The following is a 121,112-nucleotide window of genomic DNA, read 5'->3' as shown; positions in this document are numbered from 1 at the left end:
CTTTGATTTTAAAAGCCCAATTCAACCGGTGAAACTTTGGGTAGGCAAAACCCAGAAGAGCATTTTTTTTTTCTTTCAGGGAAATCAGAGTACAGGGGGCTGGTTCTGGAACCACTAAGCCAATCAACAATGCTGCCATAGAAATGAATCTTGGTGCACCAGCAAGCAGGGCAGGTCTTAAAGGTTGCCAGATATTTCTTCCCTAGAGGCTAAAATGAGACTGGTATATCTTAATCAACAGGGTGTAATGTCTCATGTATATGCTGGGAGAAGGGACTGTAGCGTTCCCTACTAAGCCCTGGGTCTGGGCTTCATTCTGAATGTGCCTTACCCAGGTTAGTATGTTCCTGATGTTTGGCTCCCCCCCAGCATGCTGCTGTCAGGTTCCACCACGCCTAGAGCAGTGTGCATGTCTCCTCTTCGTTATAGTCTGACCAACAGCATCGTGCCATCCATGACTTGTTCCTAGCTCCAGTAAGTGGCCCAGCTGTAAGCAACCAGGCCCCGTGTGTCACTCTGGAGAACTGAGTCATCCAGGTCGGGTCTCAGTCCTGCACTGTTAGTAGTTGGACAGAGCAACTCCTCACCCCAAGTAGGAGTGCGAGGAAACGGTTCAAGTGCAGAGCCACTGTGTTCACTCTGTTTTTTCCCCCTCTCCTCTGCTGCCAGGGGTCCTGCTCCTGGTGCCACCTGTATCCGCGCCCCCCCCCCCCCCTTGGCTTTTAACTAACCTCTGTCACCATCCACCAGAGTCTGTAACCTGGGCGAATGACCAATAGCTAAAAACAGTTCTTGCAAGGAAATTACCTCAAGCACTTGCTGTTAACAGATGGCAGCCGCCACACTCCTCTCCCTTCAGGGAAAGAGGAAAATGGGTAGAATTTTAAATTACCATCAGATTTTCTGCTGTCAGGCTAGTAAGTGCGCAGCACCACCAGCAGGTTCCGTTCTACCACGGAGCGTGGGAATGTATCCAGGGCAGGCGGCTTCTGTGCTACAGGCTGCAATCCTTTGCATTTCCACCATGGGGCAATGCCAGAAAGGCCGGACGGATGCACACGTGCTCTTTCAGCCAACACCTGGGTCCGGCCGGCGTTTAGTGGAGTTGTGCCCAAGGTGACGCACGAACCCAGTAGCAGAGAGGCCCTGTTACAAAGAGTGTAAGCTAGATCCAAGACATAATCCTCTTCTACTCATTTGGCCTCTTCTGGAGTGTCATGTCCAGTTCTGGGCACGCATCAGGAAAGAGGTGGCTAAAATTGGAGGTGGTCCAGAAGAGAGCAACAGAAGTGATTAAAGGTCTAGGAAACATGACCGCTGAGGGAAGACTAAAAGAACGGGGTTTGTTGAGTTTGGAAAAGGGCATGGAGGGTAAAGGAGGAGGCAGAAAGATTGTTCTCCTTAACCTCTGAGGATAAGACAAGAAGCAATGAGCCTAAATTGCAGCACGGGAGGTTTAAATTGAACATGAGGAAACACTTCCTGTCAGGGTGACTAAACCCTTGGGGGGGGAAAAAAAAAAAATCACCTAGAAAGGTTGCAGAATCTTCATAATTGGAGATCTTTAAGAGCAGGCTAGATCAGTGTTCAACCTTTTGTTACAAAGTACCCCTTTAAAAAAATATACACACACACCACTACCTACACTTTTCAGACAATTTTTTTTCCTTACCCTTACAACACATTTGTTTAAACAACTTAATTGTGAGTGAGTGGTGAAATTTTCGGGTATAAAAAGTACCAAAAAAAAAGTGCTGTTTTCTCCACATTTCAGTTGTGTTGACGAACCCCCCCCGCAGACTTCTCAAGTAGCCCTGAGGGTACTTGTACCACTGGGCTAGACAGATACCTGCGAGGGATGATCTAGACCAGGGCAACTCAACACAGCCTGCATGAGGCCCACAGCCCGGTTGTTTGCAGCCCATGGGGCAGGTTGGGTTTACACAGGGCTCAACACAGGGCCTGCACTGGGTACGACCTTCACCACAGCAAGGCATCTCCCGGGTGGGGTGGGGTGAGGACTGAAAAACACCAGTGGACAGACTAGCTGGAGCAGATGGGGACAGGGTGTTGGTGTTTCTAGCCCCCAGGGAGGTGGTGCAAAAGCACCAGGGCATTGTGGGAAGTACTTAGCCTTGGGGGCAGAGCCTGAGGGATGCTGACTGGCTCACGCTGGCCACGTTTGGGTCCAGCACCGTGACCAGACAGCCCTGCCTCTGGCCCACACAGAGCAACAGACTCCCGTGTGGGGAGGTCAGCCCTCCCAGGCCCCCGTCTTGTTGCGCCTCATGTCCAGCCTGACTCAGCCAGCTCCCCGCCTGCCGCAGGTTAGAGCGCTGTGCCCGGGAAACTTCTCTTTTTATAGTAAAATCACCGCAAGAGATGCACAACAAGGCTACGTCTAGACCGGCATGATTTTCCGCAAATGCTTTTAACGGAAACGTTTTCTGTTAAAAGCATTTGCGGAAAAGAGCGTCTAGATTGGCACGGACGCTTTTCCGCAAAAGCACTTTTTGCAGAAAAGCGGCCGTGGCCAATCTAGACGCACTTTTCTGCAAAAACGCCCCAATCGCCATTTTCGCGACCGGGGCTTTTTTGCGCGAAACAAATCTGAGCTGTCTACACTGGCCCTTTTGCGCAAAAGCTTTGCGCAAAAGGGACTTTTGCCCGAACGGGAGCAGAATAGTATTTCCGCAAGAAGCACTGATTTCAGACTCTAGGAAGTCCGTGTTCTTGTGGAAATTCAAGTGGCCAGTGTAGACAGCTGGCAAGTTTTTCCCGCAAAAGCAAGTTTTCCGGAAAAACTTGCCAGTCTAGACACAGCCCAACAGTAAATCCTAGTGATCATTTGCCTCCAAAAACCACTCATGGAACAGCCCTCTAACTTTCACAAGCATTGCCAAAAGTCAAGCTAGATGTTTAGCTTCAAGCTAAACCCTGGTATACAATTTTCTTTTTAATAAGCATTAAAAATGGTAACAAAGAGGAGACACTTTCTGGATGAATGCAAGGTTTTCAACCGCTGGGGAGATGGAATTTGCTTTTGTAGCAAGAAAGGGAACACCAATGTGTCATCATCAAAAGACTAACGGCTGTGTTAAAACTACAACGACACCATGAATCTGGTCACCCTGACTTCAAAGACTCGTATCCACCGAACAGCAATTAAAAAAGCCCTAAGATACGTTCTTTACTGGAAGGTTTCCATGCTCAAGGTATGTTTTATTCGCGAGTTAAAGACAGCGATGCTGTTACAGAAGCCTCCTTCAAAATAGCTTGCTTCATAGCAAAATCAAAAAGACCTTTTACCAAAGGTGAATTGATAGAGCAGTGCTTCTTGAACTGCAGCCAATCACTTGTTGCAGAATTTAAAAACAAAGAGGATATAGTTAAATATCAAAACTGCACGTGTCTGCCTGAAATGCTTTCAATTCATCTTACTACAGTTGAATCCATCTGTTTTCTAACTTGTTAAAAGACATGGAAAGCACTCAGTTCAGTCTGGCAATAGAGGAATCTATTGATTGTTCAGACCTCTTCACTCATAATCTGGGTGCATTTATTCAATGGCAAAAGTATGTTGAAGAAATGCTTACTTTGCTACCTCTGACAGAGCGAGCTAGGGGAAAGGACGTTCATCCTGCAGTGGCAGCATTTTTTTTTTTTTGAAGGGCCAGGAAGATGCATTGATTTGAAGACGCTTAACTGGTAACAACTGATGGCACAGTCTCCATTGCTGGAAAAGAGAAGGGGCTAATTTCTTTGCCGAAGAAAAATCCAGTTTCCTTTTCCTACCATTGCACTCTGCACCAAGAACAGTTATGCAGCAAACTTAATGGATAGTGTCTCACAAATCAGCTTCATTGTTGCAAATACCCTGAAACAGACAATTTCGAGCTTTAGTTGAGGAGTACGAAATGCAGTTTGGTGACTTGGCAATGCTTGCAAAAAAGTTAGATGGCTGAGTCAAGGCAAAGTGTTAGATCTGTTTATGGAGCCTCTGCCTGTTGTACGAGTGTTTTTGGAGGCAAAGGATCACCAGGAATTAGTCATGTTTAGACAGACGTACCTACTAAATGTGGCTTCTCATTGATATGACACCTCTTCATCTTAAACTTCAAGGCAAAGAAAAAGAGACCTGCCTTCTTTCATGTGTGATGTTTCTGCTTTTGAAACAAAACTGGCTCTTTTTGCCGATCAGCTTCAAGAGAAAGCCTTCTCACTTTCCTATCCTCAACGCGCAAGTGACACAGCTAAATGAACATGCATCTGTTTTGCCAGATTTTTTAAAAAAAAAAAAAAAACAGTACATCTCAGAGCTGAAAACTGAATTTTCTTCTCATTTTCTAGATGTCAAATCCCTGAAGAGAGTTCTTGAGTTTGCCTTTACATCAACTAAAAATGGATTTTAGTAGTCTCACCTTCAGCAGTGAGACGGGGGGGGGGGGGGGGGGGGGGGGAAAAGAAGGGAGAAAGACATATTTGAAGAAGAGAGGATAAAACTGCAAAACTGTATTCTAAAGCTATGCATAAGGAAGAGGACACAAACATTTTGGATGACCTATGTACAGGAAGACATGTACCCTGCATTACTAAAATGTGCCAAAAAAAAAAAAGTGCTAACTTGCTTTGGGTTTACATATGTCTGTGAAAGTTCATTCTCCTCCATGGGAATCAAGTCAAAACTGTGCACCTCTTACTGACAGACATCTGACTGACTGTCTCTGTGCTGCTACAAGGGAATACAAACCTGATGTGAAACAGCTGGTGAAAAGTTTGCAGACACTTTACATTGAATGAACTTATATTCCAGTTCTGTATTGGCAGAGTGTATTGACTATTTTTGTTTTGGCTACACAAATTTAACAAAAAATCAAACAATGGTCTTCTGTTGATATGTATTTTAGTAGTTAAATTCCTGGACTGTCATTGCTCATTAAAAGGGCTGTCATATGGGTGGAAATTGGGTAACTATTGCATTTTATTAATATCAGCAGAACTGACTTAAATAGGGCCTACATATTGCGTAGTCCTGCCTTAATCTTTGTATTCATGCCCGTCAGTGAGAAAGAAGCTACTCGCTTATACATTTTCACCTATACGTAACCACACTTAAGTTGCATCCCTCGGCATGCGCTGAGTGGATCATTATGATCCCGGGGCTTCCAAAGTTGAGTAGCCCTGAACTAGATGGTGCTTGGTCCTGCCATTAGGGCCGGGGACTGGATTTGATGACCTCAAGGTCCCTTCCAGTGCTAGTGTTCTGATTGAAATAAGTACAACAGCTGGGGGTAGGAAAAGGGGAGAAAATGTGAGCGGGGGGGGGGGGGGGAGGGAGTGTGTTGGCAAGGTAGTTTCATGGCTTGTTTATTGCAGGGTTTAGAGACCCTTTTCAGTCTATTAATGTCATGGACCCCCCAAACGATCCATTTTTGCCAGCCCAACTCAACCCTTCCCCCCACTCTACTCGCTTTTGAACGTCACCCCGCTCTAACCGTATTCAAAAGAGAAAAACGGAAACAATGGACTGACCCATTGATAAGCTGACTCCAGAGGATAGTTGCAGCTTCGGCCTGGGCCGAGGAACCTGCAGACTCAGGGCCCGGAGCTTCTCAGGTCCCATTGGCTGCTCTTCACCAGCTCTGCTCCCTCAGCTCCTGCCCCCGCCCATCCACAGAGCGAGGAGTCTCACATGGCCAAAGGGAGCTCTGGAGCTGCCAGCATCTCAAGGGCAGAACTTTGGGAGGGTCGGGCAGCAGCCATGCACTCTGGGTTGTGCCTTGCTTTTGAGCCCACTCCCTGGGTGCTTTGGGAACGAGGGGAAGTGCTTTCATCCCGTGCATGCCTCTCACACAGCAGCCAGGCATCAGAGGCATGCAAGCACTGTCCCCATGCTCCCTTAGCTACTGGAGAACAGGATCAAAAGCAAGCTGCATCCTGGCAGGCATGGCTGTTGTTACTCCCTCCCACCGTGCTCTGGGAAGGGGGGAGAAGGAAAGGAAAAGCAAAGCAAGGATTGAACCCATTGCAGAGGGCCTGATCCTTACTTTAAAAAAAACAAAGAACCCTTACACCACACACCACTTTCTGCGGTGCCCTTGCAGGGTCCATGGACCCCAGGTTGAGGGTAGAAGGAGGTTCTACCTGTATTGCTGTCCCTAGTCTGTCCGAGCCAGAAGATTTAGTACTCTGTGCCTTTAGCAAGGGAGTGGTAGCCGGGTATCCGCACAGGAATGCTGCTGCGGTGGGAGGCCCACAATTACACGGCTTTAAGTACTTTGAACTTAGGGAGAGTCCACTGAGGAGCGGACAAGTCATGCAGAGCCCCCCCGTTGCCCACATGGAAGTTGCCCCGAGGGCAGAACTCAGCCCAGCTGCCCATAAATCACACAGAAGCATTTTTTAATTCAACCGAGTAGTGCCTGGTTACAGTTTAGTGAAGAACAACAAATAGGTACATTCATTGGCCACAGCTTACGCCTGCAACCCCCTCTCCATGGGCTGCAAAGCCGAGCGACATTGTTCAACCCTTACAAAAGGAAAACGGAATGAAAGGCAACTATGCATATAAAAGTCATTGTACTTGTCAGCTATAAATTACTTCAGTAAAACAAGGCCAGCCCCAGGGTGAGCTGGCGGAGTTCTGAAATGAATGGCCATCCATACAAATCAATAAAACACAAAAACAAAAACCAGACATTGGCTACTCACTCACTAGTATACACCTAAGCAACGAGATTCACTGCAATCCGAATGAGGAAGATCGTATTGTCCTTGTGTGCATCAGTGCAATATGAACAATGAGCCTTGTAGCTCTTTTTTGCTCAACACTCCCTTCCCGCCAACGGAAACTTAAAGTGCTCCTAGTGCTTTGGACTCTTTCATTAGCAAGAACAGGGGCCAGCAGTGGAACTGAGTGTCTTTGGTGACTTATGGGAGGGGGAAGAGAAAGGCTTCTAGTCCCTCACTCAGGTCACCGTAAGTCAAGCAGTGATCAAGACAGAGCAGCCAGTTTGAGTCCCAACCGAAAGCAATGAGATGGATATTACAACGGGAGTTAAACTCGCTGGAAGGGTTGTTTCCCCTAAATCCTTTCGGCTGAAATACTAGCACGAGAAGGTTGCAAGGTTCTGCCAAAATTGCCTCAGCCTTTCTAGGAAGGAGCATGGGCTGCCTTTGTTTTGGACCAGTGAGTGAAAGAATAGGAGGTGGAGTATCCCGACACCTCAAGACAGCTGGTCAGTTTCTGGATGGGAGTTGTAAAGGGGTGGGGGGGAAGGAGGGACTGGAAGTCCCTGGTCTGCCAGCCAACTGGTCCAGAGCTAGCTCCGTACGTATGTAGATAGGTTTGCTGGGCCCCTCCCAGAGTGCTTCCCTACACAGATCCCAGGCCTGCCCCATGTCTCCACTCTCTTCGAGAGCTAAGAGATCACTCTTGCAAGACGTGAGAATCGGGCTTTTGAAGACAGGGATGTCGCTTGCGTCACGTTTCACGCGCCAGCAGCAACCCCGCTTGTCTAGTGGAGCCACTGTCCCACAGATAGAAGATTCCTCTTCAATCCCCGTTAGTGAAATATTACTCTAAACATCAATTGTTAATTCAAGTTTAAAACTAAGTACCCTTGGACAGCGCCTGCAGTGGAGCCGCAAGACCAGCCCCTCCACCAGAAACATATGCCAACCCTGTCCAGCTTAAGTGTCTACAGGAATGCAAAGGTACCGGGAGAAAGTCTTCTACGGGCTAGAAATAGCAGCTTCACCGTAGAGGCATGCTTTCCTAGTGATCTGCTGAGACCAACTGTGCATTTAAGAGTTCACTTTACAGCCTAATTAAAACCATCCCTGTGCATCTGTAGTGCCAGGTCTCACTTTCCTGTTTTGAGGAGGGTGCTTCTGGACACAGTTAAAAAAAAAGTGAGAGTTAAGAGAACATCATCCTGCCAGAATCCAGTCCTGGACGTTAAAACGACCCATTCCATGAAATGCTACTCGCCCATTAGAGCCACACTCCAGTGCGCATGTTGCAATGCGATACCAAGATCTCCCCATCCCTTTAACGGCAGTCCCCTAGTTCAGGTCACGTTGCGTTACTTCCCCACCCCCTTCCGTGGAATGTCCTGGGACTCATTCCTCAGGCCCCGTGTGCAAGGACAGGAGAACTGGATGTTTGGAGGCAGTCCTACATACCGCCCTACAGGTACCATGCTGCAGGCGTCGCGATTTCCAGCTGACAAACGCTGCCACAAAGATGGTTTTCCTGTTCAAAGGATGACCTCTCGTTTCTAGTCAGGTTAAAGATAAAATTGCTACTCCACCCAAGGCCGAGGAAACACTGACTCCAGTGAGGAAGGCAGTGAACAGAGCCTAGTATGAAAGAAGCCACGTTAGGGATTGGTTTGGGCCAAAACAAGATTCTTGTCCCAACTCTTCTCCGGACTCATGGCTGGGTTTGCTTGTAGGAGCCACCCAGGCAAGGAACATGGCTCCTTTGCCAAATGCTCGCTCCACAAACTTGGAAAGAAGCTAGTTCTTCTGCTCACCGAGTGGCGTTTTTCTGTTGAAGAGCCGCAACCGTTACAGTTCAGGGACATCCGTGAAGGCCTTTAACACTACGACACCCACAGGTCTGCTAAACGTATTTTTGTAGTCCGCTGGCACGAAGGCCGAGTTGGAGTGAGTCCGCATCCCCAGCAGAGACCCAATTTGTATCGTGTGAATATGGCACATTACACATTAGGTAGCTTTCTTCGTTAGTGTGGATCTCACCCAGTGTGTCTGAAGAGGGCGACTGTCCTGGACGCAAGTTACAGTGTGTGTATCAACATTCCAGTCTTTGCAGGACGACTGCCCCCTCCCAGAGCCGGACGTGCAATTCAAAGGAGGAGCACGGAACAGAGGCAGGCCGTCCCGACGGGAAGTTGAGTGCAGTCGGTTCCTTCAGAATGTGCAGATAAAAAGTGCAAATATGCATTTGATGTTGGTCTAGCGAGTCAGCTCTGGTGCTGCTAGCTGCCAATGAGCATCTTGAGAAGACTTGATCCCCCTCCCGTTTCCCCTCCCCCCCCCAAAAGCTCCCAGAGATTTGTCACTTTCCTTCTGCTACGTCGTACCATGAGTAACCGTTCTACCTACTGCACGCAGCTTAAAACATCCAGGGCCTGGTTTCCAGCTGCAAGAGAGAATGGAATGTTTGTGTGGATGGAGTTCGATGTTTGGAAAATGCTCGGCCATCCACGAAAGCCCCCTCCAAGGAGAAGCCAACTTTGGCGGGCTCGTCAGTTCTGCGGGGTGGAGTACAAGCTGTGGTGATGATTTGCTTCCAGGTCACTGCACGTGAAGATCAGCGGGGCGGTGTCAGGCTTGGGTCCGCTCAGGTAAGGAATTACCGTACAGCTATCGCTCCCAGTCAGCGTGCCATACCAGCTGGAGCACTGAGCGGGAGCCGCACTTTGGAGAGAAGAAATGGGAAAGACAGGTTAGGGACAGGCGTTGAGTCCATCCAGGGTTGTATTCACACTCCAGTACAAACAGGAGTTTAAAGAGTGGCTTCAGCTAGGAATCTGTCCAGGGCTTTACTTTTTCTAGTGATTTTAGGTACCCAGCTAGCTTAGCAGGTCCTTAATTTTCACAGGGTTGATATTGGCACCTAAAAAGGATCAGACCTTTTCTGACAGGGTGTCACCAACTGAGCATTAAAAAGGACACGTTCCCTTGGAATTTCTAGGATTGTCGGTATTTCTACACCACCCATCCTGCCAAGAGGGGCTCAGGGAAAGTGCCCCGGTTTCAGCCTGAGTGGGAGAACACTACAGGCCCTGCTAAGATTGGCCACCCCTAATGAGGCAGGCGACTTCCCCTCCCCCCCAAAGACTTTTCCCTGCCTCCCTCCGCCCCTCTTTTTGCTAAACAAAAAAATCCTTGGTGTTCCTCAAAAAAAATTGTTCAGTGTTCCTCGGTCTTAAGTTTAAGAAACACTGCTCTATGCAATTTAAACGAATGTCTCTGGTTTTAAGCATGCAAAAAAGGCCAAGACGGACATTGGTGCTTAACACCGGTTGCCAAAATCCATGATTTTCATAGAGGTAAGTTCTCAGGTCAGTCACATTCGCCAAAGCTTAGGTTATGAGCGGCCTTACTTGATCGTCTAGGGTCCCCTTGGCAAGGGGAAATGCTTTAGCTTAAAACAAAAGCAGGTGCTGGCTCCTTCGCAGACAGACAGATTCTCCCGCTATTCGGACAGCTCAGAGAACCTACCTTCCTCCCTCTCTGGCACTGAGTCTTGGCAAGTCGTCATCACTGTCGTACCGCCTTGGATTGTCAAAGAAGTACGCTCTGGAGTTGTAACTATGACTGTTTATCATGCCAGCTGGTGTCTGTTGATTAAAAAAACAAAACAAAAAAACAACAAACAAAAAACCCCACAAAAACCCACCTTTTTCCCCCCTCCTCAAAGCACCTAGCCTCTTTTCAGAGTTTTTTTTCCCCCCCACTACCAAAAGAGTGATTTAACTAGAGTAAAACTGGACTCGTTCCACGTGCAAAGAGCAACGTGAAAAACTTCTGAGCCCTAGAGCAATTCGTTCATATCCTACCAAGTTCTGCGTTCGCCTCTGAGCCCGGAAGAACAGCACCACAAAGCTAGTCGGCACAAGCTCCCAGAGAAAAAGGACCACTCCGAACACCACGTATTCCTCACCACTGACTTCTTCCGCACGCACCTGTGGACACAGCGGTGATGGTTAAGCCCAGAAAGTTACATTTTTAAAACAGCACCTTTCAAAAAAAGATACTCCCGGCCTGTGAGATTTGCCCCAGAGACAGGATTCCAAGGAACACACTAGGATGCAGTGCACAGAATCTGTTCTGGATTTCAAGTCTGGGGAACAGGGCGGGGTCAGGAGCCTTTTTTGGGTTGGGGGCCGCTGACCTGTGGCAGGGTTGGGGAGGGGCTCACAAAAGTGAGAACCAAAACAAACAAAAACTCCTCTTCTCAGTCGGGGGCCATGTAAGTGTGAAGGCGAAAGGGCCTCCCCACATTCCCCTCACACACCCAAGGCTAGGAGGCCTAGGCTAGTAGATTTTGTGCTCCAGCTGCTGGAGCATCAGCACAGGTTCCCCAACACTGGGAGGGAGCCCTGAGCCTTAGGGGCACATCCAGGCAATTCAGGGACCACATCTGGCCCCCACCCTTGCTGTAGAGAGTTCTGATTAGCATCACACCCCACAACTGCCAGACTGACTCACAAAAGTGGGCCAGCGAGGGCACTGAAGAGCCAACACCAGCAGCTACACATTTCAGCTGAGCGTGTCCATGCAGTTCTTGGCTGGTCAGAAGCTTGTGACCAGTGTTCCCTGTAAGCCGTGCGCTTGTGCGGTCACTCGGGAGAGAGTCCAATGCCCCCCAGCTGATTAGCAGAGCGCCCACTGCTAAGTGTTGTTTCTACTGGTGGTGCACATGCACGTACAATTATTCTGCACATGGATGGAAAAGGTTACAGGGACCATTACTCAGGACCTAGACTGACCTTACTAAGCTGCAATAGACTGACAGCTAGGTTAGTGCCATCATACCAGCTCTGCCTGCGTGCACTCGCCAGTAGAAGCCCACTGTTTGGCGTTAGGCAGAGATCTCATTGAGATTTAACCTTGTGCAACTGAGGAGTGTTTAGATATGGGGCAAGCAAATCCCATTCACTGCATCTTACTATTGCGGCTAGTCCCACGTTACTAGCTGTTCCCTGGAACACACAGGTATGGAAGCTGTTGCCACAGACATCTAACGTTCAGAGGTCAGCCTAAGAAAGTAGCCATGGGGTGAATGCTTGGAAGTCAAGTCTTTCAAACGTATTCTCAGGTGAGATTTCCCTGGGCATCTCAGAGTCCTTAGGGTTAAGCCCTTCTATCAACGGAGATTGTCGTAGACAGCAAAAGTGTCGTATTTGGCATTATATTCCTATCAGAGCTGGCGGGCTACAATCGTCTCAGGAGTATGGGAGTTTAGGACACCACTACAGTGTTAGCAAGATCTTACAAGTCTAGAGCATTGGATTTTTCTTGTTAGCCATGTTTCTCTAGCATCCCTCCCCCATTAATAGGACTAGTTACCTTATCTGAAAAGTTGTCCCACCCGTAATTAAACGGGCTAGGAACATTCTCTGGCGATATGGCCACTGCCACCAGATTATAGCAAGCCCTTGAAGAGTACAGAAGAACCACCACAGACCCAACGAGGATAGCCTGGCAGACTGATGTGCCCTAAGAATGGGAGGAAGCGAGAGACGTTAAAAAAATAATGTAACAGACTGTTGGAACAAAAACTTCCCATGTAAAAAAAAAAAAAATAGGATGTTATGCATGCGCCACACATTACACTAGCTTTAAATATTTTAGGTAGAGCCTGGGTAAGACCCTCATACTGAGCTGGTAGCAAGTCGGCTGCAATAGTCCAATTCCACATGGCTGGTTCCTGCTGAACTTTCGGAAGAGAAGTGAAGTGGAATCTTGACAAACACAGTCAAATCACTGGGAAGGTTATACAATCCCAGGGCTGGAAGAGACCTCAGGAGTCAAGTCCAGCCTCCCGCCCAAAGCAGGACCAATCCCAACTAAGTCATCCCAGCCAGAGCTGTGTCAAGCCAAGACAAAAAAACCTCTAGGGATGGAGATTCCACCACCGTCCCTAGGAAACCCATCCCAGTGCTTCCCCACCCTCCTAGGGAAATAGTTTTTCCTAATATCCAACCTAGACCTCCCCCACCGTAACTTGAGACCATTGCTCCTTGTTCGGCCATCTGTCATTACCGAGAACAGCCTCTCTCCATCCTCTTTGGAACCTCCCTTCAGGAAGTTGAAGGCTGCTATCAAATCCCCCCTCACTCTTCTCTTCTGCAGACTAAACCCCAAATCCCTCAGCCTCTCCTCATAGGTCATGTGCTCCAGCCCCCTCATCATTTTGGTTGCCCTCTGCTGGACCCTCTCCAATATGTCAACATCCTTTCTGTAGTGGGAGGGCCCAGAATTGGACGTAATGCTCTAGATGTGGCTTCACCAGCACTGATTAAAGGGGAATAATCACTTCTCTGGATCTGCTGGAAATGCTCCTCCTAATGCATCCTAATATTCTATTGGCCTTCTTGGCTACAAGGACACACTGTTGACTCATATCCAGCTTCTCATCCACTGTAATCCCCAGGCCCTTTTCTGCTGAACTGCTACTTAGCCAGTCGGTCCCCACCCTGTACCAATGCTTGGGATTCTTCCGTCCCAAGGGAGGACTCTCCACTTGTCCTTGATGAACCTCAGATTTCTTTTGGCCCAATCCTCCAATCTGTCTAGGTCACTCTGGACCCTATACCTGCCCTCCAGCGTATCTACCTTTCCCCCAGCTTAGTGTTATCTGCAAACTTGCTGAGGGTGCAATCCATCCCCTCATCCAGGTCATTAATAAAGACGAACAAAACCGGCCCTAGAACCATAGAGCTGAAGAGACCTCAAAAGGTCATCAAGTCCAGCCCCCTGCTCTAGGCAGGACCAATCCCAACTAAATCAACTCAGCCAGGGCTTTGTCAAGCCGAGACTTATCCTTGGGGCACTCTGCCAGTAACCGACTGCCAACCTGACAGAACCGTCGATCACTACCCATTGGGCCTGACAATCTAGCCAGCTTTCTATCCACCTTACAGTCCATTTATCCAATCCAGACTTCCTTAACTTGTGGCAAGAACGTTGTGGGAGACCGTGTCAAAAGCTTATTCTAGTGTTCTGCAGGTGGGGGCTAGCCGTTAGTTTTAGCAAACAGTTCTACAGCTAGGGCATCTGGACAGCTGTTGCTTGGTTACACCAACACACCAGTGGGGTTTGGTCTTAATTTAGGATACGATATTGCCACTGATTTGACACCCAGTGAACGGAGCCAGCCGTGATCAGCGTGAAAACCCCAATTTCCCATTCTTGTAAGTGCTGGAGTTTGAGCCCAGCCACACACTGCAAAGAGCGCTAGAGTTCTGACGAAGCAGCAACCTTCTGGAAAGCTCTTTGACTATGAGACTCCTTGGCTCCAAGGACGAGCAATCCCTCTGGCAAGAATGCTGCTGGGGAGAGGAAGGGAGAAGCGATGGAGCAGCCACTCAGATTACAGACCATGTGCACAGTTCCAGTCTCAGTCAGACTGAACTAACTCTGAGCAGAGGAAGTCAGGAGGTCTCCAAAGGCTATTGAAGTCCCTGCCTGACCATGCTACAGAGCCAAGCCAGCCACCCAGAGCCCTCACTGTCCCATATTGCCGCTTGCCCAGACACCTCTGTAATGGTTTCCTCAAAAAAAAAAAGCAGCCTGCCAAAAAATATGGTCGAGCCTCAGAATGTTCAGCCAGAAGTTAGATGTTAGTTCCATGTTTTCCAGCAAGACCCGGCTGAAGAACTGGAGCAACTGCCGGCAGTTGAACTGGCCACAAAGAAACTAAAACTCTCCCCCCCGTGAAAAGTTCACTCGCCTCGGCAACTCGGAGCAACAGCATCACAGCCACACTTTCAAGCGTGTCAATGGAAAGCAACACACGTGTCACTTCTCCTAGGCACAGCATTCCAGCAGCAGCGCTGTCTATGCAGCTGAACGAAGAGGTACAAGATGAAGGCACCAGGAAGTGCCCATGAAGCAGTGCCATCTGACGGACACGAAGCTTGTCACAGGATCCAGCAGCCGAACACTAGAGCCACTGGCCCACGTTATCAGAGCTGGCTAGAGACTCGCAGGGACCTCAGATTTCGAGTGCCCACCTAGTAGTGGTCTCAGGTTGGACATCTAACACAAGTCTTGGTTACCAAGTTTGCCTGGCCCAGAACCATCTGCAGTTCTGGGGGGGGGGGGGGGGGGGGTGCGCTTTGGCATGTTCCACCACTTGAAGAACCACATCAAGAACTGCAAAGGGTGGAAGTTAGCTCATAACAAAGAGATGCTACCTGTGACCGAGTGGCATATGCTTCTATGCGCAGCATTGGAGAAGGAAATCAAGGGACCTCAGGGAACATTTAAGCTACAACCAGAAATCCCACCAAAACGGGAGCGAGCAGTTGAGCCACAAGGGTTCTTTACCTACTAGAAAAGGTGAACCCAAGAGAATTGGGCACATTCAGTTCCATTTTTGAGGAGAAAAGGAATTAAGAAGGGCCGGGAGGGGTGGGGGAGGAAGGGAGAGAGAGAGAGAGAGAACAGGCAGGTCATTTAAGTTTCTCTTCAGTTCTAGTCTGTCTGTAGAAAGGAGAAAATTCTCTCTTCTGCGTCCCCAGATAACATAGGGAAAGGCAGCTTACCCTTCAGACAGCTGGAGCGTTGTTACTGCAGTGGGTTGCTAGTGGATTTGGTTTACGGGTGTCCTGTTAGCAGACGACTGCAGGGACCATGAGATGTCTCAACATTAAGTCACTGATGTCTGATCACAACAAACCATCCAGATGGCTACAAGCAGCTCAATAGTGTGTGCAAAAACGAAAGAGGTCCAGGTGGTGACGCATAAGGATCTTCTGTTGTACCCCGGAAGCAGGGAAAAGTACAAGATCCCAGATCTGTGGGTGAAAGCCCTGAATTAACCCAATAAGAGGGTTGCAAGAGCTTTCACCATCAGGGTAAGAGAGCTTCAATGCTCAATGGGAAGAGGTTTCCCTGAAGGCCTCTGCTGCTTCCCCATTACAATAGGTGGTTGTGCTGGAAGGAAAAGCCATGCCATTTAGCACAAATACACAGAAGGGCCCAAACTGAAAGTTTGACTAGTCTTTTTGTTCTGTGTTTGTGCAGCATCTAAAACAATGGGGGTCACGATCTCGGATCAACGCCCCATGTGTGGAAGTAAATAAAAGTCAGTGATGTTGAGAGGGCCTTTACCTACCTTGGACTCGAGGTAGACATTTGCCGTTGACATCTTTGCAAGTTTGCACATACAGCAAGCTAATGAAATGGCACAAAGGATGAAGAGACTCTCGTTGACTAGCGCCCGGACAAACACAGTCCATCTCAGCCGGCTCTCCGGGACATCTCCATGAATGAGCATTGCACAAGTTAAATTCACCACGAGAAAGAGGAGGCTGGTAAATATGGAGCCCAGATACAACAGAACCCTGGAAAGGAAAGAAACACGTTGATTGAGAAAGACCGTCTGAAGACGTCTCTGCCGCCCCACCAACTCTCGTGCCCTTTAATCAATTCAGAGAATCTGAGGGTTGGAAGAGACCTCAGAAGATCAAGTCCAATCCCCCACTCAAAGCGGGATCAAACCCAACTCAATCACTCCAGCCAGGGCTTGGTCAAGCTAAGACTTAACCTCTCAGGATGGAGATTCCACCCCCTCCGTAGGGAACCCAGGCCCGTGCTTCCCCATCCTCCTAGGGAAATAGTTTTCCCCAATATCCAACCTAGACCCCCCCCCCCACTGTAACTTGAGACCACTGCTCCTCGTTCTGCCATCTGTCACCACTGAGAACAGCCTCTTTCCAGCCTCTTTGGAACCCCCTTCAGGAAGTTGGAGGCTGCTCTCAAATCCTCCCTCACTCTTCTGCAGACTAAACGAACCCAAATCCCTCAGTCTCTCCTCATAAGTCATGTGCTCAGCCCCTTAATCGTTGGTTACCCTCAGCTAGATAGGATGTGTTCACATCGGAGACTTTCTGTAATGGGGGCCCCAGAATTGGATGCAATACTCCAGATGTGGCCTCACCAAGCCTGAATAAAGACTACAGCATGTAGTCAACCTGTGGAACTCCTTGCCAGAGGAGGCTGTGAAGGCTAGGACTATAACAGAGTTTAAAGAGAAGCTAGATAATTTCATGGAGGTTAGGTCCATAAAAGGCTATTAGCCAGGGGATAAAATGGTGTCTTTGGCCTCTGTTTGTCGGAGGCTGGAGAGGGATGGCAGGAGACAAAGTGCTTGATCGTTGTCTTTGGTCCACCCTCTCTGGGGCACCGGTGTTGGCCACTGTCAGCAGACAGGATACTGGGCTAGAAGGACCTTTGGTCTGACCCAGTACGGCCATTCTTATAATGATCACTTCCCCAGCTCTGCTGGTAATATTCCTCAATATGCCGTTAGCCATATTCATGTCACATTACTCTTCATTTGCTACAACTCATCAGGCTACCAACTGTGAGAGGTTAGTTTAGTAGACTAGGACTTAAACTGACTAAATGGTTTCCTTAAGTTGTTTTACCAACACGTGGCGTGCGATGCAGCTATTTCCATTTCTAGGTCAGTAGAGGCTTGCGAGGAATCCTGAGTTACAAGATTCCCATTTGCCTTTGTAAATGTTAAGTGGCAAAAAAAAAAACAAAACAAAACAAAACAAAACAAAACAAAAAAAAACCCACCAGCAATGGTTAATCTGAACAGATGCTCGAGAAAAAGTCAGCCCCATAGCCACCAGCCTGGGTGAAAAGTTACTGCAAATACAACAGGGTCTACATCTCCCCACACAGGTGAGAAACTAAGCGACTCTGGCGTAATGCCCTCCTTCCATACAGAAGAGGGCACTAGTGGAAGGAGCTGACAGGCATGCCAGCCACTCTTCTTGCTCAAGCCTGTGTTAACTGCAGTTTAACACCCTTATCTGGCTCATTGTGTAGTTGATGCGAATGGTAGCGACTGTGCGATGAGTCAATAAGGAGCCGCTCTGCAGAGCCGCAGCAGGGGTAGTTTCTGGAGCCGGGACTGAGCTCGTGGCAGCTCCGTCAGGTTCTTACTCATTTAAAACAGAGACGCAGAGCCCTGGACCAGCGTGAGCCGGGACTAGAATGTTAAATAGCAGTTCATTGACTAGTCGAGTAACCTCATGAATTTTTACTCAACTATTTTATAGTCCTAGGGGCGGGGCTGGCAGCTAGCATGCTCCGGCCCTACTCCTGAGGAGCCCCCCCGCCACACCGTGCTGCTGCTTCTGTAGCAGAGGCAGCAGTGCCGGATGGAAGGCGGGAGCTGGTCTGCGAGGGAAGCCAGTTTAAAAAGACAGCTCCCCTCACTAACTGCCTGTTGCCCTGTGCTGCTGCCTCTGATAAAGAGGCAGCAGTGCAGAGAGGTGGGAGCAGTGCCTGCCTGTTGAGGTCTGAGCTCCCAGACCCAGTGCGAGTGGGAACAGAGCTGGGTTGCCTGCCCACCTAGCTCCTAATACACTTTAAATGCAGAGCCGCAGCAGGGGTAGGTCCCGGACCCCTCACAAGTCAGCCTGCTGAAAAGTTTACTGGCGGAGGGGGAAAATGCGTGGAGTCTATAGCACTAACCTATAATGCTTTTGCTTACTGGTTACATCGATTCCACTATTACATCCCTAGCCGGGACTGCTCTGTCCTGGCTCACGCTGAGTCCCCCTGCCCATTTGTGGTGGCCAGGGTTGTCCGCGGCCTGGGGCTGCTACTGGAGCAGCCGCTGCTCATGGCAGAGGAAGTGGGGGGACGGGGGGGATGGCAGGCAGCACTGCGGAGACAGTGCTAGGGGGCAGGGAGCAAGCAGTCAAGGACTCCACTCGACTACCCAATAAGCTTGTCAGGTAGTCGACTGCTCGCCAGCCTCCCTGGCCTGCGTGTTAGGCCACAACCTGGGCTCAGTCTAGGGATCATAAAGGCCCAGAGCAGACAGACATGACCCCTGGCTTATGGCTCTTGGGCAAGTCAAGAGCCTTGTAACATGGCTCTCAGCCTCTTCAGACGTGACCCTCCTGGGCTACAGCAGGGCTCTCAAACCCAACGTACCGTAGGGCCAGTGGGCACCCTTCTTGGGCAAGGTTTGGGGTGGGGGTTCCGCACACTGCCCCACGTCCTCCAGCCCTGCCTGCTGCCCCCAGACCATTTAACCTCCCCAGCGACCCCCGGCACCACCCCAGTAGCACAGTGGGGCTAGAGCAGCGTCCCGCTCTGCACGACTGCCGGCATGTCCGAGGGCCAGGTCATTCCACCCATAGGAGGGCTCGGCACGGCTGCCTCCTGCTGCACACTTTGGGCGCCCCCCCCCATGGCGGCTGCCCCAGTTGCCCCATGGATGGGATGGCCCGCCCATACTCAGGGGGACCTACAGGGCCCTGGGCAGGCTGAAGCAGCCCCCCCCCCCCGTACTCTGTAGCAGCAGGAGCCATAGGGAAAGTGGATCCCCACAGCAGCCTCCTTCACCATCTTAGGCCAGGCCACACTGGGGCGCTTCGCTTCCCACCGCCACAGTGAATACCTGCCCCCTACTGTGACCTGTCCCAGATCCCCTGATCATCCCCAAAGCCACATTCCTTGGGGTAGGGAACTTGAGGGAAGGGGTACAATGGAGGGGAAAGTGCAGAGCAGGAGTGTGTGTGGGGGGTAAGGGTACAAACCCCCTGGGGGGCAGGGCCTCATGTGCCAGCAGCCATGCGTGGGCTGGATTGTGGCACTGCTCAGGGTACAAGTAAACCCTGGGCCATGAGTTTGAGACCCCTGTGCTAGTGCATCAGCAGCCTCCCAGGCATTACAGAAACAGGAACGTTGGTATGGGGGCTGGCCACCAGCAGGCTACATGTGTCCACACAGCAGCTAGACACCCGTGGCTGGCCTGTGCCCGCTGAGTTGGGCTGGCGGAGGATTCACGGCTGTGCAGATACCGGGGCTTGGGCTGAAGCCCCGGTTCTAGGCTCCTACAAGGTTCCCAGAGCTCAGGCGGCAGCTTAAGCCCCAAAGTCCAACCAGCAATGGAGCAGCCCCACAGCCAAAGCAGCTGGCACTGGCCAGCCACGGCGTTTGCATTGCAGTGTAGACGCAGCCTTAGACCGCACCACTGGCGGCCGCAGGGACGCTGGGTTAGCAAAGAGGGGCAAAGCAGAAGCAATAGCACCTTCTCCCTTTTGGGAACAGAGTCCTTCCCCCCTCCAAACCACCCAAATTGATGGATCAGGCTGCCCATACAATATCAGGGCTTTGCTTCCCCCACGGAGCTCCAAGGGACTGAATTAATCTTTATGGCACAAAGTCTGGCCAAGAGAGACCAGAGCTATTTCTAGGACGTTCCAACATAGCGGTTGGACAGCAGCACGGTGTCAGTCTGAAACAACCACCACCACCACCACCACCGCCACGTAACACCCCATGAGAGTGTATTTGATGTAAGCAAGAAGCGGAAGGACTTACTTGTACTTATTGAATTCTGCTGCACATTTGACTTTGAATATAACCTGCAAAGGAAGAGAGTTCAGAAAGTTACTCAACAGGTCTCCAGTATGTTACATTTCATGTTGAAGCTAAATTTTGGACTGTTGCTCAGCCACAGGGCAAGAGAGGGTGGGGTGGCGAGTGACAATCCAGCTCTCCACGCTCAATACACATTGTAATCTACAACCATTTGCCACACAGCAAGGGGGACCAGCTCTGCTAGCTGGATCTAATGCGTCTGAGGCGGTCTTTACGACAAGTTCTTCTGGCAGAAAATACGCTAGAAGGCCTCATTAGCATAAGTTGCAACATCATTAGCATATTTTCTGCCTTTCTTGCACCAGGGGTTTGTTTTTTTTTTTTTTGGCACAAAAAGAAGCAGAGAGGACTTGTGCTTTAAAAAAAAAAAAAAATCCACACTGCTTTTTGCGCAAAAACCCCTTGTTCAAAAAGAAATGGCAGAAAATATGCTAATGATGTTGTGAATTATGCTGAGTCCCTCACTAGCATATTTTCTGCCAGAAGAGCTTGCAGTGAAGACATAGCCCGAGTGTTTAATCCACGTACAGCCCTCTTCGTTGTCAAGTAATTTATTAAGCCAATTCTTCTTTGGGCAACAACTGCCAGTCCCATTTTACCAAACGGGGCGTTCAAAACACTTTGTGAGCTCCTTGGGAGCAGAGGAGGGTGTTACTCGGTAGTTGGATATGAACTACATTGTTCAGCAGAATACAAAATGTCACAAACTTTATTAATATTTTAGGACCTCAGTCATGTTTCACTTCCTTAAAGGAAAAGCTTTAGCTGCTATTCTTAGAATTAGACATATGAGAGGGCTATTTTGGGTTAGCCTTTTATATTTGATTACTGCAGTGTAGTTCCCCACACGGTCTAACTTAGAGTACATGCACATTGCTTTACCCTGGAAGCAGTACAGATGGCTCTCCCCCCCCCTCCCCCCCTTTAACAATGATTCACCAGATATTTGAAGAAATTCTTATAAGGGCTGAAGTCCCAGACAGGCTGAATTCTGCAGATTTACAATTCCAGAGGACTGGAAAGGTGACAGATGTCAGCAATTCAAGCGAGGTTCTGCTCTCGAGTGAGGAAGGGTATGTCTACATTTGCACCCTCTTTCAAGAGAGGGATGCAAGAGACATTCAAAATTGCAAATGAAGCTGGGATTTAGATATCCTGGGCTTCATTTGCATATTTACATTATGGCGCTATTTTGAAGTAGCGCTATTTCAAAATAAGACACTGTTAAGACATGGTTATTTCGAAAGAAAACCCTTCTCAAAATAACTGGTAAACCTCATTGTATTTCAAGAGAAGAGTTCTCTTGAAATAAGTGTGTTATTTCGAAATAGCGCCATAATGCAAATGAAGCCCGGGATATTTAAATCCCAGCTTCATTTGCAGTTTCAAATGTCTTCATTTGCATCCCTCTCTCGAAAGAGGGTGCAAGCATAGACATACCCGAAGAGAGTAATCGAGGCAAGGTGAGGGTAAAAAGCCCTGCTCTCAAAGAGGGGAGTTGTCTGGGTTGTACACAGGTGTAAGTTGAAGTAGAGGCATTGCAAACCACACTGAGGGCACGTCTCCGCTACAGCGTTAGTTCAAAACAACAAGGCGAGTGTCCACACAGCAAGCCCATTATTTCAAAATAAGCATCGCTCCTTGTGAAAGGAGAGCCTATTTTGAAATAGCAGCTGTGCAGCATCCACACTACTGCTCTTTTGAAATAGCTCCTCCCTAGGGCCCAAGTAATTACTCCCCAGTGCTTTCTGGGGCCCTAAATGGAGGCAGCAGGACCACATTAGGGGAGCCTGCCTTGGACTAATTTTGAGGCTTCCCTGTAGTATGGGCATGCTATTGTCAAAGTAACTTCTGGAGTTATTCTTCCAAAATAACATTTCAAAATACCCTTGGGTTATGGCTACACCGGCAGCTTCTTGTGCAAGAACTCCCCTTGTGCAAAAAACTCTTCCACACGAGAGCATCTACACTGCCATGTGCTTTTGTGCAAGAGCATCCACGGCAGCGTAGATGCTCTTCTCCGCAAGAAAATTGATGGCCATTTGAACCGTAGGGGCTTCTTGTGCAAGAAATTCATGTTGCCTGTCTACACTGGCCTCTTCTGGAAGAGCTCTTGCACAAGAGGGCTTCTTCCTGAGAGGGAGGGTCAGTTCTCGTGCAAGAAGCCATGATTTTCTACAGTACAACGTCAGTTTCCTTGTGCAAGAACGCGCGGCCAGTGTAGACAGGCAGCATGTTTTCGCACAAGAACGCGCCAGTGTAGACACAGCCTTGTAGTGCAGATATACCCTGAGCACCTGCATCGTTACAGCCTGCCAGCCACGCACGGACTAATGACTAGTGAGACTGGGAGCACGTTACCCTGAAGGGTGACCCTAGCATCCCTTGGGGCCATGTACATTTTGTAGAAGCCACTTGCATATTTAGCTAGAAGCCATTCTGTATAACAAAAGCCATTTCAGTTTGTGTCTGCACGTATACTAAAAGGGAATGAACTGGCCTTCACCGAGGTGGGGAGAGGCCAGAAGGATGCGCTGTTGGAATGTGTCAATGAACTATTTTGAGCTGAAGCTCGAACTCCCTTCTAAACCTGTTTCTTTCTCTGCTGATAATTCCTCTTTGAAGTTGTTTGATTTCTTGCCCTGACGTCAGACTTGTTTGGTTAAGGGTATAAAATACTAGGATTGGTTGTATTAGCCAGCCTTACTGGGCCCGGCTCTGCTGAGACCACGTTTGGCTCACTTTGCTTTTATTGGCCAATAAAACTGTCTGTTTAGCTGCGTAAACTGAGTGAGGCTTTTGCTTCGACAATTCTGTACCATCCAGCCCTCTTAGGTGGCCAAAAAAAAAAAAAAGTGTTGAGTTCATTATTCCTTTGAGCATATGCGATGGGCAGGTAGAGGGATGAGAGTGTCTTGGTATCTGTTCCTCCTTTCTAGTTTCAGTCCTTGTCTAGAAAGATTTCCAGTGAGGAACGAGGAGAGAGTCTATGTGGAAGATGTTCCCTGCTGCCTGTGTCTTGTTTGACCTTTGTTCCCTCTTATTCCCCTGCAGTGAGGGCAGGGGTCTGGACTCAACCTCTCGAGGTCCCTTTCAGGAATAGGATTATTACCCTGTAACGCCAGTAATGCAGAGTACACGTTGCTCTGGTTACAGCAGACCCACTTCCAAGCCCCTCAGCCCTGCCCAGAGGCTGGCCACGTGTTATCATACAGGTACAACATCTTATAACGTCACAGGTAACGTGGCCACATTTTATTGGAAAGACACCAACCGGCAAACTTGGAGATTTCGAGTGACCCCTTACCAGGCACGCCTTATACAAGAGGCTACTATCGTAGTGTGCAGCGTGGGAACCCAAGGAGGAGGATCACCTGTCCCAGGTTAGGCAGGACACTTCTGAAATGCAGAGTCAAAGTTCTGGCCTGAAGGACTCTGGGACAGCATTGGTCCTGGATTCCCCACAGCGGTGGCCCATGCAGGGTAGGCCCACTGCTCAGTGAGGAGGGAGAAACAGCAACAGGGAGCTCGAAAATGGCAGAGATGCTCAATGACGTGTTTCGATCTTCACCGAGAAGTCTGAAGGAATGCCTAACAGTGAATGCTAGCGGGAAGGGGGTAGGTTTAGAGGCTAAAATAATAAAAACACCCAAACAAGTTAAAAAAAAAAATCACTTAAAAAGTTAGATGTCTGCAAGTCACCAGGGCCTGATGAAATGCATCCTAGAATATGCAAGGAGCGGATACAAGAGGTATCTGAGCCTTTAGCTATCATCTTCGGAAAATCATTGAAGACAGGAAAGATTCCAGAAGACTGGAAAAGGGCAAATCTAGTGTCCATCTATAACAGCGTTTCCCAACCAGGGTTCCGCATCCCATCATCAGAGGTTCCACAAGAAGTCATGGACTAAAATGTTTTTTCTTAAAATGTAAGCTGACATAGCTCTTTACAAATACATTTTCTTGATAATAATGTAGCAGTAATTGAACTGTGCTTCCTGCTGTCAACTTTTTCTGGCCAAGCAAATATTTTCATAGGTAGGGGTTTCTCGGGCTATGAAAAGTTTTTAGGGGTTCCTCCATGGGGAAAATGGTTGGGAATCACTGATCTATAAAAAGGGAAATAAGAACAACCCAGGAAACTACAGACCAGGCAGTTTAACTTCTGTGCCAGGAAAGATAATGGAGTAAGTAATTAAGGAATTAATCTGCAAACACCTGGAAGATAAGGTGAGAGGGAACAGACAGTATGGATTTGTAAAGAAGAAATAGTGTCAAACCAATCTCATTTGATAGGACAATGAGTCTTGTGGCTAAGGGAGAAGTGGTGGATATGGTATATCTAGATTTTAGAAAGGCATTTAATACAGTCTTGTATGACCTTATCAATAAACGAGACAAATACAACTTCGATGGGGCTACTATAAGGTGGGTGCATAACTAGCTGGATAACCGTTCTCAGAGTAGTTATTAACAGTTCACAATTCTGCTGGAAAAGTATAAGTGGGCCTCCACAGGGGTCTGTTTTGGGACTGGTTCCATTCAATATTTTCGTTAACAATTTAGATATTGGCATAGAGAGTATGCTTTAAAGTTTGCAGATGGCACCAAGCTGGGAGGGGTTGCATCTGCTTTGGAGGATAGGGTCATAATTCAAAATGATCTGGACAAATTGGAGAAATGGTCTGAGGTGAACAGGATGAAGTTTAATAAGGACAAATCCAAAGTGCTCCACTTAGGAAGGCACAATCAGTTTCACATACAGAATGGGAAGCGACCGTCTAGGAAGGGGTACTGCAAAAAGGGATCTAGGGGTTATAGTGGACCACAAGCTAAATATGAGTCAGTGTTACACTATTGCTAGGGAAAAAAAGATTCTAGGATGCATTAACAGGTGTGTTGTGAGCAAGACACGAGAAGTCATTCTGCTCTGCGCTGATTAGGCCTCAGTTGGAGTATTGTGTCCATTTCTGTGCATCACATTTCAAGAAAGAATGTGGAGAAATTGGAGAAGGTCCAGAGAAGAGCAACAAGAATGATTAAAGGTCTAGAGAACATGACCTATGAAGGAAGGCTGAAAGAATTGGGCTTGTTTAGTTTCGAAAAAAAAGACAGAGGGGACATGATAATGGTTTAAGTATCTAAAAGGGTATCCTAAGGAAGAGGGAGAAAAATTGTTCTCCTTGGCCTCTGAGGCTAGAGCAAGCAGCAATGGGCTTAAATTTCAGCAAGGGAAGTTTAGGTTTCAACATCAGGAAAAATTTCTTAACTGTCAGGTTGGTCAAACACTGGAATAAGCTAAATATGAGTCAGGGAGGAGGTGGGGAGGGTTGGATTGGAGAACGTTCTAGAATAGGCTAACGAGCTTCTGCTTAGTGTCAGAGTACAAGACTTTGTCCTGTAGACCACGTGAGTGCACCACAGAGAAGGCAGATGCCTAATCGCTTGGCTGAGGAAGGGGTAGCAAGCCAGCAGGGAGCCATTCCACCTAGCACGGATGTCGGTTGTGCTTACAACTGCAGTGAGTAATCACCACACAGCGCTGACTAATACTTCCAGAGTCTTCAAAGACTTGGGGGGAGGGGAGGACAGAGGGTGTTCAAACGTCAATGAAGCCAGCACCTACACTCCATCGACTCCTTTGAAAGATTCTAAGGGTACAGGGACCAGACAAGTCTCTGCGCGTGGAGATGCGCAAGACAAGAATAGCGCAACAAGTCCCATCTCCCAATTCAGTCAAGAGCCCTGGTTTAAAATGGAAGTTAACGGGCAACACCTTCAGACACACAGCTAGCACGTACACTGGCTGGTATTTGCATGCAGGCTGTATGGGTTTGTACAGAGAGTCACTTTCATTATTCATACACTGAAGCAGTGTGAGGAGAACACCCGACTGTAGTTTTTGGAGAGCACTGGCTGTTACACATACATACCCTTGTGAGCACCGATTGTGTCAGAACCCTTCCCTGCTAGACTAACGCAGTCACAGTCATACGGTCTTAAGATTTCCGAAGCCAAAGTGGCAAGTTCGATGGGTTAGCGCAGCTCTACAGAAAGCATGGTGAGGTTCTGCTGCATGACTAGGAGTAAAAGAACGGTCCCATTCTAACAGTAAGGTCGTTGACCAAGTGCAGATGCTCAATTCCACCCACAGCTGCAGAAAGTGCCACTGAACGGCTAAGCTCCCATGTCATGGGTGTGCTGTGGAGGTTGAGTCAGCTGTGAACTGCTGACTAACAGTGCAACTTCCTGACCAGACATCACCCCATGTCTGAGCCCTGCAGCAACTAATTTGTTTTATAAGAGGCATGGGAATACTGGGCTCCAGTAACTATGGACTGTCTGCAAATCAGAACTGGAAGGAACCTCAAGAGGTTATCAAGTCTAGTCCCCTGCCCTCATGGCAAGACTATTACCTCTAGACCATCCCTGCCAGGTGTTGGCCTCACCTGTTCTTAAGTCTCCAATGATGGGGATTCCACAACCTCCCTAGGCAATTTATCCCAGTGCTTAACCACCCTGAGAGGTAGGATGTTTTTCCTTAATGTGCACCCTAAACTGCCCTTCTTGTGATTTAAATCCATTGCTTCTTGTCCTATTTTCAGAGGTTTGGACAAAACTCCTCCTTGTAGGAACCTTTTAGATACTTGAAAGTTATGTTCCTTCTCAGTCATCTTTTCCAGACTTAACCCCAATTCTTCCCATCTTCCCTCATTAGGTCTAGATTAAGGGTTGTCAGGCATCATTGCTCCATGATCCCCTTCTACAAATGAGTTACTATATGACCCCAAGATGGGATACCAAAGCCTGATCCCCTTCACCCAGGACAGTGGGCAAAAGCCCAAAGGTTTCAGCCCCAGGCAGGGAGCTTGTAACCTGAACCCCTCTACCCAAGGCAGAAGCCCCTCAACTTCAGCCCTGGGTCCCCCAAGTCAGCCCCAGAGACCCTATTAAAATTAGGTCATGAGCCACTTCAAGGACCACTGTTCTAACCCTTCCTTTTCGTTGCTCTTTTTGGACGGTCTCCAAATTATCCACATCTTTCCTGAAGTGTGGTGGGTGAAAACTGGACACAATACTCCAGCTGAGGCCTAATCAGTGCCAAGCAGAGCAGAAGGACTTCATGTCCTGCTCATGCATCACAGAATTATGCTTTTTTGCAACCGTGTTGACTGTTTAGTTTGTGATCCACTACGACCTCAAGAGCCCCCTTCTGCAGGGCTCTGAAAAAGTCGTTCCTTCTTAAGTGGCATACTCTGCATTTGTCCTTATTGCACTGCAATCTATTTACCATTTCTGCAGACAATGCTGAATTTTAATCCTGTCCTCCAAAGTTCATGCAATCCCCTCCCAATTTGGTATCTTCTACAAACTTGGTTTACTCTACCATTATCTAAATTACCGATGAAGATCTTGAACAGAATTGGGCCCAGAACTAATCTTTGCAGTTCCCCACTCGTTATGCCCTTCCAGCAGGACTAGGGACTCCACTGTGCACCCAGCTAGAGACTAGCTTAGATCACCCACACAAAGCTCAAGTTTTGACAGACTAGAAATTCTTCCTCCCAATCCACATGGAGGTATTCTACCATGGCATCAACAGTGCAAGGGTTGCTTCCATATTCCTCCAAGCCATGACTATTGCCAGCAGATTAGAAGGCCAGAAGTGTCCCTCTCAAAGCTACAATGCTGGAGATTTTCTGGGGTTTAAGGCTTTGAGAACACCAAGAAGAGTCAACTGGAGAAGTCCTTGGCTTGTGGTGTTTGTATCTTGGACACCTGTGTGCCAACCAATACATTTATATCATCCCAAGTGACTATTCTGCAAGGCACAAGGCAGCAGCGCTCAGACCCAGCTTTTACGAGATTAAGGAGGCTCAGAGTCCCTGGCCTATATGTTCTTCCGCTACACTAAAATCCTCCGCATCCCAGGGAGCCATTGGTGAGAGGTAAGTGTCTTGTTCATCTTGAGCTAGCTTAGAACTTAACTGGCTGTACTAGGCAGCAGGCTCCCTCTTCACGACTTTAAAAAACCTTAAACAAATGGTCCTGTAGCACCTTGGAGACTAACAACCAAAAAACTCCAGCCATCTGAAGTGGGCTGTGCCCACAAAAGCTCATGATACTATTGACATGTTTTGTTAGTCTATAAAGTGCTACCAGACCATTTGTTGTGGGTTTTTTAAAAATTTGTATTTAGAGAGACACTCATGAGTGTCTTCCTGGGCACAACCCACTTCTTTAGTTGACAAATACACCCCTCTCCATGACTGTTAGGCATGGATGCACCATTAAAGCCTTCTTGGAAAGAGTAGCCAGAACACCCCAAAGATCTGAGATCTTGCACAGCTGTTGCCATGAGAAGTCCAGGATGATCACACAGGACTGGCACTTAAAATGGGTAGCCCTTCCTGAAACTGTTTAGTGAGGGAGAAGTGCTGACAGGAGAGACTTGGACAAACAGCCTCATGTGTTACATTTAACCTCCTTGATGCCAATTCTAACAATTCAGGTGGACAATAGCTTACTTCTCCTAGAAGCTTTATAGTATTTGCAGACCCTTGATTGGTTAGCAACAAGACTGCAAACTCAGGAAGGAAGTGACATTTGAAAGGATCTTAGAGTTGCTGATAACTGAAGTCCTAACATGGAAGTTGACCTGCCAGTTTTTGGCCACTTCCCCTTACCAAGGGAAATATTCTGTGCCAAACTGGATTTGTCGAGTCTTTGGAAGATGGATTCTCAGACATTAAAGGATTGAGACAGTCTTGTGCAAGAGGTCAGACATTGGGTGGCTGATGGTCTGGCCAGTACTCTCGTAATAGGGGTTAGAGGTTAACCTCTGGCAGTTACTGCTACCCTCAAGTCATGGGAGATTGCGAGTTAGAAAGAATCCCCCATTTACACTTGTTTAAACCTGCAAGTGGCCCTGTGCAACATGCTGCAGAAAAAAGCAAGAGAAAAACAAAAATCCAGGGTCCCTGCCAATCTGGGAAAATTCCTTCCCAACTCCCAACACGGCAGCCAGTTTGACCTTGGAGTATTGGAGCAAGACTCACCGGGCAGATGCTACAGAGATTTTTCCCATGTAACACAGTCTTCCCCATCTAGTGTCCTGTCTCCAGCAGTTGAGGATTATTGCTACTGGCAACAGCCAATGGGCCGTGTGCTATCGTAGGCAGTGCCACCGTAAACATACCAAAGCTCAGTCTTCAAGCAAATTAGGCTTTTGGCCAACCCTTCTCTCCTTGGAAGGCTCTTCCAGAACTTCACTGCTCCAATATTAGTCTCAAAAGTAAGTGAAAGTTTCTAAGTTTGCTGATGGGCTGTTTATACCCTTTGTCCTTGTGTTCATACAGGTGCTTAATGTCAATAACTCCGCTCCCCATTGTATTTAAGGAGAACAATTGTATCTCCAAGACTTTTTGGCTCAAGAAGCCAACCTGAGTCCTCCTAATCCATTCCTCTGATCATCCTAGTAGCTATTCTCTGCACCCCTTCTTGTTTGAATTCAGCTTTAAGACAACCAGAATGACACATGGGATCCCGGGGGGGGGGGGGGGGAAAGAAGAGAGGAGATCAACAGCCCCTAGTCTAACACTTCCCAGTCTCTACTGGAAATACCCAGTCTGAGGCATCCTATGAAAAGCAAATGCAGTCCTATCTACCCCATATTGATGGGTCATAGTCATCCTGTGGTCAGCCACTACAGTGAGATCTTTTCTACCACTAACTGAGCAAAAATTGCTGTTAGCTCCTAGATGTATGACCTTGCACTATCACTCCCATTTATAATGTCAGCCAGATCTTGTTGGATATTCCAGTTAGGGATGTAAGCAACTAGTCGACTATCCAATAAGCATAAGCTTATTGGATAGTCAACTAGTGAGGACTAGTTGCTTCCTCTACCTTCCTGCCTTATCAGCACCAGATTCCATCTTCCTTTCCAAGTGCAGACTAATTGTTCTTATCAGCCTCTTGTAACTAGTCTTTGAAATGCTACTAGACTAATCATTGAGGTTCTCCTGTTATGCTTCAGAGGGATAGCAGAGTCTGTATCTACTCACTGCCTGTTTTTCTTCCTTCCCTTCCATTCCCCCCCCCCCCCCCATTTATTCTTGGATCTGAACTTCCAACACTCCGGTCATCTGAAGAAGTGGGTTGTGCCCATGAAAGCTCACGATACTATTGACATGTTGTGTTAGTCTTTAAAGTGCTACTAGACTATTTGTTGTTTTACATTTTTCTTGTTACAGACTAACTCAGCAACCCCTCTAAAACATTTTGATATGCTCGTGTCATTAAGGCCTGTCCCCACTCAAGGTTTAGGTCCACACAGCTACATTGGTTAGAATATGAACTCCACAAGGCAGCTACGTCAGGCTAACTTTGGAGCAGAGATGCAGCTAGGTTGATGGAAGACAACCTTGCTACCATTATTTGAGGAGGTTCCCACTGCAACAGAAAGACCCCTTCCCTAGGCACAGGCTGCCTCAGTACCACAGAATTATGCAAGCCTAGCTGTGCTGCTAGAGTTTGTGTTGGGTATGCCTGTGCTAAAAATAAAATTAAAAAAAATCCCATACGCTTCATGCCATAGGCTCCTCTGAGACTATGCCCAGAGGTGCCCGATTTGTGCAATCCTTCGAGAACAGAAACGGTGGCAGGTTAGTTCCTTCCCTCCCAGAACAGAGCCCTGACCACCACACCCGGCTACTTAAAAGTCACCAGGGTTCACCAGCGTGCACCCTCCATTCCCAGCACAGAAGAGTGGCAGCACGTTTGCTACGTCCCATGGTGGTGGGCACGGCCCATTTCTGCAGACTCCTTAGCGGGTGAATGGGGCAGTTTTCTTGTGGTACAGGATTTGTTGGTTTAAAATGAAGTGGTCCTGAGAGCCATGCTGTGGAGGAAACAGAGCTGCTCGTGAAACAGGAGAGCCAGATGAGGAAGGAGGAGTGTGGCGCATCTTGTAAGCTCACCGATTAGTGACCGAACTGTTCAGTTCGCTAGCTAGCTTAAGCTAAATACAGGACTCTGTAGCACTTTAAAGACTAACAAGATGGTTTATTAGATGATGAGCTTTCGTGGGCCAGACCCACTTCCTGAGATCAAATAGATCAAACATCATCTAATAAACCATCTTGTTAGTCTTTAAAGTGCTACAGAGTCCTGTATTTAGCTTCAGCTACCCCAGACTAACACGGCTACATTTCTATCACTATTCTGCTAGCTAGCTTAGACATTTGTGGGGGCAGAAGGATTTCCCAGGCTAAGCATGGCTTCCATTCATGTCTGCTCCAGTGTAATTAAAGTCAGGGAAGCTGTCTCATCAGTTGCAGCCTTAAAAAGGGAAACCCAGACAGGTGGGAGGCCATGGAGGAGTCTACTTTAGGGAGGCAGCCTGCCATAGGAGCATTAGGGCTGTGCCTTCCAGGAGACCAGAGTCGTACTGATATACATGGTGGGAGTGATGAGGAAGCAATATATTCCAGCAGGCTCGTGGGAAGGGAAGCACGAGGCTGAAGTTACCCATAAGAGGCCCTTCAAGGAAGGGGTGTGACTGCCAGAAGACTTCTTTCAGAGCTAAGCTACTTGGAAGATACCAAGATATCCACGGGCTGTAATCAAGCTATTTTAGATCTCGCCCTTCAGTGTCCAAGCTAATGCTTGGACTTATAATTTGGAGATGCACCTCTTAGGAGGTCTGATGGGGGAAGGAGGGAGAGAAAGGTCAATTGGAGACAAACTGCTGTATCGGTCATAATGGGAGAAGCAAGACCTCAGAATAAGCTTGATCAAGTTAAGATGAAAGCATAACCTACTTTAACAAGCAGAGGCTGGGTAAAGAGAGATGCAAGTGATGTATCCAACTGCTCACACACAGCATCTAAACTTGTCGATAGTGAGCAACAGAAGGAAAACCACAACTGCTACAGCTAAAATCAGCACATCTGACTCCCAAGACTGAAAATGAGCATTGACAAGTTATAGCAGGGCTGGAAGCCCAGAGAAAATCCCAACCAGTTTCTGCTCAACCCATCGCTGGACTGTGGGAAGCGGTGGTTGTGTTTCAAACAGGTAGTTAAGTACAGAAATAATGCAGTTTGTCAGTAGGTGTGTGTGTGAATTAGAGGCCCAGAACAGCTCATCTTCACACGCCAGCACAATTTCACGCTTGAGTTGTTTGAGGTAAAGGATGCGTTTGATACACCAGGCCAGGTGTGAACTATAGTGATAGGAGACAAAAGCATGAAGAAAAATAAAAGCTACTTTCTGGACATTCCTAGAGGCCTTGATTATACAATCCTCTCCACGAACACTGTGCAAGACAACCAACAGGTGGCCCTGCTTTGAAAGAGGTACTTACCCTCAGCTTGCAAGTCAGTATGGTAGTTAGGATTGTAGCTGTAGTACACCATGCTGCAAAGATGTGCCCGGGGTACACAACATTCAGTACCACACACTGGCAGAGCATCAAGAACTGAAGGACGGTGTTTGCTAATTGAAGTGTCACCCTTGAGCAAGTTGCAATTTACACAAGACACATTGTGTAAATTATGTAGAACATGATTTGTTGGACAAAAGTCAGTTTATGTAAGAGAAATCCCATTTTACTAATCTGTTAGAGTTCTTTGAAGAGGTTAACAAACATGCGGACAAGGGGGATCCAGTAGATATAGTATACTTGGATTTTCAGAAAGCCTTTGACAAGGTCCCTCACCAAAGGCTCTTGTGTAAATTACATGGCCATGGGATAAGAGGGAAGGTCCTTTCTTGGATTGAGAACTGGCTAAAAGACAGGAAACAAAGGGTAGGAATAAATGGTAAATTTTCAGATTGGAGAGGGGTAACTAGTAGTGTACCCCAAGGGTCAGTCCTGGGACCAATCCTTTTCAACTTATTCATAAATGATCTGGAGAAAGGGGTAAGCAGTGAGGTGGCAAAATTTGCGGATGATACCAAACTGTTTAGGATAGTGAAGACAGAAGCAGACTGTGAGGGACTCCAAGAAGATCTCACCAAACTGAGTGATTGGGCAACAAAATGGCAAATGAAATTTAATGTGGATAAATGTAAAGTAATGCACATTGGAAAAAATAACCCCAACAATATGTACAGTATGATGGGGGCTAATCTGGCTATGACAAATCAGGAAAGATCTTGGAGTGATCGTGGACAGTTCTCTGAAAACTTCCATACAGTGTGTAGCGGCAGTCAAAAAGGCAAATAGGATGCTAGGAATTATTAGGAAAGGGATAGAAAATAAGACCCAGAATATCTTACTGCCCCTGTATAAAACTATGGAACGCCCACATCTTGAATACTGTGTACAGATGTGGTCTCCTCACCTCAAAAAAGATATTTTGGCCTTGGAAAGGGTTCAGAAAAGGGCAACTAAAATGATTAGGGGTTTGGAACGGGTCCCATATGAGGAGAGATTAAAGCGACTGGGACTTTTCAGTTTAGAAAAGAGGAGACTGAGGGGGGATATGATAGAGGTCTATAAAATCATGAGTGGTGTGGAGAGGGCCGATAAAGTTATTTATTAGTTCCCTAAATAGAAGAAATAGAGGACACCAGATGAAATTAATGGGCAACAGGTTTAAAACTAATAAAAGAAAGTTCTTCTTCACACAGCGTGTAGTCAACCTGTGGAACTCCTTGCCAGAGGAGGCTGTGAAGGCTAGGACTGTAACAGAGTTTAAAGAGAAGCTAGATAATTTCATGGAGGTTAGGTCCATAAAAAGCTATTAGCCAGGGGATAAAATGGTGTCCTTGGCCTCTGTTTGTCAGAGGCTGGAGAGAGATGGCAGGAGATAAATCGCTTGACCATTGTCCTCGGTTCACCCTCTCTGGGGCACCTGGTGTTGGCCACTGTCGGCAGACAGGCTACTGGGCTAGATGGACCTTTGGTCTGACCCAGTACGGCTGTTCTTATGTACATTGTCAATGCAAGTGCTGCACTATGGAGAGTTTAAGATTGAAGTGGGCCCCCTTGTTTCAGTTTAAAAGTGCCCTGTGTCACCTTAGGTAGGTCATCAGGTAAATTAAGGCCATTCCTTAGCAATTGGCTAACAATACCGGGCACTTGTGTGTCACCACAAAGGGGTTGCTCCAGTCTAGGCTAGCTAGTTTTAGCTAGAGAGCTCTCAGGCTCAAAAATGCTCAGCTTTTTTTTTTTTTGGGGGGGGGGGGGGGGAAGAGGGAGGAGGAGGAGAATAAGGGTGTTGATGAATGAAGGGCTTTAGACATACCAGGCACTTCCTACCCCTGCCATCTCAAACTCCATGGACCCGATCCTCCTCCACGTGTGGTTGCTTGCACTTTCACGAGCGAATGCTGTCATTCTGACTCACGAGGATTTTACACTCGCTCTGCACCAGAGCAGTGGTTTTCGATCTGGGGTCCAAGGGCAACGGGGGTGGGGGTCTGCAGACCACATGCATGATTTCCAAAGAGGTCTGCCAATGAAGATGACCGCTGCATAGAACAGTCCCGTCCATAGGATGAATCAGAGACAGGGAAGCAGCTACAAGCCCTGCATTCTGGGGTCCCAACAGCAGCTGCCCCAAGGGACTGGGGAATTACAGGGGCCACCTCTCCCCCATGGGTGATGGGAGCCAGAGCAGTGCAGCAGCCAGCTCTGCCCTGCTGCGCTGTTGTCTCCCAGACCACTACATGCCGCTTCTCAGCGGTAGCGGGAAGCTAAGTGCCCCCATTGCAGGACACACTGGTTCCTGCAGCCCATGGAGAAGTGAGGCGCAGCAGGCCAGGAGGGTAGTGGAGTGGAGCAAAATACTGGGCTACTTCAGCTCCCCTGCTGCTGCCACACCAGGCCCATGATCCCCTGGGTCGCACTGCTTGGGGAGAGTGGGCAACACAGAGCATGGACAGGGCCTGCTACGGGGAGGGAGGGGGGTGGGTTGCCCTAGGACCTGCACCTTTGGGCACTGGGGGGGGGGGTGTCCCAGGACCTGTACATCCCCCCCCCCCCCCCCATTGGGACAGCCTTGCCCTTGCACTAGTACATGTGGCTGCACAGACCAGTTCAAGATCAGGCCCTGTAAGCGTGCCTACAGTTCGCCTATTTGCTAAAAGCTATCCTGGATTCCCTGCTCCTCAGCTGGAATTCCATAGCTGCTGGAGTTCAGATTCAGATCAGTCTGGAAGCTAGAAGGAAGCAGGAAGCCTTCCCTCCACCCCCTCACCTCCAAGTCAGTTCTCCTTGCAGGAAAAAAAAAAAAAAAAAAAGCTGGCCCTTCCGTTTCTCGCAGTCATTGGAGATATTTTGCAATTTCAGAAGCAGCGCTAACTCTGCACGTAAGGATCTTTTTAAGCTCTGAAGAAAGCCGGATGCACATAACACACTGCAGCACGCAAGTCATTTACAAGAGTAACACAAAAAAGATATCCAGGCTGCAAGACTTATCAATAAGTGCTTAATGTCCCACCTTCACTTTGACTTTTGGGGGGCTATGTTGAACACTTATGGGTAGATCAACTTGAAACTGGCAGAGACAGCAGCGGTAAAACAACCAATATTGCTTATGAACCTATTTTGTTACCCTGGGTGTTTATGACTTGGACCATTTTTTTAAAAAATTGAGAGTGTCACCAGTGTTCAGGTGGGGTGTTTTTTGGGGGAGGAGGAGGGGAATGTCGAAGAAACGGTGCAGCTCAGCAGCTCGTCTTGTGCATTATCATGTGAACGCCAGTGTCCTGGGGAAAATGAAGTCATAATTCCCCTGTGACCGAGCAATTTCCCTCGGCTGGAGATTCCTTTGTGCGCCTTGGAACAGCTGAGAGCTGCAGAGTCAGGCACAGCAAGGGGGACAATGAAACCCAGCCAGGAGCAAAGTACTGCCCGATGGACCAAGCAAGTCACCCACTCGCATCGATGCGCAGGGAGAGCGGTTCCGAGGCTGGAGCCGGGATCCAAACTGGGGGCATTAGAGAGGGTGGGAGAGGGTGGGTGACCCCCCCCAAAAAAAAGCTCTAATAAAAGGGAGAGGAGCCAGAGCCAAGTGACAACCCGACACAAGCCAGCATCCCCATCAGTCCTGGCCCCTCTGGCCTGGGGGCTGAGCCTAGGTCAGCGAGAGAGCCCTGCAGCCCCAGATGCAGGAGAAACAACCTGCCAAGACTGGGGGGAGAGGAGAAAAACGCAGCCACAATAGCAGGAGAGACTCGAGCCGGTGACGTAATGGTTGGCACCAGTCCAGCCCTGCTCCACCACTTTCTCTGCTCCCCTTTGCAAGCCCAGTTCAGCAGCCCGGAGGAGGGGTGGTGGTGGTGGTGGGGGGGGGTCTGGCTTCCCAAGTGACACTGGGGGGGGGGTGCAAAGCAAACCAAGGCGAGTCCCTCGCAGCCTCCCCCCCCCTCCCTTCCCAAGTTTGCAGAATTTGGTAAACAACCCCCCCTCTCCCCCCCCCCCCGCCGCTTACCTCCGCGAAATAGAGGTTGAGCAGGCAGAGGCTGGCGAAGAGCAGGCAGCCCGGCAGGCAGAAGAGCAGCCAGTGGGGCAGCGGCTGGTGCTGCAGCGGGGCGGCCCGCAGGGAGTTCTGCAGGTAGCAGGAGAAGAGCACGGTGCGGAGCGCGGCCCACAGCAGGCAGAGGAAGAGGCAGAGCGGGCGGTAGCCCAGCCGCCTCTCGCCGTAGCAGAGCAGCAGCCAGAGCTGCAGGTAGGCGAAGAGGAAGAGGGCGGCGTACAGGGCGGTGTGCAGCACCGTCAGCCCCAGCTCCACCGGGTAGGGGATGGCGGGCATCGCCCCGGGGGGGGCAGGCACGGTCCCGCGCATGGGGGGGTGCAATGGAAACCAGGGCCGGGGGGGGAGCCCCCTCCCCGGGAAGCAGCGCGGCTACACCCCCATGCAACAAAAGCCAGCGCGCCCGCCCGCCTGGCTGCAGCGCGCCCGGGCTCCGGCAACAACTCGCGGCTGGAGACGATCAGCTGAGCCAGATTATTTGAGGCGCTCGCTCCGGACAGCGGGCTGTTCCCATTGGCTCCCGCCGGGCCCGCCCGCGCCGCCCCGCGCGGCCCTGCCCAGTGGCTGCCGCGACTGTCGCTCACCGCCGGCCCGCCCTCCGAGAGCTCGCCGGGCTCGGCTTTGGGCTTGGGTTGCCGGCGCCGCCCGACCCGGCTCTTCCCCCTCCCCCCTCCCCCCCCCCCCCCCCCCCCGACACTTTGTTCGCCTCCAACCGCGGGTGTTGTTTTCCCGGCGCAGCGAGCGCCCCCCCCCCCCCCGCCCGCTCGCTCGCTCGCTCGCTCGCTCGCTCGAGCCGCCGCGCGCTGCCTGGGACTGGGCTCAGCGAGCGGAGCGCGGCCTGCGCGGGCGGGCGCCTCTTCTGGGAGCGCGGGGCGCGGGAGGCTGCTGCGGGGCTCGCTTCCCCCTCGGGGGGCCGGCAGCGCAGGGACCCCCAGGGCTATAGGGGATAACTCAGAGCCCCCCCCACGTCTATAGGGGATAGCCCAGAGCCCCCCCCAGTGCTATAGGGGATAGCCCAGAGCCCCCCCCAGGGCTATAGGGGATAACTCAGAGCCCCCCCCACGTCTATAGGGGATAGCCCAGAGCCCCCCCCAGTGCTATAGGGGATAACCCAGAGCCCCCCCCAGTGCTATAGGGGATAACTCAGAGCCCCCCCCACGTCTATAGGGGATAGCCCAGAGCCCCCCCCAGTGCTATAGGGGATAGCCCAGAGCCCCCCCCAGGGCTATAGGGGATAACCCAGAGCCCCCCCCAGTGCTATAGGGGATAACCCAGAGCCCCCCCACGTCTATAGGGGATAGCCCAGAGCCCCCCCAGTGCTATAGGGGATAGCCCAGAGCCCCCCCCCAGTGCTATAGGGGATAGCCCAGAGCCCCCCCCCCCCCAGTGCTATAGGGGATAACCCAGAGCCCCCCCACGTCTATAGGGGATAGCCCAGAGCCCCCCCAGTGCTATAGGGGATAGCCCAGACCCCCCCCCCAGTGCTATAGGGGATAGCCCAGAGCCCCCCCCAGTGCTATAGGGGATAGCCCAGAGCCCCCCCACGTCTATAGGGGATAGCCCAGAGCCCCCCCAGTGCTATAGGGGATAGCCCAGAGCCCCCCCAGTGCTATAGGGGATAACTCAGAGCCCCCCCCAGTGCTATAGGGGATAGCCCAGAGCCCCCCCCAGTGCTATAGGGGATAACTCAGAGCCCCCCCACGTCTATAGGGGCAGCACAGGGACCCCAGTGCTATAGGGGATAGTCCAGAGCCCCCCCAGCGCTATAGGGGATAGCCCAGAGCCCCCCCCAGTGCTATAGGGGATAACTCAGAGGCCCCCCACGTCTATAGGGGCAGCACAGAGACCCCAGCGCTATAGGGGATAGCCCAGAGCCCCCCCCAGCGCTATAGGGGATAGCCCAGAGCCCCCCCCAGTGCTATAGGGGATAACTCAGAGGCCCCCCCCAGTGCTATAGGGGATAACCCAGAGCCCCCAGCGCTATAGGGGATAGCCCAGAGCCCCCCCCCAGTGCTATAGGGGATAGCCCAGAGCCCCCCCCCAGTGCTATAGGGGATAACCCAGAGCCCCCCCGTGCTATAAGTGATAACCCAGAGCCCTCCAGTGCTCTAGGGTGGCTCAGAGCCTGACTGTTATAGGTGATACCTATAGCTCCAGCATGGTAAGATTTAGCTTGGCCTGGGTCTAGCCCTAACCATAGAGCAGCACCCTGTCATCCTGCTCTACCTATCTGATACGGGTGAGCCCTGCTACCTGCTACCAGAGGCATCCCGAGGCAAGAGACACACAGGAGAGGAGGTAAGGGTGTGTGTGTGCTGACGTGACCCACTCCAGTGCCTGATGGAGAGCTTCAACCCACTGTCCTTGGGGCAGAGACCGGTGCCCAAAACATGCTAGCACCTGCTGGGTGAGTGAGCCCCCAAAGCTGGGGATGCTTCCTGTTGGATCTGTTTACAGCACGAGGCGTTCCACAGAGTCCAGCGGGATGGTCCCAACCTGCAGCTGGAGTCCCTGACCTGGAGCAGAAATGTTCCCGTCCCACATGCAACAGGGCCTTTGGGTTGGACTGTAACCGGACACCCCCAAACAGGGCGACGTTGGCTCCTGCAGCCTTTGCCGCCCAAACCCTGCCGCAGGTGCTGACTTGAGAAGTGCATGAGAACTTGAAAGTGAAAGTGAAACCGCAGTGAAAGTGTCCTGAGGGCTAGTTCCTTTGTACCTACTGCCAGGGGATGCCAACAGCACTGGGGGCGGGGATATAAATGAGGTTTTAAACAATTCAAGTTATTTAAAGGGGAGCTGGGGACAGAGGAGAGGGAATAGGATGCCCCGGAGGGATTCCCCCACAAAGGGACACATTTGGCTGGCTTTTGGGATGATGTGCACCCTCGAAATAATCAAAGCAGCTGGCCCACAGCCCGGAGTCTGGCTCTCTGCTTCTCGCTTCCTGTGCGGGTATTTTCCCTTTTCCATTTATTTAAAATCAGTGTGCGATGAAACAGGAAGGAACATGGGGTTCCAGGAAAGAGTCCAGGTAGAGCCGTAGCGTAAATGTCTCATAGTAATAATAATGTTATGTAGCCTTTACAGAGTGTTGTAGGGGCCTGATTCACTGGTCCCTTGTACTAGATGTAAAACATCCATGCAAAAGGTCAGCCTCCTAACAGGGTAGCATTTCACCCCCTTTCTGATTGAGCTGCAGGGTCAAAGGAGTGTGTACGCATCCTCTCACAACATCCCTGGGGGAAGGCACGTGAGGATTCTCCCCATTGTACAGATGGGGAAACAGAGGCAGAGAAATGGCAGGAGGTGCTCCCGGCCGTGCTGTGGGTCCGTGGCAGATCCAAGATGAATACTTGGCGCTGCCACGCTTTCATCCGCATGCGCTTTCCTCCAATCCCTGCGGTCCTGAGACACAACCGGTGAGCTGCGTGATGCAAGCAATAAACTGGTAGCGGCTTCACTATATTTGTATTTTCAGCCAACAGAGGAAACAGTTCTGCAGCAGCCCTTGTTGAGGAATTGCATGAATCTCACCAAGGCGGCTGAGGTCTTTCCTGCTCTAGCGCCTCCCTGTCGATTCGTCCCTCCCGCCTCCTATGATATTGGGAAAGGAAGCTCTTTGGGGCTTGGTTTGCTGATCTAAACGGGGAGGTGCCTAGCTCAGTGTTGGAAGCTCAGTCAGAACGAGTGCATGCACCCTATCTACCTTTCTGTTACCATGCTTAATTTGCTGTGGCCTTGTTGTCTTATTACTCCCGCTCCTTGAACAGGAAGCATGCAAGAGCAGCTGCTGACCCAAGCATCAATAATTTGTTCTTTTGGATTTCCCCTCAGCTCTGTTGTGAGCGTTGACTGTAATCGGATCTTTGCAAAAGCAGGGATTGAACATCTGTAAAGGCCATAGAAGTGCAATGAACTACACAGAGCAGTGTTTCATAAACTGTTTAAGACCGAAGAACACCAAACAATATTTTTTTTAATGTGGAACACCAAGGATTTTTTGTTGAGCAAAAAAAACCCCATGGGGGAAAGTTGTTGAGGAAAAAAAAAAAAGTCACCTGCCCCTTTAAGGGTGGCCATTTTAAACTCTGTTCTCCACCTGTGCCAGGGAACACAGTTTAAGAAACACTGCCACAGAGGGTAGTGAAACTGACCAGAGTGTATGCATTCCCTGTTTCAAAGCAGTTGAAATCATGGGTGTCAGGTGTACCCCCCTCTTTGGGGAGGCTAGTCCCTGCCCTGCCTCTTCCTCCTGAGGCCCCACCACCGCTGGCATACCTGCCTGTGCAGCCAAACCCCAGTCGGCACCTGGAACAGCCTTGAGTCCCAGCTGGCCTGATGGTGCCGGCCCAAGTCTGAGTCAGCCTACTGGTGCCTAGAGTGACCCTGAACCCTGGTTGGCCCACCAGAACCTGGTGTCACTCCGAATGCCAGCTGGCCCAGTGACACCTGGAGCAGTCCAGAGGAACCTCATGCCCCAGCCAGTTGCGGCCAAGTCTTGAGTCTGGGCCGCCCAGAGGAGCTCTGAGCCTTGCCACGGCCTGGCTCTGGGACTGCAGTGGGGAGCATTAGCAGAGGTTTGGGGAGGCCTAACTTCCCCCCTGCCACCATTACCACTGCCCATGGTTGAAACACTGATAAACACTTCATGCAAATAGTCTCCTTTAGCCAGAACATTTTAAGAAATATATGCCAAAATATATCTCCCTAACCCTAACACCAGCTAGTGAGGTGCTCGGAAGGCAGTGTCCTCTAATGGGTAGAGCACTGGACTAGCTGTCAGAGTGACCTTTCCCCCACGGATATTTAAATGCCCCACGGCATTTGCAATTCCGACTGGTCTCATTAGCATCCCTTTTCCGGAAAGGGGTGCCAATGTAGACACAGCCTGGAGGAAAATTCCTTCCCGACCCCAAATATGGTGATCAGCTGAACCCTGAGCATGTGGGCAAGACTCACCAGCCAGACACCCAGGAAAAGTTCTCTATAGTAACTCCTATCATTCCCTCCATTGGCCTATTTACCACTTTCAAGTAGGAATAAGGGATCTTCCGGAAAAGGGCTTATTTTCTGCAAGATCCCGTCTAGACTGGTGCCTTTCACCGGCAAAATCCCGAGCCTGAAAAAAGCGGCAGCCGTGTTCATGCAAATGCTGCGGGGGATATTTAAATCCTTCGTGGCATTTGCAATTCCGACTGGTCTCATTAGCATCCCTTTTCCAAAAAGGGGTGCCAATGTGTAGACAGCCCCAGGGTAGATTGGCAGAGGCCCTGGAGGTTTTTCGCCTTCCTCTGTAGCATGTGGCACGGATCACTGCTGGAGGATTCTCTGCATCTTGGGGTCTTTAAACCATTTGAGAACTTCAATATCTGAGATATAGGTGAGAAGATTATTCCAGGAGTGGGTGGGTGAGATTCTGTGGCCTGCATTGTGCAGAGGGTTAGGCTGCACCAGGGAGAGAGGACAACCCCAGACCTCCCTCACTGCAGCAGCTTGGGCCTTAGGAGGCCCAAGATGATCATAATGGTCCCTTCTGACCTTAAAGTCTATGATCTGGGTTCTAATCTTGACTCTGTCATTGATCTTGGGGAAATCATTTCACCTCTCTGTGTGTTCTACCTTTTGTTTTGTAAGTTCTGTGCAGCAGGGACTGTCTTTTACTGCTTGTACCACCTAGCACAATGGGGCCCTTGTCTAACGTGGGTTTGCCTGTAATGCAAATAATAAAGTCACAAGCCAACAGCCTGCAGACAGCCTACACAGGCCAAGATTGTCCAGTGTGATTAGTGATATGAAGAGCCTCTGTTTTTGGGTGTCCAGCTTGTGACATCTTCATAGGACTTAATTTCCAGGGGGCTGGGTGTATTAAGCAGGGCCTGGGAAAAAATCAAGTCGCCCCAAACCAGTAGTCCCTTTTGGAAAGCTTGACCACAGTTAAATCAATCACAGCCAAAGTTGGAGCTGGGACTGGAACCCGTAGCCTTCACCTTTTTAAACACAGCTCATTCCAGGGAAATGGTAAGGTCCATTGCAACTGGAGGTTACAAACCATTGGCTTTTTCCAGCGCTTGTTTACATTTGGAATAAATATGATGGGCCAGATTCCACCCTGAGCTATACATGCACAAGCCCCATGGAAATCAGCAATGTATGAACGTTGGTGCTAGCCTCAAGGTCATACCACAATATACAGCACCTGGACTGTTATGCAGGACAGGTGACAGACAGAGAGGAACAGAATCGTACCCATAAACATGCCCCCTAAGGCCCAAGCTGCTGCAGTGAGGGAGGTCTGGGGTTGTCCTCTCTCCCTGGTGCAGCCTGCATCCTGAACCCTTCATCCCTCTGCAGAAAAGGATCTGGGGATTACAGTAGATGAGAAGCTGGATATGAGTCAACAGGGCGCGCTTGTAGCCAAGAAGGCTAATGGCATATTAGGGTGCATTAGGAGGAGCATTGCCAGCAGATCTAGAGAAGTGATTATTCCCCTTTATTCGGCTGTGGTGGGGGCCCAGAACTGGATCCAGTTCTGGGCCCCCACTATAGAAAGGATGTGGACGCATTGGAGAGGGTTCAGCGGAGGGCAACCAAAATGATGAGGGGGCTGGAGCGCATGATCTATGAGGAGAGACTGAGAGATTTGGGTTTGTTTAGTCTGCAGAAGAGAAGAGTGAGGGGGGATTCGATAGCAGCCTTCAGCTGTCTGAAGGGAGGTGCCAAAGAGGATGGAGAGAGGCTGGTCTCAGTGGAGGATGGCAGAATAAGGAGCAGTAGTCTCAAGTTACAGTGGGGGAGGTCTAAGTTGGATATTAGGAAAATCTATTTCCCTAGGAGGGTGGGGAAGCACTAGAATGGGTTCCCTAGGGAGGGGGTGGAATCTCCATCCCTAGAGGTGTTTAAGTCTTGGCTCGACAAAGCCCTGGCTGGGTTGATTTAGTTGGGATTGGTCCTGCCTTGGGCAGGGGGCTGGACTTGATGACTCCTGAGGTCTCTTCCAGTTCTATGATACTATGATCCCCAGCCCCACCCCAGACCAGCGATTTAAATGAAGAAAAAAAATTGTGTTAATGACCCGAGCAACACTAGGTACCTCTTCCAGTTGGCATATTTTAAGCAGAGCCTTCCCTTGGATGGGGCGAATTGGGGTGAAGGCTCCGTGCCCTGCAATTTGGAGGGCCCCGTGGGCTGTTGTGTTTTGCTGGCATGATCATAAGCTGTGTTTTGTGGCAGAAGATATAAGCTCAGGAAAAGGAGTGAGGGGGGTGCTGAAGCGCCCTCGTGGTCCTGGCTGTCTCCCTGCGCACCTGGGGTCCTGGTTCTTGCCCCCCACACCTGGGGTCTTGGCTCCTGGCCCTGCCCCTGCATCTCTGAAGCAGGATCCATCCTGCTGGCGCAGCCACCAATGCAGATCGGGGGCTCTAAGCCAGCAGGGACTGATTTGTCCGGGGCCCTGCACCCCCTCTGGGGACACCTCTGATTTTAAGCATTTTATTGTCCTTGGTATCAGTTTCCCTTTTCACAAGGGCATGAAACGCTGTGGAGGGGCCAGACAATTATTTAGACATTGAGATTCAAACAGTTACAGGCTTTATACACTGTGGACATTGTCAATATCACACGTCAGCCTTCACAAAGGAAATGTCCTTAATTCAACAGATCTTCCTATTCATTTGCTAGTCTCTTTGTAACCAGCCCAATTCGAAAGCCTAAATCACACAGTTTTGACTGTGAGTTCTCACTCAGTGTTTGTCTTGTTTTACCTACGTCTAAATTTAGAAGGAAATATACCCTCACTGGTTAGCGTGTGAACAGTGCGATCAATGTTTACTGATGTTTACCAATAAAAAAATCTAACCCTTCCAAGCCCCCTTGCTATGAAAGGGAATTTGTGTGTATCTGTATTTTAAAGTGCTAGAGATGCAGCCGTGTTAGTCTGGTCTAGTTGAAACAAAAGACAGGACGATGCAGCACTTGAAAGACTAACAAGATGGTTTATTAGGTGATGAGCTTTTGTGGGCCAGACAAATTGATCTGAGGAAGTGGGTCTGGCCCACGAAAGCTCATCACCTAATAAACCATCTTGTTATTCTTTCAAGTGCTGTATAGTCCCGTCTTGTATTTTAAAGTGTTCTTTTGAGAGCAGGAAAGGCAGAGTACTTGGAACACACAAAGTGAGAATGTGAAGATTAGTTGGCGCTGTCTTTTTGCTAACTGTCTCTGCTCGGAGGGTGGCTGGATTTTGGGCTCATTTTTGAGCACTATTGCTATGACAGCCTCAGTTAGCTGGTAGGGTTGCTAGCCAGCCAGGATTGTCCTGGATTCATTAGAGGTTATGATGAAACCTCCAGGAATACATCCAACCAAAATTGGCAGCTCTTTTAGCTGGCAGTACGAGATGTTATAATATACAATTTCAAGGTATGTCTTGCACAGAAGGTGTTGAGTAAAGAAATCATCTGCAACTATAGTGCCCAACAAAGAGGCTTCTATGCAGCTTGAATCCTCGCTTTGTCTCCCTTGTTTGCCAGGGGCCACACCTTGTTTGGAATGCTATATGGCAAGCAGTGACATCTAGTGGCTGAATCCGATACTACAAGCAAACAAATTACAGAGGAGAATCAACTATGGGTGAAAGTTACTAATCTGGTAATACTCTTGCAAAGCCGCCTTATTGTTTTTGTTGGTTCTGGACAGAAAAAGATCTCTCCTTTGCCTTATGAGGTTTGTTGAACTGGGTGCATGATTTTTGCTGGGTGAAGCTCTCCCAAAGACAGGGATGAACGTAGGCTCTGGGACTTTCCAGGTGGCAAGAGGGGGCTGCTGTGGATCTTCAGAGGAGGCAGGGTCTTGGGCGAAAGGGGTGAGGCTGGGGGCTGACCACACCCCAGACAGTTCTGGGTGTCGCAGGGCTGGAGCGGCGGAAGCTGGAAATGTCAGGACTCCACTGGTGTTTTGCCAGCTTTTCCTCAAGGAGACGGGAGCGTGACTTTCACCTTCTTTGCATGGATGACGGGCCGTAAGCACCTCGTGGGACTGCTCTTCTGCTGACCAGTGTGGGCACAGTAAAGAGACTTGGCTGGCCATCAGGTTGGCCTTGATTTCTCTCTAATGCAGGGGCGGGCAAGATAGGGCCTTTGGGCCGCATCCGGCCCACCAAGCCTTTTGATCCAGCCTGGCCGCCCTTGCATCAGAGAGCAGCGCCAGTCAAAGCATCTGGCTGCTCTTTGTGGGAGGGGGGAGGGAGGGAGGGAGAGGCTTCAGCACACTGCCCCCACCCTTCAGCAAAATCTCTCAGTTCCTGTTGGCTGGCAGCCCGCCAATGGGAGCTGAGAGATTTTGCAGTGCCGCACAATTTCTCAGCTCTCATTGGCTGGCTTTTGGCCCATAGGAGCTGAGAGATTTTGCTGGGCGTGGGGCAGCACTGAAGCCTCTCCCTCCTGGTAGTGCAGAGACAGCTGGGCCTGGGGCTGCAGGTGGGGAAGACTGCCTGAGAGAGCTACTGGTTAGGTAAGTACCCCCTGAGCAGAGCCTGCCTTTGACACCCCAACCCCTCCCCCCAACTCCCTCCCAGACTCTGTGCTGCCCTCTTATGCTCCCTCCCCCCAGGCCCGAATCCTCTCCTGCACCCATACCCCCTCCTGGATCCTGCACCCCAATCCCTTACCTCATGCTCCTTTCTGCACCCAACCTCTGCCCCAGACTCCACAGCCCCTCCCTAGAAAAGTGTGGCCCTTGATCACTTTCCAGAATTTTGGAGTAGCCCCCTCCCGCCATTAAAAGGTTTTCCCCACTCCTGCGCTAATGAAACTGGTGTAGAACCGGAGTAAGGAAGCAGCTAATCAGCCCCTTTCCTATTTCAAATCTTTGGGCAAGTCTTGATCTGTAGTGTGTGAGAAGTTAGTTTGATTCTTATCTGTCACTAACAAGAATTCAAGGCGAGGTTGTGTTTGTTGGCAGGCATGGTGCTTTTTTCTGGCACGATTTGTTTTTTCTGGATACTTGACTTTCTGTAACCATCTCAACAAAGCGACACAGCCCCAAATCACAACCCCGGAGCATTTTGCAATTGCAAACATAGGGTATGTCTACACATCAAAGTTAATTGGAAATAACAGCCGTTACTTCGAATTAATTTTAATAGTGTCTACACAGGCAAACCGCTATTTCGAAATAAATTCGAAATAGCGGAACGCTTATTTTGAATTTGGTAAATCTCATTCTACGAGGAATAATGCCAAATTTGAAATAGCTAATTCGAAATAAGCACTGTGTAGATGATTATTTCAAAATAGGGAGCCACTCTGGGCCAAACCAGGAAAACTCCTCTCCTCTTCCCCAGCCCCCGGAGCCCTTAAAGAGGTAGACTCTGGCCACTGTTCACATGCCAGAGCCAGGCCTGCCAGCAGTCACTGCCCCTGACCCAGTGGCCGCACAATGAGGCAGGCAGCCAGTGCCCCAGCTCCCAGGAGACGGCGGGCGCCCTCCTGAACTAGTGCGAAGATCATGCACCTCATTGAGGTTTGGGGGGAGGCCTCCAGTGTCCATGATCTCTGCACTAGACGGAGGAACGCTGCCCTGTACGGCCGCATAGCTGCCACCAAAGGTCACACGCGCACCCAGGAGCAGGTGCACATGAAAATTAAAGAGCTGCGGCAGGTGTACACCAAGGCCACATGGGGCAGCTCCCCAACAGGGGCAGACACCTGTCCCTATTTTGATGCCCTGGACTGCATCATGGGGGCGGGATGGTCCGTGCCACCCCGGGGGGCAGTGATCCGGGACTGAAGGGCCCTGACCAGGGCGCAGAGGAGGAGCTGCCACAGAGGGTGCCACGCTGTCCGGACCCCCGAGCTGTCCCAGCAGCGGAGTTACCAGGGTCGTCCGGGAAGGCCACACCATGTAAGTGCAGTCACTGTCCCCTTCCGTGGAGGGGTGGGGGCGGAGAGGGAGACCAGGGACCATGGGCGTGGGCCTTGCTTACCATGGATCATGCAGCAACCTGTCCACGTGCGAGGATGTGCTGTGCCACCCCTGGGCAGGTGGCTCCAGCGGCATGCCACACAGGGGCCGTGGCCTGATAGCCACACGTGTGTGTGAAGAGACCTGACATGCTCCTGACTCTGGGGTGGGACACAGCAGGATGCCCTCCCTTCACAAGCCCCCTCTACACAGAGGTAGAGGACATCTCCCCCCACCTCGGCCGCACTATACACAGCACAGGGGCCTGGGTGCGGTCTTGGGGCAGCTCCCACTCCTGGGGATAGCCAGTCATTCCGACCATGGCCTCTGTGCAAGCACAGTGGCTCTGACGGTGCAGGGCACGATCATCCTCACCTCGCAGAGGGGGGCTGGGCTTCACCTACTGTGTCCCCAGGGAGAACTGACCACTTCTCTTCTTTCTCCACAGCCGCACCAGCTGCACGTGCAGGGTGCACCACCCCACCCGGGACATGCTCCCGCACCCGAGGGCTCCGCAGGTTCACCGCAACGCTGCAGGGGTACTGAGACCAGCAGCTGGGGGCCCTGCGACCCCTGCACCGCACCATGGGGCAGTGGGTGCAGGACGAATGGGAGTTCCGGCGGGAGCTGGTTGCCCAGGGTCGTGCCATCTGTGCCCATCTGCAGACCCTGGTGCTGCCTCGTGCCGCTCCATCGCCTGCTGCCTCCCCAGCTCCCGCTCCTCCTCCCACTCCCACCTCTCCCTCCTCAACCTCTACACCCTCCTCCCCATCCCCCCAGGGACACCGAGGCCCCCGCACCCGCCATGCTGGGAGACAGTTGGCCCGGCGAGACCCCCGAGCCCTGAGCTTCTGCTCCCCCTTCTTTCCCTTGCTTCCCCCTTCCAGCTCCCTCCTCCCAGTTTCCCCCCCTCCCACCCTCTCTCCTCCCCTCTCCCGCCTCCTTTCCCCAGTCTCCCCAGTTTCATATCCCCCCCCCCCCCGTTTTGTTAAATAAAGAGAGTTTATATTTTTGAAAATACGTGTATTTTATTTGCCATCAGGAAGGGGGGCTAGGGAGGGGTAAGTGGAAGGACGTGAGGGAGGAATGAGGCACAAGCCCCCAGTGGGCAGACCAGGGAGGCTCTGAGTGCTCCTCAGGGTGGATGCTCTCCCGCAGAACCTCCTGGATACTGACAGTCCCCTGATGGACCTTCCAGATGGCAGCCAGCAGCAAGTGCAGCCTGGCTGATAGCAGCACGTCCATGAGACGCACTGGAGTGCCCAGGGGCAGCTCTGGCTCCACGTTGCAGAGTGCTGTGGTGTCCCGAGTGAGGGCAACCGGAGCACTCGGAGACAAAATGCTTTGGTGTCCTGCAGCGAGGCAGGCAAGCAGGGACACCTGAGAACCAGCTTCCGGGGGGGGGGGGGGGGGGCGGAGGGCATGCAGTGTCCCTTTAAGCACAGGCCTCAGATAGTCTTCTGCAACAGCCACACAAAGACACTGATGCCCTAACCCTGACCTGGTTCCGGCCAGCCTTAAATCCAAACCACGCTCAGTGTGGACGCGGTATTTCGAAATAGCAAAATGCTGTTTTGAAATGCATTTTGTGTGTAGACACGTTATTTTGAAATAAGCAGAATTTAACAGAGTTTAAAGAGAAGCTAGATAATTTCATGGAGGTTAGGTCCATCAAAGGCTGTTAGCCAGGGGATAGAATTGGTGTCCCTGGCCTCTGTTTACCAGAGGCTGGAGATGGATGACACGAGACAAATCGCTTGATCACTGTCTTCGGTCCACCCTCTCTGGGGCACCTGGTGCTGGCCACTGTCGGCAGACAGGCTACTGGGCTAGATGGACCTTTGGTCTGACCCAGTACGGCTGTTCTTATGTTCTTATGTTATGTTCTTAAGCTATTTCGAATTAACTATTTCGAAATATTCCTGTAGTGTAGTGAATAAGAAACAGGCCTGCTTTGTAATCAACATTAGCTTTGCTAGGACTGCATTGGTCTGCTCTTTGTATAGATAGATAAATTCCCATTTTAATCATGGGTGTTTGTTGGTCTCATCACATTTGTAAATTACAGGCACTGATCTGCAAATCTATGTAAACAGCAACGCTTTTTTGTTTTTTGTTTTTTTTCCAGATGTGGCTTCTGCAATGACTTCAACGGATGAAATCATGTCCTGCCCAATGAATAGCTGGGTTTCTTGCGTCGCTCTCCTGCTATTATGCACTTATGACACGTCTGTGGCAAGAAATGCAAAGACCCTGCTGGAACTGAGCCCCCAGGAGTATGTCAGTAGCTTGCAGCCGGGAAGAGCATCCTTGGTTTATTTCAGCCGAGAGGGTATGTGTTTGACATGCGTGCGTTTTCATTAGCCTGGCTTTGTGGCCGTGAGCGTGAATAACGTGGGAGCTGCTGAAAAGACCTCTTGGGCAATGGTGAAATCAGATGGCCACAGATCTTTGCAAACTTGAAAGCCCGCATAGTTTGAAGGAGCAGTTCAACTTTCATCTCTCAGAGCAGGATTTTCCCAACCTCCTTGCATATTCCCAATGACTGTAGAAATGTGAGGAGACGAACGCTTTCCTCTTGCTGTTCTGGTTAGAGCCACCAGTTCTGCAGGTTTTTCTGCATGGGCAGATCCCTGTGTCTTTATCACACCCTTCTTGCCCTGGCGTCGGAGCTCTGGGAATGCCTGTGTGGATTAGCTTGCCAAAGGGGGGTTGTGTCTCTTTCCAAAGTGCCTCTGCAGGGGGGAAGAGGAAGTAACACTGCTCCTCTCTGTAGCGTGGGGCTACCGTTGGCCCTTCTGCAGCTGGGGCTGCTCTGGCCGGTGTGGCTAGCCACCGCTGCAGCTCATCGACAGGAGCCAGTTAACATACCTAATGGGAAACGGAGGCAAATAAGGCTAGCTTGTTGTGACGTCGTGGGGATTGTGCGCGCTCTGTTGGCTTTGTGATGTAGTGGGTGATTCCTACTGTCCTGTGCTGTTCTGTTGTAACCCCGGGTGCGTGCCTCAGTTTCCCTGGGCACTGCACTATTGCCCGCCTGGGGATGGGAATGCTGGGTGTCATTCTCCCCGAGGGAGGCTGCCCCATCTTATCACCTACATAACAATAGCTCAGGCTGTCCTATAACCTGAGCCTGGGTGGGGGGAGCAACCAGGTGACACCTTAATTTGAACAAAGGAGGGGGTGGGGCTGCCTGCAGGGCTGGGTGGGTGAGTTACTCTGGGGTGGGGGAAGATGCAGGGAGAGGGCCCAGGGTGCTGGCTCTGGGTGCTCCTCTCCCTTAGTCGGATTGTACTAACTCAGCATTTCTTAAACTTTTTAAGACTGGGGAACACCAAACTATAATTTTTTTTTATGAGGAACACCAAGGATTTTTTGTTGACCCCCTCCAAAAAAAAGTTGGTGGGGAAAAAGGATGGGGGGGGGGGGCAAGTTGTTGAGGAAAAAAAGAGTTGGGGGAAAGTTACTGAGCAAAAAAAAAAAAAAAAAGTCGCCTGCCCCTTCAAGGGCAGCCATTTTGAATTCTGTTGTTCTCCACGGCACCCCGCTATGCCACGGAACACAGTTTAAGAAATACTGTACTCACTGCTCCTGGTTCCTGTGTTAACAACAAGTCTGTGCTACGCTGTGTCCCTGTCAGGGAATAAACCTTCTGTGCTACTTGCCGGCTCAGAGTCACATCTGTCTGCGGATGGGGGGGAAGGCCCCGGGGACACTTGTCATACACATATCTGTACGGACAAGTAGCTTATGTCTGCAGTAGCCCTGTTAAAACCAGTGTGGAGACTGGTGGAGCAAGTGGCTACTCAGTGGGGGGAAGGGCGACGTGGTCTGGGTCAGGGAGCTGAGGTGACATGAGCTTTTGTTCACGCTCCTCTGCCTGACGCCCGGAGAGAGAAAGAAACCGGTTCTTCTTGGTGTTTCAGTTTCCCCGGGTGTCCGCCTGTTTCTGGAACAGCTGGAGAACTCGGCTGGCGCGCTCCAGGACTATGGGATTTCAGTGGTGAAGGTAAACAAATGTGGCATTTATTTCCCCAGCTGACACACACAGGGTATGTCTAGACTACACCTCTCTGTCAACAGAGAGATGTAGATTAGGCACATAGAAATTTCTAATGAAGCAGGGATTTAAATATCCCGTGCCTCATTAGCATAAACATGGCCACCGCCTTTTTTCGAAATGGAGTTTTTTCAAAAAAACCCCGGCAGTCTAGTTGCGGATCTGTCGAAAATAAAGCCTTTTTCGACGGATCCTGTAAACCTCATTTTTTGAGGAATACCAGATCTGTCGAAAAAGGCTTTATTTTTGACAGATCCGTGTCTAGACTGCCGGGGTTTTTTTTTTTGAAAGAACTCCGTTTCAAATAAGCGGCGGCCATGTTTATGCTAATGAGGTGCAGGATATTTAAATCCCTGCTTCATGTGCAATTTCAATGTGCTGGATTTGCATCCCTCTGTCGACAGAGGGATGCAGTCCAGACGTAGCCACAGACTCCTCCGTGATGGGGGCGTTGTCTGGTGGGGCTGTAAGGTTGGTCATGTGGGCACGTGGGACTGTTCTCCATGGGGGGGCTGTGCTGTCTCTATCGGTAGCAGACAGCTGACTAGTGGGAGGGGACCCAGAGGGCCACATGACACCTCCCCCCTGCCCAGGGAAGGACCAGGACAACCCTCCTTCAGCACAGGTTTCCCCCTGCCCACCCCGTTCTTGCTCCGGCCCTGCCCCACCTCTATCCCCAGGCAGCCAGGGGGACTAGCAGGGGTCCGGCTGCTCCTCACACTCACCCGCAGCGGTGGAGGAAGCAGAGCAGGTGGTCCCAGCTGGCTTTACTCCCGTGCCTGCATTCCTCTGCTTCCTGCCGGGAAGTGTGGGGGTGGTGCCACCCCTCCCCAAAGCGGCTTGCCAGGAGAACAGAGCGAGTTGGGACTGCCTTGCTCTGCTTCCCCCACCGCTGCTGGTGTGTGGGTGTATGGGGGGGGGGGAGAACCCTCTGGTAGGCTCTAAGCCTCCCCACAAGTCTCCCTGCGGCTGCTGGCCAGCCCTCCTGTCTCTTCGTGCCCTCCCACACCGCCCCGGCTACAGACATATTAATGTGTTCACAGCCAACAATTACCTCTAAGCTGCAGCACTAGCAGTGCTTGGCTGCTCACTGGGAAGGTGCCACCATTGTCTGTCCGACCCTGCAATTGACTTTCGCCTGGCAAACCTCTGGAATTGGAGGCAGCTTCATTAAACTCACTGTGGGCCCATGTGAGTGCAGGGGTCTCCCTGAATGGATCATGGCCCATGGCTCCCATCTTCAGTAGCAGAGGCCATGGTGCATCATGGGCGATGTAGTCCAAGCCCTGCCCAGAGAGGACAATGGGCGGCTTTGCGGCAGTGTTTCTAAATGACAATATTTTTGGTATTCAGATTGTGGCCGAAAAAAAAGGCTGCGTGTTTCAACCAGCTGAAGCTTTAATCCTTGAGTTCACCTGCTTGTCTCCGTCCAGGCGTTTTGAAGAGAAGTGCAAAGTTTCCTCAGCCTTTTGTATTAAGACGTAAACGCAGGGCCATACCTGTTGGCGGGGCCAGGACAACCCACCTCCACTCCAGGCATAGGGCCTGGGGCTATCCCCCAACCTGCCTCTTCCTGCTCCTGCTCTATTCCCACTCCATCCCTTCCCCGTCTCTTCCCCGCCCCCACTCCAACTATTCCTAAAGCCCTCTCCGAGCTCTGCCCCTTCCCCTCTCCCTGCTCCTGCCTCACCCCCACCCCACCTGCCCTTGCTGTGCCCTTTCCTGCCCCAATTGCCCCCCTTCCTCAAAGCCCCCTCCACTGAGAGACGCTACCTGGAGGATTAAGGTTCCCAGGGGACCTGACACGGGCAGCAGCAGGGGTTCCCTCCCCCACTCACTGAGGCGGTGGGAAACGGAGCTCCTGCATCCCAGCCCATTCCCCTCTGCTCCCCTGCGTTCTGCATCGTTTGGGGGAGCAGAGCAGGCTGGATCCAGGGCACTCTGCTTCCTGCCACCCCGGTGAAGTGGAAGGACCCGGATGGGAGATGGCAGCAGAGCAGGCTGCTGCATGCGTCACGCCGCTTCCTGCAGCTCCCGCCACCGCAGGAAGTGCAGGGAGGGCCCGACCCCTGCTGCCGCCCTACGCCAGGCCCCAATGATAATACCCTCAGCTGCCGTGGGCCCCACAGGCTAACTTCCATATGGGTGACCGTCCCGTCCATAGCACAGTTGGGGCGGCTGGAGCGGGGACCCCCAAAGAGCAGGGCATGAGGTGGCCGTCCTGAACTGTCCTATGGATCAGAGTGCGCTGCATAAATGTTATCGTACGCAGATTAGAACGTTGCTATCAAGCCTAGGCGTAACTGGGTGAAACCGAATCAAGGCAGCTAAATGATGTGTGTTGGAGAACCACGACTTGGACTCTCCTGACTTTTGTGCTTGTGAAATCTTAACCGTTGGCTTCCATTCCCTCGATTGCGTCATTGCATTTTTGCCTGGACAGTAGGTGTGAAAAGTTCTCTTTGGTACAGTCAAGGCATAAAACGCTTTCGCCTGTATGTATTTGTGGCTGTCCGTGCGTCGGGAATTGTAACGACTTGTTTTAAATGCCTAGGTTAATTGTCTCCAAGAAGATATATCAAGATACTGTGGGAAAGAAAATACCTTAAGGAAGGCATACCTGTTCAGGTGAATGGCATTGATTGCATGCTGGTGACGAGAGTACCGTCGATTGGTTTTGAGAGCTTTTCTGTGGCAAGGGTTTCAAGAAACCACAAGAGCCAGCTGGCATGTCAGGCGCTGGTCGGCTGTAGCAGCAAAGGGGACAATTTCCACCAGAATTCTTTGAAATTCTTTAGATCAATCCCACAAGCTGTCCACCAGTTCTCAAAGCTCCTAGGATCATCTTGGAAGTACAGGGGGAACCGTTATTTTGCAGATGAATTAGCATGGAAGAGTCAATTTAAAATCGTGACGTAGGCACATCACTAGAATGGATGCCAGTAGTTTTTCCTCCTCGATGTTGGGGATTGTGGGATCACTGGCAAAATACTATAGGCCAGAATCCCAACTGGTGTAAACTGGTGTTGTTCCATTGTTTTAGTGGAGTTATGTCGATATGTGCTAGCTAAGGAACTGGCTCAGTATCTCTAAAGTTATGTCAGGGAAATAGTTCTTATAGAAACCTAGAAATGGAGGGCTGGAAGGGACCTCATGAGGTAATCCGGTTCAACCCCCTCTAGATCGTCCCTGAGAGGTGTTTGTCTTGCACCAGTACTGGATGGGAAGTACTGTTAGGACCAGCGTTTCTTAAACTTTTTAAGACCAAGAAACAATATTTTTTTTAATGAGGAACACCAAGGATTTTTTGTTAAGCGCAGGAAGAAAAAAAAGGGTCGGGGGAAAAAGGGTTGACGGGAAAGTTATTGAGGGAAAAAATGGTCAGGGGAAAGTTATTGAGCAAAACAAAACAAAAAAAAAAGGTTGCCTGCCCCTTTAAGGGTGGCCATTTTGAATTCTGTTGTTCACCGTGGCACACCTTGGACTGCCTCGTGGCACACCGGTGTGCCGCAGAACATAGTTTAAGAAACACTGGATTAGACTTTACAAAAGGTGCCTGTGATTTTCTTATTCTTCCTTTCTTTGTTGGAGATACATTGCTTGGTATTGTTCTGAAGGAATCAAATATTTATACAATCCACCTGCAGCCATTTTACACCAAGAACTTGAGCATAAGCAGATGCTTTTTTGTTTCTTTTGATCGCACATAGTGAGGCTGACGTTACAAGGAAAAGACAATAGATTGCAGAATTTCCTGGACTGCATTTCCCATGATGCACCATGTTACATGACTTCCTCGATGTACTGTAGTTTAGCAAGAGAGCAGACCATGGTGCATTATGGGAAATATAGTCCAGCCAGGGAGCCTGACCCATGGTGGAGAATAGGGACACGAATCACCCAAATTACAACTCTCACGATGCTTTGCATGACTTGGGAGCTATTGAACCAATGCAAAATTAAATAGCTCATGTCGATTTTCCAGTGGCAAACTGAAACCGTTTGGCAAACATATATTGTGGAAACTTTAATTTCACTGACAAGTTGATGAAAAATTCCCAATCGGCTCTAACCTGTGGCTGTGTCTATACTACATGCCTCTGTCAGCAGAGGCATGTAGATTAGGGTTGTAGGCAAAGGTAAATGAAGCCGCAATTTAAATGATCGCGGCTTCATTTACATTTACATGGCTGCCGCGCTGATCCGACAAACAGCTGAGGTCGTGGAATGAGGTTTACCGGGGCTGCCGACAAAGGGCTTTGATGTCGACAGGGGGAACGTCCAGACTAGCGGCGAGCCGACAAACAGCTGATCAGCTGTTTGTCGGATCAGCGCGGCAGCCATGTAAATGTAAATGAAGCCGCGATCATTTAAATCGCGGCTTCATTTACCTTTGCTGAATAAACAAATCTACATGCCTCTGCCGACAGAGGCATGTAGTGTAGATGTACCCTGTGTGGCCCAGCCACTAGACGGGAACAGAGCACCATTCAGAGTAGCAGAGGTTATATTTGCTCACTGCTGATCAGGCTCCGTACCTGAGAAAGGATCTGATCCAAAGCTCACTGAAATTAGCGCAAGGCCGGCTAATACAGGATTAGTTCTGGATCTCTTGCTGGCTGGCTAGATTGAAGACCCCCCAAAAGTACCTAAGTGAATTAGGAACCTAGACGTTCACATCCCTTGCACAAATGCTTTCCTTTTTACCGGGCTGCCCCTTTTAAGAGGATTCTCTTGTCTCCTCTCAGATGAGCATTTTGGGGAATGTCTGTCTAAAAGATAAACGCACTAGTTCAACCCAAGGCGTTGAGCTCAGTGCAGGAATTGTATGGCTAGTTCAGCTGGAGGTCAGATTAGCTTATCAGAATGGTCCCTTCTGAGTGTAGAGTCCCCAGAGAGAAATCAGACAGAGGGCAGCACAGCTACAAGGGTGAATAACCCCCATGTTGGTTGATGGTTTGGTCAATATAACGTAGGTATATTTTTCTACGTTCTCTTTCCCAGAGCTAACGTACTGCTCAGAGAATTCCCCACAGATGCCTTGTTCGACGTGAACGCCATTGTCGCCAATACCCTGTTGTAAGTAGCGCGAACGTTCTTCTGCATGAAATCATTTGCTTTGTCTTTTCACTTGGGGCCTGAAGCTTTGTGGAAACTTGAACTCGGTACATTCTGGGGGAGGTTTTCAGCGAAGCCGAGGGGAGCCTCTCTATTGGGGCAATGTGCCCTGCAAAACAAACGACAGGGGCAAATTGGAGTAGGTTGCATCCGCGGCTTCTGCAGGCAGGTAGCCAGAGGTACATCTGCTCTGGTGTTTGCCTGCAGTTGTAGGTACCGATTCACCGCTTCCTTTTGAAGGATGCTGAAAATGAGATTTTTATGTCTTCTCAGTGCCCTTCTCTTTAACGAAGTTAAATATATTACATCGCTGCTAGAGCTTCAGAATCTAGAAAATTCTCTGAAGGGAAGATCGAATGCCGTCTTTGCCTACGTGCCCGCAGTTGGAACACCAGGTATGACACTCAACCTTCCGTCTTAATACCCCTTCAAAAGCTGTTTCTGGTTTTTTTTAAATAAGATAGCGCAGACCTGAGTTTCTGACCCAGGTCTCCATACACCTCGGTTTCTTTTTAAAAACGATCCACCTCACCTTGTAGAGTGTGCAGCAGGGTGGGGAACCTTTTTTGGGTTGGGGGCTGCTGACCCACAGAAAAATCAGTAGGAGGCCGCACACGGGAGAAGTAAAACAAACAAACCCCCACTGAGAAGGAGAAAGACACTCCCCACATTCCCCTTGCACACCAGGGCCTAGGGGTCCCAGCCTCATAGATTTTGTGTGCTCCAGCCCCACAGGGGGGTAGTGGAAACTGGAATGCCAGCACAGGCTCTCCGGAGCTGGGGGGAGCCCTGGGGGCCGGATTCAGGCATGCTGGGGGCCTCATCCGGACCGTGGGCCTTTGGCTCCGTGCCCCTGGTTTATAGAAATGCATGCAAATTAATCAGACTTGGGTTCTTAACTCAAATAAGTTTTGTTTTTCTTCAGTTAAATCATTGTTGTGGGGTGGGACAGGGGATGAGGTTTCAGGATGCAGGCTGCCCTGGGGAGAGAGGATAATCCCTGCCCTCTCTCACTACAGCAGCTTGAGGCCAGGGAAGGAGTGCCTCTCAATAGCTGCTGCAGCTAGCACAGCGGGGGGAGGGGTGCATGTTCCCCAGCACACAAACAGACACACAACCAAATTCTTTGAAATATATAGTAGAGAGCTGTCCCTTTCTCCACCCCTGCCCTCTGCTGGCCCAATGAGGTTATAACTGTCCTGATCCCCATCTCATGCCCCTTTCTGCCCCCTTGTGGTCATTCTGAAGTATAACTGTCCTTCCTACCAAACCCCTCCCTTTCCATTTTATGAGAAACATTCGCATTCCAGGCACATCCCATTGTCCTGACACAACCGAACCCTGACCTTGCTTTAAGTTAGAGTAAGAGGAAGCTGCCTACCAAATTTGGTGGCCCTCGCTCTTACCGTTTAGGAGGAGTTCTGGAACAATCAGACTCACAAACAGTCAGATAGACAGGTGCACATTTCTGAAATACAGGCAGTCCCCGACTTACGCGGATCCGACTTATGTCGGATCCGCACTTACGAACGGGGCTTTCTCGCCCCGGAGGTTGAGGTAGCGGATTACTACCTGCGAGTTCCGGGGCGAGAAAGCCCCGTTCGTAAGCTGCTCCGGTGCCCCTGGTCTGCTGGAGACCGTCTCCAGCAGACCAGGGGCACCGGGCGGGTTCCCGCGCTTCTGAGGCTTTGCCAGAGCAAAGCCTCAGAAGCGCGGGAACCGCTGCTGCTGCCGCTTGAGACCTGGTGCCTGTGGTCTGCTGGGGACCGTCCCCAGCAGACCACAGGCACCGGGTCTCAAGCGGCAGCAGCGGCGGTTCCCCGCGCTTCTGAGGCTTTGCTCTGGCAAAGCCTCAGAAGCGCGGGAACCCGCCCGCTGCTGCCGCTTGGGTCCCGGTGCCTATGGTCTGCTGGGGACGGTCCCCAGCAGACCACAGGCACCGGGACTGAAGCCGCAGCCGCGGGGGGGAGGGGTCCCGCGCCTCTGAGACTTTGCCAGAGCAAAGCCTCAGAGGCGCGGCACCCCGCTGCCGCTGCTGCTCTGCTCCCCGTGTCCCTGGTCTGCTGGGGGGGGGGGGCGCGGATAGTGTGCCCCCCCCCCCCCAGCAGACCAGGCTTTTGTTTTGGACCCTGGAGCAGAGCAGCTGGGGCGCTGCGGATTGGTCCTGCAGCACCCGCTCTGGGCACTACTGGACCAACCCGGCAGCACCCCAGCTGCTCTGCCCCAGGTCCTGATTCAGCCGCTGCTGGTCAGTTTCAGCAGTGGCTGAATCAGGACGCCTGGGGCAGAGCAGCTGGGGTGCTGCTGGGTTGGTCCAGTAGCGCCAAGGGGTGCTACTGGAGCAACCCAGCAGCACCCCAGCTGCTCTACCCCAGGCGTCCCCAAGTCAGCCGCTGCTGAAACTGACCAGCGCTGACTACAGGAAGCCCGAGGCAGAGTTGCTCTGCCCCAGGCTTCCTGGAATCAGCTGCTGATCAGTTTCAGTAGCAGCTGACTTGGGGACGCTTGGGGTTCTTAAGTTGATTCTGTATGTAAGTCGGAACTGGCGGTCAGTTTCAGCAGCGGCTGAATCTGGACGCCAGTTCCGACTTACATACAGATTCAACTTAAGAACAAGCCTACAGTCCCTATCTTGTACGTAACCCGGGGACTGCCTGTATATAGTAAGAAGGTATATTTTTCTTGATGCCAATTCTGAAAATCTGGACCGGAATCTTTAGTGTGGGTGAGGGAGTAGCCTAAGAACACATTAACTGGATCACAATGTTTTCTTTTTTTAGAGCACAGAGCGGTAATGGAAGCTGCTTTTGTATATGGAACTGTCCACCAGTTTGTTTTAACCACAGAGGTGGAGCTGTTGAAGAGCGTTGGGTGGGTACAACCAAGGCTGCCGATGCGTGGAGGCAAAGGGGCAATATCCCTGGGGCTCAGGGATTTAAAAGGGCTGGCGGCTCCGGGTTACTGCTACTGTGGACCCTTGGGCCCTTTCAATCACCGCTGGAGCCCTGCACGGTACAGACTGGGCAGTGTTGAGGGTTGGGTGGGAGCAAAGGCCACCTGCGGAGGAGAGAACACTGCTGGACACGGAGCAGAATCTGCGCTGGGAGCAGCAGATGTGGGTGAACCGTGTCAGTTTCAGTAGAACTCATGCACATCTGTCCTTCCGGTGCACTGAAAGTGCAGCCGCGCTCTGAGGAGTGACTGTAGAAGTCACCCGGGAAGGCACATTTGAGCTCCTCACTGATTTCCCTAGCTTACCAGAGAAGAGCTGGTTTTTCTGCCTGCCAGTCTGGCAGCTATCCTGGGGCTTCTCTTTTCCTTCTCCCCTGGCTGTGGTGCCCATCTCGCATCCTGGCTGTTTTAAACCTCCACTGACAGCCATATCGGGGAGACCCGGTGGCTCGGTCAGTCCCGCACTAGGGATGTAAAATCCCAGTTAATCAGTTAACTGGTTATCTCTAAGGTTTAACTGGTTAACTGATTAAGCAGGATCCCGGGGCCGGGGGAACCTCTCCAGCCCAGCTCTCAAGCCCAATAAACTGTGGTTCAGCTGGAACATGCATTGAATGGGCCAGAGCCACACACAACCCTGCTCTGTAAGGAGGACCTGGCAAGCCCTGTCTTATTTCTGTGCCCTGCCTCAGCCTCGTACTCATGTGTGACCATTTCCACAGTTCATTACACGCCTGGCCCTTGACTTCAGTGGAGCCAGGCGCAGCCCAAAGGAAACAGTTCGCTTTATATTCCTGTTTTCATCCTGTAATACATAGAAGCTTGGTCCAGTAATTAGAGCCCTGACTTAGCCCCTGAGAAACCCAGGTTCAATTCCCTGCTTGACCATGGAGTGCCCAGCAAATGAATTCAGGCAAACCTGACTTGGGGTTAATACCTTTGACCACCACCGTGGATGCTCTTGTGGATCTGTACGTATCTTCCTGAGTCCGAGCTGGAGGCTAATATTAATTCCTCCTGTTAACGGCTCTGTGAAGCCATCCCCCAAAGGGATCTGCATGTCCTTAGGGTTTCGAGGGATCCACCGACTAAGAGGATTGTGGGATACGTAGCTTGGTTTTAAACTGGCTCCGGGCTTTTCCCTGATACAGCAAAGAGGCGGGAGGGCACGGATGCTTGTTCTGAGCTGATGAACTTGAAACCCCCAGGAATTGCCGTTGGGTGGAGAGTGTGTGTGGGCGGGGGAGGAGCTGAAGGACCACTCCTGCCGGAACCCATGTTTGGGGGAGGGAGTGGTCCCGAGCCTTGAAAAATTTATTAGCAGGCGTGCAGATTCTTTGATGGATTGTAATGGGGTTTCTCAGGCGTGCGTGGCGCCTTGCCAGTGCAGCAGGCCCGCAGTGGCAGGGCTGTCACTGTAGCAACGACACCGCTTACCTGTCCGTGAGGGGAGAGCCAGCCGGTGCACGTGGGCAGCCTGTCTCTGCTGGGGAACACCGCGGGACGGCAGGGGACCGTGCACCCTGGGCAGTCCCTGCTCAGAATGGAGAGAAACACGTGTCTCTCCCGGGGGCTGGGGAACCAGAAGCCCAGAGTGGCTGCCCTTGCTGGACAACTGAGGCAAAGCAAAGGGACATATGCAGGGGTGCTGACAGCTTCCGTGGGCCCCAGGCAAGGGGTGGGGGAAGCTCCGTGCCCCGCCCCCCCCGGAAGGGGTGGGGTCTCAGGTGGGCGGGGCCAAAGGAGCCTGCCCTCAGCACTTCCTGGAGCTCGGCTCTCTCCCCGCCCCGCCAACCCTCAGAGCTGTGCAGAGCGTGAGGTGCGGTGCTCCGGCGGCAATTCGACTGCTACAGTGGTGGCAGCTGGGAGTCCCAGGCCCCTCGAAATCACCAGGCCCCCTTTACCCTCCCCCTCCCATCCAGGCCTGCCCCTGCGACTAGCGCGGTCTCAGTTTGTCGTCTTTCTCCTCCAGCCACGACGCCTCTGACCCATCGTCTGCCCGACTCTTCTTCTGCCACTGCCAGCGGGTCCCGGATCTGAGCCAGCCGTGCAGGAGGACTCCCATGGCGCAGTCACTGACCACGCTGAACATCCACACCCATCTCAAACTGATGGCGGCCCCCCTCGTGGTATGGTACCCACCATAAGCAGAACCGCATGTGAGCCCTTGAGGCCTAGGCTGTGGCTGAGGCAGGTTGCCCAGGGCAACCCTGTGCCCAAGACCTGGGCTGTAAACATGCCCCCTCTACAGTCGATGGCAAAACTCCCATTGGTTTCAGTGGACCAAAGCAGACTGTGAAGAGCTTCAAAACGATCTCATCTAACTAAGTGATTGGGCAACAAAATGGCCAATGAAATTTCATGTTGATAAATGTAAAGTAATGCACATTGGAAAAAAGTAATCCCAACTAGACATACAATAAGATGGGGACTAATTTAGCTACCACTACTCAAGAGAGAGATCTTGAAGTCATTGTGGTTAGTTCTCTGAAAACATTCACTCAATGTGCAGCGACAGTCAAAAAAGCAAACAGGATGTTAGGAATCATTACAAAAGGGATAGAGAATAAGACAGAGAATATATTATGCTTCAGTATAAATCCATGGTACGCCCACATCTGGAATACTGTGTGCAGGTGTGGTCGCTCATCGCAAAAAAGAATCTTGACATGCGGCACGGACTAGCTAGTTCGGATTAGGCTTCCCAGTTCAAACTAGGGGGGTAGTGTAGACATACCCTAAGAGAGTATTTCATTGTCTACTTTGCATAAGTAATCGAAATTCCAAGCTTGATTACCTAGGTGTGATCTCCAACATGCACTGTGAAGCTACTGAACCATTTACCGGTTTCTCGTTCTAGACTGAAGTTGTTGAAGATCCAGAAAAGGTTTCAACTGCCCACTTACAGCTCGGTCTGCCACTGGTATTCATTCTCAGTCAGAAGGAGACCTATGAAGCTGATAAGCGAACTGCTGAGTTTGTTGCGTGGCAGCTGCTGGGGAAAGCTGGTGTAGCCCTCTTGTCAAGGTATTGAAGTTTAAATAAAAACTTTCTTAAACTTTTTAGGACCGAGGAACACCAAGGGTTTTTTGTTGAGAGAAAAAAAAAGGGGGGGGAGAAGGGGTTGGGGAAAAGTTATTGAGCCCTCCCCTCCCCCCCCAAAAAAAAGGGTCAGAGGGAAGTTATTGACCTTAACTCGAATTAGCTGGTAAACCTCATTCCATGAGGAGTAACAGCTAATTCGAGATAGGGGTTTACTTTGAACTCCCATTTCACTGCCACGTGTAGACGCGGGCAGTTACTCCGAGCTAGTAAGTTTCCAAAATGGCAACCGCCCAGGAACATGCTAACGAAGTGCGGGATATTTAAATCCCGTGCTTCATTTGCCATTTCAGTCGCCCTTATTAGCCTCCCTATTTTGAACTAGGGGGATAGTGTAGACGCACCCAAAGAGAGAATATTTTACTGCTTCTATATAAAATCATAGTACACTTACATCTTGAATACTGCGTATAGGTATGTTCGCCTCATCTCAAAAAAGATACATTGGCATTGGAAAAGGTCCAGAAAAGGGCAACAAAAATCATGACTGGCATGGAAAAAGTGAATAAGGAGAAATTATTTACTTATTCCCACAATATAAGAACTAGGGGGGTCACCAAATGAAAATAATAGGCAGCAGGTTTCAAACAAACAGAAGGAAGTTTTTCTTCACTCTGCGCACAGTCAACCTGTGGAACTCCTTGCCAGAGGATGTGGTGAAGACCAGGACTTTAACAGGGTTCAAAAAAGAGCTAGGTGGATTCATGGAGGTTAGGTCCATCAATGGCTATTAGCCAGGGTGAGTAGGAATGGTGACCCTAGCCTCTGTCTGGAAATGCATGACGGGGGAGGAATCACAGGATGATTACATGTTGTGTTCTCTCTCTCTGGAGCATTTGATATTGACCACTGTCAGCAGACGGGATACTGGGCGAGATGGACCATTGGTCTGACCCAGGACGGTCGTTCTTATGTTCTTAGGAAGGAGAAATGGCCCAATCAGGGGGAAGCTCAGACAAAGGGGTATGTTTTGTTCTTAAATTATGAGCCAAGGAAAACCCAGGAAGGGACTGGGTTATGGAGGCTAACTCAGAGGGTGTGCTGGACCAGGCTGGACTCTCTGGGTGACTCCACTCCAAGCACAATTTTGATACAGTGATCATTGAGCTGGGTTGTGACTGGGCCGCTTTAGCAGCCTGATAGCTCTGAGCTGAGGCATGTGGTGGCTGTGTGCTTACGCTCTACGTGGAGGGGCAATAGGATGTGGCCGCACAAAAGCCCCAGAGTGCTGACCTCTGGGAAGCCCCACTATGGCAGCTTGTGCAGAGCCTTTCCTTCTGGATTTGGCTTTGGCATCCGCTAGATCCTTCTCTGATGCCCATTGGAATAACCTCCAGGGCTCCTGGCATCCTCTGTAGCCTCAATAGCCACTAGCCTAACTCTGCTCCCCTTGCAGCCTGTGGTAAAAACGCCTCTGACTTCAGTGGGAGCAGAGACAGGCCGATGCCACTTTTGAAACCCACGTCCTTCAGAGCAGCACTGCTAGAATTCACACACTTCTCAGCTTTACTTTGAAAGAAATATTCAAGGCCACGTGCTCACTCTGGGGGAAATCGACGCTGCCACGATCGATCTTCCAGAGTTTGATTTAGTGGGTCTAGTAAAGGCCTGCTAAATCAAACCCAGAGGGTGGCCCTGTCAACGGCTGGTACTACTGCTCCTGCAAGGAGTAAGGGAAGCTGACAGGAACATTCTCTCCCATCGGCCTCTTGCTATAGGAGCAGCAGGGAAACTCGAATCAAGGTACATTGACGCCAGCTACATAATTAACGTTGCTGGAGTTGCATATCTTAATTTGACCTTATCCTTTAGTGTAGACCCAGAACGAAACATACTGGCCTAGATCCAGTGTTACAGCCGAGCAGCCCTCAGTGCAGCTGAGGAGGGGGTGGGCAAAGGTAGGTTGGTACCTTTCCTTGAGAGGTGTTTACACCCTGCCAGCTGCTAGAGAAGCAGCAATACCCACAAGGCAGGCAGGACTAGGGGAGACTCTTACTTTATTCATGACACTGTTTAACATCTGCTTTATATTTTGAAAGGGACTCCGTAGATCTGAACGTTCTGCTCCGGTCGAACGTAGCCTTCAAGACAGCAGAAGAGGTTAGTTGCCGTGTTTATTCAAGGCGCTATTGGTTGACCTTTAATCCGATTGCCTCAACTTCCTAGTAGACGTTCAAGGTATTATTGGTCACAGTTGCTTTCCTCGCGAGTATGTAACTGCGCCCTGGGGAGCATGAAACTGACATTTCCTCCCTTGTCCGTGTGGAACAGCCAGGGATCGTTAGTGCAGGGCAGCTGCTGACACTGAGCAACTGGCCAGGTTACAATACAACCGTGCGTCACTCGGGGGTGTGAAAAATCCACCCTCCTGAGCGATACAGTTGTTGCCGACCACAACGCCCCAGGCACTGTCGATGGGAGAGCGTCTCCTGCCGATGTAGCTGGTCACTCTCGTGGGGGCAGGTTAATTTCACCGATAGGGGGAGCTGTCCTGTCAGGGAAGGAGCATCTTCACTGAAGCCTTCGTGCGCAGGCACCATCTCCGGCTCCATGGGTGCTCTGGGACTGGAGCACCCACAGGGAAAACCGGCAGCCCCCCGATGAGTCCCCCCCAGCACCTCTCTTCCGCTGGTGGGCCCTGCGGATCAGTGTCTCCCCTTCCCTCCCCATGCCTGCTGTGTTTGGGAGGCTCTGGGGCAGCAGCAGTTTGAGGCCGGCTGCGGCAGCTGGCACCCTAGGCAGAGGTGCTATCAGCGCCCCCGCTTGCACAGCCGTCAGTAGCCATGACGTCATCATCGGGCGCCTGGGCCAGCGGCGCCCTAGGCAACTGCCTAGTTTGCCTAGGCTCACGGGCCGCCCCTCTGGAGGGTAAATGGGGGAGGAGCGAGGTCCCAGCCTGCTTGGGGAGGTGGTGGAACTGGGTGGGAAGAGGAGGAGCGGGGGCAGGAAGAGATGGGGCGGATATGGAGCCTTGGGGGAAGGAGCGGAGGGGGCAGAGCCGGGGGTTGAGCACTCCCCTGTACTTCTGTGCGTTAAGGAAAAGCAAGTGTCATACAAAGCGGTAACAGGACAGCTCACCCCTTAGCGGCTAGGGCTGGCCCAGCCTCGGTTACGGACCCTGTGACGCCTGGGAGGGACCCGGCTGGGCGTGGCCTTGCGAAGAGCAGCCATGAGGCAGGCGCAGGGAGCAGGGGGATTTCAGGGAAGCGTTGAGGGAGCGTGAAGGGCTGCCGCAGCGAAGCCGCCGAGGCCGAGGGAGCTGTGACGGGAGCCTTGGGAGCAGGGGGGCCGGATGGGGAGGCCCAGGCGGAATTGGGGGCGAGAAGGCTGAGCTCCAGCAAGGGACGGCTGAGGAGGCAGGAAGAGGAGCCTGGGTCAGAAGAAGAGCTCTGGCTGGGAGAGGAAGCCCCACAAATGACTGTGACCTGCTGTGGGGCGATGGAATTTCTTCCGGCGCCCTGAGCAATGCGATGATGGCAGCCCCCAGCAGGGGGCGCTGTTCCTCGCAAGCCTGCCTCGTTAGGGTGACTGCAGTGCGATCCCTGGCCGAGAGGGGTGCTCAGTTAGTTAACAGCCCTCCCCCCCAGCAGTCCCTGGGCAGACCCCCGGAATACCCTATCTCTCCTGTGTTCCGGCGAGAGGAATTGAGACGGGGCGGGTGCAGGGCGGGGCGGTTAGAGCAGTCGGGAATGTAGAGCTGGTCGTACGAGAGGAGACTGAAAGAGCTGGGTCTGTGGAAATCTGCGGGGAGGAAACCTCCGGGAGGGAGACGAGCCGGTCGAAGGACAGTGCTGAGACAACGACACATGAGGAGCTACTGGCTGGAAATGAGAAGAGGGCGTCTACCCGGCAGAGGGGTGAGGTCTGGAACGGCCTCCCCATCGGGGGCGTGGGGCTAAGAAACCCAACTGGTTTTAAGATGGAGCGTGATAAATTGGTGAGGAGGATGGTCTGCGGAGGTTGCCTGTGACAGTGGGGACTGAGTAGGCAACTCAGGAGGTCCATCCCGGTCCCGTGTTCATTTGTGTTTGGGGGGTAAAACGTAGAGGGTGAAATTCACCCTGTGCACGAAGCCAGCCTGAGGACTACGGGCTACGTTAGATGCCTGAAGCCTCCAAGGATCTGGACTGTAAAGAGACCTTTGATAGCAAGGGGTGTGGGTCTGGTTTGGTCCTCCCTCCCACCGCCAGAGCAGTTTGCAGAGGAGGGATAGGTCCTGTCCTTCGCCTGCCCAGCTGGTGGTAGGAAGCCCCCTTTAATGGAGTGCTCCTAGGAACAAGGAGGCATCAGATTTCGCAGGGAAGGGCGTATTTCACGGATGTATGACATGTTTGGCAGGGCCCTGTACATAAACATTAATAGAGGCATTTCGTGTTGCTGCACAAAAATGCCCCTTAGGACGGTAGATGTTCATAAAGCAAAGGGCCTGCTTTGCGTCACATGGTTTGTAGTAGCGGAAGCAGGCGTCTGTCTATGTTTGGGGAAGGAAAGGTTCTTGGAACAGGTGACCTTTCTGTGCTAGACTCCTTCTCCGTGTCAGGGCTGTGACTACCCTGCTGCAGACGTTCACATTTTTGTTTTCTGGGAAGGCCAATAATGCATCCGGGTTTCTTTACAGCACTTCAGTATCTCCGGGGACCTGCTCTTGGCCCCAGCAGTGTGTCTGACACGGGTGGGCGATGTTATCCACCTGCGCAGTGGAGTTTCCAGTTAACGCGTTGTGTAATTGGGCGACGTCTGCAGAAGCAGGTGTTAGACGGGTGGCGGCCTTTGGCAGTTCGTGGGACATGAACGTAGCCTCCCGACTGAGGCTGGCAGCCAAACACCCGCAGTTCGGTCGCTGGAGGGAAAAGAGGCTCTGGTTCCTGAGAGATAAGGCAACAGTCAGGAGCATTTTGAAAAATAGGCCTGCTCTTATTCATCAGTGCTGATGGCTGGACCACATTGCAGTGGCAAAACACAGGGATGAGAATCCCCTATATTGGTAGAAACATGGGCTTTTAAAGGCTCAGGGTGGGAGCCGTGCTAGTCTGTAACTTTAAAAACAATACGCAGTCCTGTGGCACTTTAGAGACTAGCAAATATATTTATATAGTATCATGAGCTTTCATGGGCAGAAGTGAGTTGTACCCACGAATATATATGTATATTTATTAGTCTCGAAGAGTATGTCTAGATTCCATGCCTCTGCCGACAGAGGCATGTAAAATGGCTACCCGACATAGTCAATGAAGCGGGGATTTAAATAGCCCTTAAAATAAAAATGGCTGCCGCGCTGTGCCGGCTCAGAGGTTTACAGGAGCGGTTGACAAAAGCATCCCTTGTTGACTTGCGCTCTGTGCCGATGATCAGCTGAGCTGGCACAGCGTGGTGGCCATTTTTATTTTAATGAAGCTGGGGATATTTAAATCCCTGCTTCACTGACTATGTCGGGTAGCCTATTTTACATGCCTCTGTCGGCAGATGCATGTAATCTAGACGTACCCGAAAGGTAAGTCTACTCGGAACGCTTATTTCGAAATAAGCTATTCCAGAAGAAATACTCGGAAATAGCTTATTTTGAAATAGCACATCTACACAACAGGGAACTCTCAAAATTAGTCCAAGGCAGGATCCCCTAATGTTTACGAGCTTCCTCGATTTAGAGCCCCCAAAGCACTGGGGAGTAATTACTTCAACTGGCCCTGGGGAGCAGCTATTTCGAAATAACAGCATTGGAGCATCCACACGACTGTATTCCGAAATAGCTATTTCAGAAGAGGCGTTATTCTTCGTGGAATGAAGTTTACAGAAGTCGGAATATGCCGCCCGTTATTTCGAATTTCTTTTGAAATAATGCAGTTGCGGTGTAGATGCTCGCATTGTTATTTCGGAATAACGGCCGAATAGGAATAACGGTGAATAGGAGAAGAGAAGAGGAGAGTCACCTAGCAGATGCCACAATGACCCTGGGAATAGGAAGCGGAACTGCAGAGTCATCTCAACTTGGTTGCTGGACGTTCCAGCTGCGCGGCAGGGCTGCCAAATGTGTGACTGTGAAGCCATATCCTGCAGCCCTAGATTGATGGGCCCAAAGCCAGCCAGCCCACCAAAAAATGGCCATATGGTGCCGTTGCATTGCACGCCGAGTGCTGCATTGACGCCATTATATATTGCAGTGGCCCCGACCATTTTAGAGCACAAATGCAAATGACCGCCCTGTGTTCCAGCTGGTATTTGGTTTTCCCCAGGGTGTGCCGATCAAATACCTGGTTTTGGATGACACTGAGGAAATAATAGCCCTGGTGGAAGACAACATAAAGGGTGAACTAGTCCAGGAAGGTGAAGACGAGGAAGATGAAGATGAAAGAGACAATAACGACCAGGGTAAGTGGTGTTTGGAATTCTCCTTTTCGTACTGAGTCAGGGCTAGTTAATTACTAAGGCATGTTAATCATACAACTAGTGTCTCTTTGCTAGAGACCTTCAGAAGGCTATAGAAGTACCGTGTTTGCACTGGAAGACATAATCCAAAATGACTTTGGAGTTCCGGTGCCTACATTTTTAAGTGTCCAAATTGAGACACAAGGTTTTCTGAGGGCGGGTGCGTGTTGCTGTCAGAAAACCAGCCTCTTTGAGGTATTTCAAGTCAGTCCCCTAAAATCTGGAGCCCCTTTTGAGAGTAGAAGCTGCTGCCTTTTGAGCGACCAAGTGTGCCTGGCTCATTCTGTGGGCCGTACAGAGCATGGGCCGGGTAAACCTGTCTTTAAAATACAATTCTAGAAAGTGACTCACGTTTCCCAGTTATTTCACATGGGATCTAATGGAAACTGCCAAAAGGAAGGAAGAAACAGCCGGGTCTGAGTCTGAGGCAAACAAAAGCATGGACGGGATTCCTAGATCAACACTCACATCCTCAGCTGGCGTAAAGCTGTGTGGTTCCAGTCATAGAATCCTAGGGTGGGAAGAGACCTCAGGAGTCATCAAGTCCAACCCCCTGCCTAAGGCAGGACCCACCCCAACTAAATCAACCCAGCCAGGGCTTTGTCAAGCCGAGACTCAAAAACCTCTAGGGATGGAGATTCCACCCCCTCCTAGGGAACCCCTCCCAGTGCTTCCCCTCCCTCCTAGGGAAATCGTTTTTCCTAATATCCAACCTAGACCTCCCCCACTGCAACTTGAGACCATTGCTCCTTGTTCTGCCATCTGTCACTACTGAGAACAGCCTCTCTCCATCCTCTTTGGAACTCCCCTTCAGGCAGTTGAAGGCTGCTACCAAATCCCCCCTCACTCTTCTGGAGACGGAATAAGCCCAAATCCCTCAGCTTCTCCTCAAGTCATGTGCTCCAGCCCCCTCATCATTTTTGTTCCCCTCCGCTGGACTTTTTTGGTGAAGCTCAGAGGTCCTAGTCAAATAGTGTTAAAGATCAGTAGCGAGACCTGACTGATCAGAACAGTCTCATTCTTATTCCCCATCTTTCTGTCTCATCCACCTCATGTCTCATTGCATAGTGAGACTGTTAACTCTTTGGGACAGGGGCTGCCTTTGCTGTATATGTGTACAGCACCTCGCACAATAGCATCCCAAATGCATCATATCTTGCGTTGGGCTGTTCATACCCTGTCAAATGTTGCGTTCCTGCCGTGTTTGTGTGTTCACAGTGATGTGTTTGTGGATATGTTGCAGATATTCAAGATGACCCGGTGATGGAAGCTGTTTACAGAGACAGGAAGTGGGAACTTCCTTTGGACCTCATCCGAACCCTGACGGAGGAAACTTTTGACGCTGCTCTGATGGCGTCTGCCCACACGGCGGTGCTGTTCTATGCCAGTTGTGAGTACAGTCCACTCGTCCATCATTCCGTGCATGCCCATTTGTTTATTTAGTGCCTATATTTATTCCATTGAAACGGTAACTGAGACGATGTCTCTGCCAGGCATCTTTACTCACCATAAACGTAATTCAGGTCTAGGGGAAGGGATAGCTCGGTGGCTTGAGTATTAGTCTGCTAAACCCAGGGTTGTGAGTTCAATCCTTGGGGGGCCATTTAGGGATCTGGGGCAAATCTGTCAGGAATGGTACTTGGTCCTGCCATGAGGGCAGGGGACTGAACTCAATGACCTCTCAAGGTCCTTTCCACCTCTATGAGAGAGGGATGTGTGTATATGTGTATGTATATATACACGCACATATACGTACAGGGCTCGACAAACCGTGGCGAAATCCATTTGCCCGCACTGCGCATGCGCCGGACCCGCATTGCACATGTGCGCACCGCCGGTGAATGGGGTGATTGGCTGAAATCTACTCGCCACAGCGAGTAGATACACTGATTTGTCGAGCCCTGTATATATATCAAGTATCAGAGGGGTAGCCGTGTTAGTCTGAATCTGCAAAAGCGGCAAGGAGTCCTGTGGCACCTTATAGACTAACTGAAGTGTAGGAGCATAAGCTTTCGTGGGCAAAGACCCACTTCGTCAGATGCATGTAGTGGAAATTCCCAGAGGCAGGTATAAATATGCAGGCCAGGATCAGGCTGGAGATGGCTGGAGATGACGAGGTGGATCCAATCAGGGAGGATGAGGCCCACTTCTAGTAGCTGATCTGGAGGTGTGAATTCCAAGAGAGGAGAAGCTGCTTTTGTAGTTAGCGAGCCATTCAGAGTCTAACACAACTCCCCCTCCCCCCTGCGGACAGACTGCGGACAGACTGCGTGTGATGCGCGGCCAGTGACAGTGTCTTTTGTCTGTTGCAGGGGAAGCGGTGTCTCTGGCGGCGCTGCAGTCGTACGGGGAGGTGGCCGTTGAATTAAAAGGTACCGTGCCAATGCGCCAGAGCATGCCCTGGATCCTGTTCTTCTTTAATGGCTGTGAAATCCTGGCCAAGCTCGCGCTGAGTGCTGCGAGGCGTGGACTGCATCCAGTACATGTACACACACCTACCTTCGCCTGGGGGCTGCTGTTGTGCAGGCTTGTCATGTCGGCGCTGCTATGAAAGGCCTTGCCTAGGTCTGCTGATCCAGGCTTGTGGGGCTCAGGCTGTAGGGCAGGCGGGGGGCTGCACACAAGTGAGAAGCAAAAAAGACCAAACAAACCCTCATTAATGTTGTGTGCTCCAGTCTTGCGGTGGGGCAGCAGGAGGGGGTTGGAGCACAAGTTCTGGCTCCCCAATGCGGGGGGGACGGGACCCTAGAGCCTTGGGGGCCAGATTCAGGCGAGCGGGGGGCCCAATCTGTCCCCCGGGCCTGAGGCTCCCCACCCCTGCTGTAGGGCTATAAAATTCTTGCATAGACATTAGGATCCAGTCTGGCATCTGTGCTCTGCGACTCCACAAGGGGAAGGCTCTCAAAGCCTGGACTCTCCCTGTGAGCATGAAAGTGCTAATATCAGGGTCTACTCTTATTTGTTTCTTGCATGATAGATGCTTCCCGAGCCCCACCCAGGCATCAGGGCCCCATGTGCTTGGTGCAGTACAGACGTACAGCCAAATGGCAGACCTTGGGCCAAAGAGACTTAAGCAACATGGACACCTCAGCTTCCTTGATGCTGTCAGTTATTATCTCTCCTTCCCTGCTAAGTCGGGGTACGTCTACACAGAAGCGTTATTCTGGAATAATGTCCGTTATTATGCGAGCGTCTACACAGCAAGCCTGTTATTTCAAAATAATTTCAAAATAACGGGCAGCTTATTTTGGCATTTGTAAACCTTGTTCCACAAGGAATAACGCCTCTTCCAAAATAGCTATTTCGGAATAGCGGTAGTGTGGACGCTCCACTGCTGCTATTTTGAAATAGTTCCTCCTCAGGCCATTCAAAGTAATTACTCCCCAGTGTTTCTGGGGGCTCTAAATTGAGGTAGCGTATCCCCATTAGGGGAGCCTGCCTCGGACTAATTTCCAGGCTTCCCTGTCGTGTAGACATGCTATTTCAAAATAAGCTATTTCAAAGTATTTCTTCCGGAATAGCTTATTCCGAAATAATCCTAATGTCTACACAAGCCAACTGCTATTTTGAAATTAATTCGAAACAGTGAAGAGCTGATTTTGAAATTGGTAAGCCTCATTCCACGAGGAATAGCGCCAATTTTGAAATTGCTATTTCGAAATAAGTGCTGTGTAGATGCTTATTTCAAAATAGGGGGCCTCCAGCCCTTCCCAGGGTGCCCTGCTGGCCGCCCTGGCCACAAGGTAATTTCTGACCTGATGCCCTGCTGGTACCAGTTCTGGCTGGCCTTAAATGCGATTCAGCGTCCAATCAGTGTGGACGTGCTATTTTGAAATACCAAAAAGCTATTTTGAAATGCATTTTGTGTGTAGACACGTTATTTTGAAATAAAGTATTTCGAAATAACTGTTTCAAAAGTAGATATTTCAAAATAATGCTGTAGTATAGACATACCCTTAGTCTATATGGTGCCACAGGACTTGTTTTTTCTGTACATGTAAAAAGTTATAAAAGTTCAGAGTTGGAATTACGGATATAAAAGGTTACCTGGTTACCCAGCAAGCAGTAGCCTTACTGGCATGCTTACCTGGTAAACCGGTTTACTGGAGGGCCTGGCCAATGGGAGGAACCCGCTGCCCATAGCGGCCCAGCCAGCAGGAAGTGGTGAGGCAGGACTGGTGGGACCAGATCAGCCCCCCCCTGTCTGCAGTGCAGCCCACCAGCCCTCCACAGTGAAATGGTTAAACAATTGAAATTATATCGTTTAACTGGTTACCTTTTTCACTGGGTATTTATATCCTAATTGGAATGAAATCCCAATGTTTCAGTCCACCCCCAAACCACTTTTTTCCTGAAATTTCTTTTCCTGGGAAATTGTGACACTTTCTGGTTATGCCCCATTTTGGAACAAAACATTTCGAGATCATGGAATTTCCCCATGAAACACAAAAACCGGTTCCGGTCGAGGTCTCATAATTAGCAACATGAAATGTCTGTGGGTGGTCTCATAGCCACTAGGTGGCGCCAAAGAATTGAAAATGAAGAACAGCATGGCATGCCCTTAAACCAGTGGGAAAGGAGGGAACAGGCTGCCACGGCTGGATTTCCCTTCCTGGTGTGGGAATAGGGTGACCAGCAGTATTCCCTCTGTTTTTTTCCATTTGTGTGCAGAATAAATGTTGTTGTACATGCGGAGACCTACGTGAATGTGCACCACCTGGAGAAACACATGCTGCCAGCTCTTCTAATCAGCGGGGTGGCATTTGAATCTCTCCTGGGTGGACTCCCATGTGCACAGCCTACAGGGAACACTGGTGACCAGATGTCCCAATATTTGGGTTTTTTCTTACATAGGCGCCTAACCCCCTCCTGATTTTTCACACTCAATACTTGGTTACCCTAGGTGGGGGTTTGCCTGGTAGGTTACCTGGATGCATCGTCCTGGGAGGGTGAAGTGTGGCATACAGGGCACTGGCTTAAATGTGCCCTCTCGAGCTGCTGGTTCTAGCCTAGGCAGTGCCCGAGGGCAGGGAGTTAGTGGGACACAAGGGAGCAGGGTGCTCTGGCCGGCCGAAAGAGAACTGAGTCCTAGTGGTCAAAGCAGCCACAGGGGCAGGTTGTGGGAGATGTGCTGTGAAGTCCTTCCTCTTCCGTGAAGGATCTTGGGCTGGGGGAGGGGGAGGGAGTAGGGGTACAGCATCTTCAGGCTGGGATTGCAGGTTGTCCAGGAAAAGCAGGCAGGGCACTGAAATGATGTGTGTGTGCTCCCAGCAGGGGGCCTTACAACGGAGCTGTCCAGCAATCCCAAAGGCAGGGCTGGCTCTGTGCGGGTGGGTCCGTATGCCCACCACAGCCCGGGCAAAAGAGCCAGGGAAAGCTGAGATTAGGGTCTTGCCCTCGGAAGCCGGCCATGCTCTCTGCTCCGGTTCCAGCGCCACCGCGGCCTGTTACGGAAGCAGGATGATCCTGCTGCATGGTTTAGCTCGGGGGTGACTGTGCTTTCTCCAGCGTGGTCTAGGGCTCGGAGGGAGACGCTCCCTGAGACGTTGGCTACGGATTCGTGAGTCAGGCTGCTCCTCTGTGGCCGGGCCTGGCTCTGGAAGTTGTCCCTTTGGGTCCGATCCCGAGTTTTGAGGGTGAGGTGATGCGGGGGGGGGGGGGGGGGGGGAAGAGGGGGCGGGGGGCCATGTGCCTCCCCCAGATTTGCTGCTTGGTTTGTAGGAAGCATGTGCACCTGGACTGAAGCTGACTGCCCTCGCTCTCTCTGTTCCACCCTTCCCCCCGCACCATGCCCGGCCATTCTGGTTTTATAGGGCCAGTTCTCCCCTTAGCAAACTGAACATGCTCAGATCTCCCCTGAATGGGAGAGCCCATGTTCTAATCCTTCCCCACGTCTGGCCCTATGTTCTCACTGGTCTGGTCTCTTTCACCCTTTGTCTCTTTGGTGCAGGTGTTTTGTGGCTGTTCGGATAATTAGCTGCCTGTCCACTCAGCGAGCTGGCTTTTCCGCCTCCGTTTTGGAGCATGACAAAATAAGCTTGAGGGCGATGGGGATTCAAGCCCATTGCTGCATTATCATCATGGGGCTTCATCTTTGGAGGCCAAAATCCAGATCTCTGCATTCTAATGCTCCCCTTATTCTGCCTCCAGGAAGAGCAGCAATCCATCCCATTGCTAAGGCCTTGTCTACACTGGCACATTTTGTCCCCAAAACCTGCCTTTTGGCAATGAAAGAATGAGAATGTTGACACTGCAATGTGACTTGTGTTGGGAAAAACACCCAGTTTTAGCAACAAAAAACTTCCAGCCTTGCGAGAGACTTTTGTCTTTTCCCCTCCTTTTATTGTTGACAAAGAGCCAGTGTGGACTCTGCTGTTTGTTTTGTCCAGAGAACTGGCTTCTGCCAGTATCACACAATGCCTTCCCTGATGGCTCTGCTCAGTGCTTTGTGATCTCTGCTGCCCTGCAGGCATGCACCCTTTCCTCTTTCAAAGGTCTAAGGCAGGGGTGTCCAAACTTTTTTCAAAGAGGGCCAGATGTGAAGAAGTGAACATGCGTGAGGGCCGTCCCCGCACTCTCAGCCCCAAGGCGGAGGGCCCGCAGGGTCGGAGGCGGGCGGAGAGCGCAGGGCACGCCGGCCTCACGGCGGCCCGGGGGCAGGGCGAACCCGCAGCCGAGCGGGAGAGTGGGGCTGCGGACGTGCCCTACAGGGCAGGCTCTAGGACCGCGGAGGCCATGGGCGGCGGCGGCGGCGAGCTGGGCGCGCCAGTTCAAAAGAGCGCCGGGGAGCCAGGAGAGGGGGAGGAAGCGGGGGCCGTATTAAATCGGAACACGGGCCGCAATTGGCCCCCAGGCCGGACTTTGGGCATGCCTGGTCTAAGGAGTATCTGACAGCTGAGTGAGCTGCTCCATTTGGGGAACAAACAAAGAGCAAATCATTAGAATGCTTTTGTTCTACCCTGCTAGGAACATAGCGGCAGTCTGTCTGCTGCTGCAGGGGGAGGGCTGGAGAAACTGCGGTGCCTTTTTGACTTTCCTCAGCATAGAGAGCTCACAGAGCTATGTGGGAATCCCAAGAAGCACAGGGATCAGTTGCTTTCCCACAGCACTGCCCTGTGGGATGCTCGTCAGTACTGCTTTGTTCTTTCTGTTGACAGGGAGCTAGCGATGTGGCCAGGGAATGTCGAAAATGTGGGGCAGAAAAATCAGTTTGGCCGGTTTTCACTTTTGGCAACTTTTGCATGTCGACAGCACTTTTGTCGCCAACCTTTCCCCGTGTAGACACAGCCTTCGGTTCTGTCTAGGTGAAAACTGCCTGAGAATGACAGAAACAGGTAGGATCACAGCTGGTTTGAGAGGCTTTTGCCTGTCCGTTTCAGAAGACATAGTCCGAAGGCCACACATGGCTTGCGCAAAGGAGCGAAGAAAAACGACATTTCGGATTACGTGAATGATCTCAATAGCCAGTGTAAGCAAGAGTTTGAGTTCTTGAGCACCCCAAAAAGAATGGAGTCTGGTGATGTGGCAATGCGAGAATAGTAGCGGAGTTAGGAATGACAGAGGCATTGGCCTCCGTTCCCCTAATCCGGCTGAGTTTTGATTGGCATGATGTCAACCCTTTGTGAAACAGGATGGAGAGAAGCAGAACGCGATGGGTTAGTCACACCCTACACTGGCCAGGAAAGGGTTAATGGGTAGCACTGGGCTATCCCTGCAGTGGGGGTCAGGTGTGGAGCGGAGGGCTGAGCTCAGCTGGGGGCTGACTGAAAAGGAGAGCAGGCTTCTGGCTCAGAGAGGCCAGGCTGGGGCCAGGAACTGGCTGGAGCCTGCCAGAGTCTCCCTGGAGGAAGTAGGGATGTCAGAGTGTGACCGTGTAAATGGTTAACCGATAAGCATCAGTTTTTCCCTTTTTTGTTACATGCCGGCTCCTGCTTCCAGCTTATACTGCAGAGCCTGCAGCAAAGTCGGCTCCCCGAGAGCTGAAACGTGCCGGGAGCCACCTTATAAGCCAGCTCCTGGCGCAGATCGGCTCCCAGCTGCTGGCCCCGCTCCCGGGGCGCCAGCTGTCACCCCATGCTGCAGACACTGCAATATAAAGCGACGTGTGACCGCTAGTATGTGCAACGGTTACACGGTTACAATTTTAACCGATTTTCACATCCCTAGAAGGAAGGGCGCGCTGATGCACGATCCCTGCTGTGGGACTCAGCATGCTATGGCTGAGTGAGATTGCTGAAGGCGGTACCCCGCCTGATCGGGGTGACAGCCAGATGAACATTCATTCACCCACCCAGGGACCCAGGAGCCGTGCAGGAATTCAGGTGTTGCAGCACCTGCCCTGTTGCAAAGAAGGAGAACAATTGGGATGGCTAAAAGAAACCCAGCTCACGTTGCTTCCCCCCGGGCAGGGAGGCTGGTCGCAGGGGCGGGCCCCAGTTTTCAATAATCAGAGTCAAATGTGGCGCAGAAGTATGAGATTTTCAGAAGCGCCTAAGTGGCTTAGGAGCACACGTCCTTCGGCTCAGATCCTTGAAGGTATTGAGATGCCCAACTCCTACTGAAATCCGATGAGAGTTGGGAGCCAAAATGCTGGGAAGGATCAACACCGTTGTGCCTTTCTGTATACTGAGCATCCAACCACGAGGCCTCTATTCTTGCGCACTTTGGCTGTGGGGCACCGAATCTTTGGAAGGGCTGAAGGAGGCTGGGAAATGAATTCTTGGGCTCCGGAGCTTTGAGGGAGATGGGGATCTCTGAGGGTTGGCAGTGGGACACCAGGAGAATAGCCCCTAGTTGCTCAGAATGGGTATATTGCTTGCATGCTTGCTGTGCGTTGCAGATGAGGAATCTAAAATTCCTGGCAGCTTGACTAACCTGGTGCTCTGCACTGGCTCTGTGACATTGCGCGTGCGTAGCTGAAGCCTTGGGTAATATTGCTGGACTCGGAAGCTTTGTTTATTTTTTTTCATAAGAGTTCAGCCAGAAGTTTTGCCTGCTGGAAGTGACGGTAAGTCAGAGGAATCGAATGCTTATTACTTGTTCGCACTGCGGGCCCAGTCCTGGAGGGGGCTGGGAGCCAGCTGAGAAGTGCTGAATCTGGTGACTGTATTATGAAAGTGTGCCTCTCAGCAGCGGCTCTCCATCTCGCCAGACGACTGTACCCCTTTGGGAGTCTGATTCGTCTTGTGTATCCCCCAAGTTTCCCTTCACTTCAAAGCGACGTGCTTGCAAAATCAGACGACTAAATGCAAAAGTGCCACAGCCCGCTAGGACTGAAAAGCTGCCGACTGTCTCGTTTTTGCCATGTAATTCTAAAATCAGCTGGAATATAAGTAGTGTACTTACATTTCAGTGGATAGCATATAAAGCAGTATAACAAGTCATGGTATGAAATTTTACTGTGTATTGACTTTGCTAGTGCTTTTTATGTAGCCGGTTGTAAAGCAGGCAGATCTTTAGAGGAGTTAATGTACCTCCTGGAAGACCTCTGTGTATCCCCAGGGGAACCACGGCCTAACATGCTGGTTGCTAGTAAATACACTATGGAACAACTCCAGCTTTGCCTGGCAGGATCCTGCATTTCTGGGCAATTAGCTGTGGCCCTTGAGGTAGCCTCTTGCCTTTATCTAGAACAAATATCAAACCAATCTGAGAGCTTTCTTTGATAGGCTAACAAGCCTTGTAGATAAGGGGGAAGCGTGGATGTGGTATACCTAGACTTTAGTAAGGCATTTGACACGGTCTCGCATGACCTTCTTATCAATAAACTAAGGAAATACGACTTAAATGGGGCTACTTATAAGGTGGGTGCATAATTGGCTGGATAACCATTCTCAGAGAGTAATTATTAATGGTTCACAGTCATGCTTGAAGGGCATAACAAGTAGGGTTCCGCAGGGGTCTGTTTGGGGACCGGTTCTGCTCAGTATCTTCAACAATTTAGATATTGGTATAGAGAGTACGCTTATTAAGTTTGCAGGTGGTATCAAGTTGTAAAGGCTTGCAAGTCCTTTGGAGGGTAGGGCCAAATTTCAAAGTGATCTGGATAAACTGGAGAACTGGTCGGAGGTAAACAGGATGAAGTTCAATTAGGACAGATGCAAAGTTCTCCACTTAAGGAGGAACAATCCGTTTCACGCATACAGAATGGGAAGAGACTGTCTAGGAAGGAGTACGGCAGAAAGGGTGTCATAGTGGACCAGAAGCTAAATATGAGTCAGTAGTGTGACAATGTTGCTAAAAAAGCAAACATGATTCTGGGATGCATTAACAGGTGTGTTGTGAGCAAGACACGAGAAGTCATTCTTCTGCTCTACTCTACACTGGTCAGTTGGAGTATTGTGTCCAGTTCTGGGCACCGCGTTTCAAGAAAGATGTGGCGAAATTGGAGAGGGTCCAGAGAAGAGCAACAAGAATGATGAAAGGTCTAGAGAACATGACCTATGAAGGAAGGCTGAAAGAATTGGGTTTTTTAATTTGGAAGAGAGAAGCCTGAGAGGGGACATGATGGCAGTTTTCAAGTGTGTTAAATGGGTGGTACAAGGAGGAGGGAGAAAAATTGTTCTTGTCCTCTGAGGATAGAACAAGAAGCAAGGGGCTTTAACTGCAGCAAGGGGCTTTAACTGCAGCAAGGGAGGTTTAGGTTCGACTTTAGGAAAAACTTCCTACCTGCCAGGGTGGTTCAACACTGGAATAAATTTCCAAGGGAGGTTGTTGACTCTCCAACACTGAAGTTATTTAAGAGCAGGTTAGATAAACATATGGCAGCGATGATCTAGATGGTGCTTGGTCCTGCCGTGAGGGCAGGGGACTGGACTCGATGACCTCTCGAGGTCCCTTCCAGTTCTAGTGTTCTGTCATTTGACGGTATCCAAGAGTAGGTCTATTGAATCAGTCAACTTTGTGGTTCTGATCTAAGCGGACGCCCTTGCTTCTTGTGGCTCCGATAGCTACACAAGCCATGTGTCCTTTACTGCAATGTTTTGAGATCATCTGACAGTCCTCATGGCATTATAACCCCGTAGTTCAGAGCTGACTGTCATTTCTTCAGCACATACAAAGTACCTGTTGCAGAAAATCCTCCAGTGAACCCTCCACTGAACATGAAACTTCTACCAGAAGTGGAGTGCATTGAGGGGTATCATGACCAAACCAAAAACAAGCCACCTGTTGCAATAGTTAACCCATTGGCTGAGGTGGGAACAAAACTATAGTTAAGTTCAATTTTAGTAAGTTCCACAGCAATAAAACTGTTATTGGGGTGATGGGTGAGGTTCATTTAGGGACAGATCCAGTTACCTTTAGGGTACGTCTGCATTGCAACGCTGTTTTGGGACACCAGAGTATCCCAAAATCGCGTTATTTCGGGCTCACTATTCCGACGTCCCTGTAAACCTCATTCTACGAGGAGCAAGGAACGTTTTGGAATAGCACTGAAATAAGATATGCAATTTGCATAGCTCAATAAGTATCTTATTTTGAGTTACGATGTCGTGTAGACGCACCCTTAGTGCCTTACTGTGCAACCAGTCTCATTGATTAAATAGCCGTGCTCCAGGACGATGGTACTACTCTGTGTAAGTAAAAATAGTAAATCTAGCCCTCACCGCTGCAGTGACGGTGGGTCCAAAGCACACCACTGTTAGAGACCAATATCCGAGCGCCTGTGTGGACAGCTCTCGGCTTGAACAATTCGTCTTTGGCTCTTCGCTTCTCCAACTTTATTGTGAATCTTTTTCGGTGTTGTTTTCCAGGAACCCAAGGAATTTCGCTGGCTAAGCTAAACTGCTGGGACTGGCCCGACGTCTGCCTGAAGCACAACGTCACCCACTTCCCCGTTACCAAGCTGTACGAGAGGGGCGCGGGTGCCATGACGTACACAGGCATGCTGGGAACTGCAGCGCTGCTCAGGTTCCTCAGGCTGTGAGTGTCGTCTTGACGCCAGCGCCACGACTATCCCAGCGTGATCCGGAGCCATAGGCCTTTGCGTAGTAATAGCTTGAAAATCTTAATTTTGAGGCCAGGTTTGAAGTTTAACTGGTGGAGGCCAGGAATGAGCTTAACAGCTGCCCACCCCTATCCTTATAGCTCCACCCATCCATTGGTTTGACTGCCTGGCACAGTAGAGAGGCACCGTAAGTTTGTTTGCTGTTTGGAGTGTCATGTTCACGCTCCTCACCACATGCACCTCCCTCTGGGGAGAGCAAACCCTTGGCAGATGTGTCGCCATGAGAGCTCTGCTCTCCCTTCCCAGAAGCTGGCTGGCATTTCCCCTGAGGTTGCTGTCTTCTCTTGCACTCATCCTGGTGTGGTTTTTGCTTCTTGAACAGAGCTGCCTCTTTTGGAGGGGAGGGGGGCATTTTTTAATCATATTGAATAAAGCATCCCCTCCCCCCACCCCCGTCTGCTTTCATTCTTTTCTCTAGAAGCAGCATTTCCTGCCCCTTGAAGCTGAGCACAATAGAAGAGGTGGAAGAATATTTAAGTGGGGAAGTCTGGGCCGACACGTCGTCATGCCGCGGCACATCAGTTCTGGGACTCTTCCACCCTGGCATGAAAGAAGGTAAAGGTGGTGCTTTGGGAGAATGCAGGGCCGGCAGCATGAGCAGGCCCTGTCTGAGACCTGACGGGGTGGGTTTCTGCCATTGGAGAAGAGCTCACCGGTTCTTTCTTTGCTGTAGGATGTGACTGGGGATATGAGTTCACATTGAGTCTGGCCGTGTCCAGAGACCCTAAGGGTTTGTCTAGACTACAGAGTTTTGTCAACAAAAGTGGACTTTTGTCGACAAAACTATACCTGCGTCTACACTGCCGCCGAGTTCTGTCGACATAACATCGATGGAACTCCAGTTTTATTGACGGCGGTAAACCTCATTCTACGAGGCATAACGCCTTTTGTCGACAGAGTTCTCTCTACAGAAGGCGTTATTGCATCTACACTGTCCTTTGCATCTACACTGTCATGTCGACAAAGCAGCTTGCTTTGTCGACAGAACTGGATGCAGTCTAGACGCTCTTTGTCGACAGAAGCTTTGTCAACAGTATCTGTTGACAAAACTTCTGTCAACAAAAGCCTGTAGTCTAGACATACCCTAACTGAGAGCACAGCCTCGTCATACTATGGGCTGTTCAAGTCATGGGAGGCAGTCCCTGCCCCAGAGCTTACAGGCTCAATAAGTAAGACACCCAAAGGGTGAGAGGACACATAGGGGTGAAGTGACCCATCCAAATGTCCTCAGTCCTAGTTTAACACTGCAGCCACTGGACCAGCCTAGCTGTTGGGGTGCTCCTTCGGTTGGTCCCCAGTCCTGCCAAATGCTGCTCTGGACACTGATGTTGTACACCCCAGTTCTGCAAGCAGGGACTTGTGGGCTGACCCTCGTGCCCTGGTATTGACTTCAGGGCTGGGACCAGCCACCCACATGGCTCCCCTTACAGGGTCTGGGTCCTGGCAAGTTGAATCCTCCCCGTCAGAAGTTTTCTGGTGATCCTTTTCCTGTAGTTTGTGGAGTGACCTGTTACTGCTGGTCTGTTGATTGTCCTCCAAAGGAACTGATCGCCCCACTCAGGCGGTGGCCCCTTTCCTCTCTCAGACCACAGATGTTGCACTAAATCACAGCCCTCCGCAGAGGGAGCTTGGCGGTGGAGGGGGGAGAGATGTGCATGCGTCTGCCTCACCTGGCAGTGCTCTGCGAGAAATGGTGTCCAGCCAAAAGGGGCAGCCAAAGTAACAGTGCCGTGGGGCGTTGTAGGTGAAGTGGAGACTGTGCTTTGGTTGTCAGCCCTCGGTCCCACAGCTCTTAATATCCCCATGCACACACCTCCTGGGATTGAATATTCTCCTGCAAAGCCTTTTTCCCCTGGCTTGTTCTAGAATACAGGCTGCATGTGATGAATGGGGTGACACCACGCTTGTTTCATGGAGTCTGGCTTGATTGACAGTCATTCACCAGTGTGTCGCGCATCACCTCCCCAGTGGTGCACCATCACAAAATTCATTCTGCTCAGGGGTGGGGAAATGTAGAGGGAGCCCGGCTGGGAAGGGATTCTGCCTGCAAGAGCCAGCTTGGTTACGTCTGGTTCCATAGCATTCTGACCTGTGCTGCACCTGGCTTCTGCGACATACATGCACAAGCCACATTCTTATGGAAGGGGGTAAAAAATGTATATAGTGCACATCGCCTCTGTCATGGTACGGGATTGATCAGCGATAGAAGCACAGAACACTAGAACTGGAAGGGATCTCGAGAGGTCATCGAGTCCAGTCCCCTACCCTCACAGCAGGACCCAGTACCATCTAGATCATCCCTGCTAGATGAGCAAGCACCGTCTAGTCTAGATCATCCCTGATAGATGTCTATCCAACCTGCTCTTTAATATTTCCAGTGATGGAGATTCCACAACCTCCCTAGGCAATTTATTCCCGTGCTTAACCACCCTGATAAGTCGTTTTTTCCTAGTGTCCAACCTAACCTGCCCTTGCTGAAATTTAAGCCCATTGTTGCTTCTCCGATCATCAGGAGTTAAGGAGAATAATTTTCCTCCCTTTTTAGATACTTGAAAACCGCTATCGTCATAGTTAAGGTGCATTGTAGGATAGATAAGAATAGTATATAGCCCTGCTATGGAGCCAGATCCAAAGCCCATTAAAGTTAATGAAAAGACACATACGGACTCCCAGGATGTGTCTACACTGGCGTGATCTCGCGCAAAAGCGGCCGCTCTTGTGCAAAAGCTTGCTGCCTGTCTATACTGGCCGCGTGTTCTTGCACAAGTAAACTGACGTTGTAATGTATAAAATCAGGGCTTCTTGCGTGAGAACTCTGACGCTTCTGCTCAGGAATAAGCCCTCTTGCACAAGAGCTCTTCCAGAAGAGGCTAGTGTAGACAGGCAACATGAATTTCTTGCGCAAGAAAGCCCTATGGTTAAAATGGCCATTGGAGCTTTCTTGCGCAAGAGAGCGTCTACACTGGCATGGATGCTCTTGCTCAAAAGCACATGCCAGTGCAGTTGCTCTTTTCTGGAAGAGTTTTTGCAGAAGAACTCTTCCGCAAAAGAGTTTTTGCATGAGAACGCGCCAGTGTAGATGTAGCCCTGTGGATTTTGGATCAATTTAATCAGTAGAGCCTAAAGCCTTTCTCTAATGTTGGATGTGCTCATCTCTACTTTGGAACTGGGGAGACCAAGCACAAGGCCCAGCTTTTCAAAACCATCTGCCAGTTTGGAGCCAATCGAGGGTGGGACAGACAAATCGAAGCATCCAAAATGACGGGATGCGTCTAAAAAACGTGGGACCGTAAGGGACATGCTTGACATTCCATAGCACGTCAGACAGAGCAAGGACAGATCCCAGGTCTCCTGATGCTGGGAAAAGCCGGTCTCTGCTTCCTAGAATGAGGATTGGATCAGTTTTCCCATGACAAAAGTTTTGCACTTTACTCCGGAGAGTCATGATGTCATGTCTTGGCTTTTCCAGGAACCGAAGTTAGACTAACAGGATGTCCAGCTGAAAAAAACAATCAATGCACTTTTTGCACTTTTGATTAGATTGTAATGGACAACTATTCAACTATTATATGTGTTTACCTAAAGGCGTGTCTGCAGGGGGAAGTGTACCAAAATAGTTATAGTGCTTTTGCTGTAAGCCCTATCTGAACGGTCTTATTCCAGAGAATTATTCTCATGTTGCTATCTTGGCAAATTTCCCCAGGCAGCTAGCCCTTAGGACATTGTCTCTAAAGAACAGTCAGAGGGATTTCCTAGAAAAATTGGAGATCACATAGAAGAGAAACTTGATTGGATACCAATAATTGGTTGATTCTTTAAAGATGCCAGAAGCAGAATGCTTTCTTAAATACTGGCTTAGCCATGTAATTAGGAAGCACCTGCAAGACTCCTAGATGAGACAGACACAACTTCTGGTTTACTGGCTGCTCGTTAAAACATTGCCCGACTGGAGGGTTTTCAGAGGTTGCATGGAAACTGGCATGCAGCGCTGAATATTGTGTGCTGTTGATTTCCAGTCTGGCGTTTGAGCCTCAAGGGGGGAGGTCACATTTATTAGCCGTTTTCTGCAACCAGGAGCTGATAGTCTCCCCATACCACATGATTCCAGGAGTTGGGGGTTTAAGAAACACTCCCAGTGCAGGAAGACTCGCCGTAAAACGGTGAGTGCTTTGCTGCACGCTCTTGGTGACAGACGGGGAAGAGGTTCATACTGCATATCTGCTAGGAGTTCAGAGTCTCCCAACATTCACACCCGCAACTTAGTTATAACAGCAAGATCTCGCTTTTTATAGAGCACTTGCAGCAGTAGATCTCCAAGCACTTCACAAAGGAGGTCGAAAGATTATCTAAGACACAGGTGAGACCGTGACTCATCCAGAGTCACCCAGCAGCAAAGCCAGGAAGAGAATCCTGGTCTCCAGCACCCCAGTCCAGCGCATTAGCCACTAGGTCACACTGCCTTCCTTAAGCAGCTCTCCCATGTGCACAGGGGCGGAGGCAGTTGAAATCAGTGGGACTCGAGCAAGTGTTTCATTGATTTGCTGAATTGCACGATGCTTCCCTTGTTGCAGCCGTGGTCCGTCTTGTCTGTTTAGATTGTAGGCTCCTCGGGGCAGGAGCTCTTCTGCTATGTGTTTGCACAGCCCTGGGGCCCTGATCTCCACTCAGATGGCCAGGTGCTCGGGTAATTCTGCTCCCCCTATTAGTGTTATTTATTGGCCCTGTGTGCGTGCCCAGGAGCCCCAGACATAGGCCAGGACCCCACTGCGATAGGCACACAGAGTGATGGCTTCTGCCATAGATTTCCTGGGGGAGGTCCCATGAACTGGAGGTGCTGCCATGGAGCCCTGAAACCACTGGGTGTTACCGTAACACAAATAATATGGCGTTCTCTCTGGGTCCTTTTGTACCTCACCTGTTGCCTGGGAAGTGAGCGATGCCTCCGATGCAGCGTTTTAGCTGCACGGCAGGATCACGGAGTAGGCTTGGGCTGGGCAGTGAGAAAAGATTCAGAAAAGGACTAAGGGGTTGGGAACGGGTCCCATAGGAAGAGCAATTAAAAAGACTTGGACTTGTCAGCTTAGAAAAGAGGAGACTAAGGGGGGATAGGATAAAGGTCTATAAAATCATGACTGGTGTGGAAAAAGTGAATAAGGAAAAGTTATTCGCTTATTCCCACCATATAAGAACTAGGGGTCACCAAATGAAATGAATAGGCAGCAGGTTTCAAACAAACAAAAGGAAGTTTTTCTTCACTCAGCGCACAGTCAACCTGTGGAACTCCTTGCCAGAGGATGTGGTGAAGGCTAAGACTTTAACAAGGTTCAAAAAAGAGCTAGACAGATTCATGGAGGTTAGGTCCATCAATGGCTATTAGCCAGGATGGGTAGAAATGGTGTCCCTAGCCTCTGTTTGCCTGGAAATGGGTGACGGGAAGGATCACATGAGTATTACCTGTTGTGTTCCCTCCCTCTGGGGCATCTGGCATTGGCCGCTGTGGGCAGACAGGACACTGAGCTAGATGGACCATTGGTCTGATCCACTCTGGCCGTTCTTATGTTCTTAAAATGTTTGTTTACGCAGGAACAGCAAGAAGAGTTGAAAGCAAAACCTGACAGTTGTACAGGCTTGTAAAGGGGGCCTGGCACCAGTGTTCCCTGTAAACTGAGTGGTTGAGTGGCCACCCAGGAGCGATTCAGGTGCTGCCCAGCAGATTAGCAGAGCACCCACAGCTCCTAGCATGTGTTTCTACTGGTGGTGCACATCTGCACATGCCATGGGCTTGTTTAGTTTGGAAAAAAGAAGATTAAGGGGGGACATGATAGCGGTTTTCAAATATCTAAAAGGGTGTCACAAGGAGGAAGGCGAAAATTTGTTCCTCTTGGTTTCTGAGGACAGGACAAGGAGTAATGGGCTTAAAGTGCAGCAGGGGAGGTTTAGATTGGACATTAGGAAAAAATTCCTAACTGTCAGGGTGGTCAAATATTGGAATAAATTGCCAAGGGAGGTGGTGGAATCTCCCTCTCTGGAGATATTTAAGAACAGGTTAGATAGACATCTGTCAGGGATGGTGTAGACGGAGCTTGATCCTGCCTTGAGGGCGGGGGGCTGGACTCGATGACCTCTTGAGGTCCCTTCCAGTCCTATTATTCTATGATTCTATGATTCTATGGTGCACATAACATTTATTCTGCACATTAATGGAAAAAATTAGAGGGAACACTGCATGGCACGTGTCCTGCCTGGCACAGAGCCATGATGGTGGGTACAGGATGAAACACTCGTTACAGCTACAACTATTCTTTGTTTCTCTGGACAGCGTTTTAAATTATGTCTGCTGTTGAGCCAATAACAAACACCTGTCTGCAATGGGCATAATTTGTGCCTCTGTCCAGTATTATGCTGTGTCTCTCTTGCAATATGTTCACCTAACCATTATGATCTTTCAGGCGACTTAAAAGCTGGCCCATGTGAAGTCTCCTGAAAGTTGGCCAACTTGCAGTTGCCCTAGAACTTTTCCATTGCTGTGCTGAAGAGTCACTAGCGTGGTTTTCATTTACAAACAGCCGACTCATGTCCAGAGGTAACGGCAGCCCTCATCCCGAGGCTAGACATGCTACTTCTGCTCCGCGTTACTGCTGGGTAGAGTGTGATTTCACAAGACCGGGCTAAGATTGGGGAATGTTCATTGCTGGATCCTGCCCAAGGTTTCTTTCTCCAGCGAAACTCTTATGTAGGGGGACAGAGCTCTCATACTTGTCAGTTACGCTGCCTGTTAGTCCTGGGCCGTCGCTCATCGCCAAAACCAGCTTAGACTGCCACATGCTTTTAGCATCAAAGCTTTATCGGGGGCCCACTGTGCGCAGAGCTGATTGGGGGGAATGCAAGCAGAACCCCCTTTAATGTTGGATGACGAATCGCACCAGCAATGCTTATGGGAGGGTTCATTATCTTGTGGACCATCCCTTATTAATTTCATGGTTTCTGCGGAAAACACAACAGCTGCCAGCCACAAGGATCCCTCCAAAAGTGGGCTAGGCAAGGAGCTCTGCTTTGCCTCAGACAGCCCCCGAAAGGCTGGGGATCAACAGAGGCGCGTGAGAGAAAGGGAAGAGCCAGGCCACAAGCATGCGGATGAATTCATTGACATCTGATTCAGCTGAGTGCAGGCCCAGTTCAAGGAAACACCTTTGTTGGATGTAGGATGGCACCTAAGCACACGCTGAGGGCCCAGGCTCCTGTTTAAATGCTCTCTGAATAAGGTTAGGTTTGAGCACCTGACAAGGCACTTTCCATAATTGGAGTCTGTGTGTCTTGTATTCACCTGGACACTTCGTAGAAAACCTTCCTTGCCCGTCTGTCCAGTGTCCAGAGAGATTCAGATTCTCTGATTAGCAGAGCACCCACAGCTAGGTTCATTGTTTCTATGGGTGGTGCACATTGGCAAATGCCTCAGTGCACCTAAACTTTATTCCGCGCATGACGTAAAATAGCCGCACGAATGGAAAAAATGAGGGAGAACACTGCCGCCATCCCAGTAACGGTTTTGTATTGGTTTATACGGTCTTGTGGGAGCCATGCTGATTCCAGCACAGGACATTAGGGAGATGAAAGGTATTACCTCACCCCCTTCTCCCTGTATTGACAAAGAAGTAATGGGACGTGGCAATTCGTCTCGATTCACTGCTGATCTTTTTTGCCCTCCCTTTTTAAAGTAGTTCTTCCTCTGCAGCGTATTTTGGTTTTGCCCTGCTACCTTCAGCACAGCAATGGAAAAGTTAAGGTTGTTTGATCAATAACTTAAAGATGAGGAAATGTCCAAAAAACTAAAGTAGCACTTATCAGCTTATCATCCATGGTTTATATGCTATCTATATTACAGCATGGCCAGCTCTCACAATTTTCTCCTGAGTCTTGTGGTATCTGGTGGTTTTGCTTTAAACCCCAGCTCCTGGAGTCATGTGATTTATGGGAGAATCTCAGCTTTCCTTTAAAAAGAGTGTTTCTAGCTCTTGGGATGGAAGGAGAAGAGCATGAAAATGTGGCCGGAGCCTCCCCTAAAAACTCATAAATAGAAGGCAAAGAAAGAGAACCCCAAATGTATTATTTTTCATCCAATTTCATGCTTTACCAGGGCCTGACTCATGGTTTTTGAATGCTCAGGTTGGGTTGTGCTGTTTTTGTGTTTACATTAAAACCAAAAATGAATAGTTTGAAGCTTAGCATTGAATGAGGATTATAAAAAGCTACTTATGTGTGACTTGGCTGCATTAAAGTTGCGGCTTTAACTTTTGGAAAACCCTGGCTTCTCCTGAGTGTCGGAAATCTCTCCTTTAATCAAGAAAGTGTGCAGGATTTTTGCATTTAGGGGGGATTAAGTGTGTGAGGAGGAAGATAAAAAAATGGGAGCTACTCACTCCACAGAGATTCCAGACTGTGCTGGGTTTAGCAATAGAGCTGTAAGGACTTTGATCTGTCATTGCTAGACCTGTAGCTCACGAGATTCACCCCCACAACTGTAATTTGCAAGTTCTAATTAAATAAGCTGTTTTCTGAACCCAAGCTACCCTGGACGGAGGCCTCCCAAGTTCTGCTTACATGGCTTAGAACATTTTTGTGGCAGCTATAATTTAGGGCAACACAAAAAAGAAATTGCAGCACCGTCCTTTTTTGATGAAATTGTTGCCTGTGACTGAGCTGGTGAATGCTTTGGGGCAGAGGGCCGTCTTTTTGATCAGTGTTTGTACAGCACCTGGCACAGTGCGGTCTTGGTCCATGCCTGGGACTCCTAGACGTCCACATGATAAATAATACATCGAAAGGGTCTCGCCAAGATTTAAGGGTCAAGCCAAGTCTGAAGAAAATTGGCTCCCTGGATTTAAAGGCATGTACATTTAAAATCAGTAAGGCGATATGCTTTGTGTTGGCCTTCCATCAGGGTGTTGGTGTTCCATGTTATTGGTAATTGCTTGTATTGTCATAGTGTCGAGGAGTCACCATCATAGAACAGGAGGTGCAAAACAACAACCTCTGCCCCAGACTTTGCCGTTGCTGCCAACAGCGTGTGACTGTAGGAATGCTGAGCTGGACCCAGTGTGTCCTGAGCAGGTGTTTGTCCGACCTGTTCTTAACAACTTCAGCCTTCAAAAACTGGGACGCCACCCACCTTGAAACCTGTTCTCGCCTGCCCTCTCTGATACACGAAGGGAACAATACACTTTTCTCTGGGAGGTTTGTTTACTTATTTATGTGCTTTTACAGCACGGGAAGCGTTTGTAGAAGCGGGAAAGGAGCTCCGGGGATGTGTGACGACAGGACTGTATGCTGAAGATGACGCGTTGGTGCTGTAAGTGTCTTGGTGTGGGGTGGTGGTTGTTTTTTAAATTTTGGGTAAGAATATGAACTGATCTGCATTTCAGCGAATTCTGTTGTATTTTAAGGACAGTATTCCACCCCCCCCCCCTTCCTCTCCGGGGCGTCACTGTAACTGCTCAGATACGGCTGCCAGCCCTAGTGTAGACAGGGCCATAATACCAGCCCGGCTCTGTAGACAGATGGTCAGCACCTTCCATTTGAGGAGAGATTAGTGAGACTGGGACTTTTCAGCTTGGAAAAGAGACAACTAAGGGGGGATAGGCTGTGAAGGCTAGGACTATAATAGAGTTTAAAGAGAAGCTAGATAATTTCATGGAGGTTAGGTCCATCAAAGGCTACTAGCCAGGGGATAAACTGGTGTCCTTGGCCTCTGTTTGTCAGAGGCTGGAGAAGGATGGCAGGTGACAAATCGCTTGATCATTGTCTTCGGTCCACCCTCTCTGGGGCACCTGGTGCTGGCCACTGTCGGCAGACAGGATACTGGGCTAGATGGACCTTTGGTCTGACCCAGTACGACCGTTCTTATGTTCTTATGTATAGGATAATCATGACTGGTGTAGAGAAAGTAGATAAGGGAGTGGTATTTACTCCTTCCCACAATATGGGTATGTCTACACTACCCCTCTAGTTCGAACTAGGGGGGGTAATGTAGTCATACAGAGTTGCAAATGAAGCCTGGGATTTGAATTTCCCGGGCTTCATTTGCATAAAGCCGGCCGGCGCCATTTTTAAATGTTGGCTAGTTCGGACCCCGTGCCACGCGGCTACACGTGGCACGGACTAGCTAGTTCAGACTAGGAATAAGAAATCCTCCGGAAAAGGCTTTATTTTCCGGAGAATAATGTCTAGACTGGCGCTTTTCTCCGGCTTTTCCCCAAGCCGGAAAAAAGCGGCAGCCATGTTAATGCAAATGCCGCGGGGGATATTTAAATCCCCTGCGGATTTGCCTATTCCAAAGTCTACTTTAGCATCCCTTTTCCGGAAAGGGGTGCCAGTGTAGACGTAGCCTTGATGTCTCAATTTGAAGGAGTTTTTTCCCCTCTCCATTGCTGAACTTTCTCTTCCTTGTCATGTCACAATCTTGCTAGTTCTCTAGTCACAGGATGAGGATGACCACAATGGTACCTTCTGACCTTACAGTGTGGGAGTTAAGCTTAGCCTGCAAATGCTTTGCTGTATCCTGAAGTGCTCAAGACCTTCCAGAATTGAGACCCTGATGACTTCAAATCTCTCTCCCTCCTCAGCCTTCCCCCACGGGGTATTTAGTCAATCTCACATTTCTGCCTAGTCCCTAAGGACCTCGATGACGTGTTGCAGCAGGCCCGGTGTGCGTAAGATGTTGCATTTGTTTGTTGTAATAAAGCCATTTTCCTGTAGGGCCCGTAAATATGCCATGCCTCTGCCAGCGCTGCTCCTAGCCAGGCATGAAGATCACAGAATAGATAGCATCCCGCTCTCGGAAGAGAGTGCACCAGATATTGTTCAGACCATCAGATCCGAATTACTGGGAACGTTTGTAAGTATAATTGCTGCTTACGGTAAAAATAAACATGCTTTCTTGATTACATTGGGAGTTCATGATATCGAGCCTGACCATCTGCGATATCCACTGTCAGGATGATTAGATGGTGTGTGGTCCTGCCGTGAGGGCAGGGGACTGGACTTGATGACCCCTCGAGGTCCCTTCCAGGTTTAGTGGTCTATGGTACTATGATGTGTTCATAGACATGTTTAGACAAGTGCTGGGATGCTGGGTTTTTTGAACGGACTGGCTCCATGCTTTTATCAACTAACTCCGTGAAACAATAAGGGGGTACAGCCAGGTCCTCATCTAGTAAGGATCAGTGTAGCTACACGGAAGTCATTCATTGCCTGAACGGCAGCATGGCCTAGTGGGTCGGGCACTGGCCTAGGAGATCTGGATTCTATTCTGCCGAGTGAGTTTGGGCAAGGCCCATATTCTCAAAGGGCTTTAGACACCTAACTCCCATTCAAGCCAATGAGTTAGTTGCCTAACGACCTTTGAGGATCATTTCTGTGTCCCCTGGAGGGGTCTGAGTGGTGTCTAAGCCATGCACCATTCCACCGGAGAAGGGTGAATTTCATGCCCACATGCATTTTTAAGTCCGCTGGATTCATGTGTCTGCATTCCAGGCGTGTGAAACGTGCCCTTAATCTGAGCAGTTTCTGTTCTGCTTAAATGAAGCACACGAGATCTTTTATAGGGGAAAAGGCAGTACGCCGCATTTATTGAGAATACAACAGTTGCATATGCTTTTCAGCCATACACGCACACAAACACCATACACACAGTCCCGCCAGACGAAGTTATAGTTACCAGTCCAGAGTCTGGATCAATCTAGTGGCTGGTTAGATTGAACACGGGGAGAGCAGGGCCTTTGTCGGTCAATCAATCTGATTCTCCTTTGGAGTTGGTGGCAAGATGAACACAGAGTTCCATAGCAAAGCACCCTGCTTTTAGAATCCTTCTCTCTGTTGAAGTCTATGGATTCCGCTGTGTTGGCCTGTGACTAGAGTGTTATCTTTTTTATGTCAGTGTTCCCAAAACATTTTCAAAGCTCATCCTGTAATCGGTCGTCTTTCAGGGGTGCTGGCTCTGCTTTAAGGCCGTCAATCTGCCAATAATCCAATAACCCTGTGAGTAGGGGCACACATTGATGGTTATAGATGGTTTTTCTCTGACGCCGGGTAGTCTAGTTTTCACCCACGCTCACCCCTCCTTCTTTGGCCATCTGGTTCTGAGCAATAACTTTTGCACCTTTATCTCGACACATGCATGCCACATTCACACATAAACAATCTCTTACAAGGACTCTCGAGGAAGAGCATAACATCAGTATCTGCACTGGGCTAAGCAAAAAGGCACTGTAAATCAAACAGTTAAGGCCTTAGCCTTCAACATTCCTCTAGTCTCTTTAACACAGACATAATACCAAAACTCTATCTCTTTACTCACTACACTTTAGAACAAGGAACTATAGGAGATCTATACTTAACTAAAGGATTTGACTTACTACAATATTAAATATGATTATATTTTACCTTACATTACTACATTACTAAACCTAAAATACAAATATAAAAAAGAATAAAAGTTTCAATCCTAACACTTCCACCCCAGGTGTAAATGGCCCTTCTCCATAAAACTGGCCCCTGCGTTCTTCTGATCCTCTGATCCTTTCTCCCTAAAACCCGCCTCCCTTTGTTCTCTTGCAGCCAGAAATCACAGTGGAAAACCTCCCCAACTACTGGAAGCTGGAGAAACCCTTCCTCACTTTGTTCAGCGACGGGGCCCTACCTCCAAGACTGAGAGCGGAAATGCTGCGTTTGGCAAGGGGGAAAGGCCACGAGGCATTTATCACTTGCTGGATCAACCTGTGAGCATGAAAAAACCACCCTGGCTGCCTTTTGGGACCTAGCTCTCAGCAGGCTGGGGGAAGTTCCAGCTAGTCTGGCAGTTAAGGAGACTACCAGCTAGCCAGGTTTTTAACCTGTTAGTGTGAACACACGGTGAATCAGGGCAGGGTTGCCTGCAGACACAGGTCCTGTGACCATATTCCGATGCTGAGTTATTTAGTGGTAAATTCTTTAATAGTGGAGATGCGTACGACAGCGGAACAGACAGTGCAGCCAGAGCTGAATGGTGACCCCCAGCCTTCGTTTTTACCAAGGGAAATCACTCTCCATTGAATCCTAGCTTTGCCCTTGTCCCTGGTGCTGTGCTGGGGCTTATTTTTCGCTCAGAGGTAGGGATGTTAACTGTCGGAGCATTGGGGTATATGTGGAACCACTAGCGATTTTAGCAGTTGCATGTTTACACGTGTGGTGGGGGCGGAGGGGCAGGGGGAAGCCAGTGCTTGCAGGGAGCCAGCTGTTAAGCCAGCTCCCCGCGAGCACTGGCTCCAGCCTGCCTCCCCTGATAGAGGCAGCAGCGCAGGGGGGCCGATGTGCACAGGGAGCTGGCTTGAAAGTCGTTTCCCGTGTGCGATGGCTCCTGCCTGTGCCCCCACCCCCGTGCAGCTGCCTCTCTATCAAAGGCAGCAGCACAGGGAGGGAGCACGTGGCTCTGTGGGAGCCAGTGCTCGTGAGGAGCCGGCTTGAAAGTCATATCCCGCGTGTAATGGCTCCCTCCTGCCCCTCACCCTGCGCAGCTGCCCCTGAGGGAGGCGTGGGAAGGGGGAAACAGCTCCACAGAAGCCAGCATGCATGGAGAGCCAGCTTAAAAGCCAGCTTCCTGCGCCTGCTGGCTCCCACCTCCCCTCAGAGGCAGCGGGGGTGAGGCAGCATGTGTAGTCAATGGGACTGACTGATAAGCCCAAGCTTATCGGTTAATCGTGTAGTCGACTACACGTTGACACCCCTACTCCTAAGGGAACAGGGCGTGTTCATTCTGGCTGAAGGAGTTCATTGGATTGATTTTTACTTTCTGAGTAACAAATGTGAAAATACGCCTGAACAATGCAATGATTGGCTGGGGATGTTTTCAAAAGAAAGGGAGAAAAAAATGAAAACAAAAGAAGCGACCAGGCCCCCTCCCTACCTCCAACCGACCAAGTTGTGAAACAAAGCAAAGATAATGGCCAAGAAATGCAAAGTTCTGGGAAGGGAGCTTTCTATGCCTCCCCCGCCATGTAATAATAATTGTTCCAGCTCTTAATTTTTTTTCCCTTCCCTGAGGCGGCTCAAGAAATTAATCATGCTCCGTATATCGAGAACTGTATTGTGAGCGGGGAGTCATTGAGCTAATGGGGAATGCACTTGTTTATAAACAACTTGGTTGTCGGCAATGAACAGTTATATAGGGCACCCCTAGAACGTTGGGGTTTCTCTAAGTCTCCCCGCCCATCGCTGTCCTTTATGGAAAAAGAAAAATCCCCTTTCTGGGAGGAAGAAGGATCGTTTCAATGAGGAAAAGGCCGGGTTGCTTACATGGAGGGAGAGAGAAGGAGATGCCGGCTTGCTTTGTAGCTGGTCGAATGCGTCCTCTTCTTCTAGGGCAGGGGTGGGCAAAAGGGCCTCTGTGGGCTGGATCCGGCCCACCAAGCGGGTTGAACTGGCCCGCGGAGGCCCTGCCGCTCCTCCACCCTCAGGACAATTAGGGCTTGGGGGCAGGGGGAAGCGCACGACATTTCCCCTGCCCCATGAGGAGTGCTCAGCGCTTTGAAGTGCCGTGTGCTCCTGGCAGGGCGGGAGGAGGCTTCGCGTGCTCCCCTGGCCCTGATTGGCCTGGGCGTGGGGGAGCACAGGATGTCTCTTCCCACCTCCAGGGACATGGATACTTAGTGGGAAGGGGGGAGGCAAAGGGGCTCCCCCACCCCCAGACCAATCATGGTCTGTGGCCGGGAAAGCCGGAAGCATCATGGCCCCGCCCCTTCCATTTGAGGCTCCGCCCTTTCCAGTATGGCCTGGGGCCACTTAAAAAAATCAAAGTGGCTCCCAGCAAAAAATCATTGCCCTCCCCCGTTCTAGAGCGAAATTCACTCCCGTGAAGGAAGCCAGAATTATTCCTTGGCAGGGCTCCGAGCAGGACTTAAGACTCCAGCTGATCATCTTTGCGGGGGGGGAAGCCCCCCCCAGATCCCCTGCCCATTGGGCCACGCTTTCCCCCCTATTAAACGGTCACTTTCATACAGACGCATTAGGGCGGATTCAGCTTAAGCCCGTTTGCCATGGGGCGCGGGAGTAAGCTCAATGACCTTTGCGCTACTGGCCACGCGCGTAAGGTTGAGCCCGGCTGGATCAGGGCAGGGCGCTCGCTAGCCCTGGCTGCTCGTTCCAGCCTGGTGGCTCCAGGGTGGATGAACAAGTCTGATCTGATCTTTCCTGCAGGAGAAACACTCCAGTGGGCAGAGGGGTTCTGAAGGCATATTTCAGCGCTCCGCCCCCTCTGCCTCTGCTTGCCTGGCTGAACCTCCACTCCAGCGGCCAAGTCTTTGCCTTTCCCTCCGACCAACCTCTCGCCGAAACCGACATCTTGTCTTGGCTGGAGACTGTGACCGCCGGGCGGGAGCTCCCCAGCGGTAAGTATGCGAGTCTGTCTGGTGTTTCTCGGCGCGGCGCTCCGCTGTCAGCCGTGGCTGTTTAAGGTGGTGATTCTGCACTGGCGCCCAAGCACGAATAGTCCCGCTAGAAAAGACGGCTCGGCTTCTGCCGTCGGAAGTGCCGCGCTCCGCTGACTGTCCGGCGCCCAGTGGGACCTGCTCTGAGCGGCTGTTGCTTTTCTTCCGGAAGCCACAACGCTGAGTTTGACCCCCGGGGCTGAGAACTGGGCTCCCTCAACACTGGCTCCTAATGAAAATCCACCTGGGTCTGCCCCAGCTTTCATAAGAGCGGCCAGACTGGGTCAGACCAAAGGTCCATCCAGCCCAGCTTCCTGTCTGCCCACAGCGGCCAGTGCCAGGTGCCCCAGAGAGGGTGGACCGAAGACAATGATCAAGCAATTTGTCTTGTGCCATCCATCTCCAGCCTCTGACAAACAGAGGCCAGGGACACCATTTCTATCCCCTGGCTAATAGCCTTTGATGGACCTAACCTCCGAGAATTTATCTAGCTCTTTTAAAAACTCTGTTACAGTCCCAGCCTTCACAGCTTCCTCTGGCAAGGAGTTCCACAGGTTGACTGTGCGCTGTGTGAAGAAGAACTTTCTTTTATTAGTTTTAAACCTGCTGCCCATTAATTTCATTTGGTGTCCTTTAGGGTATGTCTACACTACAAAGTTAGTTCGAACTAACGGAACTAACGAACTAACTTTAATAGGCACTACACTAGCGCTCCGCTAGTTCAAATTTGAATCGAACTAGCGGAGCGCTTAGTTCGAACTAGGTAAACCTCATTTTACGAGGATTAAGCCTAGTTCGAACTAGCTAGTTCGAATTAAGGGGTGTGTAGCCCCTTAATTCGAACTAGTGGGAGGCTAGCCCTCCCCAGGTTTCCCTGGTGGCCACTCTGGCCAACACCAGGGAAACTCTATGCCCCCCTCCCGGCCCCGGACCCCTTAAAGGGGCACGGGCTGGCTACGGTGCCTGTGCCAGGTGCAAGCCTGCCAGCACCCAGCCAGCAGACCCTGCACCTGGCACGGCACAGAGCCACCCACCCGATGTCCCCCAGCCCACCCCCTCTTCCCGGGACCAGGCTGGCGGCTCCCGGGAGCTTGCCCTGGACCGCAAGAGGCGGGCACCTTTCTGGGCTAGTGCGGACATCGTGGACCTCATCCACGATCTCCGCACTAGGCACAGGAAAGTGGCCGTCTAGGGCAGGAGAGCTGCCAGCCTGGCCACCCAAGAGCAGGTGTGCATGAAAATCAAGGGGGTCCACTGAGACCCCCGACCCTGAGCCCTGAGCTTACAATGGCCGTCCTGGGTCAGACCAAAGGTCCATCTAGCCCAGTAGCCTGTCTGCCGACAGTGGCCAACCCTAGGGACCCTGGAGGGGATGGACTGAAGACAGTGACCAAGCCATTTGTCTCGTGCCATCCCTCTCCAGCCTTCCACAAACTTTGGGCAGGGACACCACTCCTACCCCCTGGCTAACACTACTCCATGGACCCAACCTCCATGACTTGATCTCACTTCCCTTTAAACTCTGTTCTAGTTCTCGCCTTCACAGCCTCCTGCAGCAAGGAGTTCCACAGGTTAACTATTTGCTTTGTCAAGAAGAACAACTTTCTCTTACTAGTTTGAAGCCTGCTACCCATTCCTTTCCTTTGGTGTCCTCTAGTCCTTATTTATGGGAACTCAGGAAGAACTTATCTGAATGCACCCTCTCCACCCAACCCCTGCTTTTAGAGACCTCTATCCTGTCCCCCCTCCGTCTCCTCTTTTCTAAGCTGAACAGTCCCAGTCTCTGTAGCCTTTCTTCATCTGGGACCTGTTCCCAACCCCTGATCATGTTAGTTGCCCTCCCCTCTCCCAGCCTTTCTCTTCCTCTCTCCCACCTCCTTTTCCCAGTCTCCCCCAGTTTTGTTCAATAAAGACAGAGTCAATGTTGGAAGAAACGTTATCTTTATTTTGTACATCAATAAGAAGGGGGGCTAGGGAAGGGTAAGTGGAAGTAGGTGAGGGAGGAATGGGGTACGAGCCCCCGATGGGGAGGACTGGGCTGTCTCTGCGGGCTTCTGGGGGTGGAAGCTCTCCTGCAGCCCCCCAATTGCCTCCTCTCCCCAGATGGCAGCCTGCGGCAAGTGCAGCCGGGCTGATGGCCGAGTGCTGTGATGTGCCCAGTGTGGGTACTCCGGGCACTCCAAGCCAGAACTTCTTTGCAAGCGGGGCACCCCTGAGAACTGTGTGTCCGGGGTGGAGGTCGGGACCCTTTAAGCGCAGCCCTCGGCTAGCCTGAGACAGCATCTCCACGCTCTAAGTCCTCCTCTGATGCCCTGCCGGCACTGCTTCCGGCCATCCTTAAGCCCTGTTCAGAGTCCACTCAATGTGGACTTGCTAGTTCGAATTAGCAAAACGCTAATTCGAACTAGTTTTTAGTTCTAGATGCGTTAGTTCGAATTAGCTTAGTTCGAATTAACTAATTCGAACTAAGTTAGTTCGAACTAGCGCTGTAGTGTAGACGTACCCTTAGTTCTTATATTATGGGAACAAGTAAATAACTTTTCTTTATTTGCCCTCTCCGCACCACTCATGATTTTATAGACCTTTATCATATCCCCCCTCAGTCTCCTCTTTTCTAACTGAAAAGTCCCAGTCTCTTTAGCCTCTCCTCATATGGGACCCGATCCAAACCCCTAATCATTTTAGTTGCTCTTTTCTGAACCTTTTATAATGCCAAAGTACCGCTCAGACTGGGAACTTTCAGTGCTAGGCATGCCGCCTTCCCATGAATTTACTGGCATTTACCCTTTCACGGGGTTCAAAACAGAGCTAGATGAGTTCATGGAGGTTAGGTCCATCAATGGCTATTAGCCAGGATGGGTAGGAACGGTGTCCCTAGCCGCTGTTTGTCAGACGCTGGGAATGGGTGACGGGAGGGATCACCTGATGATTCCCGGTTCTGTTCATTCTCTCTGGGGGCATCTGGATACTGGGCCGGATGGACCTTTGGTCTGACCCAGTCTGGCCGTTCTTGTGTCCTCGTGACAGTGCGGTATCCGTGGAAGGGGCCGTGGTGCTTCGCACTGTCACTCTTTAAGGGCGGCGTGTTGTCGTTAGTGGTAACTGTGCTGTGGCTTCTGTGGTTGAGGAACTGAGGTGGGAAAAGCCAAAATGTCGCTTAACGCATCCCCACAACAACGGAAGACTCGCAGCTGCTAGCACTCGGCTCGGCCTTTGGTGCAAATGCAAACTGGGTGTTTTGCTAATGACACTGGGACAAGACGAGGCTGTTCTCTGAGGAGATCCCCTCGTGTCTGAGCCAAACCCCATGGACACCAATGGAAAGCCCCCAGTGGATTTCAGTGGGTTTGGAGTCAGCTTCCTAGAGGCCAATAACAAGATTGTGGACATCCCCTTTTAACCTAATATCCACCCTCTGTTGTCCCCAGATTGCTTTCCCCTCCACAGCTAAAGCCATCTCTACGTAGGTCAGTGCTGTGTCTTTTTTCCCAGTGGAACAATGCCTCTGAGATCCTCATTTCCAAACCTGCTCCCGTCCACACCAGCAGAACCAACTGCTATATTCTTAATAGTGGTGTCGAGTTCATACTAGGAATGTTACACTTAGATTAACTGACTAATCGATTAGGCGATAAGGGCACCTCCACCTTTGAAGTGTAGCAATCGCCCCAGGGCTCTTGCTGCACTTCAAAGGCAGAAGCGCTGTGGTGTTACCCGCACAAATTTCTCTATCCCTCCTGCACTGTAGGGACACACACCTTTACCCACTTCCTAGGACTCAAGGTGCAACTCTGTGAATTTACACACCCACCCTCACCCAATTCCTAGGGCTCAGGGTTGGCAGGATCTTTAGCCACTGAAAGAGCCTCACACAGTAATGTCCTTATCCTGTATTTATTGACATTTCCCAAACAAGCAGAGCGCACATGCTAAGCACACAGGCTGTGTCTAGACTGGCCAGTTTTTCCGGAAAATCAGCTGCTTTTCCGGAAAAACTTGCCAGCTGTCTACACTGGCCGCTTGAATTTCCGCAAAAGCACTGACTTCCTACTGTAAGAAATCAGTGCTTCTTGTGGAAATACTATGCTGCTCCCGTTCGGGCAAAAGTCCCTTTTGTGCAAAACTTTTGCGCAAAAGGGCCAGTGTAGACAGCTGAGATTCGTTTTGCGCAAAAAAGCCCCGATGGCGAAAATGGCGGTTGGGGCGTTTTTGCGGAAAAGCGCGTCTAGATTGGCCAGGGACTCTTTTCCACAAAAAGTGCTTTTGCGGAAAAGTGTCTGTGCCAATCTAGACGCTCTTTTCGGAAAATACTTTTAACGGAAAACTTTTCCGTTAAAAGCACTTCCGGAAAATCATGCCAGTCTAGATGTAGCCACAGTGTCATGCTCACCAGTCCTGATAAAGGCAGGCAGACTTCCTCTGTTGGCCAGGCAATATCAGTTTCTCTGGTCTTAGGCTGTGTCTCAGAGATGAGTTCTTCTTTTCCAGGTCTTCCCCCCTCCTCCTAGTCCTTCTGTTACTTCTGATCTTCTTCTTCTTCTTGAACCCCAGTTTATATAATGAAACCTTAGTCTTGCTTAGCTAGACCGTAACCAATTATTTTAGTATAATTTTACTAACCAATCATAACAAAATTACCTAACCAATCATACCCCACCACCTTAACTGATTTACACCTAGCAGCATTAATTATCCAGCAGACAGAAACAGTTACAAACCAGACAGAGATCACACAGTCAAACAGTAGGAAAATGTAGTGACAATGATCATAGAATGAGGATTCCACACCATGCTCTATTGAGAAGCAGTTTCTTGCCAGACAGAATGGTGTGACTTAAGTTTTCTTTACCCCTCTTCAGATTTGTTTCTTTATCTGGTGACAGTGGGGGAGCGATCAGGGCAAAGTCCCCTCCTCACAGCCTGGTGTGACACTTTGTAATACCATTTAGATGAAACTGTGAGTGTGGCTCCAGGCCTTACAGGAATGGCTGCTGCTCTTCAGTCTGGCTGCAGAAGGCAGCTTTGGTTCAGGTCTAGCACAGGCCTTCCAGCATGGCTACAGAAAAGCCCTATTGTTACAGTGGGGCACACAAGGCCAGTGGGGGACTCAAGCACCCCCCTCTGGCCCCATGCTCCCCATGGCGTTTCAAAGCAGCAGCGCCGCATGGCAGCCAGGGTCCCCCTGCTCTCCCGGGCTCCACGTGGCGCTGCAGCTTTGAAGCACCCCTCCCCGACTTGCTGCCTCTTTCTGATAGAGACAGCAAGGGCGGGAGAAGTGACTAGTCGACTAGTGTCGACTGTCCGATAAGCATTTGTTTATCGGATAGTAGACTAGTCGCTCACATCCCTAGTATACACTAGACCCACTAAATCAAATGCTAGAAGATCAACCTCCAGAGGGTCGATCTTTTCCGTAGTGTAGACATGCCCTCGACTTGTTTAAAGCCAGCTTATCCAAACACAGCAGTTGTTGGCCACGTCCATGAAACTCACATACCACAGTTTGGAAAAGAGGGCACTTTTTTTCCATTCCACGAGGAGTAACAGTAGTTCGAATTAGGATCTTTAATTCGAACTACCTACTCCGTGCCGCGTGTAGCCGCGGGCACGGAGTTTGGACTAAGGGGGATTTAAAAATGGCAGCACCTGGGAACATACAAATGAAGTCCGGGATATTTAAATCCTGGGCTTCATTTGCAACTCCGCTTTCCCTAATTACCCTACCTAGCTCGAACTAATGAGCTAGTGTAGACATACCCTGACAAACAGAGGCTAGGGACACCATTCCTTACCCATACTGGCTAATAGCCATTAGTAGACTTAACCTTCATGAATTTATCTAGTTCTCTTTTAAACCCTTTTATAGTCCAAGTCTTCACCACCTCCTCTGGCAAGGAGTTCCACAGATTGACTGTGCCCTGTGTGAAGAAGAACTTCCTTTTATTTGTTTTAAACCTGCTGCCCATTAATTTCATTTGGTAACCCCTAGTTCTTATATTATGGGAACAAGTAAATAACTTTTCCTTATTCACTTTCTCCGCACCACTCATGATTTTATAGACCTCTGTCATATCCCTCCTTAGTCTCCTCTTTTCCAAGCTGAAAAATCCTAGTCTCTTTAATCTCTTCTCATATGGGACCCATTCCAAACCCCTCATCATTTTAGTTGCCCTTCTCTGAATCTTTTCTAATGCCCGTATATTGCTTTTGAGATGAGGAGACCACATCCGTGCGCAGTATTTAAGATGTGGCCATACCATGGATTTTACACGTCCCTTTTCTGCACCGGAAAATGTCAGCATTTGAGATGTTTCGAGACGTTCTAAACTGAGATGGATGGTTTGGCGATTTGTCTCCCTCTAGTGGTGGGGCCACGTGTTGGGTTTATGAGTCTGCTATGGCTTCCTTGGGATAGATGGGTTGTGGGTGGAGCTTGAACTCGGGACCTTGGGAAATGGGACAAATGGGATTCAACTTCCTCAGCTAGGCATAGCTGTGGGCACCACGAGGCCAGCGCACCCTCAGAAGCCTGTGGCAGGATCTGGCAACTAGTCCCACACCGTGTTACTATGGGCTACATCTGCAGTTTCATCGCACTCATTTATCTCAGGTTTAACTCCCACAAAGTGCAGCATTTCTGTTTAAAATAAGTAAGAACGTTCCTTATCTAGTGGAAACAAAGCCACCTCTCTTCCTTTCGGTAGTTTGCTTGGACAAGATAACGATCTCGTACCACTTTGTCAGCAGAGCACTGTTCAGTTCCTCCTCTTTCTGTCCAATCACCCAATCTCGTTAGGCCCTAAATGATACCACTATCGTTCAATCACCCAGGTTTCCGCAGCATCTGTACAATCGGAATCTGCCCACCTTCTGATTGATGGAGTCATTTTCTTTATCACGTCAGCTTTCCATGTGTGGCCATGTGCCGTTCATTGTAGAATTCACCCATGAGTAGGCTAAAGAGGATGCCTACCCCCCCCCCCCGTCATGTCCCACATAAGCCCTTTTCACCTTGCAGTCCCAGTTTCATTTTGTGCGTATGTTTATGCCTCACATCCAGTGTTACCGTCAGAATGTTTTCCTTTGGTACAAATCTAGTTCAGCAGGACATTCCTACTGAGCAAAACACGTAAGGCGGGGGGTTTCAAACTTGCTTTCTCATGACCCAGTCCAAGAAAACTGTTGATCCCTGTGATATGACATCATTTGACTGGAGCGTGGGCTCCGGGGTGGGGCTGAGCAGGAGAGCTTTGGGCTGTAGGAGGGGGCTCCGGCTTTGGGGGGTCAGAGCTGGGACAGGAGGGGCTTACTTTGAGTGCAGTGTGGTTGCTAAGGCAGCTTCCTGCCTCTCCTGTCGCCACAGACCATGCTGCGCCCCAGAAGCGGCCAATAGTAGGTTCCCAGCCAATGGGAGTGCGGAGCTAGTGTTTGGGGCATGGGCAGTGTGCGGCGCCTGGTGCGCTTCACCTTCCCCTATCTAGGAACCATGCCTTTTGCTGGCTGTTTCTGGGGTGCAGCCAGGACAGTCAGGGAACTGCCTTAGTGCCCCCTGGTTACCTGCCCCTCCTGCAGCAACGAGACCCAGCGCCCGACTTCCCACCACCCAATACTGGCTTGCGACCCGTTGTTTGAAAACCGCTGATGTAAGCCATGGTGAGTCTAGGCTTTCGCTGGATTCTAGTGGGGACTTAAGCATGTGCTTAGATGCTCCGCCAAACTGGAGCATGAATTAAGAAACTGGTTCTTTAAGATAATGGTTCTGGCAAAACTCACCGTGCCTAACATAGGACTGCACAGTCATGAGCTGTCGATTTGCAAAACGACTTTTGTGCTGAGTGGGTCCGATTTGGTTCAAGACATATAAGATCAGTGAGGTTCCATTGTGCAGCCGTTCTAGAAGACTTTAGAACAACTTTCAAGCCAAGAGTGCAATTTGCACAAGATAACAAAGCACATCTTTGCATTCCATGCATGCTTTGCATCACGTCTTTTTGGGGCCAAAATGGTGTGAAGAAAGGGGTTAAATGTGGCTCAAAGCTTGATAAAAACCCATTGTTTTAAACCACAGCTTTGGGGGGAGGTTGAGATGTTTTGTAAAAACACCAGTTTCTCATATGCAAAACAAGAACATGGTATTTAGAGCCCCATTCCTTTCAAACTCCTCCAGCCCTTTGGGAACTTTTTACAGGTGCTCAAACTTATGCACTAGACTTCACCTTGCAGGGCAAGAGATCTCTTATGGTCCAGGAGGAATTTAAAAGAGCAGTGCTAGAGCTGCATATTGTATTTATTAAATGGCTGCGTTGTTATACACAATTTGAGGGCCCTGATTAAAGAAGAAATCCAGTTTCAAAAATAGAAATTCTTTCCAGCCAGTAGAAAAACAAATGTTCCAAGTAGCTAGTGGAAAACGGTAGTGAAATTGTGATTTCTGTAGCTGACTGAAACTGATGTGACTAAACAGTTATCATAGAATCATAGAACACTAGAACTGGAAGGGACCTCGAGAGGTCATCGAGTCCAGTCCCTGCCCTCATGGCAGGGCCAAGCTCCATCTAGATCATCCCTGATAGATCTATCCAACCTGCTCTTAAATATCTCCAGTGATGGAGATTCCACAACCGCCCTGGGCAATTTATTCCAGTGTTTCACCACCCTGACAAGACTTTTTTTTCTCAATGTCCAACCTGAACCTCCCTTGCAGCAATTTCAGCCCATTGCTTCTTGTCCTGTGCTTCTTGTTATGCTACAGAACATTCTGCTAAGGCCCTGATGTGCACTGAGAATCACATAGTGGGGGATCTCTGGGATCATGCAGTTCCCAGTGGAAGATCTGGGCCTGCCTGCCACCAGCTGTATCCCAACCCTGGGTCATTCAATTCTGATTGTCTCCTCTTCTCCTCAACATCCTCCTTGCCAGAGGATGCGTGAAGACCAGGACTTTAACAGGGTTCAAGAAAGAACTAGATACATTCGTGGAGGTTAGGTCCAGCAATGGCTATTAGCCAGGATGGGTGGGAATGGTGTCCCTAGCCTCTGTGTGTCTGGAAATGGGTGACGGGAGGGATCACGTGAGGATTCCCTGTGGTGTCCCCTCCCTCTGGGGCCTCTGGCATTGGCCACTGTGGGCAGACAGGACACGGGACTGGATAGACCTTTGGTCTGACCCCGTCTGGCCGTTCTTACGTTCTTACGTTCTCATGTTCTCAGCTACGTTGTCGGATGGAGACTGGAAGCCTCCTCTGCCCGCTTACAACTTCTTACGCATGATGGAGGCCACCCTGCCCGAATTCACCGTCTATAGTCACCACGGCAGCGATGGGCTGCAGCAGCCAGAGGAGGTATCGGAGGAGACGCTGGCTGTCCGAGAGGAGCAGGCGGAGGAACCGGGCCTGGGCGCAGAGAAAGGCCACGCGTCAGGGAGAGACTTGCGTGGCACAGCTCCCAGGCTGGTAGGAAGAGAGAAGCCGCCCACGCGGCACACAGAGCTGTGACGGCCAACGACCAGCCTATGGGGGCAAAGAAAGGCCACTGAGAAGGCAGCTGGGACAATCTGATGCTTCAAATGGCCATTGTGATGCTTTAAAGCCAAAAGGCACATGGCCGTGTGATAAACTGGCTGTGGAGTGAAAACCGCAAGGGCATGTCTCTTTAAAGCCCGATTCCCAAGCCGATCAAGCGGAGAGCGTTCTGTCTAGTGTGACCTGCTGCTGTAGCCGTGCCCTGGGAATGTGCATGGCTCCTGAGAGAGCGCCCAGCAGCCAGCTGTGACACTGGTCAGGTCACCACTTAAATCTCCCCCATTGTGTCTCCTCCCGTAGCCAATCAGGAAGGGAGCTAGCCTGGCGTTTTGCTTTTGGTGAGCAATCTGAGGGCTTCGCCCACACATCAAACCAACCCCGGCTAGTTAAAGCCAGCGTGTGTCTTGATTACACCCACAGAAGGCGCCTTTATATCAGTCCAGCCGTGTCCACATGAGGAGCTGCACCAGTAGAACTAAAAAATATCCCCCCCCCCAACCCCCGGAAGAGTGAAATTGGTACAAAGGCTGCGTGTGGAGCTGAGTGGGGAAGTCAAACACGCTGGCCTCCCCAGTTGTTTCTCTCCCGCCAGGTTTGTGTGTGGCCGCTTGGGAAGGTCTAGCTCGGACGTGCTGTTTCTGAGCAGAGATGGAGAATCCCAAGGAGTTAGTTTGTGGTCGGGGCGGTTTGAGGCGGGCTGCGGCAGCTGGCGCCCCAGGCGGAATGCACAGTCGGCACCCATGCCCACACAGCCGTCGATGGAGTGACGTAATCATCCGGCGCCCCGTTGAAGACGGAGCCCTAGGCGACGGCCGAGTCGGCCTGTAGTCACAGGCCGCCCCTGGTTGTGATTAGCCACAAAATCCAAGGGCCCAGGCAGGCAACAGCAGTCGTTTGAGCGCAGTAACCCGTGTAACCAGCTTGCAGAGCAAAGAAATCAGTCCACAAAACCGCTGAGCACACAGGACTGGCTAACAAGGGGAATCCTGGGCTAGGGAAATTGGCTTGCTCCCTACTGACGGACTGCAGGTAGCCATCACCCATCACTCTCCCCACCCCCACCCCCCTTTTTTTTTGTTCCTCCCGGGATGACTAGTCCAAGTTCTGGGACCTGAGTAGATGAGGAAGGGGAGTGCCCAAGGACAGCCATTCAGAGCAGTGCGAAAGGCATCAGGCTTTAAAGGAGAGTCTGGAGTCACCCAGGCTGCTCTAGATTGCCTGACTTACTGCCCAGGAAAAAGGCAGCAGAACGAAGACCTTTGCTTCCTCTTTTTTAGTCACCAGTGGTGGCAATGTATTAATTTATGGAGCCTCATCCACAGAGCGACTCGTGTGAGTCAGGGCTGCGGGATCAACACGCCTTTAAGTTAAAGGAAACAAAACTAGCGTGAATATTAATTCAGTCCTGGTAGGTTTGGATCAAGGCCCATTGAAGGTGGTGGGAATGTATGTACACTGGACCAGCTGGCGTCAGCTTACATCAACAGACTGCCCTTGGAGCGAGCATTGGACGCCCCTGGGTTGGTCTCCTTTATAGTGTAAAACAACAACGCTAATCAATTTTCAGAGCATCGTAAACGCTGCTTTTTCCTAGACCTGAATGCCGCCTAGGGACCCCGGCGATGGGGTATTTCAAATGCCTGGGTAGATAGGATCTGGAGCCTGTTCGGTTTTCTCAAGAGCCCTACCTGAAACAGACCATTTCTTGACCTAGTACCAAAGCCAAAGTCGTTTTTCAAGGTTCTGTTGTACATCTGCCCTGAAAAGAGCAGGCGTCTGCAGAGCTGTGCGCTGTTCGGGAGGGAAATATAAGGGAACAACGCGAGCTGGACCCTCAGTTGGAGTCAATTTGTGCTCGTCTATATAGGTTCTCCTACCACGCTCATCACTGGTGGTTGGACGTGGGGGCACATAATGCAAGGTAGATGCTAGAGCCCCGTGGGGGCACCCAAGGTTCAGTAGTTCCTAACGGGGGTTACAAACGATTGGAGTTGCTCAAGCCGTAGGTTAACAAACCCAGGGTCTGCTGACTTGAGTACCACCCCAGAGCACCGGGCTCACGTTGTAATGGAATAGCATTACGACGGAGATTGGATCCATGTGATCATGCTTTGAAATGCAAGTCCTGTTCAACGCACTGTACAGGTCAGGGGAATGGAACGAAGCCAGAGACCCGTGTGTGGCTGTTGTGTATTGACGTATTATTTCTTTAAAAAATGTTTCAACGCGCCTTTAAGTTAAATGACGCAAAACTACACGCACCATTTATATCCCTTTGCTTCTCAGAGATTCAGGATTAAAGTGTAATTTCATCCAGTTAAGCCATGGATCTGTATTTTCCCAGATGTTGTGCTTGCGGATTGCATGATTAGGGCATTGTGAGGCAATGTTAGATGCTCCTGATCCACATGGTATTGACCCTCCAGGTCCTCACAACACACTTTTTTTCTCTTTTGACCGTGTCCACTTTACTGAGACATAATAGAGCTCGTAACTGTCATCCAGTCGGGAGCATTCCTGTGCGTATTTCAGTTGAGATGAAGAGGCGGGTTGGAAGGTAAAATCCAGACTATGCAAAAGGAAGGCGGTGATCCTCTTAAAATAAAAATCAACTCACGAGGCAAAACTAGCTGACAGAGTCCCTCCAGCAGGTGATTGGTCCGTTTGATTCTCTGGGAACAAACGTCATTTTGAGCCAATCCATTAGACTGGGGTGGGGAACCTTTTTTGGGTCGGGGGCCGCTGACCCACAGAAAAATCAGTCGGGGGCCTCACACAAGTGAGAAATGGAAGGAAAAAACCCTCGCTGTGTCCCCAACTGAGACACTCCCCACATTCCCCTCATATACCAGAGTCAAGGGGGCCCAGCCTAGTAGATTTTGTGAGACAGCAGGGGGGCTGGAGCACCAGCACAGGCTCCCCAATGCTGGCAGGGACTCCCTGAGTCTTGGGGGCCAGATCCGTGCAAGCCGAGGGCTGCATCCGGTCCCTGGGCCTGAGGTTCCCCTCCCCCCCATGTTAGATGTTTGAAAAGGGCTCTGCCTGCTTGTACAATGTGGGGATTTCGTTTCCAGGGCCGGGTGGGTGGGAGAGCAGCGGTAGATGTGCTGTCTCTAGACTTTAGTGAGGCTTTTGATTCTATCTCGCATGGCCTCATAACCAAAGTGGGGAAATGCAAACCCCAGGGAACTCCTCTAAGGGGGGTGCAGAACTGGTTGGAAAACCATTCGGGGAGAGGAGTTATCAGTGGCTCGTCGTCAGGCCGCAAAGGCTTTTCGAGTAGGGGCCCTGTGGGGCTCTGTGGTGGGTGCGGTTCTGTTCAAAATCTGCCTCGGTGATTCAGCTAGAGAGTCCGTGGATAAAGTTTGCAGATGCCCCCAAGCAGGGAGGGGTTACAAGAGCACAGGGTTACAATCCAGCATTCTCTAGACTGGCGGTGGGCAATAATTTTTTGCCGTGGGCCACTTCAGAAATTTTTTAAGTGGCCCTGGACCGCCCCACAAGGGACGGGCCCTCAAGCGGAAGGGGCGGGGCCAGGATACTTCCAGGTTCCTTGTCCCCAGACCATGATTGATCTGGGGGTGGGGGAGCCCCTTTGCCCTGCCCTCATTCCATGCTCCTGGCGTGGGAGGAGATTTCCTGTGCTCCTCTGCCCGCAGGCCAATCAGGGCCTGGGGTCAGGGGAGCACACGAAGCCTCCTCCCACCCTGCCAGGAGCCTGCGGTGCTTCTAAGCACCGCAGGCTCCTGGCAGGGCAGAGGAAACTTTGTGCGCTTCCCCGCACCCCCAGGTCCTCATTGGAGTGGGGGCGGGGGAGCAGCAGGGCCTCCACGGGCCAGATCCGGCCTGCTGGGGCCCTTTTGCCCACCCCAATCTAGCCAGCGCGGAGAAATGGTCTGAAGTCAATGGGAGGAAATTCACCAAGGACAAATGCAAAATGCTCCTTCCAGCCCAGTGTCCTGTCTGCCAACAGCGGCCAAGGCCAGATGCCCCAGAGGGAGGGAACAGAACTGGGATCCCTCTCCTGTCACCCCTTCCCAGCCTCTGACCAACAGGCCAGGGACACCCAGAGCATGGGGTCGTATCCCTGGCCACCGTTGCTCATCGACATTAATGGACCTGCCCCCTGAAGGGATCTCGTTCTTTTCTTGAATCCGTCTGTAGTTTGGACCCTGGCAACGAGCGCTCCAGCATCACTGTGCGCTGGGCAGAGAAATGCTTCCTTCTCTGTTCCAACCTGCTGCCTGTTCGCGTCATCGGGACGCCCCGATGCTTGTGTTACAAGGAGCAGATACGAACACTTCCGTGGGCTTTGCCACGCCCGGGGTGGGTTTATAGAGCTCTGGCCGACCCTCTCCGGGCTGTCTCCTTTCCAAGCCGAGAAAGCTCCTACTGACTAATCGCTCCTCCGGGGAAGCTGCTCCAAACCATTGGGCCTTTGAGGCCGCGGCCAGGACCTTGGTGTGTGGAGCTGGCAGCCAGGAGAGCCCCAGGGGTGCTGGTCGGGCGGCAGCCAAAACGCTGGGCACGCGGGGCTGGCAGGATCCGGAACACCAGCACATGGGGCCGGCGGCAGCAGGAAAGCCCCAGGTGTGCAGGGCTGGCACTAGCCAGGACCCCCAACACAGCGCTGGGCCGGCGGCTGGAGAGCCCCGGAGGGGGGGCAGGGCTGGCACTAGCCAGGACCCCAACACAGCGCAGAGCTGGCGGCTGGAGGGCCCCGGAGGGGGGGCAGGGCTGGCACTAGCCAGGACCCCAACACAGCGCAGAGCTGGCGGCTGGAGGGCCCCGGAGGGGGGGCAGGGCTGGCGGCTGGAGAGCTCCCAACCCAGGCCTAATAACACTGTCCCCACATCCCCCAATTGGCTGGAAACAGCGGCACAGGGCAAGCTCACCAAGGGACTGCCCCAGCCCCGAGCCTCAACTCCCCCTCCATACTACACCACCCCCAGCCTTCCTCCCTTACCCCCCCACACCCAGCCCTCTGCCCTCAGGCCCCCCCTACACCCAGCCCTCTGCTCGGAACCCCTCACACACCCAGCCCTCTGCCCCGAGGCCCCCCCTACACCTAGTCCTCTGCTTGGAGCACCCCCATACCCAGCCCTCTGCCCTGAGTGGCCCCCGCACCCAGCCCTCTGCTCGGAACCCCCCCCCCCACCCAGCCCTCTGCCCTGAGTGCCCCCCACACCCAGCCTGAGCCCCGCCCCACCCACACTCCATCTCACATTTAAATTGCTTACAGGTGCTGTCGTATCGCAACCCCCTCGCCCCCACAAGGGGACAGGTTGTGATAGGACAGTGCCTGTAAGACATTTCAGTTCCTGTCACGCCTGGTCCTTCTCGCTAACCCTTTCCTAATGGGCCCGTTAGCTCGCGTGCCGGCCGCTGCACATCGGGCGGCTGTTTCCAGAGAAGGCTCCCTGTGGTCTCCAAGGGCTCTTTGTGGGGTGGCAGCAGCTCATTTGGACCCCCCGCCCCCACGCCGTGTTGCATGGATAGCTGGGACCATGTTTTCCAACGTGCATTGATCAGCAGTGATTTTCGCCTGCCATTTCACTCCACCCTATGGGCACTTCCTGGATGCGGGGGCCTTTTGAGCTCTCGTCCAGCTCTGCATTTCTAGGGGTCTATGGGACGCGTCTCTCCTGTGCGAGCTGAGGGCCTGGCGTGCAGAGCTGGCGTCCCGGGGGAGGAAGAAGAAACAAGAAGGAGAAGATGAAAGAACGAGAACGGAGGAGCAAGTAGGGAGAGGGGGTGGGGTGTGGCTGGACCGGGGTGTTGGAATAGGGTGCTTATGCGGGTAAAGTTTTGCTTCTCAACTAACCCCTTCCGGGACAGTGCGGCCGGTGAGCAAGAAATGCCGGTTTCCCAAGGGATTGCAAGAGTTACAGATCTTTGGAAAAACAACACACAGACCTGAGATGCCACCTTCCTGAGTCGGAGCTCACCCTTCTGGGAGCCTGAGAGACCTGGGGAGTATTTCAGGCTTAGGCCGACCCACCTGTTTCTCTTTCCCTGGCCCAGTCTTCTGGCCTTCCCTGAGAGCACATTCCCCCCTTAAATGGCGTCTCTGATCCAGGCTTCCTGGAGGCTGAGCAGTCTGGGGAAGCTTTGGTCAAGTAAGTTCCCAGGCTGCAGGGCCTGAAGCAGGCAGGTTAGGCAAAGGCAGCAGGTCCGCACGCACCCCTTTGCAAGTGCTGAGTGGCCATTCCACACGGCAGTTTGCCCCTGAGGCAGGGGCTAGACGAAGACTGACAGTGGGTCACTGAGGCAAGGTGGGTACAGGGGAACTGGGTGCCCCTTTGGAGGGGAGGTCTCTGGAGCATGCAGTTGGGTAAACACCTCCCAGAAGCGGAGAGGAGAGGGGGGGCTCAGAGAGACTGAAGCGGGCACTGCCGGAGGGCAGTGTCCTGAAGAGGATGCCGTGGTCAAAGAGGAACACGGGGAGACACCAGCTAGAGGGAGGCGTCCAGCAAGACACCAGGCTAATTCCCAGAGCAACTAGCTGGAGGCACCATGGTGGTGAGTTCAACCCCGTGACAGTACCTTCCATCGATTTATTTTTTTATTTTATTTTTTCCTGGAGCAGTCCCACAGGGGAAAGTCAACAAAACTCTCCCATCGATTTCCCTTACTCTTCATGACTGTGAGGAGTACTGCGGTTAATGGGAGTGCCTCAGCATTTGATTTAGCGGGTCTTTTCTAGACCTGCTAAATCAAACTCTGGAAGATCGATCACTGGAGTGTCAATCTTTTTGCTCGGCTCCTCCTTTGGTAAACTCACAGGGTGCATCTGGATTGGCAAGTTTTTGCGCAAAAGCAGCTGCTTTTGTGCAGAAACTTGCCACCTGTCTACACTGGCTGTGAGAATTTGCGCAAGAACACTGACTTTGTAATGTACAAAATCAGTGCTTCTTGTGCAAATACTTTGATGCTCCTGCTCAGGCATAAATCTTCTTGCACAAGAATATTTGCGCAAGAGGGCCAGTGTAGACAGGAACGTTAATTTCTTGCACAAGAAAGCCCGATGGCTGAAATGGCCATCAGAGTTTCTTGTGCAAGAGAGCGTCTACACTGGCATGGATACTTTTGCGCAAAAGCACATCTTTTGTGCAAAGGCACATGCCAGTATAGACGTTCTCTTGCGCAAATACTTTTAACGGAAAAACTTTTCCGTTAAAAATATTTGCGCAAAATCATGCCAGTCTAGACGCAGCCACAGTGACTTGCATATAATATACAGAATGCTTTCCTGCTAGATCGACTGTGCTAGCCGAACCACTGTGTTACACCTGCTTGCAAGAACGGGGGAAGTCGGTTTATTTATACTGGGATGGTTGACCAAGAACTTCAATGTGTTGAAAGATGGTTTCTGCTCACGGTACTGTCTTGATCACTCAGCACCATTGGTCCCATGGTTAGAAACACAATCGCTGGAGCTGAGGGTACGTCTAAACTACATGCCTCTGTCGGCAGAGCCATGTAGATTTGTTTGTTCAGCAAAGGCAAATGAAGCCACGATTTAAATGATCGCGGCTTCATTTACATTTACATGGCTGCCGTGCTGAGCCGACAAACAGCTGATCAGCTGTTTGTCGCTCAGCGCGCTAGTCTGGACGTTCCCCCTGTCGACATCAAAGCCCTTTGTCGGCAGCCCCGGTAAACCTCATCCCATGAGGAATAACGGGGCTGCCGACAAAGGGCTTTGTTGTCGGCAGGGGAGCGTCCAGACTAGCGCGAGAGCCGACAAACAGCTGATCAGCTGTTTGTCTGCTCAGCGCGGCAGCCATGTAAATTTAAATGAAGCTGCGATCATTTAAATCGCGGCTTCATTTGCCTTTGCCCATCTGTCTAAGCTACATGCCTCTGCCGACAGAGGCATGTAGTCTAGACACAGCCGGAGTGTTCAGAGCTGGCTGCAACTCTATACTGCATTGTCCTCGTTAGCTTGGTTTGTGCCCCAGCGTGATTAGTGATACCAAGCACACCTTGGGGGAAGGGATGACCTCCTTGTTGGCACTGTGCCTACCACGAGGGACCCTGGTGCATAACCAGGGCTTCCTCGGTGCTTTGGTAAGTGTGATGAGGTGTCTACCCTGCACAGGGGGTTACGGTGTTGAGGGGCACCAATTAACCACCGAGGCTGCACCTGGAGGAGGAGCCAGAGGGTAAATTAGTGATGGTGCTCACTGGACGGGCAGGGCTGGTGTAAAGCCCCCGGACTGCAGAGCTGGGAGCTGCAGCTGCTTTCGGGGGGAGCACAGGCAAGGTAGGAAGACGACCCGGCAGGGCAATGAGCCATTGAGGGTCACTCTCTGAGTACAGCGTTTCAGCCTGCGGTGCACTCACCAATTTCATCCAGACTCCGTTTCCCTCCTTTGCTTATGGGGGTGCCTCGTGGGGCAGTTGCAAAGCCTCACGAAAATCGGAGAGGGAGACCCCACCCTCCTCCTCCTCCCACATACAGCAGGGGTGGGGAAATCCCTTCCATCCATACGGGGGGCAGGATGAAGCCAAGAAGCAGGACACGTTAGGGATCTAAGACAGGCAGTCGGGGAGCTACTTACGTAACCCTGATTCCCTGCCCAGCCCTGTCCTTGGCGGCGTTTGCTGTGCCACCTGGTAACAGTCCCCGGGGGCTGCCCGCTGGGGATAGCCCCATGCGGCGAGCTGTGACCAGGCCTCCTCCCTTTCTCTCCTCCCCCCCCCGGGGGGGGAGGGGGACAGTTTGCAAGAGGTCCTGGCATGAGTTACACGTGGCTGCATGTTTCGGGTTCAACGTCACTGCTCAGGGTGGCTGTGAGGCTAGTCGGTGGCTTTCTGGCAGGGGCAGTCGGAGGTTAGTGGTGTCGTTCTGGAGACTAGTGACGGGCCGAACGCTCTATGTTCTGCTCCAGAACAGATCCGAAGTCTGGAGATGCTGGGATCCCAGGTTTTGGCTCAGGCCCGTCTTTAGGGGCAAGAGATGCTCTTCCAGCGGATGTCTGTGAACCCTGGTCTGAAGTGAAGTGCTGATGACTCATGGTTCCTTGACAGTACGTCCCATTTTTGGCGGGGGAACTGCTTACATGACTCCGTGGCTGGATTTTGAGGGAGAGCTTGGAAAGGCAGCCAGCTCGGTCACTTCCCTTGCCCTCAATCTCCCTGAGAAACAGAAACCACTCAGAGCTGGAGTGAGTCAACTACCCGGGGGCTTTCTAGGACTCAGTGTTCATGGCCTACTGGTTTGGCGAGTCCTCCGGCTCAGGCTGACCTGAGGAAGTGACTGTCGCTGGGAGTTATTTTCCAAGTGATACACCCTTGTTAACAGACCCGTGTGACAGTGACCGATGGTCCCTGGCCGGGGAGCTTGTGCGTACCAAGTGTGGCGTGGCGGGATGGCCAAGCACCGCACGGACTGGGTGGAGCCAGGCCAGTCACCACAAGCTGGAGATCTGCCCGACAACGTCAATTAAAAGGGGTCCCTCTGTGACATAGTGGGGGGTACCTTGTTGGTTGCTATGCTGGGCAGTGGGCTGTGGGTGACTTCCGCTGGCTGCAGCACGGCCCAGCAGGGCAGGGGGTGAGTCATTATGCAAGGGGGCTCTGAACCTGTCCGACCAGTTATCTCCCAGGGAGCGGAACAATGGGAAGAAGGCGGAGTGGAGCCCTGGCTGGGAGGCAGGGCTGGAAGAGAGTGGTAGTTTCAGTCTGGGAAGCAGGGGAGAAGGAGCTAGGGAGGGGGCTGGGATTGTAGGGCCCAGCCACCCCCTATCTCTGGGGGGGCGGCTCTGAGGCCTCCTTGCCCCAGTTCCTGTAACCAGATGACATCTGTGCTGTGCTGTATCCTGGAGAAGCAATAAACTCCCCCTATTCTACTGGCTGGCGGAGTCTGTTCGTGCCACTATGGAGGTGCAGGAGACGGGGAAACCCCGACGCGTCATTACACCCTTCGAGTCTGGTAATGCCCCATTTGGGGCCTTCCTCCTCTCCTCTCATGCACTGCGGTGTGCACCTGGTGGCTGGCTGGCAGGGCTCCCTCCTGCGTCCTCCCACCCACACCCCTCACTCAGCCCTGCCTCTGCTTCACTTTCCTCTGCCTCCTTGCTCTTCCCTTCCCCATGCTCCGACTCTCCCTCCCCCATCATGCTGAGGGCTCCCCAGCCCCAGGAATCCCCCTCCCCCACTGCCAATAATCCTTCCAATACCCCGCTCCCTCTTCATTCACCTGCATCTCCGCAGCCAGGCCCCCATTACTGCTCTGGGACCCCAGTTCAACCGAGGCATCTCGGCCCCCCTGCATCCACACCCAGCGCACCCCGGCAATGCTCTCTGCCCAGAATGTGCCTGTGGTAACCGAGGACAACTACCGCCCCCTGCTCGGTGTCTCCATGGTAACGCTGGGACCGGGGACGTCACAAACTCTCGCTGTGTGAGGGTCCTGCACCAAGGCGCGTGGGTTTGCCTCGTTGTACGGCGTAGCCATGGAGAACAGCCGTCGAGCTCAACCAGCCGGGCTCGTCCTGAGACCACACTCCCAAGACAGAGACTGAGCGTGGCTCATGCCATCCCAAAGGGGCATTCCCTTCTAATGCATTAGCAAGTGTGCGTTCCCTGCCAGCCAGTGCGTCCGAGGGGGGCACCCAAAACACCCTGCCATCCCTGCCCACTGTTCTGTGCCCCCTCTCCTAGCAGCAAGCCCCCTGCGACTCTGAACCCGTCAGGAGCCAGGCTGATGTCGTCTGTTTTCCGCCTTAGAGGAAGCGGCCCATTGCCTGCTCACGCCATGAGCCCAGTGCGACCCGGACACGGCTCTAGGCTTAGTCACTGGAGTCCAGGGAGGCGTTAACCCAGGAGGGAGGGTGGTGCCCTGTGGGGGAAGGTTGGAAACTAACATTTGAATCACGACCTCTGCAGTGGGCTTGGGTATCCGAGAGGGGCTGGGGAGGGTGAAACCAGGACTGTGAATTATTTCAGACTAGCCTGGTAAGCATGCCCGCAATGGGGCCAAAAGGGCAAGTGCTCCAGGGCCCAGCGGCACAAGGGCCTGGCCCTTTAAATCACCGCCGGAGCCCTGCGTGGTGTGCTCCAGGCAGCTCTGAGGGCTGGCAGGGGGTGTGGCGTGGGCCCAGAGGCACTGACCATTGGCTGCTCCCACCCCGCCCTTCCTTCCAAGGCCCCGCCCCTTCCAGGAGTGTTAAGTCACCCCCTCCCACCTTGCCCTAGAGCCCAAGTAAACACCTCTTGAAATATGGGACCAGCTCCTCCGCTAGCATAAGCGGGCAAGACTGGTGTAAACCATCCAAGAATCTCCCCTTGGATCATCTGACAGAACTTTTTTGGCTTTGCTCTTCTTCCCTTTTGCTTACCGATACAAATCAAACTTCCCTCCCCGGCCAACCACCCCCCGCCCCCGCCACACGAATGTTTCTCCAAGAGAAACTGGTGGAAAAACCCAAATGTCAAAAAAAGGAGAGACTATTTGGAAACCGAGGGCACGGTGTCCTTTGAGGCAGGCAGCCAGCTCTGAATTTTTCACACTGGGTTTGAGGAACCCTTACTAGTTCCTGGCAGGCCGAGGTGACGGAGCTGTGGTTTCCCAAGTGTTACACCCCACCCTTTTCTCCTAGGCACTTTTCTCCTCAGTGCACACGCTGAAGAATCTACCATGACAGCAGGTAACGAGGTCACCTCCGCAGTGCTCTTCAGAAGCAAACAGGAGGCAGGAGGGGCATTTTAGTCAATGTTCATCACAGCAGTTCGCCCTCCCTGCTCACCCCCGCCTGTAGAAAATGAAGCACAGGAAAAGATTAACTTTGACCTACTAACGTGTCTGGCATTTGGTGGTGGTAAGAATATGTCTGGTTCACCAAAAGGAGCCTGTGGCTTTAAAAGGGGAAAGCCCACATAAAATCCCAGTCATTTGCATTCCACAGCTTTTAGAAAGGAACCAACTTTCCTTCATTCCAATTTGTGAAAATTACCAGTCCTGTCTGTGGTTTTCCCTTTCCTTGTCAGGGCCCTGCCCTAGGACTTGGGAGACCTGGATTCAGTGCCCTGATTTGCCACACACTTCTTGGATAATCTTGGGCAAGTCACTGTGGCTCTGTGCCTCAGTTTTCCCCGTCTGTATAATGGGGTGATAATACTGTCCTACAGCACAGGAGGGGTTGTGAGGCTAAGCTCGGTGTAAGCCCTAACGCTTGTCTCTCTCTCACCTACAGAAGCAGGTAAAAAAAAAAAGGTTACCTCCCCCATCCTTTGTGTCTAGTGAGTGAAGTGCTTAGAGATCCGCTCCTGTAAAGTGCATAGGTAAGAGCTAGGTATTATTATTGGTGTCCATGTTGCCACTGAAGGATGTGAGGAAGAAAAAAAAATCCTAATGTTTTCATTTTCCAGATTTGTCTGCAAAAAATGAGACATATAAGAAACTTTTTTATTAAAAATTCTGAGTTTGAGAACAGGCCCCATTGCACTGGGAAAAACAGAATCCTAGAATCCTAGGGCTGGAAGAGACCTCAGGAGTCATCAAGTCCAGTCCCCTGCCCAAAGCAGGACCAACCCAACTAAATCAACCCAGCCAGGGCTTGGTCAAGCTGGGACTTAAAAACCTCTAGGGATGGAGATTCCAGCCCCTCCCTAGGGAACCCATCCCAGTGCTTCCCCACCCTCCTAGGGAAATAGTTTTTCCTAATATCCAGCCTAGACCTCCCCCACTGCAACTTGAGACCATTGTTCCTTGTTCTGCCATCTGTCACCACTGAGAACAGCCTCTCTCCATCCTCTTTGGAACCTCCCTTCAGGTAGTTGAAGGCTGCTCTCAAATCCCCCCTCAATCTTCTCTTCTGCAGACTAAACAAACCCAAATCCCTGAGGCTCTCCTCTTAGATCATGCTCTCCAGCCCCCTAATCATTTTGGTTGCCTTCTGCTGGACCCTCTCCAATGCGCCCACATCCTTCCTGTAGTTGGGGGCCCAGAACTGGACATAATACTCCAGATGTGGCCTCACCAATGCCGAATAAAGGAGAATAATAACTTTTCTAGATCCACTGGAAATGCTCCTCTTAATGCACCCCAATATGCCATTAGCCTTCTTGGCTACAAGGGCACACTGACTTATATTCAGCTTCTCATCCACTGTAATCCCCAGGTCCTTTTCTGCAGAACTGCTACTTAGCCAGTTACTAAGCCTGTACCAATGCTTGGGATTCTTCTCCCAAGGGAGGACTCTGCACTTGTCCTTGTTGAACCTCATCCGATTTCTTTTGGCCCAATCCTCTAATCCATCTAGGTCACTCTGGACCCTATCCCTGCCCTCCAACGTATCCACCTCTTCCCTCTAGCTTAGTGTGATCCGCAAACTTGCTGAGGGTGCAATCCATCCCCTCATCCAGGTCATTAATAAAGATGTTGAAAAAAACTGGCCTTAGAACCGATCCTTGGGGCACCCCACTTCAAACCGACCGCCAACCTGACATCGTGCCGTTGATCACTACCCGTTGAGCCCTACAGTCTAGCCAGTTTAATGCCACATTTTCAGATGCAAAATGTTGCCTCTGAAATATCCCCTGACTCCCTGATAACCTTTGAGGGCTTCAAGGATGGAATCGCCGCTGAATGCGACGGAGGGCTGGGAATTTTCATTCCTGGGGTCTCCGCAGCTCTTCTGCAGATGCTTTGGCTGGCCTGCTGAAAGGCAGAGACTTCTCCGAACTGCTGCATTAAATCCAGAATTGAATTCCCCGAGGTCCAGGCTGTTGGGATCAACCCCGCGACAGAAACAAGCAACAGCTGCAGTATTTGGACTTGAACTTCCCCACTCGTCAGCGGCGTGGAGCAGGGATTCTGCTCCTGCTCAGAGAGCAAAGTGGGGACAGTGGACCTGATTCTTATCTTGCATACACCGGTGTCCTCCAGAATAGTACAGCAGCCAGTGGAGTCCCCCCAGTCTAAGTGAGATCTGAACATGGCAGATGACTCTAGATTCTCTGCCTCGACCAGAATGCTTGTGCTGCCCAGGTAATGCAACTAGAAAGCGCCGTTCCACCCTCTACTCTTCTACCTCCTCGACAGCCTACGGATACATGCAGAGGACTGATTTCTGAGGCCAACCTCCGGCTGGAATCTGCACTAGGTAAGTGGCCAGAGCTGATGTCATACAGACCTCTGGCTTTGAGGCTGGGCCCTGAGACTGATAGCGAGTGCGTCCACGCTTCATGCAACCAGGTTTTTGAAATCAGAGTGGGAGCTTAAGTGTGAAAGGAACAAAGACGCCCCCTTTAACCTGCAGGGAGCAGGACCGGTCAGCTTCAAAGGACGTTAGTGAACAAGCAGGACGTAGCTGAAATATTAAAGAAGGCTTGTTTGGTTAGCTTGGTCTACACTAGGACCCTAGTGTGAAATACACCGCCCCCTCAAGTTCGAATCCGTAAGCGATGCGTCCACACCACCAAGCCTGTTATTTCAGAATAAGGGGCTCAGAATTCGAACTCTGTACTCCTGCTTTTCCTCAGGAATAACACTCATTCTGAACTTGTAATTTCGAAATAACGTTAGTGTGGATGCTCCGGTGCTGCTAATTTGAACGAATTGGCCTCCAGAGGCCTCCTGCAGCTGTCAGCTCTGACCGCTCTGGCCATACCAGGCTTCTCCACTGCTCTCCTGCGGAGCTGTAAAAGTCCCGGGAACAGGAGAAGGGCCAGCTTTGTGAGCCCTGTGCGATCAAGCCCCACAGCGAGACCCGAGCGCCCCCAACATCCCCTCGGACCCTCTGATGGCTGCCAGCTCTTCTGCTGCTCCCACGGCCTCCACTTCCCAGGGACGCGGAAGAGCTCCGGCCTGGACTGGTGCGGAGATCCTGG

General features: G+C 51.0%; 2 protein-coding genes across 8 annotated transcripts; one reads left to right on the top strand and one right to left on the bottom strand.

The window, feature by feature from the left end:
* Positions 1–6,385: 6,385 nt before the first annotated feature.
* GPR137C (G protein-coupled receptor 137C) lies at positions 6,386–37,142 on the bottom strand. The gene is made up of 7 exons (XM_075926208.1): positions 36,630–37,142; positions 20,122–20,165; positions 15,881–16,109; positions 12,106–12,255; positions 10,593–10,718; positions 10,255–10,373; positions 6,386–9,447 (listed from the first exon to the last, which is right to left on the bottom strand). The coding sequence occupies exons 1-7, from the start codon at positions 36,981–36,983 to the stop codon at positions 9,276–9,278; spliced, it is 1,194 nt and encodes a 397-aa protein (XP_075782323.1). The 5' UTR covers positions 36,984–37,142; the 3' UTR covers positions 6,386–9,275.
* On the top strand, positions 36,730–108,592 carry TXNDC16 (thioredoxin domain containing 16). Of its 7 annotated transcripts, XM_075926202.1 has the most exons (22): positions 38,667–38,969; positions 45,203–45,320; positions 46,063–46,181; positions 49,762–49,965; positions 51,560–51,642; positions 54,248–54,321; positions 56,698–56,772; positions 57,085–57,206; positions 59,592–59,682; positions 61,736–61,892; positions 62,624–62,790; positions 64,905–64,965; positions 69,096–69,231; positions 70,532–70,678; positions 71,601–71,660; positions 81,042–81,210; positions 81,714–81,850; positions 90,557–90,641; positions 92,048–92,186; positions 93,908–94,068; positions 96,521–96,711; positions 105,961–108,592. In XM_075926202.1, the coding sequence occupies exons 4-22, from the start codon at positions 49,776–49,778 to the stop codon at positions 106,242–106,244; spliced, it is 2,529 nt and encodes an 842-aa protein (XP_075782317.1). In that variant the 5' UTR covers positions 38,667–38,969; positions 45,203–45,320; positions 46,063–46,181; positions 49,762–49,775; the 3' UTR covers positions 106,245–108,592. The 7 variants fall into 7 exon arrangements, with proteins under 7 accessions (XP_075782318.1, XP_075782321.1, XP_075782317.1 ...); XM_075926203.1 differs by lacking the exons at positions 38,667–38,969; positions 46,063–46,181 and adding an exon at positions 36,730–36,866; XM_075926201.1 differs by lacking the exon at positions 46,063–46,181.
* The last annotated feature ends 12,520 nt before the right edge of the window (positions 108,593–121,112 follow it).

The sequence above is a fragment of the Pelodiscus sinensis genome, chromosome 4, assembly GCF_049634645.1.
Source record: "Pelodiscus sinensis isolate JC-2024 chromosome 4, ASM4963464v1, whole genome shotgun sequence".
Taxonomy (NCBI): Eukaryota; Metazoa; Chordata; order Testudines; family Trionychidae; genus Pelodiscus; species Pelodiscus sinensis.
The sequence above is the reverse complement of the archived record's forward strand: the minus strand, read 5'-3'. Positions and strand labels throughout refer to the sequence as shown.

Bases quoted from the DNA above. Each gene is read 5' to 3' on its own strand.
- GPR137C (XM_075926208.1), bottom strand. From the start codon at position 36,983: ATGCGCGGGACCGTGCCTGCCCCCCCCGGGGCGATGCCCGCCATCCCC. The intron at 20,166-36,629 runs GTAAGCGGCGGG...CTTCCTTTGCAG, and splicing joins TCAACCTCTATTTCGCGGAG to GTTATATTCAAAGTCAAATG. The intron at 16,110-20,121 runs GTAAGTCCTTCC...TTTCCTTTCCAG, and splicing joins GCAGAATTCAATAAGTACAA to GGTTCTGTTGTATCTGGGCT.
- TXNDC16 (XM_075926203.1), top strand. From the start codon at position 49,776: ATGACTTCAACGGATGAAATCATGTCCTGCCCAATGAATAGCTGGGTT. The intron at 81,851-90,556 runs GTAAAGGTGGTG...GTGCTTTTACAG, and splicing joins CCACCCTGGCATGAAAGAAG to CACGGGAAGCGTTTGTAGAA. The intron at 96,712-105,960 runs GTAAGTATGCGA...TCATGTTCTCAG, and splicing joins CGGGCGGGAGCTCCCCAGCG to CTACGTTGTCGGATGGAGAC.